Here is a 133062-nt window from a genome sequence, read left to right as displayed (position 1 = left end):
AAAGAAATTTTTACTTGGAGGGTGGGGTGCAAGACACCAGGTAAAGAAAGTACCTAAAATTGTCTCAGCTACAGAGAGCGAGCTCTATGGGATGATGCAGTCTGAGAGAGAAAAGGCTATAGGGAAAAAATAGAGTGAACAGAAACCCTGAGGGTTTGGGAGCAGAAGACCTTGTGGGTGAGGGGAAGACATCTACAGATGGAGCAAGGCCAAACTGAGTCCCTGTGAGAGACTTGCTGGTTTGGTAAGGGTGGGCTCTGGTGAGAATTCTCATTTCTCCTGATGGGTGTGATTTTTTCCTAATTAAAAAGCTTTCTAAAAAAGCTTTATAAATTTTTAATGATTCTGAACATGATTTGGAAACTGAATGAACATTTCCAGCTGTTCTTACTAGCATATGTTACCTTTAAAAATACCCGTTTTGATTTCGGAAGGCACTTTTGTTACTTTACTTAGTTGTGCTCACTGTTTGCTTATCCCCAGGGCAGGTACATCCTCTTCACTGTATCAGGCAGGAGTTCTGATCCTAAAGTATGATTGTACTGGACGAAGACTGCATCTTACCACATGCACGTGATGAAATTAATCAGCACAGACACCCTTCTCTTGGTCACTTCTTGGCTCTTACTGCATTTCTCAAACACTGATGTTCTTCTAATGTCAGTCTTGGGGGACGTATGGCCCTGCATGCATAAACGTGAGTGGTGTTGAGATTCCTAGGTGTCTCAAGGAGCAAGAGGTATCAAACAGCTATAAACCAAGGATATGTTTACAGTTGTTTCACTCACAGACATATGAGAAAAAGTGATTTTTTCTTTAACCTTGTTTTCCAGAATGATGGAACTGATAGCAGTGGATTCCCCACGAGTACTTTTTGCTATTTTGATCAAGCACTATCCACTGAGGTATTTCAAGTCTTATCCATACACAGAATTCAATGACATTTTTAGAAATTGTTTAATTATACCAGTGCAAGCCAATATGTATACCAGTGCAAGCAAAAAGCCCTAAGTTGCTTTAAGTTGATTTTTCTCAAGCTGCTTATCCAAACAAATAACTGATAAAATAGCATGGGTTGCTGTATAGGGGTGTCACATTAAATAAACCAATTTAAGTCATAATTTAGCTGAAGTGATAGAGATGTATCTGCAGGCACAGTTCTAGTGTGTGTTTTCTGTCCTCACTCTGTTACTCAAACATCATAAGATTTAGCTGTTCTAATTGTTCCAGTTTTCTTATTTTTACATCTTTCCTGCATCTCCTTGCAATACAGTAGCACCTAATAACTAGATGCAAGTTAAATTATTTACAATATTGCTTTCTGGCACTCCCTGAAAAAAACTATGATGTTCTTGTTTAGCCTACCTGCTAAACCAAGGGACTGATTTTGGTGCAAACAATATTTTTCTAGCATTTTTTTCAAAGCTGTGTGTGACTTTAGATCAGAAGAATCTATTTCCATTAGAACATAAAACATAAAAAAATTCAAGCATTATATTCCCTTCTAGTTGTATCATGAAAGCAAACTACAATCTACAGCAGTGGAAACAAGCTTACAACAAGAAAAATGTCCTGCCTAACACCCAACACATTTTAGTAAGGCTGAAGTTTATGGTACCTGTTGGATTGCTGCAAATGCACAGAACAGAAATCAGTGGACTTGCATCTTGCAGCTACCACTCCAGACTGTAGCTTTGTAACAGAATCTCCCAAAGCCCTGCCAGCTTGTACTTGACTTTCTTTATGTAGAAAATGTCCTGAGAGTTCAATGATCTGTCAGAGTTAGATTATTCAGTCTTTGGATACACTGCAGAACACACCTTTTTCCTTCATTTTTGCTGACTGTACAGGAAGGAACAAGCTGAGGGCTGAATGGATTTTCATCTTTTCATAGAAAAGATTTCTGATTGTTAGACAAAGGTCCTTTTACATGATTTTGTAGTATTATTCTAGGTATAAGATGCACAGACTACAGAGAGAAACCTACTGGGTTTTTTATGTACTAGATGATATAAATAATATATGAGATCAAGTACACCTTTGCTACCTTCCTGCATTTTTATGTGCTCCTTTTTATTTTACTGTTTCATAATGCAGACAGCTATATATTAGGCCATAAATCATTCTGTTTCTTCTGATGGTGTTACTGCAGACAACCAAAGGAAAATAACAGTGTTCAAAATAGGGGTTCCTTTGCTTTTGGTTTCCTTACTTTACACATGGTAGAAAGAGTAAAATAATATTTTTTTTCAAGCTGTGACTTGCAGAGTTATGGAAGAGTTGAACTCTTTAGATTGTATGTCATTATAAATAGTGTTTAAAAACTGGGAGTCTAAATAGATATATGTCAGACTTTGGAGTCAAATTTTGGGCCTAAAGCAGTGAAACTGATGGAGAATGAGGCAAAAAAATTCTCTGTCTGCCTGGCTTACTGCTGGGTTTTGTTATGCTGCATTGTAGCACAAAAGCTAGGGTTAGCTGAAAGAGAAAATGCTAACAGGATTTACATGGGTAAAAGGGTAGGTACAGTTGCAATAAAGGTTTGTGTGTCGTGGTTTAACCCCAGCCAGTAACTAAGTACCACAGGGCTGCTTGCTCACTCCCCACCCCTCAACCCACCAAGGGATGGGGAGGAAAATCAGGAAGGAATGTAAAACTCATGGGTTGAGATAAGAATAATTTAATAATTGAAATAAAATAAAATAAAATAGAAACAATAATAACAGCAATTATAATGAAAAGGAGGGAGAAGGGGAGAGGAACAAAATCCAAAGGGAAGGGAGGAAAGAAAACAAGTGATGCACAGTACAGCTGCTTGTCACCTGCTGATCGATGCCCAGCCAGTCCCAAAGCAGCAAGCAGCAGGCCCCGGCCAACCCCCCCCCAGTTTATATATTCAGCATGATGTTACATGGTATAGAACATCCCTTTGGTCAGTTTGGGTCACCCGTCCTGGCTGTGTCCCCTCCCAGTTTTCCATGCCCCTCCAGCCCTCTTGCTGGCAGGGCCTGAGAAACTGAAAAGTCCATGACTTGGTATAAGCATCACCCAGCAGCAGCCAAACCCATCAGTGTGCCATTAACCTTGTTCTCACACCAAATCCCAAACACAGCAGGGCACCAGCTTCTAAGAAGAAAATTAACCCTATCCCAGCTGAAACCAGGACACCGTGATACAACCAAGCTCCATGTGACCCCAGCAGACCCATCCAAGAATGCAATCCTGGTGTCTTTGCTCTTGGGCTTGCTGTCGGAGTCAGGGTGGTGCTACTGGAGAAGTCTAAGAGGGCCATAACTATCGCTCTGGCTCCTACCAATGCATCCATCAAACCCCTGGCCGTTGGAGTCAGGATGCATGAACAGGTTTGTAGGCATGTATGTGTGCTTGCATGTAAGAACCAGTGTCCTGTGTTTCAAGCAGGATGTAAACACCATGTGCTAGGGATGACAAGTATGCTGGCCTTCTGTTTTCTTTAATAAAGGCGTGGAATTTAATGCATTAACAAAGACAGGGGAGTAACCATAATGTGATTTTTCTTCAGATAACCTGAACTCTGTTGAAACAGATACCAGGCTGGCAGGACAGACGGAGAAGCTTGTTACCATGCTTTAAATATGTAATGGGCACATGCTCTGTACCGAGTTGGGGTCTTGAAGAAAGCTGACTGTAAAAAGGGCCCCAAAGAGCTGGATTCTGGGTGAGATATCTTGTTTCCTAAAAGCAGTCAGACCACGTTAGTCTTCCACAGTATCCCTTTCACTGCAAGGGAAAGTAGTGCATGGGGTAGTGCTGTGTTTGCTGTGTGCTTGAAGAAGAAATGGTGGGCAAACCTTGAAGCAGGGGCATCCCTTTGTTTTCATGTTTAGATGGCCTCAAAGTGTGAAAAAGTATCTACTGTGACGAGTGCTTTGTGCAAGCAGCTTAGTCCACCCGCAATACTGACCAGGATTTGAAGAGCTGACGCAAGCTGTTTCTGTTCCCAGACAAAGGCACAGGTAGGATTGTCGGTCTTGCTTCCTGGGAGTAACCCACTGGGAAATTGCAAAGTAATAAGGAAAGAGCTGGACTGGACTGGAGTGCTACCATTAGAATAATTTGTTTATATTTTGGTCTCATCAGCGAGAAAAGCCTGCTTTTCAGAAACATACTAGATCAAGTCACCTCATACCTCAAGAAGTAATAAAAATATGCTGAAGTAAGCTTTTTTCCTTCCACGTGAAGCTTCTAATTGCCATGAATGAAGTAAAAGGCTGTGTTTGCCTCACTGCAAGACAGCAGTGGGAGTTAAAGGATAGAGTGAACGTCCCAGCTATCAGCATGTGTACACACACAAAATGACTTAGTCATATAATTGTGCAGACATTAAATCAGCTTCAATTTAAAACAAAACAAAACAAAAGTACTGAAATAAAAATGAGATAAGAGCACAGGAGGTGCAGGAAGATGGATAATTACAGCTGCAGGAACCAGAGCAGATTTTCTTCTCTCCAGCAGATGGTAGGATTTTCTCAGCTACAAACAGGCAACAGCAAGAAGAATCACTGGAAACCTAGTCTCTAAGGCAGCCTCCAGCCTTTTTTGACTTGCAGATTCCTAAAAAATTTGGTGGACTTAAAGAGTTCAGTAGACAGCCAAAGCTGCTGGAAGAGATTTGGAAGTTACCTGGCAGAACTGCTAGCAGCAGTCCATGTAGCTTGGGTTTAAACTACAGGTGAATTATCATAGCTTGTCCATAATATTTATGTTATATACATAATATATTATGTATATTACCACAGGGTGTTTTTCCATATAGCTGTGACATACAGTTTAGGGAGATCAGATAAGAAAATGTGCCAAGTAGAAGGATATTTCAGCTTTTGAGTATGAACTTTTCCAATGATCTGAGCCCTTCTGGGTGACTTCCCAATGTCTGTTTTCAGCCACTGTTGGAGGTAGGATACTGGGCTGGATAGACCTTTGATCTGACCCCATATGGCTACTCTTATGATACTTTGCTATGTTACTTACTCTAGTAAATTATTTAAACAATGTGAAGAAATAAAATTTTGTTATAGGTCTTATTTAAGTCCTTATTTACCACTATGTTGTGAAGGAGCTTGTAGGTAAGGCAGCAACATTTAAACTCCAGGCAGCAATACGGATATTCCCTGTAAATATTTTGACAAGTCACTCATCAGCCAGTTTTTCAGCTTTCTACCTGCAAATTGGGTACAATGCCCTCAAGAGATAAGGATATATTCTTTGGAGAACTTTGTCTTTGTTAGGTGCTCAGGTACAATACAGAAGAGTTAGAATGATTGCTAGGAAGATGGACTGTAAGCATGACCTCTTTATCTAAATATACCCTTTTAGCTAAACTTTGAAATAACTCCTGAGATCTCATCTTCTACCAAATGCTGCATTTCAGGTTTGCTAAGAATAAACATTCATTCTTGTTAAAATGGTAGATTAGGTAGGCTTGATTTTTTTTCATTTTTCTTTATTCATTTTAATGTGTTCAACCACTATAACTGTACTGGTACAAATCTAAAGCTGCAAAATAGATGTAGGCCTACTACCTTCCTCGTAAACAACTATGTGCAGGAGTAATCTGTAGAAGTAGGATAGATATTTTTTTTCTAACATATGCTAACTATATTAAGTGGATTTCCATGTTACTTTATTCTGATTTAACTAGTAAAACCACTGCACTCATTTTCTCAGTGGAGTTCTTTCACCTCTGCTCACAAAAGCAGAGTGATAGGATCACAGAACACACCTGGATTTGGAGAAGTGAACCTTTGCAAAGCAAGAACAGCTTTCCTTTGTGATACAAGGCTTTTGTCTGTAATTTCCATTTTGTTGTTGAAATTGCTGTTTGAGAGTTTAGAAACTTAGAATATAGAATCATAGAATGGCCCAGGTTAGAAGGGTTTCCTGAGCCACTGGGAAGCAACTAGTTATCAGGTACTCATTAACTTCTGCCGAAGTTGTCTTTTTTTGTGTTGCTTGATTTGTATGATAAATAAAGGAAATGTTTTTCAACTACAGAAATATGTGGTCAAATACCTTTTTTTCAGGGTCCAGTTCTTGCACCTTTCTTGTATAGTGTTCTGTTCTGCAAGACAAGACAGCCTGCTGGAGCTGATGAGATAACTCAGCAAGCAGAGTGCTGTCCCCTGCTCTCTTACCAGCTTCTGTGCCTTCCTCAAATTGCGGCCCAGCTGTGAAACCCTGCAACAAAAGGTAATGCTTCTGTCTCTGTTCTCTTAATAGAACCACAGTTTGAAATAGGGTGATGACTGGAGAACTTTCCCCCCTCTCTTCATGAAGGTAGTAGGAGAGGACTGAATCCAGTGTGGTTCTGCATGGATTCATGCATTCATTTAAAAATCAAGGACAGTGGAAAAGAGAAAGTAACTTAAAAGATCAGCTGTCATTTTTTTATTGTTCTTCTAATAAGCCAGATTAGATAAGGGTAAGGCAGTACTAATTTGTCTCTACAGATGTGTAGGTTTTATTTATGCTTTTTGGTTTCTGAGGGAACCTTACTGTGTATCTTTTGTGCAGGTTTAGAATTTGTGGATTAGCAGAATTCAGTTTGCCATAATATTTCCCTGTAATAGCAACTTCAACTTCAGAACAGATAGATAGATATTCAACCATCTGTCATGGGCACTGTTTACAAGGCGGCCAAGTTGCTCCTTTGGCTCTAGTAAGGTAAGAGGCCCTGAATGATGTTACTGCTGCTTTTACTGTGATCATTCCCAGCCATCTGCAGTCCCTGGAGCATCATGGATGTCCCCAGAGCTTCTAAGCCTATTTTCCATCTGTTGCCTTCTCACCTACAGCAACACTAATATGCCCCAGAAGATTTTGCTGCTTTCACTGACAGCAAGAGCAACATTTGGAGCCTTCTGCTGTGTGCTGGTGCTGCTGGGAGCTGGCAGGCAGGCACCAGGAATTAACGGTTTCAGAGCCCTGCAGATTAGGGTTAGACTCAGAGTTAGACCGTGGCTGGAGCCATATACTTAACCTGGGAAATGGGAAGCTCACGTACAGCCTGAAAAGTGCCACTGGGACCTGACACCTGGGTGTCCACAGCTGTTAATATGATTCCCCTCACCATTTGTAGCTGGCAGAGGGCAGAGCCTTGGATTCCACTTCGATCTGCTTGCTGGTCAGAGCAGCTGACCCTGCCAATAAAAAGCAATTTACTGCTGTGCAACGTAGGAATAAGGAGAAGGAGGAAGGGCGAAAGTGAGTTTGCCACGTCCTCTGGGCATAACTATCTGCAAGATGTCTGGCTATCCTCTCTGTTGCTCAGGACTGAAGCTGTGAGCACAGTCGACCTCTCTGCAAGATGCAGGGGAAATGGAGAATCGAGGGGGGGATGTTTCTTGTGCTGGGGATGATGTAATAAGTTTGGAGACAGGAAGAAGCTTTCAGAGCTAGCAGAGGGAGTGACTTGGGAATAATACCCAAAAAAATAAATAGTTTCTATTGATTTAGTGATCTTTCCTCAGGGCTGGGACACAGTCTTAGAATTTATTAATCTTTCAGCCATGGATGCACTTTGGTAGTTTATGGTTTCCATACAGGCACTCTTTTCCTCAGTGCTTCACCTTAGGAGTTCTATACCAGCCATATGGTGGGACACTGGAGGATGTTGCCATACTTCCTTTTCACATCTGCTTCTCTGTCACAACTAGAGTCACATATCCAGGTTTCATAGAGAAATTGTTGATGACACACAGAAAGCAGCATTGGAGTGCTTATTTTCCCCCAAGTACTAAGTTGCATCAATAAACAGCCAAGCAGTTATTTCCTAATGTTACTTTTCTCTGTAAATGACTGCAGGAGTTAGGATATTGTGTGATTGTGTTGAAGTGATGGGATGGCATCGGGAACCGTATCTCTGTGAAGGAGAGAGCTGCTTTATGAGCGAGTCTGAGAGGCTGGTATAGTCTAATGATAGGAAGGACAGAGGGATAAAGGGAGAGGGAGACACCCATCCCCACTTGCAGAAGCCAAAAAGGTGAAAAAGCAAGAGCAGAGGAGAGCAAAGCTCTTAAGAGAGCAGAGCTGAAAGTGGTGTGGTAGGGATGTATTATGAATCTTGTGCTGCATTGACACAGCACTGAATGTTGCAGTGAATTTGAGTCAGTATCTCTCTGGGTAATAATCTGGCCCTTCACAGTGATCTCAAGTCTCTTTCGGCTGATGCAAACATCCAGGTGAGCATGTCCTTCACTGAAAGGACCCTTCCATCCAGCTGGACTTAGGAAGGATGGCTACCAGTGCCAGGAGGGCATGGAGACTATTTTGCTGCCACCTTGCTGGTCACGCAGAAATTCCCCATCCTGACAGCCTTACTTGACTCCATGGCAAAAAAGTTTGTTCCCTCTGTCTGCATGACAGCTGGAGAGAGTATAGAGTTGCCGTATATACCAGCTTGCATTAGGTAGGCTGGCACCAGCCTTGAGAAACTAGTGTACGCCAGCCAGGGACCAGCAATGCAGGCAGAGCATTTGATGTGACCAGCTTGGGGCACAGGAACCAGTTTGATGCTGCCTGGAGAAGCACTCTATTCCTTTGTGGTCAAAGCACTAAAATTTAAACAATTTCAACAGTACTTCAAAACTCAGCAAGATAAATTTCTGACAAGAGTAATGGGAAATATGGGTTTGGTCCATATTAAAAAAAGTTCTCTACTGCCTTCCTGCTTTAGAGGTGGAAGCTGATATTTATCAAGGGAATGCCCTCATGTCAGAAATTTGCTATTTCCTTGTCTCCTGACAATAGAACATTTTTGAAAATGCTGTAGTAGCTCAGTTAATGTGCACTCCCTAAAGGCTTATCAGAGTTTGGTACCCATTTTCCCAGGAAATCTGATCCGCAGTAAGCGCATATGTTGCCCAAGCTGAGATGCAGAGACTAAAAGCCCGGCATCAGCTGCTTCTGGCTGATGCAGACTTTGTGGTACTTGACAATACAGCTGACAGCAATAAGCCTGTCTCTCAGGGATTTTCAGTGCTCATTCTGGCAGCAATGGGACAAGACCTGGAGTACAGCACGGAGTGATGGGAAGGTGATAGAGAGTGGTGAAAAGGCACCTAGAAAGAATATTGGAGCAGGGAGTTGTTGGAATAGTACAAACAAAATACTGGGACCTGTATAATGCTGGATAAGGGTAAGGGATTTGACTGTTTCAGGTACTTTGAAAAAAAAGAGTCTGGAATGCAAGAAAAAGGAAGTTCTCCTAAGGAAAAGAAACCACATTGTGACACTGAAAGACCAACAATTGCTTTCCAAATAGAATGGAAGCAAAACTCACAATAATTAGCTAGTAATGGAAATTAGAAAGTATGGGAGACAAGAAACAGAAGATAGAGTAGCAAGAAACTAGACCTGCAAAAACATTGCTTGAAACATCTGGATATTGAGGGAGCAGAAGGAAGAGAACAGCAAAGTAACTTAAAATATGAGACTGACAGTGGATAAACAAAATGAACGTGAAGACAGACAAGAGCTGTCATGAAGTTCTACAGGCCAGCTTTAAAACCAGAAACAGCAACTTCCTACATGCCTACAAGACTGTACCACATACGTATCTTCTCCTTCTAGAAGAATTTGTCCTCCAGCTTCCTACACTAATTGTTGCTGTAGGACAGTTATACCTATGATTTCTTGCATAGTATTGGCAATGCAGAGGAAGTGGTAATGTTCAGCCATTAATAAAATGATCAAAATTCTCCCTTCACTTCAGAGTACTCCAGGCGCAACAAATAAAGGAAGGGAGTTCAATTAACAGGATACAGGTAGCTTCGTTACTCTTCTTCTGTAGAGCTCTTGCAGAAAGACTGAAAAAAATTAACTGCAGAAATGGAAGAGAAGAATGAAAAGGAAAGAACAAAGAAGTGAAAATGGACTCTTTAGCAAATAACTATCTGATTAGGCACTCTCCTGTACTGTGAGTTAGACCAAAAGAAAATTTATCCTTGCTGCCCATCCGTTGACTACTCTGGAGACAGAGCTGTACTGCATAAAGCCTTGGCATTCTCAAATATGTTTTCCTCAGTGACCATCTCAGTTAATTGTGCCAGTGTGGAAGAAAAGTGGAAGAGAAATGAGATTGTTTCTGGTTTCACCACCGACTTGCCAAAACGATACAGTTTATGCTGCCTAGAAGCTGGCACAGACTTTGTTCCTTGTGCCAGGTCCAACTCTTTGGCCAGAGATGTGTGCTTCAGGATGTGAGGAGCACAGCATTGCCTGGCACTGAGGAGAACAGAGACAGACAGAGCTCTCCATACAGCCCAAGGTCAAAAATGAGGTTTCAAAAGTAGTCATGTTCCTGTTGTGAAAAGATACAGGAGCACAGCACCTTTTTCTGCAGCCACTGTGTTTTGTTTGCTGCTAATAAAAGGCCTCTGTGAGAAACCACAAATGGACACACAGCTCCACCACACCTTTCAACGCAAGCAGAAACTCGGAGGAGGCTTTTTGCTGCTGCTTCTGTGCTTCATCTTTACAAAGCTTCTTTCAGAGGAATACCGAATGGTCTCATTTATTAATGACTTTGAAGCTCTTTTCTCTTTGGAGGAAAGGCTTTACAATAACAACTATAATGCTGCAATCCTATATTAATCTCTGGATGTCCAGTACAGATGGGGCTAGAATTTGCGTGCGTTATCCACTTTAATAAAGAGCAACGTAGCTCTCAGCAGATCCCTGAATGACCTTTCTAGGCTTTAACAAATTATATATCCAGGTTTGTTATGCTTAAGCAGCAGCATCTTCTACTAATATTTTCTCCTTGACTGAAAACTGAAGACCAAGTTACTCGAGCAGCAGAAGTTGTATCTATTTAATATTCCTAGTCTTGCTCTGTCTAGCCCCACACCCTGTAATCAAAATCTCATTTCAGACTGTAGAACTATATGAAAATGTTTTCCTTTCTTTGGTGGTTTGTTTGTGTTTGTTGTTTTTTTTAAAAAAAAGAAAACTACTTATTTGTTTGGGCTTTATTATGACTGTGTATTTTCACTGGGCACTGAATGTTTTGCATAGATTATAGCATCTACGGTGGACCTAACACCACTGAAACTGGTTTAAATCACCAGAATCTACTGGATGCTGTTATATCATTCTGTAAATAGAGAGGGAGCAATGTGTGTGTCTCAGTAACTTTTAACTCTTTCTGAATTTTTGGTATTTCCATAGACAGACCAAGTATTTAAAGATGGAAAGTGAAATTAGAAGACACTTCAAATCGTAGGCTGACAAAAGGACCTGTGCTTTTCGTTCTTTTCATTGCCTTACATCTGTGATTCTTATTGGGGGGTAGGTTTATCAACTCCCATTCTCTCACTGTGGTGCAGTTAATTTTTTGAGCCCTGCAAAATGCACGTCTGAACTGTGTAGGAACCTGCACTTCCCTAAAGCAAAGCAAGAGAAGCAAGTCCTTCGGCTCTCATTCTCTCTCTGTGTGACGGGGAAAGAGACCTACTATGTCACACTGAAGGAAGCCAGAGAATGATCAGGGTGATTTAATGAAGATGTTTGAATACTCCTAAAGAGGAGGGCACATTTGGGTCAGAACCACTGGAAAGGGAAATATTCATGGAAACTGTAAGAAACCCTCAGGCAGTGGGACACTGACTCTGGCAAGGAAAGCAAATTAAAAGAATGTCTGTAATTGGCACCAGTAAAGCAGTGCTTGAAAGTACGGATAGCCAGACCACCTACTGAAGCAAGTTCATACTAATAATTTGATCCTTTCAGCTCATTAAGAAGCAAAACACAAAGCAGAGAACAGCCCAAATGTTGAATAAGACTGTTCGTTACTCCAGTCAGTTAAAGTGGGGTAAGGAGCTGGAATGTATTCCAGAAGAGTGTCAAAGAAAAAGGAATGAGCTTGTGAGCAGATGTGCTAGGCTCTTGCCTCCCTTATAAGTGCAATATATATGTATATACACACAAAGCAAAAGAAATGTGGGAAATAGAACAGACTGGGATGGTCTGAGATGATCCTTTGTTCTCAGGTGGGTGAGCACTGCTGTCAGTAATTGCTAAATGTTAAGAGGGTCTTGATGCAGTGTTACATATGGCAGGTGGCCAAAGGGCATGCAAATTGCTCCTGATACCCCAGTAACTAATCAGTATGTCATCTTTGATGTAATTCTTCTTACTGATTTGGATCCACAAAACTTTATTGCTGGAGGCAGATCCTCGAATCCATACCCAGAAGTTAGGAACCTCTTCTCTCTGTGTGGTGAATCAGAAATGGAATGAAAGCAAGCTTGTGTGCTGGTAAGATGGGCTGAGGGAAACATAACCACAAAGAAAGCATACTGCCGGGGGTGTCCCTGAATCCCAGCTCTCTCCTAATGCTGAGGTGGACTCCCTTTTCTCTCAGGCACCTAACCCGACTTTTTGGGTACCCTCCTTCCCTATTCCAACTTCTAGAGGGGCACAGCAAAGAAGGAAATCAAACATTTTGGGGACAAGGAAGAGCTTGCACATAGCCTAGTGAGGAGAGAAAGGCAAGGTGGATTTCCCACCCTTTCCTATCCTTGTTCCAAATCAAGTCAAGTCTTCTTTTCACTGGGCTGCAGGTTCATGTTGCCTCTTGTTCCCTGGTTTCCCTGCCCTGGAAGCCCTCATCTTTGCTGCATGCTGGTCCAGCTTTAACAGGCAGACTGAAGTATCCAGTTCTTTTCTTATCTTTTTTTTTTCTGTCGGTGTCCTGGTAGACAAGTATGTGAACACTGCTAGAAGAAGGGCTATTTACTCTGGTCAACTTGTCCAAAATGGTCTTAAGTCAAGTTGCTTACATTCTGCTTTGCTACCCCAGCAGCTGAATTGCAGAAACCACTTCTCTAGAAATGTCCTAAACATTTGAAAAGCTGACCTCACTCTAGCAAAAATTCTGCTGACATTAGTGCAGCACCTTGGACAAAGACACAACTCATATTTAAATCCATGTTCTTTGAAGAGTACATCTTTGGAATTCTAATACAAAAGATTATTTTAATTTTTGTTTTTAACTTGGTAGCTAGGACAGTTGAAATACCACTACAAAATAATAAAAATACCAACAATAATAAGTAAGTTTTACTAAAGTCATTGAAATGCCACCATCATTAAAATGTCACCTAATGGGTGAATCTGCCTGTATTAATGCACATCGTTGTTTTAATAACTAGCTCACGACAAATGCCCCACTCTCTGCTTAGAAGGAAACACTCCTTTTCTGAACAATTTTTTTTTCTTTTGCAGGAGCTTTATTAATAAAATCATCTGGGCAATGTGTCATGAAGAACTAACTGCTTCTATAATCAGAGTTCCTGTCCTGGTTGTAGAAAGTGAATCTGTGAAATAATGGCTTAGAAAAGTGACAGGGGAAAAATGAAAGGCACCCAGTATGCAGAGAGGACAAAAAGAAGGGGTTAATATATTTTTTACTTTGAGTCAAGTCTGTCAAGTTATAAGGTTTCCATTACCAAATTTTCCTTTGTCCTGACTGCCCATGATATTTCTCAGCATGGCAAACGGCGGCAGACTTGGGCTTCTAATAACATGCACATTAAACCACAAGAGACCTTGGGAAAACTTTCTGAAATCCCAGCCACCCTGGGCTAGAGCAGCAGAAGCTTTTGTTAGAATTACACAACCCTTTGGGACATGTAAGAATAGCGTCATTATGTGTAAAGAGTAACCACTGTATTTATCATGGATGGTAAATGAATCCCTTTCCCACAGTTGCCATTTATAATAATGTCACTTTAGAAGGATTACATTAGGTTCCAGTCACTTTTAACCAGCATCGTTTATGTTCGTTAGCTGCAGAGGCTGTATGATATGCACGGGCATGCAGAGCCTAAAGAAAAGGAGTTCTTGAAGGTCCTTGGGTTTCATCTCTTTCAGATTCCCTCGGTAGGCCTGACTGATAGTTTTCTTTCAATTTCTCTGTGCAAGAAAGTGCAGGGGCTTGGCTTTGTAATCCGCAGTTCACACACAAGCAGTGCCCTGCTAATGTGCTGGGACGCCATCATCCAGTGAGGAAGGCGTTTCTCTGTGCCTTGTCTGGGCGTGCCTTGGAGGCCTCTGGACCAAAAGACCAGAACAGCAAGGTGTAAGTAGCAGAGGAACTTCAGAGCAATTCAGAGAGCTCAGCCTTGCACACAAAAGAGTGAAGTTAACTCGCTGCTGAGAAAAATCTGCCTGTTCTGTGCGTGGCAGCCACTTCTTGCAAGCAGGTACACTTCTGGGTTCTTCTGCTACTCCTGCCTGATAGGAACATCCTGCCACGTCAGGGTGTTCGTTAATATCATATCAGTTAGTAATAAATAATCAGTTAACAAAACTGATTATCAGCATCGCTTCTTGCAGAGCAAGGATATTCTTGATGTCATCAAAGTGGAAAGGTTTGTTTTCTGCGACAGTAGCGTAGTCTGTCTGTTACACACTACACTACGGGCTGTTCTCTGTTACATCTGTACCAGCGCTGCTTTTCTGCATCCCTTTCTGCCACCTGAAGGCATAAAATACCAATGGAAGGTTATACCAAGATTTCACAATATTGCAGGCCATTGTGCTTAATTATGTGTGATTTAAAAACATTGGCCAATCATCCAGACTATTTTGAATGGAAAGTAGTCCTTCCTTACTGATCAAAGAAATAACCAGTTTAGTTTTGGTTTTCCTCTATAGTTTCCTGCTTTCCTAGTAGATGAAAAGCAACTCTGTTCCTGCAGAAGTAGTTTATTAGCATTCATATGTCCAGAAATACCTGGTGAAAGCAACACATGGGAGAGAGATTTTCAGGAAGACTCTGTTTAACTCAGAAAAAAAACAGAAGAGAGATTATTCTATGTGACTGGCAGGCAAAGTTTTGCATCACCAAGCCACCACCATAACATAAATGAATTGACAGCTTTTCTACACAGGGGTGGTAAAATTGATGCAATAATACCTAGTAACATTAATTCAAAATAAACTGTTTTAAAAAAAAAAAAACATTCAAAAAATGAAGGACAAAACTTTGAGGGTGGCTTTACTGTTGCTCTTTCTTTTATACATATCTATAATGGCAAATTGCCATAAAAGATTTCTAGTGGAAGCTGTATTTATTCTTTTTTAGGCCAGTCATTAAGCATCTGCTGCCCTAATTGCACTAAGGTATAATTCCCCATCATAAAATGAGACTTTTCCCGTGCACAGCTTGTATTTTTTACTGCCTTTTATAACTCCAGCACTTACTGCATGTTTATCTTTTTGATAATTCTAATCAGAAATTAACAAACTCATAGTTAATAAATAAATGCACTTTTTTTTTTTTTTTTAAAATAGAACCCTTTCTAGACACTTTGGTCTATTAGACCGTTTACATGAGATTTGTTTCACTGGGTGTCTGTTGCTAAAAGAAGAGACAGCCTTGAAATGACAGGTAAAGACACACAAATGAAACCAACATGCAGAATATTCAGGAATATCTAGACATGTTTGACACTGGCAGCCAATAATGAGACTGTCAAGTGCCTGTCAAATTTCAGATGTTTTTGTTGTGAGGTTTGGTAATACCTATGAGCACTGCCAACAGATTGTTAAAAATAACCCCAGGAATGCACCCTTTCTAGGTCAAAACTAACTGTGAAGCCAAGTGCACTGTAATTATAGTGCACTAAATGAGTTACAGCTTGAGCTAATCACACCCCACTGAACTAAAAAGCTGTAATTACACAGGGAGATAATGTGAGCTTGGCAGGATCTCCTATGGCAGTCTATGGCTTGGAGGAAAGCTTCAAGTCCAGTTTGCTGGTCACTGCAAGCTGGGGTAGAGCTGGGCCAATTTACCGTTCAACAGGTAAAATCAAGCCTGTGCTCAATAAGGAGCAAAACTTAACGGTATTTACTTAGCAAAGATGATAGAAAGAACAGTTCAATTGCAGATTTACTCAAAATGAATGTTTGCTGGAAAGGATATTTATCAAACTAACCAACATGAAACTGGTTTTATGACAGCATGATGCTGCTGTTTGAAGGGAGCAGGCATAATCTGTTGATGTAACTGTGCAAAGAACTGGGGCCTCTATTTGTCTAGTGTTCCATAAGTTCCTCTTACGCTGAAGCAGGAGTCTGGATGAGTTATCAGATTTAGGACTTTACATTTAATTCTTGTTTTCCCAATTTTCTGAGTCTGAGTTTTGCTTTATCTTTCTGGAAGGGTACAAAATACTACTTAGGCAACTTTAGCTTTGTGCTGTCAAATATTTCATTATTGATTAATTCTCAATAAATGGATGATTTTGGCTTATCTGTGATGCATCTTGGCCTGTGCTACAGTGTTTGGCAGACAGGACGTCCTTAGCACCATAGAAATCCTGTGGAGAGCAGTTCACAGAAGTAATTTATTAATCTTAACAAATACAATGCTCTGGCATTTTGTTTAAGAACTCATGGTGAACCCTTCTTCCTAAAGGAGCAAAAGTGTGATGAAGGTAAGTAAGAGTGGATAAATTGAATTAATATTAAACAAATGAAGCAAAGACAAAAAGGCTGGAGAAGGAAAAGTTATTAATTAAATACTGGGTAGCTAATCTGGCAGAGAAGTCACACTGCATGAGGTGACGCCGGAGCCATTCATCTGGAATATTTCAAAAGACAGCCTGGGAGACAGCAGTCTTGCAGTGATGGCTTTTAGTCTTGATCATCTCTCTTAACTGGTGGAGAACTGAACTTATACTTTGTACTCATTCACACAGTGTCATATGCAACTTGTTTTACTACAGCAGTATCTGCTCAAAACCCTCCCTTCTCCCACAACTATCACTGTTGCGGTTCAACACAATCTGATAACTCAGTCAATTAAAACAGAGCTTTAAATGTAGTGCCTGTAGGGACTTCTTTTTCACCAGGGGATGTTTTCGTCTCATGCTGTAGGAACTGCAGGGCAGGTGGGATGAACTGTCAAGCTTAGTTTTGCCAATAACCGGCAGAATGTTATTGCTCCTTCCAGAGCTGATAAAATATCAACGGGAGAACTTTCTTGGGTGGGTAAAAGCCAAGAAATGCTCCCTGTGGCTGAGAATGTCAGCAAGCTGGGAGAGACCTCTCCAGCTAGCTGCTGAGCTCCGTGTACGACCACAGGTAAGATAATAAAGGAAGGAAAGATACGGCTGATGGAGAATTAGGAAAGAGATGCTCAAGAGACTGATGCCAGCAGGAGTTTGACAGTGCTGTACGCGTCAGGAGAGCTGTTCTGCAAGGCCAGTCCAGCTGCTTGGAACAGACGTGCCGGCAAAAGTATCTCTGCAAGTGAAATAGGTGGGAAAGCTGGGAGAAGTAAAATAGCCCTCTCCAATTCACAAACACTGTTTTCCTTTCTTAAAATATTAATTGGATATTTTTTAAGCCACTGGGTATTTTGTCCTCCCTCTGTTCCCCAGCCTCATTAGCTTCTTTGCTGTGTTCCTTCCTGCCATCTGTCCTGACTCAGCAGGCGAGGAAGCAGTTCTTGTGCAGTGACTGGCATGAGGCTGTTAGCGGTGCCCGCAGCAGAGAAGCAGCCCTTTGGAAAAGTCTAGTGAGGCAGTGGATGCAATAATAAAACAGTGCAGGGTAGCAGAGGGAAGGAAAGAATCAAAGCTACTAGGCTTTTGGCTAGATTGGTTGTGATACCCACACCAGCGAGCTAGCCCTCATTCCTGAGCCAGGTGGTGTGGACTGGCTTGGGCCCATGCACTGCGGAGCTGGGGTTTGTGATCCAGATGAGACAGGCTGCTCATTCCTGCTAAGCGCAGTTTCCCACAGCTACCATCGTGCAATAGTTTGCCGTAGCCCTTTGCTCTTTCTTGCCCTTGGCCTCTTCAGCAGAAGCTGCACTCATGTCTTCCCTGACCCGTGTGCATCATGCGATCAGACCAGCACATGCTGCATAGGGAACAAGCTGAATGCCCAGGTCAGTGACTGCTCAGCTGCCACTACAGTTCCCGCTGTTGCTCAGTACTGGTGATACCGAGGCCTGCCACAGCCCATTTTCATCCCCTGAGGTGGAGCCAGATAGATCTGTGCTGATACAAACCGTGCTGAGCACTGGATGGAGCTGCTTAATATACAGAGAAAGCATGAGATGTTGGCACCACTCCTCCAGATTTAAGCTGTTACCCAGGCTCACTTCTTAAGAGGACAGTTTGGGACTGGGAGGCTAGTATCAGCCAGTGAGACCAGATCATTCAGCCACATGGGATAACCAGTAGAGAGAACCATGTTCAATTCCTTGTGCCAGGAGCTGAGTTAATCTCCAGAATTAGCGACTTTTCTTGTCAGCACCCAGGCGCAAGAGGAAAAGCGCTGGTGTGTGAAGCCATGCAAAGATCAAGTCTTATCAGCTGTTGGAAAGCAGTTTGGGAGTCAGCAGGTTTGCTGTAGGCACAGAGAAGTGAAGTCCCTGGAAGCCCTTCTACAGGTTCTCTGCCCCTGCATGATCAGTGTCCGCCGTGTTCCTGGGGAAATGTATACCAGAACAGAAAGCATTCTTCAGCTGTAAAGGGCCACTATAACTGTTGAGATTTTTGTGATGCTACATGGAAATGAGCGCCCATGAACTCACATCCTCAGCAGAAATGATCAGTTAGGAGTTTGGATCATTTTATTAAGGTTTTCCTTGTCTATATGTACTAAGGCAAAAGAGCCAAAGTCTTGAGAATGAAAAGCAGGATATAAATATTGGACACTGTACTTATATATTTATATTTTGTACATTGTATTTGTATATTTGTGTTTATGTATTTATAAACCCCGTGTTTGTATTTTAATATTAAGGCACTGGATAAATGTAATTATTAAGCTACTTCCAAAGCTTATACAAATACTTCTTTGTGCTACAAAGAAGGTTGCAAAGTGATGTGTTTCTTAAAGCTTTCTTTTTTCAAAATCTCCATTAACAATATCTGGCTTCGTTTTTCTACCTTAATTTTGTTAGCAAAAATGTCAGCGTGAGAACAATGGTGGTTCTGCCTTGTATGCACCTGCCTTCCTCAGGAGCAGTCCCTGCCACTACCCTGAAGTACAGCAGCTACCTAGAGTCTCAAAGTGCTGCATCAGCAGCTGGTGCACTGCTGAGACAGGTGATACAGGACCAAGCCAGCTCCACTCACTGCGTCACAGGGGATTTCTCTGGTTTTGTAGAGACTGCTGGGTGTAAGATGACATTCACAGTTCTTCACACTAGCACAGTAACACAGAAAGGCTACAGTCACCCAGAGGCTTTGAAAAGCTTGACTCTGAGGCTGCGGGTGAGGGCAGCCGGGCATGGGGAAAGGTTATGGACTCTCCATCCTTGGAGGTGTTCAAAACCTGATGGGACTCTGAACAATCTGCTCTAGCCATACCTTCTTTGAACAGGCAACTGGACTAGGTGACCTCCAGAGGTCCCTTCTAGCTTGACTTAGTCTATGATTTTATAATCTTGGCAGAAAATCCCTCTCTACTGGGTCATATATAGAAACCGAGCTTATTTGTAGATAGCTAATAAAAGATGCTTTTATTGCCACATTTGTTAGAAATACAGTCGGTTTCTTCTAACTGTAACTGTCAACAACCTGCGTACTTGTCTGGCCCCACTGAGGAGTTTTTAGAGGTGTCTGAGAAACATCATCTATATATTTTTTAATTTAAACCCTGTGTTGCAGATCCTCTGCAGGATGGTGCTAGCTTTTCCAATTTTCTCCTTTACCAGGGCATGCAAATGTTTATGCCCTAGTCTATCTAATACAACAAGCAAAATAGCAAATGAGTTTCTGAAGAAATCCTTGGCATTTTAACAACAGTATTCAGACTGGAAATGCTTTAGAGCGTACAGCGAAAATTATTTGGAGTCCAAGACCATTACAAGAATCAATGACACAGCTTTGAAAGCACATCAGTTTTTTTGGACTTGCATATTCTTTAGATCAGTTTCAGTAAACTGTTTCCAATTCCCTTAATACATGAAAGAGTGCGATTATCTGTGGTACATTACTTCAGTGGGGTTACATCTAGGATAACGTCCATTTTTCACTGTCAGCTGGGGAATATCTCAAACCAAGACCCCAGGTAAGTATACAGTATTCATGAGCTACGTCTGTGTTGTTTACAGGATTGCACTTCATTAATAAATACAATTCCATATGGCATAGTTAATGACTATCAACACAATTACCATAACCTGGGTAGACAATTGCTTTTGAACTATAATGAAATGGTCTACACAAAAAAAAAATAAATAAAAAATAAATTACTCTAAGACTTGAGATAATAGCTTTAATGGAACATTACTACCACACCATACACCACTGCTTCCCCCCCCCCCCCCAAGTACTTTTAAGGCAATTCACCTCAAATGTGCAATTTAAAAGATCATAATTAGCAAAGTGGAGGACTGGAAGGCTAGATTTGATTCAGATGTTACCTTTAATGCACTTGGGTATCTCTGGCTCATCCTCACTATGGTAGCCAAAGCATTTATCAAAATACAGAGGAGCCTGTGTGTGTGTCTCTGTGTGTGTCTGTGTATGCCAACATACATGTGTGTATGTATGTACACAATCACACCAGGCTTATGCGTGCAACAGCATGACCAAGTCCCTGTGTTCTATCTCCTTTAAAAAAGAAAAAAGTAAATTATTTGGTAAAATTATTACTAAAGGTCCTTCGGTATCAGCCTAAGGGACATCTGATAGCAGCAACCTGGTTTTTGACAGCAAAAATAAAGGGAAGTCACTCATTATTGCATGCAGATACATGGTCATGCTAAGATTTAGGTAGCATAAGATGGTGTAACTCATCAATACAAGCGTGCTTCCTTTCCTTGATCATGTTTTTTCACTGCCAAAGGCAGGCAGCAGCAATATAACCTCCACACCGAGCAGCCCCCCGTGTATGGGGACCTCACCACCAGGCAGCTTGACCCTGTGTTCACACAGGTTCTCTCTCTGCTTCTGTGTCTCACAGATCCATCTCACCCAGTTTTGCCAGAACTGTTAGTAGTGGGATTTAACTTCAATGGCGAGGTTATTTCCCAAACTGCATGCTGACAGACACATTTAATTTAAATACTGAGATCCAAAGTTTGCTCAATCTTTTCATTGCTTGTTTCACTTTACAAAACAAATACTCTTTCCTGAAACCCATTTCCCTTTCTTTCCCCCCAAAATTAATCTTCATGCTCCCCTAATAATTCCTTGTTGCAAGGAAGCAAACTTTAATCTCTGAGACCCGTAGAACTAGTATTAAGCACTAAACCAGCGCCAAAGATAAAAGTTCTAGGCACTTTTTAAATTATTATTTTAAGGAAATAGAGGCTAGATTTCCCTTTTTGCTTTAGTTAGCAGAGGGCTTACTTGAGAATGATTCACTGTGTGTTTTCAGACTATATCATGAATGACAAGCTAAAATCTTTCGTCTCTCATTTGTTCACAGTTAGTGCAGCTTGTCAATAAGCAATTTGGATTTTGCCCAATTCTTGCAATGAAATGCTGAAACTTCTTGTTTAAGTGAAAAATATTTACCCTGTATGAATAATGATATATTAATTACATATGGATTCTGAGCATTTGCATTTTCATTACATTCATTTTCTTCCACAGTTTAAGGATTTTTTTTCTTATCTAGATATCACGTATCAATTATAATTTCTTTTTTATTGAGTCACCACTGAACAAAAATATTTTTTGAGTTTATTGTTCAGTAATACTTTGTAAGAATTTCCATTTCCTCTTTTCTTGAACATAAGCAGTAGAAAAGCATTAATGATCTGTCTTCATTTTCTTGTCAGATAACTCAGGATGTTCATCATGAGGACATGCAAAAGAAGAAAAGTGTATTTTACTTTGAGTAAGTTTGTACTGTGGACAATCCATGAAGAGATATGGAGAAAAAAATCACAACCCGAAACCAGAGAAAAGCAGGATTTCATTTTGGAGAAAGAGATGTCCAGTGTAGAGGGACAGGTTTGGGAATAATTAGTATAGTGGCAATACTCAAAACATGTTCTCATACACAATTGCTCAAACTGGGTGTGTGAGCAGAAAAAGGGTAGGAGCCTAGGGAATAAAAATGCACAATGCACAATTTAGGTGTTGGAAACAAGGTAGCGGCATCACTGTGCCATTTTCCTGGCATTTAATGTCTCTGGTTTCTCAGCAGAGCTAATTAGCTGAGCGAGTACATCAGGAAGGGATCCGTGCTCCCTTCAGCTGACTCCAAGCCAGTACCGGTACGTCACGCTCCATGGTGCTTTATAGACACAAGGGAGACGTCTGAAGAAATGTCTGAGGGATTCCCTAGGGATTTTCTGACTGAAAGCAAATGATAAAAAAGATGATGCTTTACCAAAGGAGAAAATGAAGGAACAATCTGGAAGGCAGGCACAGCACCTACATGGGGCAAAATCATTGAATCCTTCCACAGGATAAAAACAAGGTTATGTTTAGCAACTCTGATGGGTGGTATGTGTTAATTAGTGCCAGATACAAATAGCTAACATCTGTGTATTCCAGTTCAGTGGAGAACAGGAAAAGAAACAGGCCAAAAAGTGTTCACTCTGAGGGTAAAACATGGAGCTGTCTCATTTGCTTAGCAGCTAGCCCATGCTCAAGAAGCATTTGAGTGGCCAAGATGAACATCCATGGAGAAGCGATGGTCTGTCAGACAAGCACTGCTAGGCTGGGTGGCCAGGAGGTTGGTGACATGGAGGTTTGTGACCTGAAAATTCTTTGTTAGAATCAAGTGACACTAAACCTTAAGGGGGGGTGGGGGGTAAGAGAGAGAGAGAGAGTGATAGAGTCATATTGGAAGTCTCAACCACCTGTATTGGAAGGAACAAGGCAAAAGCCACCAAAATCAGGAGTATGGGAGTCAAACCGGACGGTTCTCCCAGTTGATGAGGAAGAAGTATTTCAACCAAGAGATAGTTTTTCCAGTCTGATTAAGCACCCTTTGAGGGGAAAACTAAAGGAACAATGACACCAGTCCTGCACATAAAGAAGAGTTAAAGACTTGGATCCTGCCTTCCTAACTGCTGCTTTGCACCAGGAGGTACTGGTTTGTTACAATCCCAGTAAGAAAGGCATTTAGACTCTGACAAGTTACTGTTTAAAATGTTTATTATCATCAACATTATATAAAGAGGGTAGTATAGATAATCTCATCCTTTCAGATGCTGGTGATGCTGAATTTTCATCTTCAGACAGGCGTCCAGATCCCATCCATGGAAGAGTTACACAACTTTTTTTTCTTTTTCTTTTTCTTTTTTTTTTTTGTAATTTGAGCTTTTTCAGGATTTTCTTAAAAGAAAACAACTCTATTCATCATTTCTACTGCCAGATAGAAAGATAGAAAGGATGTTCACAGAAGAACTTGTTGCTGCAGTTTCTGATTAAGGTGAGGACATGCAGGTGGTGTGATTGTGGGTGCCGAGCTGGAGCTGCCTGCAGGCTCCTCCAGTACAATCAACCACTAAGTTTACCCTGCAGCCAAATCTGTGCAGCACAGCTTGGGTCAGACAACCAGAGCGTAGTGCCGCACGCCTCGCCGAGTTAACTGGGGGATGTACAGTGGGCTTCTGGTCATGAACACGGCGTCTGCTTGCCGCGTCCGGTTGCTGTAACTCAATGGCTAGGTTTCGCATTTCTGTTACCATGTCTTTATATAATTAGGCAACTTTTATGAGCAAATCAGATAAAAGGTAGCCACAAATAAAAAGTAACGCAATTGCATGTTTAATAGAGCAAGTATTTACCTAAGTCAAGGTTACAGTTCACTCGGCAAAATGATGTATGTGGCATGTGTGGAGGAAGAACTTTAACTGAACCGTAAAGGTTAGAGAGGTTAAACCTCTGAAACATGGTTGCTGGCAGGTTTGGATGTTTCTCTCTGGAGACCCTTTAATAAAAAGCCTCCTATTTTGGTCTGCTCGTGCAGCGACAGCCATAAATATGCCAAGTGAAATGAAAGCTAATTAGAAAGCACTTATTCTAGTCCTCCAGAGTGTATTAAGACAGAGAGTTTCACTTTCAGGCTACAACTTACTCCTTTCACATTCAGCCCCATTCTTTGCCTGTTAAAACCTTGCTTAGATTTTCTTCTTCATTCAGTGACAAGGCAGTACATCTAGCAGGCTTTTCAATGCACATTTCTTTCTGTGGTCCTTCTGGGGGGAAATCATTGTCTGGGGGGAGCAAGTCACAAAGTCCTTGAGGAAGTATGGCATCACCTTCTTTGTCCATGCCATCAATTTTCCCTTGCTCTCTTTCCCCTAAGCAAACATACATGTCTCTTTAAAACGCAGCACTGGTGGAACTGGGCTACCTCCAACTGGGGCTGTGGGATTTACTAGATTCACAACTGGTGTTAAATACGTGCTGGTGCTATATACTGTTCCCCAGTGGGATAACGCGGTACTGACTGCCCTATGGCTATGTTAAGACAACTCAGTAAATTTACGTGGTGAATTTGATGAAGCAAACAGTCTAAAGAGGCCACGTACATTTATTTGATGACAAGCAAGTTACTTGGAGATAGGATGGTGAAACAGTTCAAAACTGAACAGAGGAAGTTAAATGAAATTATAGCTTTATATTCTTTGACATTTTTGAGATAAAAAGATGAACTTTTCAAGTCTTTATAATAAAACCAGCCTCTCCTACAGCATTGTCCTTGCCTGTGGTTCAGTTACTGGGGGGATACTTCACCTTGAGTAGTGACTGCAACTTAGGTCTAAGATAGACTTACTTGAGCTGTTCCTTACAAGTGAAAAAACTAGCTCCATTAAAAAGGGCTAGCATTTTACTGCACGTGCAGTTGGAAAAATGGATTTTTTATGGACTGATCCTACTTCTCTTTATCTGTAATTATGACCAATGACCTTCTCTTTCTTGGCCTTTTTGGAACACCAACAGTTAGGGAAGCAGAAAGCAGCCTAGAATCAGGCTGGACTGTTTGAGTCTCAAGTTTCATATTTTCAAATTTAGGGAACTGGAAAGGCAGTCTGGCCTTTTTAGCTACTGTCAAAGGTTATCTGGCTAGAATTTAGCTGCAGTTGGAGCTAGAGCTGTTGGAGAAGGGCTGTTGCCAGTTAGAGAGGAGACTAGCTTTTGAGCTGCATGGTCTTTGGACTGGGTTCTGGGTGAACACCAGGATCAGCTACTTGGAGAGATTTGAGTTCCAGACTGGTAGGGTGTGATGGCCTAAGGTGAAGACAGAGTTTAAGTTTATGATTTCAGTTTTACACATTGAATCCCAAAGACTGTGGCTGTTCATAGAAGGAGAGGGTAAATTAGGTCTAGGCTTGCTTTATTTCACTGGTTTTATGTATAGCCCTGCCTCGGTTGACCAGGGTTCATATGCAAGGTAGGTTTTGATACCCAGCATTAGGAAACTCCTAGGTAGGGTTGGCGTGCTTTACTGTTAAAATATAGGTTGCAGAGGGCTCTAGTAGGAAGTTCCTCTGCCCCAGAATGGTCACTTAGGTGATGGGGGAAGGGATACAGGCCCTGGGTCGGGCGCAGGGACGGTATGGTAGTCACTGCATCGGTCATGTGACAAGGCCAGGATTTTGGGACTGATGCACAAATCTCCCACTTTCTTGCCAGGCTTCTGGGAGTGCTGCAGCTTTTGGGTCTGGCCTTGAGCAGAAAAGCAGGGCACAAATGAGGGAAAGCAATATCTTGTATACAACACAACAATTGAGCTCCTTATTCCTGATATCCTCTATTCTAGGGGACATTTGGCAATTGCAGTGCCAGGGATGGGCAGAGAGAAAGGCCTGTGGATCCACTTTCTCTGACATGTAATAGACTGGCCACAATCAGAGGCAGGTCAGGATCACTATCTGACAAGCTTCTCAGGTTGCTGGCTGCCATATCTTGCTCACATTTCCAGGGCAAAACTAATTGCCAGATTTGGGGTTTATTTGAGGATTAAGTTTTTCCTTTATGTCAGATTGGCAGAAGCTGAGCTGCTTTTGCTTTCCTGCGGGGCACAGTGCAGGGTCCATCTGCTAGAAATTCTTCAGGGATGTTTCAGCTAATGGCAGTGCTGTGCATCTCTTCTGTTCTCTCTAAAGTGATGCCATGGTGTAATTTTTGAGGCTTTTTGCTTTTTGTGCTAATGGTTTTGGAATTGTTACATGTTCTCAGAGACTGCTTTATGATATGAGATTTAGGTGGGGGAGCAGATACTCCGAGGATCCATCTGAGCCTAATGTCGATGCTGTCAGAGTGTGATTGCAGGGAGTTGGATTCAATGACCCAGAGGCTCCTTCCCAGACCCACCTTCTGCCTTACCCCCTGCAAGCTCAGAGAGATCATGTATCCCCCTTTCTGCCTCATTTTCCTGTTTGTCTGCTGCTCTTCAGTCTTCTCTTCTTTAGATATATGCTTCTCTATCTGCTTATGAGACTACTTAACAGCCTAAACAGAATATTTCCAAAATAATTGAATATGGTTAACGATACAATCCTTTGAAACTTTACTGTTCTGATAGTTCTCACCCATATCTTTCAACTCCACAATATTTCCACAAGGTGCTAGAGTTGGAGATGAGTGCTTCAAATAGCTTGGAAGCTGTGTTTATGTGTTTTTAGATGAAACATGGCATTGTGTCAAACATAAATTGCTTGAAGGCAGCAGTCATTTAAAATGGGTCAGAACCAGTGAAGCCATGCAAGCAGAGAGGATGTTAGTGAAAGTAATGTGATTTTTACCTTCAAAATCTCATGAACCACTGAGCCTAGAAAACAAACTGCTGTACATCTTTGCAAGGTGGGACATGATGATTAGCCTTCTAGTGGCATGCAGCATTGATTTCTGTTCCTGGTGACCCTGAGTCATCAATAATCAATGGCTTTTCAAATCAGGCAAGCGCACAGGCCTTTTTCTGGATGGGACAGGATGTTTTCTGCGTCTCAAGTGTCTTAAACCACTTACCGGGTATCATCCAGCACTGGTGAAATAAGGACTAGCCAGCAGGAGTAAACAGTACTTTAAATAAATAGGTTTTGCTCTCCTAGTGTGGGAGAGTAAGAAATGCAGACATAGATACATAAGAGGAATTGTCTTGCATGAGGCTTTATTTTCAAAGGCTTACATGGGGAGGTAAGGCTGCTCTTAAACATGCACTTCTCAGGTAATGGCAGTAATGGCACACTGTGCACAGTCTTCAGTTCTAACAGTAGCTGCTTGGGTAAAAAGGAGGTTCTGTTGTCTGATCTTCTAATTCTGTATGCATTGTTTTTGGAAATATCCTTTCTGTGCAAAGCCCTGGGGAAGAAAATAAATTCTTTTCCATTTCTGAGTGCCTGGAATTTGTGAACACTAGAAACAAGCCAAAGCCTTGATGTTATTCTTGACATTTCAAAGTCAGCTAAGCTAAAAGTCATATACTGCTTAATCATGGAGAAAGAAAAGATTATGGTTAGTATTCCACTCCAGACGCATGAGAACTCATGGCTTCCTTGTTCCCTTACCCCAGCATACAGGCTGTGTACATTCCATGGGAGAGGATTTAGTACAGCTCAAAAATTAAAGAGCAGTGCCTTTAGACTAACCAACACTTGATGAAAAAGAAAAAATTGTTTCAAGAGATCACGAGTAAGAAATGCCCTATTCTTTCCCCAGCCACCCTTCTTTTGCTTCTTTAACACCTTTCTTTCTCTGTCTTTTACTGCCTGTTTTAATGGTGTCTTTGTCTGTCATTTTCTTTCTTTTCTCCAAAGTTTTACTGACTCACATTCTTTTCTTTCCACTTAAGGGTCTTTTTCTGCTTTCTCACGTGCCCCCCCCCCACCCCCTATAGTCCACCCTTTAATTTTGCACCTTGTCTTAGTCTGTTCCTCATTTTATTCCTCAACATATGTGTTGAGACTGCTGGCAACTTAAGACAAGGCTACTGGCACAGGGCAGCTCCTGGCTTTGCTCCATAGATGAGCTCTTCAAGGAAGGAACAATTTCGAAAGACATTAGGTTTCAGTAATCTGCACCATGCCCTTGGAGACAGTGTTGAGGTTCATTAGTGTCTAACGCAATAAGCACAAACATAGAGTTATAATGTGTCACTGGAGCAAATGGGAAGAGCAGACTCTGATCTCAGAGCATTGACTGATGGAAGTCTTCAGTAAATCCATTGATATTCATGGAATCATGCTGTCTACGTCAGTGCTTGCACAGATACCCACTGCCCCTTTCTTTTAAGAGATGACCCTTCCAAATACTGGACTTGATTCACAGCTATTTTTGCTGAAGTTTTGCACCAGCAGAACTTCACTGATCTCAGTGGAGATAGGCCAAGTTTAGGGATATAAATGAGACCAGGAGTAGTGAACCTAGCCCATATATTTTCGCTGAGTGCTTTCCAAAGCCTTCAGTTGTATTTTGAGAGTCTGCATTTCCGTTCAAATTCAATTATTCATGTTTGACAGAACCTGCTCTGGCACTACTGTACTTTAAAAACTGGAAACTCCTCCAAGGTATAGTACAGAAAAAATAAAACCCACTATTGTCCTTGAAGGGAACACTGCAAGGCTGCTGGTTCTGTTTTTTCAAGCAGACTGATATTTTTTTTGTCCTATTGTGTCAGTTCATGGCTGCTGAATGTATTCTAAAACATCTCCATTACTTTCCATCTTACAGGCATTTTTATTAGATCTATAATCTCATGCCTCATATCCTCGGAGTGTCCTCAATGCTCTGCCATTGCTAAACAATTATCAGGAGGATGTATTTTCTCCCTGATGGATTCTAAGCTTTTCTTCCACAGGCTAGATTTTATTGCAGATTTTATGTCAGGATGGCAGAGGCTCATTGTTTCTTCTTAATTGTTCCCACTAGAAGTCAAAAACATAAATACAGAAAGAAGAGCTGAAGTGATAATCTAGGCAAGTGAGAGAGCAGTTTTTGATGTCCAACATTCTCATAAAAATTCACTTCATGTTCCTGCTGACCTCCTTCTTCTTGATTCATGGCAGATAAACAGAACACCTATCTCTTTTTCCTCTGTTATGAGGCATCAGAGTGTCCAGGCTCATCTCTTACACACCCTCTTTACTGCAGAATAACAAGCTACTGGATGGCAGATAGTTTTGCAAACTTTCATATCTTGGCTGTTCTTTCTGCCCATGCCTATTAACTCGTCCTCTTCATATACTGAAAAATTTCACCCACCATAGGTGGCCTTAACCCCCCCGCCACCCCTGGAAGATCACAAATGAAGAAGCATGTTAATGCTGCCCCCAGAATATGATACTGCAGATCTGTCCATTGTGCACCACATTTTCCAAAGCAAAGCAACACAGGAACATATTCCTAGCTTTCATACACAGATGTCAAATTCATTAATTAGCTATCTAATTAATATGAAGTCTAACTTTCCATTCCAGCCTTCACTTTCCATTCTTCTTAAGATTGTATTTGAAAATGGGAATCCTGAAAATATAGCAGGAAAAAATTGTCTTTCCTCCAGTCATTGCAGTAGCAGTGTCATAGACATATGAGACTTCTTAGAAGCATTGCACATCATAGATTTCATTCATATAGTGAGCATTTTCAAACATATTTTAAGGAATACATGTATTCATGAAATAAATGGACAGCATGTGAAGGTATCAGGCTAGACTTCTCAGTTTCAGTATTTGGGAGATGTCCTACCAGCTGGCTGTTATGAAGTAGCCAACTTGCCAAGGCTACAGACTGCTGACATACTGTGGGATCAAAGGAGAAGACAGAGAACCTGGAAGACATCAACAGTTTGAGAAATTAAATGGTAAGACTATCACGATAGACTTTCTTAACATAGCTCTGTCTGTTGGGTCCTTACTCAAGCATGTAAGACAGCAGCATTAGGATTTTCACTAAAAGGCTAATCCCTACAGTGATTTTTCTGATTTTGGTAAAAAAGTGTTGCATTTATATTTGCAAAAGTCCCATAGTTTGAGGCTATTGCTACCAAGTTTATTTCATTTATTGATTCTGTAATTCTCAACACCTTCTTCCCTATGTCTTTGACAAGCACTTGAAATACCGCTACAGAACAAATGCACATGAATTCAAGCCAACATCCTTTTGCACAAATGTATTATCTTCAGAAGCACCTACATTATTTCGGAGCCAAGGCCATTTTTAAAAATGGCACTCAGCGGAGTGAGAGGGTGGAGTGATATCCCTCCCCAGGGGAGCCACAGGCAGTAGTCTCCATTCGGGTCACTCACGTACTCCCCCATCCTAACGCAGTGCCCGTTGAGCTGATGTCTGCATAGTGCTATACCTTTCACAGGCAGTAGGTAGGGTCTTTCCCACCAGCCAGAGAAACTGGCTTTTATCTATTTAACGTGCGTGGCAGAAGTTGGGCCAGCACCTCCACTAACCCCCTCTCTCCCCAGAAAACACCAAGAAGCTTCATTCTTGCCAGGTAACGAATTTGAGAAGGAGAAAAATATTCATGGTCAATAGTAAAATATTTAATTTTTCAAATTCACTGGTTTCCCTCTCCCCTCCACCACCACCTCACCACCCCCAGTTTCTTGCAAGGGTTGGTAACTGTCTACTTTCCAATTCTGGCAACTACCTGTGTGTAGGAAAACCCATGTCTTGGTAAGAAAGATGCTCACAGGTATAGGTTTGAAGTGCTCAAGTCTGATGAGAACTAGCCTTCAGTGTTAGATGACTATAGGTATGTTGTGGGCCTTCCTGTATTGCTGCTTTTTTTTTTTTTTTTTTTTTAAGAATAACACAGTTGCAGTCAGTTCCATTCACTGCATTTTCAATTTCTGCGCTGCCTTCTGTCTGGATCTACACAGGTTTTAGGATAGGAAATGAACATTTGCAAAGGGCAAACTGAGCACTAGTGCAGTTTCCAACCAAACAGCACAATGCTTATACAACGTAGCCTGCTGGGAGTTGTGCACCTGTGTGGTGCCTCTGCATGTGTCTGAAGTCTCTTCATATTCTCCTTTATATTGAAGATCTGTTTTGATTTGCTGTCTCTCTTGTAAAAGCAATGTTGTAAAAATCCTTGGAGCTTGCTTCTGACGTGCACCTCTGACGATGTGCACAGCTGGCTCTGCATGGTCCTAACCCTGAGCTGGGTTCACATGAGCCAGCTCTGCTAATCCCAGAGCTGGGAGCCTTAGGGTATTATCCAGCTTGCATCTGCAGAAGTGCTGCTCAGTTACTTCTGCCACGCAATCAACACAGCAGCTCTGTGCTGCACCAGAGGGATGCTCCGGCTCAGGTCAGCCTGTGCTGGGGCTCTCTGTGCTCTGCTCCATCCCACAGAACACCGCCTGTGTCTTCTCACCACAGTAATGGATGGAGAGGCTTTTAGGAGTTTTGTTGGGTTCATTTCTCTCTCTTTTTTTTTCCTTTTTTTCTTTTAATATTGTGTGAGAGGCAGAACCAACGCTGTGATGGCTGTTAATTGCCTGCACGTGCGGGTTATAATTTAGGATTGCGTATATCTATTTTTCAGCCTGCTTCAGTAGACTACCTTGGGCAGGAACGGTAGGACAATATTCAACACACAGTTGTGAGGGAAAAGGAAACATGAAGTGAGAAGAGAGGTTTAATAGATCTATTCAATAAATAGTCCCCAGGGTGGTGCCTGATGCCAGGACTAGGGTGCCCTGGTACCCCTTGGATGCCCCCCTCCACTGGCCCACTGGGTGCCCAGGCAGCAGCAGCTCCACTCCTTTGCCTGGAGCTGTGGAAGCCCTGGGGCATGGTGCTAGGAAGAGTTACGGGGTTAAGAACTGAGAACACCAGACACGGGCAGTCAGGAAAAATGAAGACTGTCATAAGAAACTAAGCATATGGCTACTAGGTCTATATTAAGTTTCATTTTACTTGCATGGAATTACCCCTTCTCCCTCTGAGACTGGCAGGGACTGGGTCACTGTTACACAGGGGAGCTCACATCGACGCAATAGCCAGAATATTCTCCGTCGCAATATGCTGACCTGCAACTTCGCAGATGAAATTGATTATTTTTGCTGTCAGCCTCCTCCTGCTCTATTAAAATTCAATTTTATGGTGCAACATTCCCTATGGATATGTTTTGTCATTTGTTTCCAAGACAGGCTGGAAGCATGTATGTGCTTCTAGCAAATGCTGATACCTCGTAAGTTAGCAGCAGCAGGCTGTGATATAATAAACTGCTTACTTTTTTGTTATCATATAATATGTGACCATTTGTAACAGTCTTAAATCCAAGCTATACACCCATCTATTAAATACCACTCTGTGTGCCAAACCTTTTAGTTCCACTGTATTAAAGTGCGAGTGAGCCTTTTTTCTTTTTTTTAGGACCACTGAAAGTGTCGGCAGTAAATGAAGCCCAAGGTGACCAAGGTCCTGATCCTGCAGGTTCCCAGGTCTTGCCACTTCCTATTACCACCAAGATGTGCAGTTAGAATGCTGTTAAATCTCTCAAGTGGTGGCACTTTTGAGAATAGGGACTGAGAGTCTTAAACTTCGCAGCAATTCAAGGGATGTCTGTCTCATCAAGCTGTAGGAATCATCTATGCTATTTTGACTGAAGGGAGATAACACAGTCATTGCCTTGAAAATGTCTTAGCATCTAGAGCCTTTTTTTTTTTTTTTTTTTTGAGAAAGGAATCGTGAAAGAGGTTAGAATCATCCACCTATTTCTGGAATTATCTACATTGCCCACGTTTTGCAATGTTTCTAATCAGGAATGGTTTTTGATTTTCATCTGCAAGCTCAGAAAGGCAGACTTGGAATAGTGCCTCTGTAGATTTCCATCCTCTCCTAACCCAGATCTTTGCACAGCAGATTAGAGCTGCACAACAGGGCCATCAGCTTTAAAGTGACAGCTCAGCTGTCCTGCATTTATTGTAGAAACGATGCCATTGGTTCATTTCTTACAGCTCCTAGAATTGATTATACTGCCTATACACCTCCTGTACACTTCACTGTCTTTAGTGATTTCCAAGCACACCACCTAAACATGCAACTTTCTGAAGCTCAGTTTTCTTTTTTAAAATAATTAAAATTTCATCATGCAGCGTAATGTTTAACATCGTCTACTGAATATTAGTAATACACGTTTGAGTTTGCAGTCCAGATTGGCCATTTTCATCCAAGTCCCCTGAATGTTTGCTATATTTTACTTAATTGTTTTAAAGCCTAATTGTGGGGACTATTTTTTCATTTAGTAGCCTCAATATTCTGGCAGTCATTATATGAATCTAATGAAGAAAAAAAAAAAGTAAAACCATATCCATTTTTTTCCCAAACTGTATCAATGAGTCAGTAAAAGAGATTGATGCTTCCTATGTACCCTTCCTTAGTCAAGGGCAGATGTCTTTTGGAGCTACCACTCTTTCCTGTTGAAGCACAGCCTAGTTAATGTCAGCTCCTATGCACAGAGTACTTGCCTGTGTGCAATGGTTATTAATTCATCAGAAATTCAGCAAAAACCTAAATAAGATGGTAATTCATGCAACATTACCAGTCACAATTTTAAAAGCTTGTCATGAGTGCTGTTGGCTTATTTTGTCTGTCCTTAATTCCAATAATATAATAAATCTAAAATACCTACATAACATGCTTTAAGTACTTCAAACAGCCAATTAATTGTTTTCTACAAAAAAAAAACCACCATAAAGAAATAAAACATCTCCCATGAAAAGCAAATGGATAGCCCTGAAGTGGTCAGGTAATTGGACTAGACAGTCATTGTAAGTCCCTTCCATCTGGACTCACCTTGCCTTGCCTTGCTTTCTTACTATCAGAAGCTTTCTGGTTTTAATCTTTCGTTTTCTTTCTTACTACTTTTGATAAAAGTTTCCTTGTTTTATCTATTGTTCCTGTGCTATTACTTTTTTCTCCTCTTACATGAATGCAAACAACTTTTCATTCTCAATGCATGAGCAGGTCCATCTCTAGCAATACGCTGCCCCTGGTAATGGTCTCTAGATGTCCACTATGGTGACCATAATGACTACAGTTCCTGAAGAGGATTATAACACAGAAGTATTCTATGATCATGCTATTTGTATGAGTGTCTTATTACTATATGTGTGGACACCACCTTAATTACTGAAAATTACTTGAATTCAGCTAGCAAATTTTCGTTTATAAAGGGGAACGGTACTACTCTACCATGCTTCTCCGAGCTTGATTTAGAACTAAACAGGGAAAATATTTACTTCATTTGATATGAAGTACCAAAAAGAGTTCATGTATTGGCTTTCATCCAAAGATGGTAACTCCTAACTGATTTTTTTCCTTATTTTATCATTCAGCCTGCTTCAACCTCAATTCCTGATGAGACGATATTTCCATAAAAGGACACCATAGTTGAATAGGTATTCCTTCATTCTCATTAATATCTTTTTAAAGTAGTGGAATGACTATTAATTTGATTTTATTGGTTTGTTATGAGGTTTCAGTTTGGCAGTGAGCTCCCACCTCAGCAGCTGCCTGTGTTTCAAAAATCCACTCTTCGGACATGTTCTGCACCTTCTCCAAAGGCAGCTAGAATTATCAGCCCAGTGGATGCAAAGAGAGGTGTGGGAGAACCAATGGACAATGAAAACAAAAATAGAAAGGAAAAGGTTCATAAAGTGTATTCCAGTCTTCAGATTCAGTCTATTCATCTTCCCTTATAAATAAATAAGGAGCATAATCCAGCATCAGCTGTATCACAGTAGTCCCAGGTTTCCCCAAAGAATGAGCACAGACAGATAAAGCAGAACAAACTGGTACATGTGGCATGTTCCTGGATGTGCTAATGAAAGTGGTCTAGAGAGATACTCGAAGGAGACAGACTCAGGTGAGTTAAAAAATATTTGAGTAGACCTATTAGATCTATCCAGTCTAAGTAGCGAGCAAGAACACTAAGTAACAGCAACTTTGAACAAAGAACACAACTTTGAACAAAGAAAGAAGAGATGGTGCTTTGACATTAGATATAACAGCAAAGTCATCCATGAGTATGATATGGTATCAAGATCAGATATTGAAAACACAATGAGTGGGAATAAAGTGCATCATCTTAAAGGGAAAAAAGTGGGCATGAAAAGTCATGTTAGATAAACCCACTCATTTTCTGTACTTTTAACTCTATGAACCAGTGCAGATTTTTTCAGCATGTGGAATTGCATCAGCAAAGATAATCACCTAGGGAAATAAAATGATTGTTTTATGTCATTCAAGGACTATGCATATTTGCAAACAGTAAGAATATTCTGGCAGAAAAGAAATACAAAACAAAATGACAAAGCCACCAAAAACCTAAAAGCAAGGGTGCTATGCTTAATGGCAGCCTACATTTAGTGCTCACCTCTCTGACTGTGTTCAAATACTAAATAATATGCACCGGAAAATTATATGAAAGGAATAGAAAGTGACTAAAAGAAGCTAGCTAAAAGCTAAAGAGACGTTGCATGGACAGGCTGAACTCCTTACTGTTTGAAATCACAACGCTAATTAAGACATTTAGGATTCCATAGATATAATTTTTTTTTAATACATGCTTAGCATCTTGCAATTTGTCACTGCTTTCTATTTGTGTTTATTTCATCAGCATTATATTTTAATAACTTTATGGGGAAAGCTCCCTGCATTTAATTTAATATAGAGATTTGGGGTCCAATCACACTGTGGGAAACTGCACATAGAAAAGGCTCCCTTTAAATGAAAAGGGTGACATCTTTCACCACTGCAAGGGCATTTCCAGCTTCCAATAGCCAAACGGAGAGTTTGTTCACCCTAGGAAAATGAAGAGTGAAATAGCACAAACATATTATTTTTCCAATCTCAATTTCATCATTGGGCCTCTTTTAAAACTAGCCACCTACTGGAGTATTTTCAAGGGAGCAAGAGGTTTTATAGCAAAATAGAAGATTTCCTTGGGCAGATTCATCCTGTTCCATACTAATAATGCTGCAAAACACCTATAATTTTCAGACCAGCAGACAATATTATGGCTTGCTATCCCATCAAAATAAGCTTTCCCCCACAAAGATTTATTCAGGAGGAGTAAGGAAGAAGGTGGCTTTCCCTTTTAGTTATTAGCCCGTGCTGTGTACACTCCAGGTTACAACAGCTGAGCAAGCACCCAGACATTACAGTTCAGCTGGGATTTTTGCAACATTTTTTCACCTGTCCTTTAGGAGTATTGCTGATACTGTACGGTATTTAAATTGCTTGGCATGATATACAATGGTATTTGATAAATAGTAAGGGATGGTATAAATAGACACTGTGTCTGTCTTTCCTCTTCTTCAGAAAAATGTACATCAAGATGACCACCACTGAAATTCAGAAACACGTCGCTATAAAACTGGTGTAAGAATATTGTCTGGCTCCCTGACCTGGATTGTCCTTATAAAAACTGGTTCTAGCTTGACTTTAGGTATCACCCCTTGCCCAGTACAGGGGAAGAGCTGCTTGTCATTAGTTTAAATATTTTTCTCTAAATTGTTGAACTGTACATTTTGGTGCATCACAGCCTACCTTAATTATAAGGTATGAAAGGAAACCCAATAATGGTGTCATGATCATGTATCAGCTACAGTCATACAGTAGAGACACCTCTCTTCAAAAAGAAAAAGGGTCTATCAGCATGGTTTTTTTCTCCAGTTTTGTTCACATTGGATGGAGGAAGGTCATTTGTGAACCTCTCCCTGTTGCTGAAAGTGGCTAGCTAGTTTCACCTGAATTTTCCCTCTGGTTGTTTCCTGTTATGCTGAGAGAAGACCTAGTGAGTAAGTACAGCATGGGATTAAGATGAAATTAGTGAAGCAAGTTTCACTGTTGCTGATAGGTTTGCCTTCCAATAGCCAAACCAGAAACGGGAGACATCGATGGAAGTGCAGTGTATGAGGTGTGCTGTCACAGCTTAGGGAGTGAGCTTCAACCAGACAGATGTTAGGACAATAAAATAATACTGCCTCCCCACCACCAGAGAAGAAAAGTCTACACAACCTTTAAAGAAGAGTATGTTTCTGAGCCCATTGCATACTTAAACACTCAGAAATATGGTAATGCTGCAGTAGTTTGCCCTGCAGAAGCATCTTATGGAAATGCTTCCAAGAACCAGCAGCTGGAACAGACTGGAGGGGATCCCACCTGGGGGGTTTCAGTCACCCAAACTCACAAGCTTTCAGGCACCCAAACTGGTCCAAACTATGTGAGAATCGGGTGTTCTCCATCTAGGAGTGAATGCAGGCTGAAAGCATAGACATGGATAAACCCAAACAGAATGACACATTTTCTATTTTGGTAGACACATTTAGATGGATGGGTGTCATTTCCAATACAGAAAACACATGGCTCAAACAGTAACAAGATTAGGAAATGCAGTGTAGATAGTGAACAATAATTCATCATAGCTCCTTTGCAAGCATACTCAGAGAACAGGAACATGATATAGCTTCCCCAGATATTTTAGCCCCTGACAGTGAAGTCATTTTTTGGGGTGACTATGCAAGGGAAAATTTCAGAGGCCTCAGTATGGTGGCAAATCAATCTCATGATGTATTAATTAGAATGGGGTTAATGAAAACTATGTATGAAAAGTGAAGGACAAGGCAAAACACAGCTTTTCTAAAGATATTAATTCTTGTAGAGTTAAGTAGGGTATTTTTGACTTAGCACCTATTTTTGGACTAAGACACTCCAATATTCTCACTTTAAGTTTTGGCCTGCCGTGAGAGCAAATACTTATCTCTAATCGCAATATTTAGTTGCAAAGGTGAACATTATTTACTTACACTTTTAGTTAAGTGGTAACACCATAATACAAAACTACTACTAAAACATGTATGTTAAATGTTTTTTATTTCACTGTCACATTTCACAGTTCAGTGGAAGGTAAGAGCTAAAATAGCTGCACAGTCATACCTAGTCCTGAACAGAGTGTATGGATATGTATTCTATAAATATGTCTTGTTTCTGCCAAAGGTGGGGTTTTTATCCAAATAGTTTGTTAGAAAAGGTAAAATTCGTGCTGCAGAACTGAGAATCGTAAGAGTTTGTGCTGCTTCCCAGTTAAGCTGTGTTTTGGCTTACCTGAAAATTAAAAGGCATCTAGACCTTGTGCCCTTTTTCATGGTGATTATCGTAAAGCAAGACAAAGGGAAGGAAATCTGTGTGTCTGTGGTATGGGTGAATTGTGTTTTGCTTTTGCCAGACTAGAATCTAAACCCATTTTCTAGTGCATGCACTGTTTAGCCGATATTATAGACCTGTCCCTATGGCTTGCCTGGTAAGTAGCACTGGATAAAACTTATTTGGTCGATACGGAAAATACTTCACACATCAGCTATTGACAATTCAATGCAACCACGCAGAAGAGCATTTTCTGCCATTGATCAGCAACAATTCCTGGCATTTACAAGGCATCTTTAATGTGAAAGCCTTAAATTGCTCTGCAATGATAATAAATTCTCAGAGTACCCCTTTGAATTAGGTGCCATGGTATTTGATTTACAAATGAGCAAAATAAAACATAGAGGAGTAAGGTAATTGTTCAAGGTCAGACAATGAATTTTTGGCAGAGTCCAGAAAAACATCTAACCTTACAGCCCTTATATCTGTGGAAAATAGGTGCAAGCTTTGTTATCGAAGCAGATTGTTAGGTTGGTAACTGTGTTCACTTACTCTGCATAGATGTTAACCTGTCTGTAATGACAACCTAAGACAGCAAAGAACAATGTTTCCAAGCAATCACGTTACAGATTAGGAGTGGACAGGGAACGCTTGAGACATGGAAAGCTTTCTAACTTCTGAACCACCACCAGGTTTTGAATAAAGAGCTCTAATGCACACACCTTAGCACATTCCCATATTCTAGTTATGCTGTTACTCGGTGGTAAAAGGGACACTCGGTTCTGAAGAAGGGTATAATATGAACTATATACGCAGATGAGACCTCAAGTGTAATGGCAAAAAAATCTCTGTACAGATGTCTCTGAGAACAGAACTGGTTTCAAAATGCGTAGACCTGTGAAGAAGAGGGTATAAATACCTAGACAGATGTCAGGGTATGTGTTTACAATCCAGTTCAGAGCCACGGGATGAGCATAGCTTTTTTAGACTTGCAAGGAATAATAATCTGCATAGATTTTTGGTTATTTCATCACTTTTATTATAAATATGAGCGTAGAACTGTCACGATTAATAGGATTTCTATTTCTGGGGTTTGCAGGAAGTTGAAACCCTTCTTCTTTAGGCAAATCAGATTGCATATTACATCTAAGCCCTGCTGCATTTAATATTATACACAGTTAAAAAAAGATCCTCTCCTGTATACTCTGTCTTGTTCTGCTCTTTTAGCACTTCAGTACCTTATGGTTTCAAGTCTGTGCTTTGAGACCTGTTTCACACCCCCAGTTTCTAAATCCTATGTCATTTTTCTTCTTGACAAATTTAAGCTTAAATATATTTATACAGAAAAAAATGTTTATGGTTTAACATTTTAATAATGCTGTAGTCAGATTTTATTAGTGCTTCTCTGTTACATTTTGCATGAGATAGGAAAAAGTAATGAAGAGAGTATCATTGTGAGATTTTAGGCTTATGAGCTTAATGTATTATGGTACAACAAAATGTATTATCAAAAGGTCCTTTTCTCACAAAGGCAAATGAGAGCACTAGAGATACAACAACATAAAGCAGCAGTCAAACCAGTGATAACATTCTGTAATTGCAAAACCATTTTTTATAAAAATGCAATTTATAAAAAAAAAGGCTTGAAATAAAGAGCTTTAGGGCTCCTAATCTTGGCTGCTTGTGCATTACACAGCTTATAAGAACAGAAATGACAACCTAAACAGAACCAAGCCTCTTTTCCCGCACGATGTACTTTGACCCCTGAATCTGCAGCAGATAGCTTGGCCATCTGGGTAGTGCGTGTGACAGGATGTAAGAAATCACCGGTTCAGTTGGGTACAAACGGTTGGAATGAATCCCTTCCAAGCGTCCTCTGAACTGTTAGGGGGTTTCAAACGTTCCTGCAGCCGAGAGTGAAAACCTTATAAAAACTCTCCTGGCTTTTTCCCACACTCTCTTTGCTACCTAGTAGGCATGAATAAAACTTCCAAAGCAAGCTGACAGACTTTGCTTAGCCTGTAGCCAAATCCACATTAAATGTACAGGGGACCTCGCCTTTTGCTCTCATTCCAGATTATAATGAATTTAATCTAAGCTAAACTATCTCTCAAAACCTAAATTATACTAAATATTCATTCAGGAGCATTGATACCGGTATCTCCAAAGAGTAACATGCTTCTCTAAACAAAGTTGCTAGCAAAAAATTTGATTTCTCTTCGGTCGGCGGCTGCCTGCCTCACGGCAGCCGTTCCGGGGCCCCGAGCGGCCTGCAGCCCCCAGCCTGCGGGGGCCGGGGCCGCCCAGGGCCGCGCTGCGCGGAGCGGCGGGTCCTGCCCGGCGGTGGGAAGGCAGGCGGGCAGAGGATCAGGGAGCGCTCCCCAGCTCTCCGCGCCTCCCGGGGAGCAGGGGGCGGACGCCGGGCCGTGCCAGTTATCCGCCAGCTGCGGCCCTCGGGCTGGAAACCCGCCCGCAGGCTCGTCCCCAGGCCGCCGCCGGGGCCCCGAGGCCCGTTAGCGCCGTCGCGCCGCCGCCCGTAGCTCCCAGCGGAGGCGGCTCCCCGGCACCGCCCTTGCCGAAGCCGCCGGGGAGCGGCCGAGCTCCGGCGGCCGGGCGGCGCGGGCGCTGCAGGGCGGCCGGGGGTGGCAGTGCCGGGCCTCCCCCCCCGCGCCCCCTCACCGGCCCCGCTCCGCCCCGCGGCTGCGCGCCCTTCCCCCGCCGGGGGCGCCAGGGGGCGGTGCGCGCGCGCGCCTGCCGTGAGGGGGGGAAGCGCGGCGGGCGCGCGCGCATTACCCGGCATGCAGCGGGCGCCGGGCTCCCACCAAGATGGCGGCGCCTCTGGAGGAGTACGAGAAAGAAGCGGGCTGCGTCCCCATCCTGCACCCGGAGGTGAGGGCACCCCGCCGGGCGGCGGTGGCGGCGGCGGCGTGCACGGGTTCAGGGCGCGGCCGGGGTCAGGCGAGCGGGCGGGGTGCGCGGAGGGCGGGAGGTGCGCCGCCGCCCCCCGCCGCCGGCCTGGGTGTGCACGGCGGCGGCGGGCCGGGGTGGGCTGGGCTGGGCTGGGCCGGGCCGGGCCGGGTCGCGGCAGAGAGCGGCTAGGCGGGGAGAAGGTTGCGGGTGCCGGTGGCGGGGAGCGGGGCAAGGCCCGCCGCGGGCCCTGTTACGGCGGCCTCCCTGGCGGCGGCGGACCCGGCCGACCCTGGGCCGGGGGGGGGAGTAGGGCGGTGGGGGCCCGCCCGACCCCGGCCCGCCGCCACCCAGCCGCTGCTCCGCGGGCAGAGCCGCCCCGGGGTGGTGCCGCGGCACCGCGTCCCAGAGCCGCAGCGCTCGGTGCCCAGCCGGGCTCGGCGCCCGTCTCCGCCGCCCCGGCGGGGGCTGCTGCTCAGCAGCCCGGGGGAAGCGGTTCGGAGGAGGAGGAATAATGTTATCTCTTGTGTTTTGCTGGCACTGGCCTAGTCCCATCCGGCCCAGCGCTCCCTGAGTGGCCGGGAGGGGGGGGGGCGGTATTTTGGAAGCAAACGGTCCGTTTTTTCCAATCTGTTGGCCAGGCGGCGGCAGGAATGTTTACAGGTAACATGTAGAGGTCGTTTTGTTTCATGTTTTTACCCTTGTTTTGTGCCACCCGCCTTTGTCAACAGTGTGTGTGCATTCTTGAGGACTAGTATGAATGCTTTGAAGCATACTTCAGACAGTTTAGAGAAGTCTTCTACGTGCAGACTTTTCTCCTGATACGTTAAGGATTGTAAGGATTGTTTTTTCAGCCTGCAGAAAGATTAGTGCATATGTCAGGCTCCAGTTTTGCTAAACAGATGGTACTCTTTTTTTGCTTAAACAACGTCTTAATGACACTTCGGGTTTTCATGATGACTGAAGGGGCTCTGTAGGTCTTTACACACGATTGTGTATCCTACCCACTCTTCTCTACCTCTCCAGAATTTACTCACTTATGATTTTAAAATAGACCTGTCTGTTCTGAAGGTTAAGTAGCAAGGCAGCGCACCCCAAATAAGTTTCTTGATTTTGTAGTTGTTGGTGGGTTTTGTGGGTTTTTTGGATATTTTAAGTGGTGTGCGAAGACTGTTGCTACGTTTCACCAGACTAACCAGAGAAGTATCCTCACTTGCAGTGTCTGATGTTTTCCAGAAGTGACAGAAGTCTTCAGTAATGATCCAGACTGTTGGATGTTGATGTTCTTTGAAAGAAAATGTTCTTAACTTGTAGAAACTCTAGATGGGCAGTCTAAAACTATAAACTGGAGTGAAAAGCATCTACAGGCTGTTAGGAAACCATTGTGTTTTAAAAGATTGTGTTTCTTAAATCAGCTTTGAGTAATTACTATGTAGTGAACAAAAATATTGCAATTTAATTTGGTGATTTTCAGTAGTTAAGCAATCTGACAGAATTTTATGCTGTTCCTTTGGTGTATAAAGTCGAGTGTGTACAAAAAATGAGGAAGTTAATACATGTTGTGTGCTGTAATACCAACCTGAATCTTTTAATATGCAATAAATATCGCTCGTCTAACTAGTCTTGAGGGTTTTTAATTTGATTTTTCTAGAAATGCTGAGTATCTAACTATATCTTATTCTCAGGGTAGTATTTACACAGATTTCAGTGGGTGTTCCTGTAGTTCTTAAAATCTCTTTGTGCCGATAAGCTTTAAAAGAGAAGGATGTTTCTAATGTTGGTGGTGAAACTGGCTGTTAAGTGAGTATTTCTGGAGTGTCTGTTAAAAGCTTGAGGATTTTGTACCGCAGCAGAGCTGTATCATTATAGACTTGTCCACTAAACAACGTAGTACCTCTATGTTCAGTCATTTTTGAAGGTCAGGGGTCTTAATACTTGGTGATTTCCCCTTTTTAAGAAAGTAGCACCATGTCCTTATGTAAGTAGTGACGTTGGAGCATGTAATCCATTCTTACATTTGTATACATATAAAACTGATGCTTTTTATAGGACTGTCAAAATCTTTCCTAGTTTCTTATGTTTTAATGCTACTGTTATTTGTGTCATGCATCTTTCAGATATTTTTTCTGTGCTTTTTTTTTTAATGAGATGTTTGCTTCTTACTGTCTCTTTATTTTGACTAATCTGAATTACTTTCAAAGTTTTTTGATGGGCTTTTTTTGAAGGAAAGTATTTTTTATGCGGGCATTATGGCTTTGCATTTTACCATGAGATATTATGAACACAGTATTAATGTTGCAGGAAAGATGTTCTCGGAAATAGTGAAAAATTAGTGAAGTACTGGCGTGCTGGAAGACATGTTTATTTGTGAAAGGCACAGCTTAAAGTGTTTCAAGGAATTTTGGTAAGAAGAGGTAGAAACACTGCTGAAAACATGCATGCTTTATGAAACTGGTGGTGGGGGGCTGCTTTTGGTGTGGTGTCTTGCTGACTGAGTTTGTGGGCCTCTCCCTCTCTCCCACCTGAAAGCAAGCCAAACATATAGTAGACTCTTGTTTCAAAGGACACTTATTCTTTCTTCTTATCACAAGTTCAGTTTACTATGACAGTGTAGATCCCACTGTTTGCTAATAGCATCATTATAAGTTTACTAGTGGAACAGCAAAGCATACAAATACCATTTTAGTGCTGAAGTACAACAAATAATGTCAATTGCTTGTATAATACTAATAGAATCATCTTACAGTATATGATAAATGGATGGAGAGCTGCTGGGTAACTGATATATTTTGGAAATAGTTGCTGGAGAGAACTATTCCTGAACGTCATTGTTCCTGAAAGTCTTAGAAAAGTTAATCTTTTAGACTGAATATTTTTTATTCCCACCCCCCATTCTCCGTGAATGATTTGGAAGTGATAACAAAATTGCCATTAATAAAACTTGCAGGTGAAGAGATGGATAGGTACTATGCCGGAAGGACAGCACAATTGTAAAAAAACATCTAGAATTCATGTGAAATTACGCTAGTAGGACAAAGTGCACCTTATAGCAGCCATATTCAAAGTAGTGCATTGAAGATAAGGAACATAGACATAGGATTGTATCCTGAAATTTATTGACTGGTAGGGTATAAATATGAACAGGCAGTTCAGCAGAAGCTCCCAGTATAATGCTTTGATTAAAAAAAATTGTAATGTATTCCTTGAATATTTTTTTAAAGGTGGTTTACTGATTAGGAACAAGGAGATTATTTTTGGCTAAGTATGTGGTAACATTAAGGATGAAGTTTTGTCTTTAAAAGTCATTGTTAAACAATGAAGAGTATTGAAAAGAGTTAAGAATTATTTTAGCGATGCCTTAACATGAACAGGGTTTTTCAAGCCTTTCACTGTATCATAGTGAGGAGCACCTTTTTTCCTCATGCAAATACTTTCTTACTGAGATGCAGTGCTTTATTCAGTTTATACTTAACAACATCCAAGGCTGGAAAGTGAAGCTGAATGGGATCAAATTGAAAGGTGCAAGCAGTGAATGGTGAGGGTGAGTAATCATTGTAACGAAGAAGGATATTCAAGCTCTTGATGTTTTCAGCTTGAGTTTGGATGTCTTTCTAGAGACCAAATGCAAGCTTTTGAATTCTGCATGTGGATAATTGGGTGGTGTTTCAAATCCATGAATATGAAGGAGTGTAGACTGTGTTGAAGTGACTGATTTTGTGAGTGATCTACCGCCTCTTTTATATACATGAATTCTAGGATTGCAGAGTACATAGATGACCGAGGAGAGGGGGTCCTTTTGGGTATAGATCTTGGGGTGGGCAGGGCATTGACTGCCCTACAGTGTGATATGGTTGCTCCATTGTAAGAGATGCAGAGTACCCTAGGATGGAACAGTAACACTGGACTAAGTAGTTTTGGTGGTTTCCATCTCCCAGTGTTCAGGTTTCTGGTGACAGTTACAATGGCAAGTACTGCTTCCATTTATACAGTGTAGCCCTAGTATGGGAATGCAACTCATACTTGTCCTTTGACTAAATTATTTTAATAGGCCTTCTGACTATAAATTCCTTGGATCTTCTAAACAAGAACAACTTCTTGAACTGGGTAGGTGACTGTAGGCTTGGATGTTTTATTTTGAAATGTAGTGTGTGTGTGATCTTCGGGAAGTGGATTTTGTTTGTACTGCTCCTGTTTGTTTGGAAAATATTCTTGGTGTGTGACCTAATACAGCCTGAACTTCTAAGGTATTTCATCTGTTCAGGGCTGCATCTCTTCCTAAATGGTAAGAACTGTTACTAGGGTGGAAGATCTCTTTTGTTACTGCTGTGTAGTGCATTCACTAATGTTGTTAGGTTGTGTGGGATATGTTTGAGAGAGATGGAAGTTACTGATTGTTACAGATCTCTTTTGGCATTAGAAAAGTCTTGACTGTGGAAGTAGGGGTTTGGGGGATTTTTTTTGGTGGTTTGTGGGTTTTTTTCTTTTTTTTCTTTGACTTACTCTGAAGTCAGAGAAAAATCTTCCTGCAAAGTTGGATGAAAATTTTAAGGGTGATGGATTCTGTCAGGAATTATCCCAGCTCAAAGCCTTCATTTTTATCTTTGTTTCTCTCCCTGTGGTTCAATTTGTAACTACCTAGGAAGTTAGAAGCAAAATACCTCCTTGTATTCCTTGGTGGTGGTGTGAAGAAAATAGGTAAACTTACTGTAGATAACTTTAGGTCTAGTTTCTTCTGTTTGAAGTATCAGTGAAAAGCTTGATTTTACAGTCTTGACTGTTTCCTGTGGATTTCTATTGATACTGGTAGGCTGTGTTGGGGTGCAGATTGTTCTTAATAGTCCTGTAAAGGTATGAGATTTAATCTGTAGTTTAGTCAAGATCACTTCAGGGACTAAGTTTACATTTGTGAGCTCATTCAAAGATCAGTTATTTTTTTTATTGTATTATTTAAAAAGAAGGTCGGAACCATGAAGTCTCAGGCAAATTAGCGTGTTTGATATTGAAGTTTCTGTCTTGCTTTGTCTGTCATGGTTATTAGTTTCATAGTTTGAGGCCAGAGGGGACTGCAGATGTAATCCAACCTTCTAATAACAGGCATTGAGGTTTTTTTAATGAACTAATTCTTTTATAGCTGGGATACTACTTCTAAAGTAAAAGAGAAAATAAAATCCTATAGCAACAGATAGTATGGTGTGGCTGGAAAAGTTGCCCCCAAATTAATTTGTCTAAGACTCAAACTTATTTCTAGTCTCAATTTAATTTGTTTCCATTCATTACATCTTGAGAGAGATCTATCCAAATATAGGTCTGTCTGTATTTATTTAATATGCTGATGGTTGTCGGATCCCTACACTGATGTTATGGTCTGCAGTCCTGCTGATCCTTTTGAGTCTGTCTTTAAAGTTGTGTTTTTTCATTCTTCCAGTGTTTTCATGGCATTGCTCTGAGTTCAATAGCTGCTGTATTGGCGAACTTGAGAACAGAGCACTGTTCTAGTAGCTACACTAGGGCCAATTGCAGTAGTAAAGCAACTTCCACATTCTTACTTGGCATTCTCCGTATGTGTAGACCATTCTACTGGTCTTGCTGGGAACTGCACACTGGAAGCTAGTGCCCTGATAATACTCACCTCCAATTCTTGTCAATGCTTTCTGGATAGTTACCAGGATGGATCTGCATTTAGATAAGACTTTGCTTTTGTTGGTATTTAAAAAACCTTATCCTGGCCTGTCCCAACCTTCCCCAAGTAATATAAGCTACATAGTATCAGGTATTATTTGTCCCCCTTCCTTCCCCCACAATGTAAGTTACCTCTACTCTTGAGTTGCAGCCAAGCATGAAGTAGGGTGGGGTAAAAATCCAAGCTCTGTAGGATGCATAGTGTCCTCTCAATAATATTTTTGTATTGACACTCCCCTGAGGTTTTAAAAACATGAGCTACTGAAAAGCGCAAGAGAGAGTTTTTTAGCCAACGTGGTCCTTAACTAGGACAGTATGTGTAATAGTCACAAAAAGAATCGTAAGAATAAAGCTTGTTGACTTCTAGTTTTTAATACATACAGGATAGACTACGTTAACTTTATATTCTAATTTCTTAATCAAAGTATCAACAATACTAAATCAACCACTTCATACATTAAATGTGTTTGACCATTACTACTTCTGTATAAACGGCAAGTGCTGGGTTTATTATTCTGTGAAGTCATGGTACTTAGCCTTACTAGTCTTTGCTTTTTTGTTAATTCTGTGTCAAACTTGGAAAAGCCAGAAACAACTTAAAATGGTGAATGTTTATAACCCATATTTTTTATCCAGATCACTGGAGTTTCTTCATGCTTAATGAAGAACAGTATTTGAATCTTTTGGACTACATAGTTGACCTAAACAACCTGTACTTTAAAGAAGCTTAATAATATTTGTTGTTACATAAGAAAGCATTTTGTCATGGCAACAGTATAAGATTTAAATGTTCTGGCTTTTTCCTGGTGTTTTTGTTCTGTACTTATTGAATATTTTCAGATTTTGAGGCTTTCTGTTGTTATTGACAGTTCTATCATTCTTATGTTGTAATCTTGACAATTTTTGTCCATTTCTTTTGTTGTTAGGATGCTGCTTGCCCTTCTGGGGATAGGAATGTCTTGTGTCCTTTTGCCTTTCAGTTGGCCATATTTTTCTAATTTGTGACACTCATTGTCAATGCTTCTCTTGCTGGTGGTTTGTTTTTTTGGTTTTTTTTTTTTTTTTTACAGTTGTTTTCACTTCCCTTGTATGCAGATTTTCGTCACTCTGGGCTTTTTCTCAGTGGTAGCATTATGGCTTCTCAGGCATCTTGAAAACACTTGAAAAACTGTAAACAGTTGAAATCTATTTTTTTAATGTATTTTCTTCTGATTTGGACAGTAGTGGATTTTTCGCTTTCTGAAACAGGCCCTCTTAAAGCATCAGTGATAAATGTCTTGTTTGACCTGAATTTGTGTTGGCTTAGTTTGCTTTTACTTGTTAAACACAGACTTTTATTTCTCCCAGTTTTCACACATTTTCAGTTTTTCAACAAGTGTTTATTTCACTGTGTTTACCTGCTTGCTTAGGAACGTAGTGAGACATTATAAATGTGGAAGAGGGTTACATTTTAACTTTGCAGAATCCAGTTTACAGAATTAAAGAGGAAAATGTTTGTTTGCTGTTGGCTTGAAAACTGGGTAGTATTGCCAGTGATACTGACATGTTTCAATGGGAGTGGCATCAGTAATTGGTATTTCAGCAGGCATGCTGTCCTCTGCTGCTTTTCAAAGACAGTACGAGATAAAGATTTGACTTTCACAGTGTCCTTGTAGTTGGGAGAGACACTGGGGTCTGTTACAAATGAGACTGTAGAACAAAGTTGAAGGCTTTTTCTGAAGTCAGGGGGAGTCTGGCTGAATTGAAAACCTTCGGGTCTGTCATGCCCAGTAGTACGTGGTGTAACGTTAGACTACAATTTGTCTTGTGCAATTTTGAAATCTAGTAGTTTCTTCCTACACTTGTAGGATGACCTGAGGTCTTCAGAAGTGTTTCCTTAATTGCCCCTGTAAGGGGGGAGGTACCAAAATTGGAGGGTAGTGGGAATGCTGTGGTCAGAGCTTGGAATGCTGTTCAAGATCAAGGGATGACTTAGGAAGGGGGGAGCACAGTAGCAAGAGAGGAAGGACATCAGAGTGTGCTTTGAAAACACTTGAACTGCCGGTTTTGAAGGTTGTGATGTTTTTTTAAACTCAATCACATGTTAAAAAACATGGTCTAAAACCACAGTGGAGCCCAGACACAGTCCCTTACCCTTCCTGGGACTAGCTCTTGCAGTTGTGTGGCCAGTAGGTGAACTGGAATACTTCTTGCTTTGTGAGTGTATGACCTGATCTAACTGAAACCATTACTGTGCTGTTGTGAGAACTTGTAAGAGGTAACCAAGAATGTGCAGCCAGGACTGTGAGTGTGACCGCTCCTTCTGATGGCACATCAGTTTTAACTTGACCTAAGGTGGTTGTGAAACCTACCTTTAAACACTTCCAGCTGCATGTGTCTGCCAGTGATGCTGGTCTGGTCCCAGGATAAACCAGTTCAGGGAACTAGATCTGTAGAAAATGCATCCAATAAAAAAAACCCAAACTTGTGAATCACTTTCTGCCAGTTCACTATGCCTAATCCATTGTAGGATCAAGTGCACTACAGTACTGATAGAAAGTAGAGGGTGAGCTGGTGTGACCAGTTTGGAAGGTTAGGAGTTGTCTGACAGTTTAGAACAGTCCTATTTATACCACAGATTTACTAAGCTGTTTGATATGCTGCAGAAAATCAACTATCAGCATGACTAGAAGCACCTTTTATGCACTTCCTAGTTGTGGTAGATGAACCAGCCTGTGTTTATCCAAAGTGGGAATGAGAATTTGCTTAGTTGGCTGTTGATTTGAAGGTCCATTTGCTGGTTCAGGTTGTGGTAGGAATGGGAAACTGAAGTTTTCTGTGAAGACCGAGTGCAGCTTATACTAGCTTTCTTTTTTTCTGTATCGGCCAAGGAGAAAAGAGGGTCCATAGCTAGGCTGACGGTTCATTCTGTCATGTGCACTTGCCAGTCCTCTAATACTTGATGTAATTTTTTTGCTGTTCCTCGGAGATGAATTAGCTGTAAACTCACTAAGGAGCATAATTTACATTTGAGAGTGGCTTTGGCAAATACTTGATGAATAAAGCAGAACTTTCACTATACTTTTTGTTGAGTACGTGATGTTACCAGGTTTGAAAATTGAATCAAGAACCTTGATCTTTGAAAAAGAATTTTAAGAATATCCTTTTCTGGGAATTTTGAGGAGTGGTTGTTTTTTTTTTTTTTTTTCTCCAAGTAGCTGAGGATCAGGATTGAGCTAGATGCACCTAAGTATGTATTTTTGATGTTTAGCACTTTAAAACAGTGAAATGCATAACTGGTTATAAGTTTTATCTCATGATGACTTCCTACTAGTGCTAGATGTCTCAGGGATTTTTTTTTTTAATGTTGAGACTTGTGTAAGCTCATATACTCTTGAGACCTAGACCTGTTTAAACCACTTGGGGAAAAAAGCCCCATTTTTATTTCTGTTGAAATCCTGAGATTTTGGCTGAGAACACAAGGTAAGACTCCTTGAAAAGAGAGCCAAAAGGATGTATGTACATGTTAATGTAAGTTGCTGACTAAAACAAAACTTTCAAGTAAATTTTAAACCATAGCATTTTAAGCTTTCCATTTTTTTTAACCATTACAAATGCTAGTCAATGCAGCTGTTTTAAATAACACTTGTTGCTGACACTGTGTGCAAATACAAGGCCTTCTGAAAAGCCTACTTGTGAAGCTGTTGCTTCCTAAAGCATAACACTGTTCAATTTAGCATCGTCTGTAAGTAAATGACTAGAAAGCTGTCCATTGGTTGTGGATGCTTGCTTTGAAGAAATAAAACTTGCTCATTACCAGCTATGCTTTAATTCACATGTTCTCTGACCTTTGTATAAAGTGGCTGGGTAAAGGGCTCTAGTTGAGCATCTCTAACTCATGTAAAAAAATCAGATCTACATTGGCAAGTATGCAGGATTATTCTCTCTGTTGCTTGTGGGTGGAACTCAGTATCAGCAAAAGGACTACTTTACCATGTTTGAGGCTTTTCTCAATCTATTTTGCTGCTTTTTAAAGAAAGGATTGTAGACTTAAACTGTGACTTGCTTTCACAAAAAAATCAGAGTATTAGGTATGGGGTTTTTTCCATTCTATGATTGGCTTCTCCAGGGATTTTCATAAATGCATCTTTTCATTTGGCATGTCAAGAAACCATGCAAATAGGCCAAAAAATTAAAGAGGGGAAACCAAACAGACTTCATGGGATGCTGTCAATTGTGAAAAGTAATGGAAAATGGCGACAGAATTGGCATTGAATGGAAGGGGGGTTTGTCATGTCATACTCAATTTATGTAATTTAATGCTATAATAGGGGGCAGGGACAATTCCAGCATAAATTGTAAAGGTCAAAGTAAGGCAACTCAGACAGTATATAATTGCAACCCAAACAGTTCAGTGTTTTTTAATGTATAATATGGCCAGTTAAGATAATTGGTATTGTGCACTTTTTTTCATGGAGAATGTAATTGGTATAGATGGAAGTTTTCTGGCATGTATTAGCTAAACTGAAGGTGTATATGCATCATCTGAGTTCAGACAATCTTAACAGCTCATAGCTGCTGAAAGCTCTGGCTCCTCAAACTTGTGGACCTGTACAGCCCTGCAGATTTTTTTATTTCATTTTTTTTTTTTCTGGCTAGGACTTCACTTGAGTGTGAGAAGGTTCAGGCAGCTGCCACTTGAAGACAGTCAACAGTTAGTCAGCTTAGCTGTTTCACTGATTTTATCCTAAATTTACTGCTGTTTCTAGAGAAGAAAAAGCTGCTATTTTCAAGTCTGTAAAGAATTTAATGTGATCATCTCTAAAATTAATACATGATCACTTTAGCCTCTGTTTCTGTGACTGTGTTGCAGAATTAGGTGAAGGGGTAGGGGCAGGAAAGTTACCATAAGCTTTAGAAGAGGAACTTCTAAGTTAAAAATGCCAAAATAAATACCAGCAGTATCTTTTTTAGGAATGCATTAAATGTATTTGCTTGTCCTTATTTTGGGAGCATTATTCTATTAATGCTAGTGCATGAGTGGCTAGTGTTTAAGTGTGTATAAACTAATGTGGGTGTTTATAATATGCATATTACTATAAATAAATCTGTATAGATTCTTGCACTTTAAAAAAGGTAGGAGGAAAACTGGGAAAGTTTACTAAAAAGCACTATATTCTGTCAAATGAAGAACAGAGAAATCAAATGGAGGGTAATTCTTTAATATTAACCTTCAGTAATCCCTGTCAAATATAACACACGTAAGGATTATTTTATTGTTAAGCTGCTTTGAAATAGTTGCAGTCACTTCTGATTTTATCATGATTCTTTCAGCTATAGCCAGGTATGGAAATAGTATAGTCATCAAAAAAAAAAATATTCTTCTCTTTTCATTAAGAAACAAAGGCAATGGTATGCAATAATTTATAGAAGGTGATGCTTTTATTACTACATTTTTATTTTTAGAAATTCTTAGTATTTTCTCTTCAAGTGTCAATTATCTTGGTCATCATTCAGAATTTGAATGTCTGACTTTGATCGTGGTATTGCTTCCTTGCAGCAATATTGCATAACATTAAAGGAAAAGCAGTCCTAGCCATCTGTTAATGCCTACCAGAGCCATGTGTAGCAGCTGTAAGCAGCAGTATTTTCTTCCCTTCCTTATGTCCAAGCAGGCATATTGACCTATTCATATCCTCCTGCTATATATAATTGCGAATTATGAAACGGCGATCTCAGAATAATTCAGTTTTGGTCATATTCTTTCATATATGATTTCATAATTTTTTTCTATGAATACTTTTCTCAGAATTCTCCTTAAGCATTTTTCATTTTGGCTTTTTTATTGGAAAAGATTAAAAGATTTGAGCATTGAGGGGAAATGAGCATAACTTTACTTGGACATTTGGTTTTGAGAAGTGATTGGGAATACTGGTATTGTTAGTGCTCGTTCTTGGAAGCTGTACTTGCTTTTTGTTCCCCTCTCTTCTGCACTTCCCTTTTTCCTTTGGCAGTTTTTCATATTTTGCTTTATCTTCTGTTTCCCTATCTTATTGGTCCTGTTTTCCAGAGGATGTTCGCTTTTCTCCTTTACTGTGTTGTTTCTTTTTTCCAAAACAACTTTTATCGTTTTTTTTAGCCTTACTCTCACTCTTCCAAGTTTTCCTACCCTGCATTACTTACATATCTGTGCAAGCAATCTGCACATTCTGTGACTAATGAGTAATGATGAACTAGTCACAGATGCAGATGAGTGATTAGGGCACTGTCAAAGGATAGTCACTGAAGTGGGAAGCTCATCGAGAAAGAGTGACCCCTGGCACTAAATGGAGAACCAAATTTGATTTTTATAAATAAGTAAAATCTGTCTGTTGCAACCTTCTAAAGCCAACCAACTCTACCAGTTTCTAGAAATAGCATAATTTTCTTCATCCTGTAAGCTTGACTTCCTTGAATATTTAAAAGCTGGAGTGTGTTGTTCCATGATTTAGTCAAATTAACAATTGGCAGCTGCCAAAATGTTCATGCTAATTCTCTTTACTTGCTTAATGTTCATGCTAATTCTCTTTACTTGCTTTACTTCTACCAATGGCCCTGGAGCCAGTCTTTTTGGAGGAAAAACAGATTCAACCTGCTGTCCTTGTAAAAGAATCGGGTTTTTCTGTTTCTTGTTTAATTCCTCCTCTCTGCACCCCCCATGCCCCTGCCCCACAATTAATTGAGTGGGCTCACTGTACCACAGCTAGCTTGAGTTAGACAACAGGAGCACGGAGCCAAGAGCCATGGGGGAGAGTGGGCAGAGAAATGACCTTTCTCTTTTAGCAATGGTAAACTGCTAATTTGGCTCAAATCAAGCTTGGAATTGGCTTCTTGAAACAGGATGAAGTAAGCAGAGATTTAGTGTTTGCAACCTGCTTATTGTAAATTAGGGAGATTAGGGCCTCTGCTCTCTATTTGGGTTACCTGACTTGCAGCTGGGGAGGAACTGTTGTCAGTGGAGATCAAAATATCAAAAAATAAATGCATTTGGATTTCAGTTGACTTTTCATCTTTGAATTTGCTGTTAGTGGTTTTTAACAGTGGATCATAGTTGTGAAATTAAATTTCCCTGGAATAAATGTTTTCATCATAAAAGGAAAAATAACACTTCAATATTGTTGAAGCCATTTGTGAACGTGGTGTATGTTCTAGGCTCAATGTTACGTTGTGACTTTATTAGCAATCTGTCATATGTTTGGAAAAAATCATAGTAGTTCTAAGGATTTAAACTATTCTCCTAGAATTTCTGTGAGGGGGTGTGCATTTAGAGGAGATTAATTCTTTCCTATTTTTGGTGAGAACTTAAAAGCCAAATGGTGACAGTGAAACTGACAGTGCACAAAGTTCTGTGAAAGGCATGATGTAAACATGATAAAAATAATTATTTTTCGCTTTTTAAAATGCTTATTCGTGTTCCTTTAATAATGCTGGGCAAGCAATCTTGGTCAGTATAGGACTTCTAAGCAGAGCTTTCTCTCTAGCAGGTTGGAGGAGTAATCTGTATTTTGTGTTTTAATCTTCTGTTAAAGTCCAAAAATAGATGCTGTCTGAATGTTGTACCTATGCTTTCTATCTAGCTTAGCTGCTGATGCAGAATGACTAGCACTGGGCAAACTCCCCTGACATCACGCCCCTGCAGTCGGTCCTAGCGGGGCTGAGCAGGACATGGGATGCCTGGGTACAGGCAGCTGTGTTCAGGTAGCCTGCTGCTGACTTATGGCAAGGCCCACACTTGTCGTGGCAGCACTGCATGGTTGTGTGGCTGTGTTGAAAGCATTGTATTTGTTATCAGTGCGTATACAGAGAGATTGTGATTTATATTCACAGCTTTTTAAATGGCAGGTTTATAAGTTGCTATGCTAAACATTTAAAAATATAAAACTTGCCAGAGGAAGTGGTGGAAAAGGTTAAATGTTTGCTAGTTTTAAAGATTTGGCATGGTTTTATTCTGAGCCATCTTGTTTACTTAACTTGTAATGAGTGAATATGCGCAAGCATGTACGGGCTTAGGAGGAGTTTTGATGTCTAAACAAGTTTTATTGACTAGATTGAAATCCTTGCATACTTAGGCTTGCTCTTTCACTTTTAAATGGTGTGTTGTGGTACTGAGTCCTTGTTGCAAACTTAATAGTTTAATATACTGTTGCAGTCCTTGTGATGGAGGAATTACCACAATGGTATTTGAAGAGCTTCTCTACTTTAGGGTTATGTTTGCAACGGTGTAGCACATAGTCAAATGAAACAATTGCCATACTGTTTGTTTGGTTTTTTTTCTGATTCTTACTTTCCAAATAACTGCAGAGGTACTTGGCAGAACTTGACCCCTGGCTGGATAGATACAAATAATTTGTTTACTCTTTTCTCATTTGAGCAACAGATGCTTCAGAAAACATTTATTTGCTGTATTATTGTATTAGAAACTGATTTTCAATTGCAGATTTTTTTCTTTAAAAAGGACATAATTTGAATTTGTGAGTTTTAAGAATGTGCTTTTGCGTTTCAGTGTTGTGAATAGAATGGCTAGGAGAGCTTTGCACTTTCAATTTTCAAATATGATTTCTGTTTTTTTCCATTGGTGTATATATAGTCTTTATAAAAGCAGAGGGAGCTAGCAGTTGAGTTCTGTTGACTAGATATTGGTATATCACAAGCCATGACATCTGGGGGAAGGTTAATCATGTTGAATACAACAATTTTCGTTTCCTGCTATGTTGATGTTTAACCAAACCAGTAGGCTTTGCAAGCACAGATGTAAGTAATCAAATTGATCTCTGAAATGCCTAAGGCTGTGATAGGGACTGCAAAATCAAAAGTTGAAGGTTCAAGGGAAGTGTTTTTTAGCTGTCTTCAGTAGACTCTGAGATAACACCTTGAGCTCATATCTGTTTTGGATTCATGTATTGTAGGTCTTATGATGGTCTCCTACTTCAGGCTATCTTATATTTTGTCTTGTCAGTCAAGTGCAGTGTGTAAGAACATTGTTTGCAGTGACTTGGTCCAAATCATGTATCACCAGGTGAGTCAGGTATTACTGTGATTCACAAAATACAGGTTCTCTTCTGTCTTCATTCCTGGCAGCTTATTGACTTAGGAACCCAAAAATTACTCTGTGGATCAGTCATAAACTAGGCACTTACAATGCCAGGTAAGAGTTATATCCTGTAGAATGGCACCAATAGTAGCCAGCATGCTACTATAAGCCAACATGCAACTGTCAAGTTGCATAAATAATATTAAGTAATAAATTTTGACTCTAAGCTTGGGAGTCTGTGTCTGGACTGCAGAAAGCTGACTGGTTTGTGTGAAGATTCAGATTTGATATGCTTTCCTGGAATTTGTCTTAAATTATTTACTTCCAAAATGAGCAGTATTTGCATCTTCTTTTCAAGCAAATCTAAAGTCATCCATTTTTCCACGGTTCACACTGTGTTTAGGAGAGTCTGTTGTATGGTGTTGGAGGTTGTGATGTCCATATATGTTTCAGGATTTTAGGGATTGTTTCAACTGTTCTTAAATGTAAAATACAAACTTAACTTCTTAGTAAATCAGGAAACATAGAGTTCACTTTCAGTTTATACTTGTGAGTCTTTAGAGTAAACAGATGGATTGTAGCTGCTAATGTATGTACTGGGGGAAAAAGGGAGAGAACTGTTTGCTTACTCATTTGCTTTCATCTCAAATCTGACTTTTTCATAATTTCAGCTGCTTTGCATTAATGTAACAAAATTTGAACATTTCAGTGTAAAAAGAGTAGTCCAGAGATGCTATCAATATGAAAGGAGATTGAAATACGTATTTTTTAAATGAAATTAAGGGTACTGTCATTGCCTTCAAGTCCTTAGTAAAAGTAGTAGAAAAACTGTAGGAGGGGCTAAGGAATATAATCTCTCACTTTTTTGAATTTACATGGTTAATAGTTAATACCTAAGAGATTGCTGTGTTCCCGTCAACTTTTTTGTGAAAGCATTAGTATCACAAGGCTGTGGTTTCATGGTCACTTCAGGTGGACATAAATTTACACTGCTAGTAAATGGGCATCTCTCTTGACTGGCTCGTATGGACTCAAGGGAACAACAGAAGGCTGGTTTGTCTGCTTGAAGTGGTCAGGGAAACACAGCTTAAGAGAAATAGTGTTCCCTGGTAAATTAACATCTGCCTGAAAAATAACCCAAGTTTCTCAGTTTGCTTTTAATAACTGTTAGATAACAAGAAGAGAGACTATTTTCCCCTTCTGGCAGCCACGGAAGGCAAAGAAATACATTGGTCTACTATCTTCACATCAAGGTGAATTCTCAGGACAGTGAATTTCTTTTGTTCTGGCCTCTGCCTACTTGACTTGTCCTTTATAGTTTTTCAAGGTCTGAGCATTACAATTTGGTAAGTAAAATCCTGCTGCGATTGTGTGGTATAATGGTGAACAGAGATTGTATAAGTTCTGCTTTTCTCCTGATTTGATGGAAAAGAGAAAATCACGTTGGACAAAATAATGAAGTTAGCATTCTCTCTTCTTTTTTTTTTTTTTTTTTTTTTTTTTTGTAATGTCCTCTAGTATCTTCTTCAGCATCTTTACTCCAGCTAACACTCTGGCTTATCTAGTAGGTGGGGAAAAAAAAAATGTTTGGTTAATAAGTGGCCTTCTTCAAAGACAAAGCGAAACAGTTTCTGTTATAGGAAAAGAATTGGTTGTAACATGGGATGTGGATGACAGCAGATGCCCTGTGATACTTTTAGGTTGTTTCTCCTGTAGAGATGGCAACAGAGCAACTTTCCTGCTGGGCTGGCAAGGCTTAATTGCTTCTAGTCAGTCTTTTCAGGCTTAGAAAGAAAAATCGAATGCCACAAAAGAGCATTGTGGTCAAGGAAACATGTACTATGTGAAATTGAAAGAATTATTTTTCTGGAGAGAAGTCTATGCATAAGAATAAATTGTTTTGAAAATGAAGACTTTTGCTGCACTGGTTCTCAGTGTTACTATGTTCTGCTTTTAAAGATCTAAACACTTGAATTTATTGAAAAAATTTAGTGTATAAAATGTTGTAAATGTTCTAGCTATATAAATGACTTAATTTTAGTACAGTTTAGTACTATGAAATGTACTTAATGCATTAGAATTTATCTTAATTTGATTTATTTTCCTTTTTTGAAATAGCTACATTGTATGTAACAAATACAAACATGCTCAACTGAAGTTACTTGGTTTTGAAGTTAATACTGAGAGTTTTGAGGTTTGCAACTAGACTGCCTTCTTGATAGTTTACTCCAAGGTCATGAATGGTGTAAGTTTTTAGACTTCTGTTTAAGTGGCACTTCAGTATGCTGAAACCTGGAAATAGATATTTTAAATGTGCTTTTCAGACTTAAATAGTCTTCTTCACCTCTCTAAAAGAGAGAGGTAATGCACACAATAATTTTAGAATAGAAGTACCTTTGAAATAACTTCAGTGAGAAGAATTTGTAATGACTGATTTGACTGCCAACAGCCAGTTATCGGGAAGGCGTTGTATTTATACAGCCAAGATGAGTAAGTCCCAGGTTAAGAGAGTCAGAGCGCAGTTTACTTGTCTGCATGGCAGCTTGGTGTTTAAACAGCCATTGCAGTCAACAGAGAGCTGGTTAATATTATCACGTAGCTAGAAAGCACTTTGGCTGACTAGCCACAACTGGAAACAGTAAGAAGTTACTTCTCATTGTGACCAACAGCTGCTTTTGCAGAAATTATTGCACAGCTCGGAGAACATGAGAAGTGGGGAGACCTGCTCATCTTGGCAATAGGAAGTCTCCCTAGCCCTAATATGTCTCTTGGTCACTTTAAGCTAGTGGGGCAACGTATGCCTCTTGGGAGAGAGGGTGGTAGAGATTTGTGACTGAATCCTCGTTAAGGTGAGGTGTATTATATCATGGTTGTCTTGACTCAAGATATCTCTATTTAAAAAAAACCAACTATAATAATGAAAATGTTGATCACTTATTTTAATAACTAAGTGGAAATTGGCATCTTAAACACTTTTCATAAGGTGTTTAAGAGTGTTTCCATGTATAGATTAAAGAAACAAAATTTCTTCTGTGAAATTATATGTAGGGGAAGACCAAGTAAATAATACATTTTAATAACATCAGTTGAAATGCATTTTTAGGACTTTGAGAGAGCTTGCTTCTTTTTCTGCTTCACTGTTGCAGTTCTCATTTTTTTTATGTAGCTGTGCTGAATTAGAGAGGCAATCAGCTGTAGTACTTGTAACATGGAATACAGTTAAGAAGCTGTGTAGAATTCATTGCTCAATTTCAGCTTGCTGTGTTGACTTTCACATGCATGCAGTTTGTAAAGAAAAATGGTATGTTGCTGCCTTGGTGATCTGTGAATACAATGTTTTAATATAAATGCTACCCAGAGAAGCAGTGACAGTTGAAGTGTTGCCCTTCAAAAGAATTAACTTTGTAGGGAGCTGTATCTGGTGAAGAGCATGTCATGGTTGTGCCATTTATGTTTGAGACCCACAGGCTAAACATACAAAGAACACCTCTGAAGCTGGGACTGGAGTTGAAGAATCAATAAAGTATCAGTAGGTTCTAGTCATTGTTATTAGTCATTCACAATTATTTATTTTCTGGAAGGTATTTAACTATGCTATTTGAAGTATAGTATTTATTTGTAGTAGCAGACTGAGATTTTGTTATTTTGTGGCCAGTAGCTTATTTTTTTTTAGCTATGCTATGTTGTGTTTCTAAAAACAAATGAAAAACCCACAAACCGAACCAAAAAAAGAAATTGCTGTTATTTTTTGTTAACATTCTATAAAAATACCCCAGCGTAGGATTTGGCAGAACTCTGGTATTACAAGTGGTGGTTTCTGGAAGTGTTTGCAATCTGCGTTGGGGAATATGGTGGCCTGCTTTGCAAAATGTAAAAATGTGGCCAGTCAGCTTACCATGCTCAGATTTAGGTAGATTTATAGTACGCTGAACTGGATACTGGTTTTGTTTTTCTTATAGACTATTTTTTAAAATATTTTTTCTTTTTTTCTAAGAAAGTTCACTAATGCTGGTGTTCTAATAACAAGTTTTTATTTTTTTAGGAAATCAAGCCACAAAGCCATTACAACCATGGATATAGTGAATCTCTTGGACGCAAAAGCCACATTGATGATTACAGCACTTGGGACATTGTCAAAGCCACACAGTAAGTTTATTTTTGAGTATTGGACTTGTATGTGTCTGTATTAGTTAAAAAACAATAAAATGGGTTTTTTTTATTTGCATAAAGTGGAAAGTGAACTCTATTTGTAGATACAGTGGTGGAAGACTTCAAAAGTGAACTCTACAAAATTAGCGTTAAGACGTATTTATGAGATTTGTATGGAAATATGCAGGGGAATTATGTTAAGTTGTAAATATAGGTCATTTGCTGCAAGAGAACATATGGTTTTCTTCCTATTGGTATGATGTTCATTTTCTGTAGGTGATGATTAAGAGGTAAGTGGGCAACACTGATATGCAAACATGAGGGTTTCATTGGTTTGTTGACGTCAGTAGGTTAGAAGGAATGTGGCTCTGTGTAACTTCCTTCATTGTCTCCAGTTCTGCAGTTTCAGTGCTGCTATGAAACTTGAGTTTATTGCTGAAATTGTGGGATTAAACTGTGTTCAGATTTAAGAATAGCATTCTTAATGAAGATCAGTTATACACATTTGTCTTCTACACAGTACCGTAGTACATGCTAACTCACAAGACATTGAAGAATTGTCATGATGCTACTTTTTAGCTTGTTTTTACTATTCAGAGACCACCACCACTGTCACTTTTCTTCAGTGAACTGAGATGATCGTTTTGCAAGATTTTTATTTTTCTTGTACTGTTAATTTGAATACTTAAGCTACTGTGTATCTTGCTGAGCTATTTGTCTTTTTCTTCTTAAAGCAAAATTGTTCTTTCCTTTTTTTCCCTAAAAGGCATCTCCTCCAACTGAAAGCAGCTTTGCAGCTCTGCATGTGACACAGGCCCCTTTTAGGTTTAGGAAGTATGTACTTTCCTTCACTTTTTGAGTTGTGAGGATTTTAACTTCCTGAAATAGATGATGACAGACTCTGCAGTTGTTGCTGTAAATACTTAATACTACAACTTGTAATCCTCATATTAGGGATTTTTAGAAATGAAAATTATGGCAAGCATCAAACTAGCTGCTTGAAAGCATGGAAATACAACAGTAGAAGTGGTTTGACAGGTTACCTGCTTCCATTCTTGTATGTTCAATGCATGTTTGAAACCCTAAAATGTATTTGTCCCCATTAGCCCTCAAATTTAGACTGATCTAGGCTTTCAGTTGAGTCGTCATAATTATTTTCTGGTCTCCTCAAACAAGAATCAACAGGGCTGTTCTGAATTACCTGTTATGTTCCTTTCCAGTCACGGTGAGAAACGATTTACAGAGAGGAGGACATCTCACCAAAGAGTACTATAGTTTTGTATCATAGCCCTAATGGTTAATGTCACAGGGAAGGGGGACTATCAGCATGAGTATGTGATCAGGTTATGGTACTTCCAGACAGCACTTCCCTGACTAGAGGGAGAACTCACCATTTTTGTAAGTATTTATGAGGATTTGAAGGCCATGTTATATAAAACAGCTGTCTTAAAGGGAAAAATCCCTGAAATTTAAGGCAGATAACAAACCCACCAAATAACATAAGGCTTGCAATAAAATAATCATGCTAATATATTAATTCAGTGTTATTTAAAAGCTATGTAGTTCCTATTAAAAGATATAGTTAACTCACTTTTGTAGAAATATAACCTCTCTTTTATATAAATGAAAAATTATCTTATCCTCTACCACTTGTCCTCAAAAATCAGTATTCACTTAGACTAAGATATCTGCTGACTTTGTTTACTTTTTAGTTGGGGGCTAATATGAATAAGATACTACAAAAGGTTTTGTAAAGAAGGGCTGATCATCTGTCTCTCAAACTCCCCTTTCCAAGCAGTTCAGTAAGTTCAAGGAAAATGTAGCAAAATAGAGTAAGAAATATTTTCATTCTCTTGGTTTGGGTGTGTTTTTTCAGTCCAGGCATGTGTGACATTCAGCATGGGATTGGTGGCACTCAATCTTCCCCAAGAGAATATAACAGGCTTCTTAGTGTGATGCAGTCAAATAGTAGCTGGGTGCTTACAATTAGTCAAATGTAATTCTGTTGATCTCAAGAATGGTCTGGTAGCCAGCTATAATAATGTTGAGTATCTTCCACTATTAAAAGTCAAACTGATCTGTCACCCAAAATTATTTGGCATTTCATGTAAGACCACTTAAAGTGCAGGCTTTTCAACAGGCAGAAGGTGCATTTTGCTGTAGCACAGAATTGTTTGCTATTAAATCTGTGATAACCCAGGCAGGAAGCAGTTGTCCATGCCATATAAGTAGCTAGTCAGTCATTTAATTTTTTTCTTAAACATTGTTGCTGTTACCGCATTTTATGTTTTGCATTAAGTTTCTCCTGTGAAAGTAACTATTACTGTTGCAACATACATGAAAATGGGGAACATAGTTTCTTAAACTTTAAAAATGATGATGAAAAATGGCATGAAAAGGTTTTTAACTATACTTCGTATATGCTGTTTGAATGTAGAGTTCTGTTTTGAGATGTTGAGTTTATTGGCACTTGATTACAGAGAAATAAAACAATGTTATTAAAATAGTGCATTTGCTTTTATGATTTTCAGCAAGAGAAAATAAGAGCTTGCAAGCTCTGCACATTTTTCCAGAAGTATTTGTTCATGGTTTCATATTGAACTGTTTGTGTGCTTTAGCTTCTTACTATAGATCAAATACTATTAATGTGCTCATACACTTTGAGCTAGAAATCTAATGACCACTTAGAATAAAAATAAGACTTTGTATAGAAAAGAGTGGTTCAGCTAATGTTCTCTTGCAGAGTTTATCAGTATTTGTATTTTTTCCCCATTATGTTCCTGTTAAATGCTCCCACAGATGTGTGAGCCTAGATGTTTTATACCAAAAACAATCTCTGTTTGTTTTGCAGAAACTTGTGTTTGGGTTTAATATCTATTGCTATAAAGGACACTTTGCACTGGCTTTGTTATAAATGTGTCCAAGGGCATCTAGGTAGTGTTAAAAGTAGTAGCGTCTTAGCCTGTCATCTTGCAGTGATTACAATATGTGTATCATTTCTTGGCATCTTGTATTTGGCTATAGCAAAATTGTTTCATTCATATAAAGTTTCTGTTACATTCCTGAAAGCGGAAGCAGGCCACTCATATGTATTTGAAAATCTCTTTAAAAGCAGTGGTAAAAAAATCCATTCTTGCCTTTGCTATTGCAATGGAGTAACATTGCATACTAATACTTCATTTATAACTGCATAGAAAGTCTTTGAATTTCTTCTGCCTCTACAAAAGCAAAAGGTGGGCTGTGTACTGTTTTTGTTCCTCTGTGATACCATTCAGTGCTCTCTCTAGAGCTGCACGGAAATGGAGTCTTGTTAAAAAAAAATTAAGTCAGTCATTAGTGATATAAAAGTGAAATTTAATGGAGGTATGTTGAGTATGTTTAGTTCTATCCTTTCTGGCACCAGTAGCCCTGTGTCATCCAAGGCTGGAGTCGTAACTTTGAATATGATGTCTTGGGAAGGGTACCGTGTTAATGTAACTTAAAGTTGCTGCCTTTTGTTTTGTTTTAAATACTTCAAGCCATGAAACTAAGGAAAAGTAGCTAAGGTCCACAGGTAGAGAAGTATATGATCAGTTATGACTAGGAGAACAAAATCTGACACATAGTAATCCTTGCATTGTGATTTTTAGTTCTGTTGAGACTGAATAAGCTGCTTCTGCTTGTAGTGAACTTGAGTAAATTCCAGGTATGCTGAAATTATGTTCAATAACCATTATGAACATGGGTATTAAACATTAATGATATTAACAGTTGCTTTTGTGACTTCTGGAAGATTGATTCCTTGTGCTCAAAGTGTTACAATTTCATTATCAGAAGACTAACTTTTCTGTTAGTTTTATTCACTGAGATCATTCAGAGTGAAGTTGTGTGCATTGTGAAATAGTGCAGCATGAAATATGCTGAGTCTTGCTTAGGAAAATTTGTTGGATATGTTTGAGAACATGCTTTTTTCTTCACTATTTCTCATCATTCATTGAGTAACTGATAAGAAAAAAATAGTATACATATGGAATAATTATATTTGTTGAGGGTTGGCCAAAGTAATAATTACTTCTGGCTTTCTTCAACTATTCACAGGAGAGGATGGGCAGACTGTGACACAGGTATGCATTCTTTATGCCTGGTCACTTTATGCCCATGGAGTTTGATTATGTTGCTGAAAGTGAAATGTATCTGAAGTTCACATGGAAGAGGTGGGATTTATATTTTTTTTAACTACACCAGTAATATAGCCATAACTGCCTAGACAATTTAAGGCTTTGAAACATATGCAAGAGCTCAATTTCTCTTGTCTCTCAACATCACTGTTAACAGTTCATTAACCAACTCCTGAGTTACCCTTTTGCTGTTGGAGACAAAACTGTCTTGCTGTTTAGCACAAATAACATGAGAATGTATGAAAGATTTTGTTAGTACTTAACCACCATAGTTTATGGGAATGAGACTTCCAAAGATAAAAAGGATCATTTTTATGCTAATTGCGTTTCCAGTTGAAACAGCTTTGATTGGAGTTACAGTGATGAGGGAGTGAGCTCGTGATTTACCTACTGTTTGTTGGCATGGTGATGTTCTTGCTGAAGAGAGATTCCTTCCCAGTATTGTGGCCAATTTTTTTTATTAATCACGCAGTAAAGCTGGCAGTGTCTATTTCTAAGAGTTGATGTGCTTGCAGACAAAAGATTAAAAAATGCATTACATACTTAAAATGCAAAAAGGCTTCTAGGATACTATTTCTGAATGTATTACATTAAGAATATCTTTAACCTGCAATGACAAATAAAGCATTACAGGTTAGTTACTGAAATGGCTTAGAGACTATGATTTAGAGACTATGTGCAAGAAATGAGCTTGCACAATGGTATTTTTGCCCTGGAAGAAATAGTCCCATTTCTTTCAGAACAAGGAAACGTCAATAATGTGCTTTAATTTTATTCCATATTGATGTTTGTTGCATCACCCTCTAGAATTCACCTAGATGCTGAAAATTTTTTTGGTTAATACATCAGTCTCTTTTGAGGATTTGAATCTTTTTCTCCATTCCTCTTTCTGGAAGGCCATAGAGCCCTTTATGACAACATTTTAAGTATGAGTATGCTAAGTGTCCGAAATAGATGACTTTCTCATTTTGTAATCTAACAGTGTGTCATGAAGTTTGGGAGAAGGCAAGGTGAAGTCAACTGCAGCAAATTGATGGAAGACAACTGTAGGTAGTATGTGGGAGAAGAGTGCTGCTTATCAAGAAACCAAACTGCATCAGATTCAGTGTTGTATTTAATTGCAGAGAGCCTGCTGTTTCCAGGAAGAGGAGCAAATTGTTGTAAATTCCTAACCTTTTTTGCCAGACAGATTTGTCTGTCTAAATCCTTAAGTCCTCATGTGACAATTTAATAAATTGAAGACTTAATAAATTGTACCTCGCATGTTACATCATTTGTAATCAGTTATGATTGAGTTCAAGATACCAAAATAAATTGCTGGGAACAGGCAAACTGATGGTGACTTAAAAAGTTGCTGTATACCTCATTCTCAGTTCAACTTTTGGAAAGTGTTTTGTTTTCCTGGGAAGGCTCTTCTGATGTGTTGCAGAAGTTCATGATTGTTTTGTGGCCAAGCAGTAGGAAGTACCTATGACTTGCAGTTTGCCCTCCGGTGGGGAGGGGAAGTCTATGATGCTATGCGTGGAGAAGGAATCCCTTCCTGCTACCCCTTGTTATATCTGAACCCATGCAGTAGTCTTTGCCCAGGACCTTGCAGCAGTGTATGGGTGAATTCTAGAGGTGGTATTTGTAAACATCAGTGGAGCATAATCAGAGGTTCCTATTAGGGCTTATGCAGGGGCACTGGTGACAGAATTCTGCCTTAGTGGGCTGCAGAGTCGATTCACAAGCTTGCCACACCTCTCATTTTCACATCTCTTGAGCCAAGTTCTTCAAAAAGCAGCATCACATTTTCTGTAAGACTAGAAATTTGCTTTAAGTAAAATAGAAAAACCACTCAAACAATCCCCCACCAAACCCACAAAGAACACCTCCCTGCCACACCTCCCCATGCTGGGGCAGTGCTGCTTGGTTATACCTATCTTAGTAGCCTGGTCTAACAAAAACTTGACTGGTTGTCAGTGGCTGCTTTCAAGGAGGTTCATTTTGTGTTGTGTAGTTAACTTGATAGGATGCTCATCTAAATAACTTGTACAGTTTACCATAGCTGACCAATAGTAATGTTGTGGTTTAACCCCAGTAGGCTACTGAGCCCCACACAGCTGCTCGCGCTCTCTCTCTCTCCCAGTGGGATGGGGAAATGAACCAGAAGGGTAAAAGTTATGCACTGATATAAAGACAGATTAATAAGGAAAACAGAAGCTGTATGTTCAAGCAAAGTAAAATAAGGAATGAATTTACTACTTCCCATGGGCAGGCAGGTGTTCAGCCATCTCCAGGACAGCAGGGCTCCATCATACCAAACAGTTACTTGGGAAGACAAATCCATAACTCCAAATGCCCCTGTTCCTTTTGCTTGCCCCAGCTTTTATTGCTGAGCACAGTGTCATGTGAAATCTCTTTAGTTAGTTAGGGTCAGTTGTCGTGGCTGTGTCCACTTTCAGCTTCTTGTCCACCCCCAGCCTCCTCGCTGGCAGGACAGTGTAAGAATGCTCTGTAACGCTGTGTAAGCATTGCTCATCAATAGCTAAAATCTAGGCATGTTATCAACACTGTTTTGCTCACAAATCCAAAATTTAGCGCCATTGGAGCTACTGTGGAGGAGCTTAATTTGATCCTGTCCAAAACTAATACATGTAAGGAAAATCCTAATCCATTACATGAAAGGTTTACATGATTGACTCTTACACTTCATAGATGTTAGCATTATTGTCCTTTTACATTCTGTTTCTTTCAAATAACTTAAGTATTTTAGTAATATAATTCCTGCTTGCTGTGTGGTACTACTTAGTTAAGCAGGATGAGATTTAGCTCAACTCAGCCTTAGGCACTACGCTTTTTTAGCTGGTGACTACTAAGCCTAGTAGCAGAGCTGTAGGTCAATAATTTCTTACGTTATGGCTTTAGTTAGTTCTTTAAATAAAGGTAGCAGGCATGTCTGCAGTAGGAAGGGTAATCATAACAGCTGACTGGAGTAGAACATCTTGTCGAGGAAGGTGTGTTTTGTTATTTTATAAGAATCGCTTTCCAGGTTACCTCCAGATGTTGTAATATGCTAACGTGATGTTGCATTGCAGTAAGATCAGGATTTGCTGTCTTGCTTTCAGATACCCTTCTTTCCTCCATCTCTTCTACTACTCTTTCTTGGCTGACCTGCCTTTAGTAGTGTTAACTGTCGCAGTGGCCCTTTCAGCCGGGAGGGGGAAGAGTCAGGAATGGTACATGTTAAGCCATTTGAACAAGCACTCATAGGGCCACGCTGCTGATACAGACTTGGATTTGGGAGATAGTGTGCCTCAAAACTGGCTGGGCTTTAGACCCTTATCAGTTTTCCTGGCAGTTATGTGTGTCTGAGTATGTGAATCTTATTTAGCTGGTTGCATACTTTTAAAGTCTTCATAAACGTCTTCCCCCCACGCCAACTGATTAAAACCAAAGCTTTGTTGTCAAAATTATTCATGACTGTTGCTTTACTACTCAGTCTGAGGGACGAAATTTTACAGGCTTGTTGCTAATCAGTATGTGCTGCATGCAAGTCTTTGTTCTGATGTTTTGTAATGTCTGGAAAGATTATAGGTGTGACAGCAATTTCTAGCATTTTTCTTAATTTCTAATGCAACTTTCCTAAGAAATTGAAAGCAATACATTTTAAGTAAGCTGTTACATTTAGTACTTCTTTTTTAATAGTTACCAGCTACTTTATGTGCTTCAAACCTGTGATAGGTTTGGAAAGCATTCCTGAGGAATCTATTCAAATACATGAAAGAAAAAGAATATTAACTACCCTGGAAAAAAGGTCTCTGCATCAGTTACACAAGCTGATCAAGTGGTGTGAAATGGCCTTAAGTAATCTGAGGCTGTCTGTTCTGCAGAAAGTAGAACATAGAAGCCATGTAAGAAAAACTTGCCTTAATTCCAACTTTGAGAGACTGTTCTGACTTCTGCTAGAGCAGAATTTTATGTCGCAGGCATTGACCTTGATTTCAAGGTGTGCCCACACGTCGGTCTCCTCCTTGAAACTTGAGAAATCCCTAGGGTTGTACAGGTTTTGAAATGTAATCTTTACTTGCCCTTTGTTATTTAGTGGTGGAGTTAGTCCTACGTGAGATGCCTAGGTGATATTTATGCTTCCTGATTTGTTTCAACTTTCAAAATATATGCAGAATTTCTTTTCAAATGAAGGTAGCTCACATTTAACAGTCATCTTTAATGAAAGAATTAATTTCTATTAAAGTGCAAAACAGAAAATGGTACTGACTTTTATCAGGAAGATGGCCATTTTTTATCTGAGAAGAAAAATGGGGAGTGTTTGACTTCTGTTAGTATCTGTAATTGACCCAATGATCTTGTCATCGGCTGAATTTTAGGAAGATACTGTAAGATCAGTTGGCTAAGCTATGTTGGTCTTCAAGAGATGGAAAGGAAGGAGAACACTGATGGGAGAAACAAATGTAGTGGAGTCCCTGGGAAGAGAAGAGTTTTAGTTACACTTTGTTTACTATTGATCAATATTTTGCCTTGCTCTGCTGTGTAGTTTTCTGTGGAGGCAAGTTTTCTGTGAAATCTTGAATTTATTAATAAAACTTCTGCCAGTGGAAGCTGCTTGTTGCAAGAGATCTGTAATCATATATAAGTAAAAAGTAAAGTTTCTTCTTTGTTTCCTTTCGGTTGAAGCTTTTGGATTGTGACTAAGTATGGTGTTTGCTGAATGTATTTGTGTCTAAGGTAGCGGCTTTGAAAAATCTTATTTTCTTCTTCAAGGTATGGAATATACGAACGATGTAGAGAATTGGTGGAAGCAGGTTATGATGTACGACAACCAGACAAAGAAAACGTAACGCTTCTCCACTGGGCTGCAATCAACAACAGGATAGATCTGGTGAAGTATGTATTACATAAACTAATCATGTCCTTAAAAATGTTGATTTTTTTTTTAAGGCATTAAATAATACTAAATCTCTTAAAAATCTCGAGTTTTGGTTTTGAAATTTGGAGGAGGAGGGAGAAGTTAAAATACCTAATGTGCATTTTGGCAGCAATGTTTTGATGACCCAATTAACAGAAATAAAACCTGTTATATGTCCAGAAGTCAAGCTCAGACTCTTCTCTGATGAGATAAACCTGTGGAACAGCCATTCAGCTGCATATGCAATTTCTTTATACCATGATATACTTGTTGAAATACCAAATTTATTTTTTGAAGAGGAAAAGTTTGATGTGAGATGATAGTGGAAGGTTTGATTAAGAAAGATTAATATGATGCCAGGAGCAATTCCTACTTCATTCAGCATTTTGAGAAGTTCTAACTTAAATAACTTTGCATTTTAAAAACACAGCTGTTACAAAAGGTTACATTGCAGCACCTCTCCTTGCAAGTAATAACAAAATCTTTAATAGTGGGAGCTGTGGGATTTGGAGGGTTTTTTGCTTTTCAGTTTATAAAATCTGGAACATAATATTTGAGACTGTGTTTTAAACCCTATTTTTATCCTTCAGAACATGGATAGCTTAAGGGGTAATTCTTAGTACTTGCTGTTTTACAAATCATTAGTGTGTATAGAACATGTTTGGGTTTTGTTCTCCACTTGTAACAAAACAATGAATTAAGTACATGCAAGTAAGTCCAAATACACAAAAAATATCATTGAATCAGCAGGTTTCTAGAATATTTGACATAAACTGCACATCTTCAATCAGTTCACTTTTCAATTGGTATAAATGTCATGTCTTCAATCGGTCCACTTTTCAAAACAGTCCTTATTAGTAAATGTGTACACTTACACATAAAAACAAATGCAAAACCTTCATTTAAGCACATTCTCCCTATGTATGTCCATCACCAGCACCTTTATCAGAGCAGATCTTAAGTTTCTAGAAGATTTCAGGGTAACGTTTCTCATCTTGTTTTTAAAGGACTTTCTGTGTCCTGATGCAGTTCTCTTAAAGGAAGGTTAAATAAAGATAAGTAAATAGATAAAAATTTAGATCTGATGAGAAGGAACTTTGGGCCCTAGGGGATAGGAAGCTAACGGTGAACCAGCAATGCAGCCTTGCGGTCAATGGTATACCGGGCAGCATTAAGAAAAACATTGCCAGCATGTTGAGGGTGTGGTGATCCTCCTGTCCAGCTGCTGAAGCTGGATGCCTGTGTGAAGTTGTGGGTTCCCTTTTGCAGGAAAGATAGGGACTTACTGGGGTGAGTCCAGTGCAGGGTCTCAAAGATGGTTAAGGGACTAGAACATCTTACATGTTCTAGTCCCCTCTAGAGAGGGGGTTGAAAGAGCTTGGACGACAGTCAAGAGAAGAGAAGACTTATCTTGTCAATGTAAGATCCTCAAGGAGGATCGTAGCAATGTATGCAAGTCCCTGAGATACCTGGTAACATAATATCTGGTAATATATAATGCCTGGGATCTTACCAATGTATGTAAACACCTGATGAGAGGGTGTAAAGGAGGCAAGAGCCAGACTTTTTTCAGTAGTGCCCAGGGCAGACAAGAGGCAGAGGAGACACAAATTGAAACACACATGAAATTCCATCTAAACATTAGGAAATACTTATTTTACTGTGTGGGTGACTGAGCACTGGCACAGGTTGCCTGTAGAGGCTGAGAACTCTCCATCCTTGGATATATCAAAACCCAACTGGACATGGTCCTAGCCAACGTCATCTAGCTGCTTTGATCAGGGATGGTTGGGCTAGATGATCTCCAAAGGCCCCTTCCAAACTAAACAATTCTGTGAAATAATTTAGTGATTCTGAAAGATTTTATTTTTTTATTAGACACAACAGATAGCACAACAGGTTTCATGTCTCTGTTGTGGGTAGAAGCGTTTCATGGAAACCATAATTCTGCATTTGGTATCTTCCTTTCATTATAAGATAGGTAACCCGTGTGCTTTCTGGCACGCTAAAAGAGAGCCTCTTGCAGAAGTGATGCAGGACCCTGGCTTACCTTTATAACCTTTTTTGTGAGAGTACATTTTAGACCTTACTGTTTTCTTCCTTTTCATTCAGTTTTCCTTCAGGGTTGTCCTGGGTCTTTGTGGCTAGCATTTTACAATTTACAACTGAAATAACTGAAATGCATAATTTTTTTCAGATAGCAGTTTTTCTTTAAGAAAAGTACAGCATCTAAAAGCAGTTATGATATTTCAAGCTCACTTTTTCATCCATCTCAAATTCTTAACGAATTATGTGCAATGAATTGTTCATCTTATTTGAGCTGTTGGAAGGCATATTTGCATTACAGATATTCCATCTTTTGGATATGTCTTTACATGGTCCGAAAAGTAAAAGGCTTTGAGACAGCTATCATCATTTGAAAATATCAGAATGTCACAAGGCATTTGGAAAAATAAGCCTGTATTGTGGATGACGTTTCTGTATGTGTATTTTCTGTATTAGCTTCACAGTGCAGTGAATCTATCTGTGTGATTTTTGTTTATGACTTAATGCTTTAGTTCACTAGCATTTTATGTATTCTGCTACTTTTTCTTTAAAAGAAAAAAAAAAAAGAAACCAAAACAAACCAAATACAACTGCCCAGAAAAATTTGCTTGAGGATCTTCTGTCATTCACAGAGTAAAATCAGACCAGATTTTAAGTTCCCGGTTAGTCCTCTTTTGAAGCTAAATTTGTGAAAGAAGTACTTTAACATGTGAGTATTTTGTGGTATATTTTACCTTTTTTGTCCCCTCCAAGTGTGTTGCTAACAATTTCCTGCTGTAGCAATTATATTGGACATAGGATTGGTTGAAAATCAAAATGTCACATTCAGGTAGATGGAAGTCTGTGCTTAGATCTCTATCTGAATTTCCACTTAGGTCTTTATTATATGTTAGGAAGATCTCTCCACCTGCGTTTGAGTGCTGGAAACTTGTTCTCAGAATTTTAATGCAACATAACTTTAATTGCACCAGCTATATCTTTTTCAGGTTATATTAGTGAGCCCTGATAATTTAATGTTCTTTAATGTGTCTAATTCTTCATTTTCCTCAACAATATATCAAAGGTGGTGTTCCTTCTTGATGCATCTTTACCACTGTGACATACTGTGTTGCATTTTCTTCCTGCTGTTTACTAGAGTGCATGGGACTACTGATGTGTTTAAATGTATCTGAGATTCATTCCTCCTGATGCAGTTCTTATGCTCTAAGTTCACCTATCTTCAGGGGGTCTTGATTTATTTTAGTTTATATCACCCATCATGCTGAGTGCTCTCTCACTATTTTGTGAGACACTGGTTTATTCTGTTTCCTTAGATTGAAATTATTCTGGGGTTTTGTTTTGCTTTGATCCTATCACATCTTTCCACAAGTCTCCACTCTATTTCCGCATTCAGCATAGATCACAGTGAAAGCCATTGATACATTATAAGGAAAACTGAAACACCTGTTCTTATTTCTATAGGATTGGGGATGAGTGTCAGACATACAAAACATAATTCTTTTTTCATCATGACACTGATCTATTGATCTCTCTTCAGCTCAGTTTTGTAAAAATTAAAACATTGGCCTCATCTCTCTGCAGTTCCCTACTGCCTGGATTTCCCCATTCCTTGTGTCAAACTTTCTCCATACAAGAACTTCTGTTCTACTTTTCCTCCTTCTAGCAACAGTGACTGCATGCATTTTGATTCCACAAGCATGGAATGCAAGCTGGGGCAGTTTTAAAATATCTGGCAAAGACTTAGTGATCCTAACGTAAAGATCAGTGGAAGTATTTTCTTCTTAAGGAGACCTCTTATCAGATCTGCTTACTTTGAATGTCAGTAGATTGCTCAAATAGGACTTGCACACCTGGCATCTTCTAGTGTGGAAGCTTCAATGACTCACTGAGAGTAGAATCACAGAGTTCCTCCTTTCTCCAGGGACATTCTCACAAAGCAGAAAATTCCTTCTGCAAGATCTGCCTAGACAAAGAGATTGTGTGGTCTGGTTTTGCAGAAAAATCTCACTGTTTATGTGTACTGAGACTGAAATACAGTGATAAATCTCAACTTAGGCTAAGAACACCCTTAAGGGAACATAAAATGTTATTTCAGTATACCATCTGGCAGGAGGTTGCCACCTTGTCTTTTCCCAGTTGTCAAATTGCAAGTTCTCCTTTCTAAATAAAACACACTAACCAGTAAGCAGTGCTGCTGCTCAGTAGAATTTCAACATATTCTGTGTTCCTGTGGGGATCAGTGTTTGGATGAAGACAATCTGTATACCTCCCCATGAGTGGCTGTCACATCAGCAAGATGGATCCAAGCTTTGACTGTGAATTTCTGTGTTATCTTTTATTTAGACATGATTTCCTTGGGAACTCCTTCACAAGGCAATCTAAATAGCTTCTCAGTGTCTTTTTCAAATTTGTTCTTTGGTAGCTGTACTTCACAATAACAAAATTACATTGTCCCTTTACCTTATGTACGTCTCGTCTTTTCACCTACATGGGACCAAGACTTTCTTTGGTTGTTCTCATTGAGAAATCCAAAAGCTTAACTTCAGCACAGAGATTTTGCAATTTTGTTCCTTTGGTATTGAAGACCAGCGGAGTGGACTGTCCAACATTCATCAGAGCAGATCTTGTTTGTCATATAAACCAGAGTTTGTATGACTTCAGCATGTCTGCTAAAGTACTTCATTGTGTCTGGTGGCTCTAAAGCAAATGTATGAAAGGACATTTCCTTTAGATGTTTTCCGTGTGGACAGGTATAGCTGATGCATTTTTCAGTTTCTGTTCCTAAAGGTTTTGGGCTGATTTTGAAGTTTGCGCTGTCTGAATCAATAAGCACAAAAGAACAAGAAGGTAGTTACTTAGAGTAATGTTTTTCAAAGTGTTCTGTTTGTTGCCCTTCTTCTTGCTGTGTCTTGAAACACTTAGAGGAAATTGAGGTGCCAGAAACTCAGTGCTGAAGATTTGAAGGACAGTTTGTGTGGGTGGGAGAGCAGCACTCATATATAGTGATGCGTATTTTGAAAGCAAAAAGTCTGCAGGTGCAGATACTTGAAATGTGCAAGCACTTGGGAATCTATAGCTACATAGTACTTTTCAAAGGTCTGTTAGCTTGTATAGTAGTGGATGAAAAACTAGAAACCTTCTGGGAAGGTGTGTTTTTAAAAAACATTGATTTCTTTGTGAGCTGTGCATTTTCTTTACAAAGGACAGTATAGTGTCCTATATAAAAAAGCAAGGAAAACAGTTCACAGAAACAGTACAAATTACTATGAATATGAGTTGCTGCAGTTGAACATGGGTGACTTGTTTTGTTTCTACAAGTAGCTTGTCTTTTTATGGATGTTCTTCAGGGAAAAATAATTTCTAGCCCATCATTTAGAAGTATTTTTTAAATACTCAAGACGTTTTTGTCTTTTGATTAGTAACAATTGAGAAGTCCATAAAAGTCTTAGTACTAGGCTAAACACATAACTTAAGTGTGAGCTCTTGGAATGATGACTTCAGCAGGGCTATTCCATACATGCTGCAAGTTGAATTGTATATAATTTTGCTATTCGGCCAAATGTGCTAGTCTTTAGCTAACATTTAGCTAAATATGCTAGTCTTCTGCCAGCATATTCTTTTACCAATAATTCAGAGTTCTTAATGCAGCAACCCCTCAATATTTTAAAAGGATCCATTTAATTTAATACTCCTGTGGCAGCACAGTTTATACCAATATATGTAGCAATTACTCTGTTTTACCTTAGAACCAAACTAGGAAATCTCAGCATGTTTAAAACACAGTAGGAAGCATCCCTACTGTCCCAACCCACATCAAAAAGGCAAAAAATTGCATGTGTGACCCCTAAAAAGGAAGGTTATACGAAGGCAAGGAAAGGTTCTGGTCTTCGGGTCTGTAACTGTCTGTGTTGCGTAACATCAAACATGCTTACTGTGTGTCATTTATGTTATCCAAGACAAGCAATAATGTTTACTATTTCTGTTATTCCAGATACTATATATCAAAAGGTGCTATTGTCGATCAGCTTGGAGGAGATTTAAATTCTACCCCACTTCACTGGGCAACAAGGTAGGGAAAAGTCTTCTGGAATTTTCTTTTCCTGTGTTTTTGCTCAGCTTGGAATTTGCTACTGATTGGTTTATGAAATTGCTATATTTTATGAGGGTACTTTGTACAAGAATTAATTCAGTCATTGATAACTGGGCACACTGTGAATGGGGAATGTTTGAGCTACAGGAGCTTTCAGCATATGGTTCAGTTTTTGCCTTGACTCTTTCTAATGTAGAGGAAGATGATTGCTATGATAAGACAAGGAGTAAAGTAAAATCAGAGTCTGTAGTCACCTTGGTTTACTCTTATTTTGGAGATCTTTCTTTTGTCAGTCTCCTGAAGTTCAGCGACATTTGTGCAGATGGGGCTTGGGATGATTTTGTGTGACATTGTCCTTGCAGTGTTCTATTACATGTGTCGATTCTTTTTAAAGATGCACGTAAAATCAGATTTACGTGGTAGAAGGTGGTCTGAGAATGATGAATGGCTGGGAAAATGGAAGACAACCTTTGAGTAGTAGCTGCTCCTTCAGACAACCACCTAGAAATAGGCGAGAAAGGAACACTGTCCATATTAATATTTTTAACTGTAGACTGTAAAAGGTGACATAGAAAATTAGCTTTTAGAACATTTAATGTATGAAAATGATTATTTTTTTTAACTAAAAATTAAGACTTGCTCATTAGCCTCTGTTAAATGCTTTAGCTTATGCAATTCTTTTTGTTACAGATCATACTCAAGTTCTGTGTTAACAGTACAAAAGCTTGATTAAATTTCTTGGTGTTTGTACCTGTAATCTGTTCTATGAAGCATTGTCTGAAGCTGCTTCTGACGGATGGAAAAGGTCTTTCTGCTCATGTCAAAAACTCTGTACTGACAGTTAGGCACTGTGTCTACAAGAAGGATATACCTAGGCTCATTATGCCAAAAAGATGCTTAAGCTTTTAATGTAATGTGGAGGAAGTGCAGGCCTTCAGTTTTCCTTTTTTTTCTTCCTATTTTTATTTCACTACTATTTTTGATAGTAGAAGGATAAACCATCTGCCCCACAGAAAGTGAGAGTATGTAGCCAGTTTGGCATCTCTTAAAACAGTAGGTTTCATATGTGCATTGGAAGACACTACAGTAGACTAGATTTCTGTACTAAGAACTTAGGGGGTTTTGTTGACTAGGCAGTACACAACACCCTTAAGTGAATTGCATGTGATGAATCCATTGGCTGCGTAGAATTTGTTCATATGCTTACTAAGATCACGACAGTTGTTTTCAAAATATGAGTCGAAGTGTGGAAGCTTCACTAGTATAATTAACTGCTAAACATATTTGTTGTATTAAAATATTCATATTTAAATAGTTTTTCTGTATGTAGTTATTCAGTTGTTTGTTTTTTGTGTTTTGTTACATTTAGACAGGGTCACTTATCCATGGTTGTACAGCTGATGAAATATGGGGCAGATCCGTCGCTAATTGATGGAGAAGGATGTAGCTGTATTCATTTGGCTGCCCAGTTTGGACATACTTCAATTGTTGCTTATCTGATAGCAAAGGGACAGGTAAATTTTAAGTAATATAATATTTAAATTGATTCTACTCAAAATTGGAGTAGGAAAATGATTGAAGCCTATACCTATCATTCAGAAAATGCAAAATACTTGCCTTACTAAGTATAAAAATAATTCAATGTCTTTTATTGTAGACTACAGTATTGATGTGCCACCTGCCAGACTTAATTTCCTCTGATAGTGGTCTGAGTACTTTGGCTTTAATTCACACCTGTCTAGTGTAGTATATGGAAATTCTAGCAGTTATTCTTTTACATTCTTTAGTTCTAATTAATTTAATCTTTAAATGTTAACAGTGATGATGATAGCAAATATTTTAGAATTCTTCACAGAATCATCAGGTTATACATGGGTAAAGAATCTAATGAAAGAGTTGACATAGGTCATGACTTTTTTTACACCTCAGTCTGCAACTTTTATTTATTGCTGTTACTAATTTTGTGTTTAAATAACAAAAACCAAAACAACCTAAAACCTTCTTGGTAGGCTCTTATGTTACTGCTAGATCTGTAAAGTGTGTATAGCATATGTACTCATTACTTGTTGTCTCCCATCCTTCATTCTGTATGCCAATGTTCATGTTCACCTTTATGCTACTCACTCTATTATAATTTGTAGATTTATTCACCCACAGAAATGTGCCTGAAGCACAAATTTTATTTACTTTGTAAACCGTATAGAAAAGTCAAAGCCCTCCGCTTGTTTTACAGTCTTGCTAATGCTGTTCACACTTTGGTATTCTGCTTATTCTTTGAACCAGCAAGTGAGATATGATCCAATGAGTCAGATAGAATATGACTATGGAATCAGTGGCTGTGGTCTGTGTAAAACAAATACTAAATTTGTTGCAGAAAATTATTTGTGCCTTTACATGCAGAGAAAAACCAAACTATTGCTCCATGCAGTATTCAGTCTGTATCTGAGAACTGTTTGGTGAAAAAGTATTTAGTGTATGCTAGAGAGTAAGCTAGGCATAAGAAGTGACTGATCATATATAATTGCTGTTTTGTAAGAGATAATGATTAGAGAGAAATGCTTTTTCATCAGGAACAAGTTTTGTATTTTGTTCACAAATTACGTATAATTGTATGTGGGTTTTATGTTACCAGACAGATCTTGCAGATGTTATACAAGTGTGTACTTGTTTAAAACATAGCATTAATGAAGTATAAACGTCCTTTAAAATATTCTACTGTGATTATGAAATCTCCCTGTAAATGTTTGTTTGTCCTCATGTTTATATACATATTTATCCTATTCAGCTGAGCATGTAATACCTCAATCTGAAAGAAGCTGTGTCTTTACATGTGTACATACATAAACACATGAAACTTGCTTTAAATTTTAAAACCTATTATCTTGGAAACAGCTCTCCTTATCAGTAACTTTTAAAAGAATGATTCTTATTGAATCCTCCAAATGTTATCAAGTATGATTTTTGTATCCTTTTCGTGCCATAAGTTTGAATTAATTTTAACAGTAATTTTTGGCAGTACTTCAGAAAGTCCAACTTTAAAATTATGTATTGATTTTTATGTTTAAAATACAGTAATATCAATAGCATTGTAATAACAATCCCTAAACTCATAGCTCTCTAGCTATACTGCATAGAACTGCAGAAACTAAGGGAAATAAATGTTTCTACTTCTTATTTTCCTTTAATAAGTACATACGAGGTCATTAATCCCCCCACATCCTTTGTGATGCCATGAATTGGGTTTGGAAAGTTGAACTGCTTTTGCTTGTGTGGGCTTACCATATATACTACTTGCAAATTTTTTTTGCCTTTTTGTCTTTATAGAGACCAGGTTCTCTTATATCCAAAGAATAGACTTGCCCTTGTTCTGAACCTAATTGTAGTACCTGTGTCGTAAATGACAACTAAATAAATGTCAAAATAAAGGTCAGTGTAGGCTGTTGTGCTTTGTTAGTTCTTCTTAAAGTTCCTTTGAAAGGGGATCTGCCTCAGCCCATGTTGTACCTTAATATGAGTAATAACTGCAGCCTGCCTAGGTAATTTATGTGCAGGGAATAGTCTGGAGCTCATGGCTTGTTTGTTGTTTTGGTTTTTTTTTTTCCTTTTAGCTAAGTGTCACCTAGTGTGCAAAGTGTACTTTTGATTTGTCAGGTGGAATCACTGAAGGAATCGTTTTATTTACATCCAGGCAATCAGGTCCCTGCTGTTATGAAGAATTGCTTTTCTATATGAAATGTAAAGATGAAAGAGTGATTGTTCATGTTACAGTAATTAGTACAAACTTCAAAATATGTTGTTCACACAGTGGGACCTGTGAATCAAAGTCATGCCTCTCAAGGATGAATGAGCTTCAGGTTAGGCTGTAGTTCTAATTTCCTTCACGATCTCAGCAACAGGAGGTTAAAATGAGTGCCAGCATTTGCATGGTCCTACTAGGCTCAAAAGGATCTAATCTATACAGGTACTGTGGGCAAGCAGACTTGGATCCTGGTCTCAACGCATGTAACTCTCCCCTGAACAAACAATATGATAAAGTAATGGTTTTCTTTCCATCGACTGCTTTTTATATTTTAGATTTTTTTCTTAAATCAAGCAACGGAGTAAAAGCTCTGAAATGTAAAGTTATCTGCAGGCTAGGGATGTTTTCAAAGCAATTATTTGGAAGAGCTAAATTGGACTTTCTGGAAAACAACTTCCTGGGTCAGGGTAGCAGCACCATGAGCAGGGATCCTGGGGTACTGGGCATTTGGCAGACTACTGGAGTGGAGGAGAAGGTTATGGGGGTGATGGAAAGCAACATCATCCATTTTCTGGGTTTCTGTCCGTAGCTTCTGTAGTAAAAAAAGACTTTACTGAAACACTTTCAGCAACGTTTCCCACTTAAGGACTGAGGGGAGTAGCATAGTAAATACTGACGTAGCGCTCTCGCCTCTGAGGAAAACTGTTCAGGTCTTGCATTATAAGTTAACTTAGAGTAATTTTGTTGGTGATGGTCTGTGGAACTTGGACAGATGTGCTCGAGTCTCATCTGCTCAATGTATTCAGGAATTACTAACTTCTATGTTAGTGAGGCAGGGATCTCAGGATACCTAAATACTTTAGGTAAAGAGCCTTTCTGATGGATCTGAAAGAATTGTCTGGATGGTGCTGTCATTCTGTGGCTATGTGCTGTTAAGTGTAATAATGGTGATTTTTTTTATATTTTTAGCCATCAGTTTAGTCAACACTTGATTGTAGATCAGTTTTATTTCTGGGTAGGTTGTTTTTATTAATGGCTTTTTTAAAAATTAAAAATTTTCTAGCATCCATTAACTTGATATCCAGGTATGTAACTACCTTTGGAATGGAGTGAACTAAGGAAAATTGCCTTGCAGGTGGAAAAATAGATGGAGCTAGCATTCAGTAGGATGTAGGATTCAGGCCATAGTATTTATGCTAATTTGTCAAGTATCTTATTAAATATTGGTGCATTATTTTGGTTTTTTCCTGCTTTTGAGTGCAATAGTACACCACCTGTATGTATCTTTTATGTTGAAGAATAATAGTAACATAGAAATGACTAGTCTTACACAGCGTGACTGTTGCTTAGTTTACAAAATAGATTGGATTGAGTACCTTTTTGCAATAGTGGTGTTTATGTCTGTTTTCATTTTTTAAATACTATTTTATTACGTACTAAATCTTGCTAATTTTTCTCTAGTTGGTTAGTCTTAAAATACTGCTTCTCACTGCAAACCTTGTCTCTACTGGATCTTGAGCATGTTTACTTATCTCACCAATTTTTTTTTGCTTTTGCTTTTTTAGGATGTAGATATGATGGATCAAAATGGAATGACACCTTTAATGTGGGCAGCTTACAGAACACATAGGTAATATCTCGCTGCAGTTTTGACTTTCCCCTGATGTTAGCTAGGTGGTGTATAGTAGTGACTTGTTTTGATTTTTTTAATATTTTTTTTCTTAAACTAGTCAGTGTTCTTTCCACAACTGCCACTTTATCTTTCTTCATTTATGATTGTTGTGAATTAACCCCATTGTGATAAATCAGCCCCACTCAGCCAGTGGAATGGGGAGGAGAATCAGAAGTGTGAAAGTGAGAAAACTCACTGGTTGAGATAAAGACAGTTTAATAGATAAAGCAAAAGCTGCATGCCCAAGCAATGCAAAACAAGGAATGAATTCAGTACTTCCCATGGGCAGGCAGATGTTTAGCCATCTCCAGGACAGCAGGGCTCCATCACACCAAACAGTTACTTGGGAAGCCAAAGAGCATAACTCCAAATGTCCCCCTTTCTCCTACTTCCCCCACCTTTTATGGCTGAGCACAACATTACAAGGTGTGGGACATCCCTTTGGTCAGCTGGGGTCAGCTGTCCCAGCTGTGTCGCCTCCCAGCTTCTTGCCCACCCCCACCCGGCTCGCTGGCGGGGCAGTCTGGGAAATAGAAAAGACATTGATGCTGTGTAAGCAGTGCTCAGTGACAGCTAAAACATGGGTGAGTTATCAACACAGTTTTGGTCACAAGTCCAAAACACAGCACCATAGGCACAACTATGAAGAAATATTAACTTGATCCTAGCCTGCTCAAGAGAGAGGATATTATGCAGAGGTACTCACTTAATACGAAGTGTTCGTTTACAAAGTAAATCTTCCTGTGGAGATGATTGGCAAAAGTTGGTTTAGAATAACAATTCTCCAAAGAGCAAATTTGTCTGAATTAGATTCCTGCCTAGAAGGGACGATCTCCCTCAATTGTTGAGAGGAAAAATGGTTAGCTTTTACAAGTACCTACTATTACCAACATTATTATCCTATTTTATTTTCATCTTTTGGAATGGGAAGTGGGAATATAGCATGTTTTGAAATTTGTTTGTTAGCTGCCAAGTATATAATCGTGTGCATGCTTTTACAAATCTGTTAATATTGTTAGGTTTTGGTAAATGAGAAAACAGAATTGTATTAACAAACGTGTTTTGTGACATTCCATGACAAGGTGTCTTATTGAGCTCCTTGAAAAGTCAAGAGAATTGTGGTTGTGCTTTGGTGGGAGGGGAGTTTGAGCCACTCATAATCATCAGCAAAAAATGTCACTTTGCAATTACATAGTGTACCTGATTAATGTTCTTTATAGAACTCATTAACAGTAAGTCGGTATGTATTTGAGTTTATCTTCTGTAGATCTAACAAGAATTTTCTTTTCTAGTGTGGATCCAACCCGGTTACTACTTACATTTAATGTTTCTGTTAATCTTGGAGACAAATATCATAAAAACACAGCATTGCACTGGGCTGTGCTAGCAGGAAATACTACAGTTATTAGTCTTCTGTTAGAAGCTGGAGCTAATGTTGATGCTCAAAATATAAAGGTAAAAACTTGGTCTGTTTTTTATTGTAAGTGGTTTCAGGCAGAAATAACAGAGCTTATGATAAATCTTAGTAATAGATTGTTATTTGTGGGTGTGGTAGGATCATGAAGACGGAGAAAAAGCCATGCCACTGATGTTTAATTTGGGAATAACTTTTTCCTAACAGTGATGCATAAGCACTAAATCTTCACCTTCAGGATATAAACAATTTGCCAATGGATATGTGCAAATACATGGGAATGGGGTTTAGACTGCATGCGTGAAGACCCATGCGTTTGGATGCAAGATTGGAAATTTGACTGAATGTCTAATAGTGAAGTTCTGGGGTGACTCCCTGTTTGTTGGATGTGAGACATCTCTGTGCTCTTCCAGAGAGGTGACAGATGCTCTAGTATATCTCCCAGTGGCAGTAAGGAAGTTGGGAGACCTAAAAATACCAATAGGAGTAAAATAAGGAAATGGGCTGTCTTTTGCATCAGAACTTTTAAGTTGCCTGATCACTCCACCAGAACCTCTTAATGATGAATCTAGATTCAGCACTGACAGAGTCCATCCCTAGCCAAGCAGTTGTTGGAATTTATGCCATAGACTTGGAGTCTTACTGTAAGAGCTTCTTCAGCAGTGAGAGGTGTGCCTGTTGAACATGTTTTTGTCCATTGCCTCTAGACTATTCTGTGTATCAAATTAGATGCACTCCACCACCCAAGCTGTTTCTTCTGTGGTGTCAGAGAATTCACTTTTAGAAAAAGAATTCTCTACTCAATTTCTCTTCAAATATTTGTATTTTCCACTTGATGAGTTTTACTGACGAGCTAACAGTGGTTACACTGGAGATACAGCTGTAAATCTACATTTATAAAATATTAAATGCTTAATTACATTTATTTGACTTTTCACCATTTTTCCCCTACTGATTAAGATGGCCAGGGCCTGTTTTGCTTGGCCGCAAGTGATAGAAATATGGTGAAAAAGTATATATATACACACATCTGTTTTCTTGAACAGCGTGGAACAGTCTTTTTAAGAATGCAGTCAAATTTTGCTAGTAGCTTTCTAGGTCCTACATCCACTTCAGAATATCAGAAATACTGATGATCATGAATGAAAACTCACTAGAAAAACCGCATGGCTTTTCCCATGTTTAAAATGAATCAACTAACCTCTTGCATATATTGATGTCACTATGTAATAATTATTCCTGGTTGGTAAGGTCAGTCGTGTGGATGAATTGTGCTTCTAGTCTTACTTGTAAGCGGTTGAAAAAGTTTTTTTTTCTATGCCACCTAATGGTAAGATTAAGGTATTTTTGGGGGGGGGGGGGGGAAATCAGTGTGTCATACCTTGCCTCCCTTGGCAGACTGATTAGTGTGATTAGAGTTTTAAAGTCACCACCTTACATACGTTTCTGGACTCTTATGAAACCTGTAATAAAAATTCATATGTTTGACCAAATGAAAAAGTATCTGCTAGCCTGAACCAGTTCATGGTCTTTCCTTCTTTATTGACAGACAGCAGCAGTCAGTAGAAAAATAGGGTTTTGAACTTGCTGGATCATGATATCTTTCCAGTCATGCCAGAAGACATGTGCCTGGTTTTATTAACAACTGCCTGCTTTCTGCAGTGAAGTCTAGGTTTCTTGCATGCCTTCTCAGGTTTGTAGGATCTTCAGAGGATCAAAATCATTCTAGGAATGGCAGTTTTACCGGCCTGCCAGTGGCTTTATAAATAACATGCTGATTTGGGTCATAATAAACATAGGAAATACAAGAATTTGTTGATTTTTTTTTTTAGGTATATAGAAACTCAGTTTTGTGCTTCTCCTTTGGCTGTTCAGCAAAAAAATTTTCTTTGAGCCAAAACCTGGTTAAGTGTCTGGCTCATGTTTCCCCAGAAATAAAAGGAATTTTGAAAGGCTCCTTTCTGATGCAGTCACTTCCAGATTTCTGCAGCTCTGTCTATTGCAGTCCTTTTCTCAGATAGCCCATGAAATTGACCAAGAATGGTGGAAAGACAGCAAAGGCTTAAAGAAATACACGAGCTAAAAGCTGTTTGTCTTTTTCAAGTTATGAAGTGGCTGAATGTTAGGTGTGAGCTTTGACCTTGTTGTTACCAGCTCTAGGCAGTCTGTGTTAGAAAGGCACATGCTGCTGGTCACTTAGGTTTGGAACTAATTGAAACCAGTCATCTCAGTAAGGTGGTCATTTTACGTTGCATAACAGTTTGAGAAGTAGATGAAGAGTAGCATTCTTACTCTATAATAAAGCTTGCTGCAAGTCCTGTTTGTGTTATTCTCTTCATATTATGTTGTACAAGAAAATACTACTTTTATTTTGGTAGTAAGATACTTTCCTTTTTGACATCTGGATTACAGTTGGGAGTTGGAAGCTGCTTTTCAGTACTCAGAGTGGGGTGTTTGGGGGTTTTTTTGTTTGATTTTTTTTCAAGGAAATCATCTTGCCACGCAAGATTGGACAGGTGAGGACAGAATTTCACAGGGAGTCAGCTTACCACTGGGGGTTGTGGGGATACCTGTACATTTTATTTAAATATAAGCAGAAACTTCTTTTTTACTAGAGAGTGATAGAGACCTAAAAGAGCCCTTATGGTTTAAGGAGGATTTATTTTTAACCTGTTAACGAATCATTGAATGGACTTTAGATGTAGTTTTGTTATTTGCAGTGTATCTGTAGACTTGTCTGTGGAAGTCTGCATGTAAAGTTCCCTGTGGTAATGACTCTTCAGATTATTCTTTATATCTAAACACGTCTAGTATGTACTATTGAAGCCTTATTGCTTGCTGGCAAACTAAGCGTGTTACTAGATAAAGTTCCCAAATTTTAAGTTGGGTTTTTTTTTGCTTTCTAAGCAATTCAGCCATCCACCATCCCTGTGAGTACAAGGAAAATATTAAAATGGCCAGATGATGAGAAACATAGTCAAAGACTTCTTTAAAGCTCCCTCAATCTTTTTATCTAGGCAGTTCCTAGGTGTCTCAAGGCCCTCTAGTGGAAGGGATGCTCAGCCGGACCCCAAGACAACTTCAGGATTTACTTGGGAGATCAACTCCCAGAGGGAATTGCTTGTCCACAGGTAATATTTACAGTCTGGATATATAAGGTGATATTAAAACAACAGCATCTCTGGAGTATTCCAGATATTAGCAATTCAAGGTGCTATTAAATTTATCATGAAGCAGGCACCAGAGCTCGATTTCAGGCATTTCTGTTGAGGATGGAGTTACCTTAATTTGTTTCTTAAACATCTGGCTAAATAACTTTGAAGCCAAGTTAAAAGTTTATTTTTTTAAAACTGATTTTGCTAGTTAAACTTCTCGCACAGAAGGGAGTGTGAGATCCTGTTAAGTAGCAAAAATCTTCACCTCATAATCTGTAGTCTGTGCTATCTACTCTCCTTTTAGAGATTTGGAACAAGATTTCAAGGGCAAAAATGACAGTTAAGTACTCAGTTCCCATTGTTTTCCTATGGGATATAGGTAGCTAACTGCACTTTTTAATCTTTGAAATCTCTTCTGTCTGTAGTAATTATTGCCCTTTCTGGGTAATTTCAGTTTCTGGTACCTGTCTCACTTTTTTTTTAGGAGGGGTCCGAGCGATGGAGGATTCAGCCATTTTTCAAGCCTCCATGAATGGTTTGTTTAGGAGGGGAGTTAACTCCAGTAGAAGAGAGGAGGAGTCAAATGCAAAACTGAAGCTGGAGGTACCTGCAATTGGTTGTCTCTTGCCTCCTCTATAATTTTAGACCCAGTCAATAACTTTTGTTTAGCTGTCTTCCTAGATGTTTAAAAAGCAATAAAATCAAATTGGTTTGGTAGGCACCTTTGGCCCCTATATCTCTCTCTGTTTCTCTCTTTTGCTTTGTCAGTCCTCTCTGAAAGTAGGGAAAGAGGAAGCACGGACCATTTCTGGCTTAGCACCCAAAGTACGTGAAGCACAAGCTAAGCATAAAAGCTCAGTTTTGGAATAAGTTGGACATGAGCATTCAGTTTATTTTTTCCCATTTTCTTCCTAGGACTTCAGTGACTGAGATGAATATAAGAACATTAAGCTATTGGAAGAAATTCCTTATAGAAACATTCCATGGTATTAGTAGCTTCACTCTGCCAAAAAGACAGAGAATTAACTGAGAAGTCAGGCTTTAGACTGGGAGAGTTTCCATGATCCAGTGGGTCGCAAGTTCTTGCTCTTTGCTTGATTTCTGCTGCCTGTCAATAGCTGAGGGGGAAGCACAGTCTTTCATTTACAGACTAGTAGACTGTGTGTAGAACAGTGAAACAAATTTGTTATGCCAAAGGCAACAATTATTGCTATGTCATTACATACTGTCAGGATCACACATTTAATGTTCTACTTGTCCACGTGTGTAGTTGTGAGAGAGTGAAAAAGACCAAAAGGAAGGAGTGATGTTTGGCATCAACTAGCTTAAACTGATTTAAAATTTATTATTTTCATCTTCCAGTCTTCTGTTTCAAAAGTGCTCTGAATACGTTTTATTTTTAAATTGTTTTTTCCCCACTTTTATACTTCTGGCAGGGAGAATCACCACTTGATCTTGCAAAACAGAGGAAAAACGTTTGGATGATCAATCACCTACAGGAAGCAAGACAGGCAAAGGGATATGATAGTCCATCCTTTCTGAGAAAACTAAAAGCTGATAAGGTAAGAAGTAGTTTAATGCTTACTTAAATCAATATTACTACTGCTGTTAGTTTGGGTGGGTGGGTGTTTGTTTAAGGTAAGCCGTTCAGTACTGTGGTTTCCCTGCATTTTGGTTTTAGGAAACATCTGGTTATGACAAAAGTACTTGCAAAATTAAAACAAAACAAAACCCAAGAGCTTTATTCAAAGCAGGAGGAAAGAAGCCTCCACACAATTACCTTTAGTTTTTGTGCTAACTAAACGTTAGGAAGGTATCAAGTGGTCTGGTACTGTTGGGGATACCCAAGATTTTCACAAAGCTGACTCTGAAGTATCTAAAGAAAGAAGCATTTTAGATACTGTGACTGATCTCATCTCTAGTTATGTAGTGTTTGTTGAATGAAAGCAGCAGTCAGTCTCTGTAGTATAATGTAATACGTGAATCTCTTATGTTGAGGCTTTCTCTTCTCACATTGTTATTTAATATAAATAAAATAAAAAGTGCAGATAGGAGGCAAGAAATGAGGGTATGAAGGGTAACATATTACTCTTAGCATGAGGAACTATCTACCTGCCTATAGTTTGATAAGTTACCTAAGGTTAATATTTTCTTACCAGGCAGTGTGTTGTGCTGGGTATTAAGTATTGCTATCACTGATTTGTTACAACTTCTAGATTTAAAGATACATTGCATCTTGGCAATTAAAGCTCTGGCTACAGCCTGTGCTTTAACGCTGTGGTAATATAACAACGTAGTGATTATTGACTTTAAGTGAATTGTGCATTGCATTGTGTGTATGTGTGCATTCTGACTGTGCTTGAATATCTGGAAAGAGTTCAGTGCCTTCATCAATAATTGTATGCACATAATATAAGACAAAAAAGACCCTATCTTTCTTCATAGACACTTCAGTATGACTGTATCAATTACATAACTGCAGTCTTGAAAGTTCACTGAGATTACCATGTGCTCTGTAGCAGTTCATACTTTGACGGATTCTTAAAAAAGAGCTAGTTACCTTTATTCTGGATTAACAGCACTCTCTAGAACACAGTTGTTCTAAAATAAATTACTGATGTATTAAAAACTTTAGGAAGATTTTTTTCCTTACACATTCATTGGAGATATGTAAATACAGGAAATGAGAAAAATTCCTCCCCCTTTGTCAAGCTTCCTGAAAAATTTAAGTTTTTTGTGACTGTCCCATTTATTATAGAATATTATTTATTATACAATCTGTTCCTGAAAATAGAGTTACTTACTGATATTTGTTTCTATATAGGAATTCCGTCAGAAGGTGATGCTGGGAACTCCTTTCCTAGTTATTTGGCTGGTTGGGTTTATAGCAGACCTAGACATTGATTCTTGGCTCATTAAAGGGCTGATGTATGGTGGCGTTTGGGCTATGGTGCAGTTTCTTTCAAAGTAAGTGTTTTATTAGGACACTGTTTAATGTGCACACAAGAATTATTTTGCTGGCATCTTTATTGGATAAATAACCTTAAATTTCTATTTTTTGTGTGTGTTTTTGACATGCAACATTTAATTTTTTTGTTATTTTTTTTTAATTACCTTTTCTGGGAAAGTTCTTGTGCGGCTTTAGCTCTTGTAATGCTCTGTTGTCTTCCAAATATCAATGGAGTTACCTTGGGTGAATACCACTGAGCTAATAGAGGCTCACAGCAGAACAGAAATTCAGTCGTTATCCAGAGGAGGGTGCTGAATGCCTGTCTACAAAGACTTATCAGCGTGAATTTTGCAGAAAGCAGTCAAGGGGAAAGCTACTAGAAAGGAGCAGAGAAAGAATGTGCAAGTCTGCTATTAAAACCTGGTTTTTTAGCATTGAAATACCCAAAGGCATCTAAAGAGATTTGTAGAGAGAAATGAAGCTGGAGTCAGATTTCATAGCTGCTACTGTTGTGGAAAGGTGTGACTAAAGAAAAAAGGCTGCTTTCTAATAACTTTTTTGTTTTTTACCTGATCATAAAGAATTTTTGTTGTGTTTGTGGTTACCTGTAAATGCACCTACATGTACACATGCACACACATACACATGCAGGCATGTTCCAACAGATTTTCAAGATCCTTAGACTACTTCATCTATCCTTTGCTTTTCATTATGGTGTGTGGCATATATAGAAGAATTTAACTATCTTCATACGTAGGAGCTTTCTGCTTCTCTGGCATTGAATGTCATGTTTTTTAGAACCACTTGCTTTTCTTTCCTTTCTATTTAAAGAGGAGAAGAAAGTATATCTGTTCCCTAAACCAAGCTCATAGAGTTTTAGTGAACTTAGTATGTGAGGAGGGAGATGGGAGGTCATCAGACTTTTGCCTCTGCAGGATCTTGGAGATTATCTGTTCAGTCTTTTTGTCATCTCGGAGGCTGTACAGCTTGCTGACCTCCTCCCACAAATAATTTATTTGGCAATGCAAATCCTCAGCCATGCCTCCTTCAGGAAGCAAGGACAAGATTTCTTAGTTTCTTAAGATCTGTGTTTTCTCAGATTTTAATTTTTTTTACCTACCTGGCATGTATTCAGGATTAACATTCTTACTTATCCTTATCCTTTGCTTAACGTTCAGTATAAATACTTTTTGAAGTGTTTTTCACAAAGCCCAGGTTTAAATGAAACCTTTGCTGTTGTTCTAGTAGTATTTCCTTTCCCTGTTGAATATTAGCCAATCTGCTTAGCTGTGTTTTCCTCCCTACTCCTTTCACACACACAAAAATGCACAGAAATTGCTGAAATTTAGGTCACTTCTGAGTAGTTACTGTGTGTCCAAATGTATATTCAATTATTACTCGCCATCTTAGCTTATCTTCCTTCCAGGATTTTCTCAAAAGACCTAAGAAACTTCTATTAGAGAAGAGACAGTTACTGCAGATAGTAAAGGAGTGAGACGAAAACTACTTGGCACACACTTTTGTCTGTGGCAGCCCTGAGAGCACCACCAGGACAAAAAGCAAAATGCATTAGTGTAAGGATGTTTAAGCAGATGGTGGAAGAACTTTTATTTCAAGGAATTTAAAAGTTTAGAGTGTGACTTCAGATATGATTAGCAAGTTTTTCTTGGTTATGGAGTAACCTAATCATCTGCTTTGACTCAACTATATTCAACTTTATTCAGAATAGTCTTTAAAATGTGAGAGTATAAGAAGGGGGAAATAATTCTGATGGCTTAATTTTTTTTTCTTTATTAAAGTAGGAGCATTCTATCGTAGAAGTTGGGAAATCCTAGTGATATGGGAAATAAATTAATCTGGGTTTTTTTCTGATGTTCTATTAGCAACTGTAACAGAAGCAAAAGATTCAAGAAGCTGAAATATTTCAAATATGTAGGCTGATAACACCGAAGTCTCTAAAGCTTTTTTTTCTTGCTGAAGTAATTTTAATGGATAATTTTCATTTTATGCGTTTCCAAAATACCTTTAGCCCTGAAATCTCATAAGTAAATGTGGTTTGCAACCACTGTCCATGTAGGCTAGGAATCTCACAGGTTTCTAACTGTTTTCACAGTGTAGTTTTAGCATGAGTACTTACTCATTCTACATTTCTTGTCCGATTCTTGCAATACACTTCAAAAGCAAATGTATAAATTTTACTTAAATAACTTTCAGTCATGACCCTTCTTCTGGATGGGTTGAAAACAGGAATTTCTCATGAACTTGAAAGGTAACAGTGAGGAAATGTTTTTATGGCATATTTTGCAAATCCCATATAGTATGTTTTGTAATGGCAAGTGTTTTTCAGAAGCAGTAGTTCAGGATTTACATTTTTGTGAGTTGAAATGTATGTGACGTTGTTCCTGCTTTACAGGTCATTCTTTGATCACTCCATGCACAGTGCACTGCCTCTAGGAATATACTTGGCAACGAAATTCTGGATGTATGTGACATGGTTCTTCTGGTTTTGGAATGATATCCTTTCTTTGTGTGTATAGTAATAAAAAATATTTTTTCATGTTAGCAGTGTGTTGTAATACCTAGATATATCCTACATATATGAGTAAGAAAACAAACTAAAATTTTAAAATGGCAATCTCCATTAAACATTGCTTTCTATGTTGATGGTGATTATTTTATTGCTTTTAAAATGTGCATGCTATTGCTTCCCTTCAGTAACTGAATGATTTTCCTCAAAGTCGGCTTACAGTAGTCTGAAGAATTCCTGTGCATTACTATTTTCTTAAGTGGGGGAAATGTAAGCAACTCCATAAAATATATTCTGGCTCTAAGGTGACAAGGTGTAATTCACTGCATCCTTAAACATTGCTTTTCTGAAAAGCAGCAGGTAATTTCATGGTACATATCAATTCCAGTGGAATTAGCATTATAGTTTGTATTTTTGTAAATCTTTGTAAAGATTTTGGAAATTCCATTCCATACAAACTTCAGATACATTTGTTAGCTGTATTTTCAGTCTTTGAACATGTATACATTAATAACAGTAGATTCTAGAGATTCAGTGTATACCCATCTATTTATGGTCTTGACTGTCTAGATATCATCTTTTTGTACTCACAGGGGTAGAAATTGATTCAGATTTCACTGAAGAATGTCAGTTACCCACCTTAAGGAAATAGTTTCAAATTTTTAAACAACTTCCTTTGGCATTGCAATTACAATAACTGTGAAAACAAAGTAGAGATTTAGTGTTTTATTAAATGTTTAAAACAGTTCTTATAGTTGTAAATAGTTGAAGTTAACTTAATATTTATGATGGATCTTGGCTTGACTTTTCTGGAAACTGGTTTTCTTTTCATCCTCAAAGGAATTACCATGAGATAGGATAATAGCAGTGCAACCCTTTTATCATCTTGTTAATATGTGCTCCAGCCTTAGCTAAATGAACTTCATGTTTTTGGGTTGAGAGCAGAAAGGAGACCCTGCTTCCATGCTGCCTTTGGCTTCCATTCTGACAGCATTTACAGAAGTGCTGCTGTGAGTAATAGCAGTTCCGTGTGACTGGAGATGACTGCTATTTGACATTTGAAAAAAAAGTAAAAATGAAAATCTAGTCACTGTTAAAAAAACAATAAAAACATTTTGATCAATATTAGCATGTGTGTGTCTTGAAATAGTTATGTAGACACGGTGATCCTACTCCCAGTCTCTGCCTGGACTTATTTTCTGTGGTTTTACTCAATTACATTTACTAGTAACTGCAGAATGAGGAAAGCGATTATGAAGTGAATATGGAAAAGTAATATGAAAAACATTTTGAAAAGCAGTAGTTAAAAGTGTGTGTATATATATTCTCCAGTTTTTATGGAATAGAGTAGAACTGTCAAATATGTTATGCCTCTAGACTGAAGTTGCTTTTCTGTTCTTTTTGTTAAGAAAACCTGACTTTTGGCAAATAGTAAAACAAAAGTTTCTGAGGCAGTTACAGTGACTACGCCATCTCACTTATATTAGCTCTCCGTACCTTGTAGGTTTCCTTTAGAAACTCATATTTGCTAAAACTACTGCATGTCGTGGGTTGCAAATGTTGAGCTACTGTAAAATGCTGACATTAACATCAGCTTGAACCAAATCTAGAGAATATATGCAACTTGAAATCAAAGTCCTTCACCATATTAAAAATGGCTGCACAGCCAACACTGCTTGATGGTGGCCTCTATCTTGATGTGGAAAGCTGTCCCTTAAGGCTGGTAAATAGCTTTTTATCCTGAAGATTGTATTTTCTTCATATTTGTACCAACTTGCTTAGGTTTTTATTTCTGTTAGCTGTTCTGATTAACATAAGTTGAAGTTTGGGGGTGTGTGGTGTTTGGTCACAGAATAATGTTCATTGTCCACTAGAAGTAGTAACCATAGGCAATTCACTGTCCTAATAAATCTGACTTCAGGATGTCAATAAAATACTGTACTGCTGCTGTAGTTTAAGGTAGGTGCCTCAAAACCTTCACAACAGTCTTTCTGCACACAGAAGTAGTAGTCTAAAAACTTCAGTTACTAATTGCTTTCGTTAGAGCTGACACAGTTCTTTGACGAGAAGTTTTAGAGACTTAGCGCTTGAGGCTATCTTCCTTTAATTGATGATTTTTAATTGGAAGTCTTTGTAATAAGATTCCGAATTCATTCTACTACTTCTGGAAAATTGCCCTGTAGCTTTATTGGAAAAAAGAAATTACATACCTGCTCTATTTTTATAGCATGAAGCACAGCATTGTGGTTGGAGAAAGGATTGTTGTATTTTTACAGCTTTATATGATTACTTACAGCAGACCAGAGTATTGTAACGGTCAAGTGATAAAATCTCTCCTGGTAGTTTTCACAAATTCTGACCATCTTTTGCTCAGGAAAAAAGTTTCTAACCTTAATCACAAATTGCCTTACTGGATCTTCATATTAAAAATAATACAAAGGTCTTAACTGCTGCAAGTGTAACTTGTAATATTCAGGTGTTAGGTAAGAATTTTCTTCTTTTGCAGCTATGTTGAAGTTGTCTGGAAGATCGTTTGGTCTTCTGGGTTTAATCTTTAATGAGACAGAAAAGGGCACTCGAAACAATGTATCATGAAGAGTAAACAAACATGAAGATCAGCAGTGCATTTTCTTGAATTTCAGGGTGGTCACGTGAAAAATATCTATAAATTACAAGGCTTAACGATGTGTCTTCTTACAAGGCCAATCTTGAAAGGAAATTCAAAACAGTTTAAATGAATCTAGCATACTACATTTTTTTCATTCATAAATATTTTCATTCTGTTAGGTTTTTCTCAGCAGCTTCTGAGTCTGGTATATTTGTTAAAATAGAAATCCCATTGTTGCTGGGAGTGAGGAGGTTATGATCTCTGTATATATGAGTCTATAGTCCTATGCTCCCTGCCACTGTTTTGCTGCTTCTCTTTAACTGTATTTTGCCCATAACTGAGGATAGTTATGTCCTGTTTGGTTGGTGTATTCTAATCTTCTGCTGTTTGCAGAGCAGAAGGGAAATACCTCAAAAATACTACACACAATATCACTGTATTTTAATTTAGGTTTATTTTTAAGGGGGGGGGGGGGAGAGATTTAAAAGCACACTTTCAATTACTTGAAATTAGAATTTCACATTTCATTCTTTTTCATTAGCATTTAGAGGTAGAACATTCTCGTGTCCTGTAAAAGTTCAGGGCATGTGTGCCAAGTTCATACCTTAGTTGCTCATGCAGTCTTTTCAGTTCCAGCTGAACAAACAGTGCCTGTTGTGTCGGAAGGTTCTTATACTGCTCTGGTTTTCTAAGATGTCAGGGTCTGCTGTAACCCAAAATACTTACAGTATGGTTTTTTGGTTCTACCACTTCCATTTAGTGCAAATGGGGGTGTGCAGTTTTCATTAATTAGGCTTTCTGGTATGGGATACTACTTGCAAAGCTGAGATAATGAGATGATAAAAGCCGGTTTATAATTTTAAAAATAATGTATCATTGACTAATACTGTGTTGATTATCTTTTTTCAAATATACTTCATGTATTGATGGGTTTTAGATGAAAGAAAAACACTGCACACTTGCAGTTAGGGATCATTTTAAAAACTGGATGTAAGAATTCTTGATTTTCATGCTTTCACAAAGTGCTTACAAAAGTGGTTTAAAACTGCAACAAGCCAACTGGTACAGTTAAGCAGTTAAGAACAAAAAATCCCATTTATATTACCAAAGTTACCTTCAAGGAAAACAGCAAAAAGCCTTGTATGCAAAAAAGAGAATCCAACAGCCATGTTTGTAGAGGAGCCAAAGACCCAAAAAATCCAAACCCCAGACCCAGCTATCTGGAGCTTCTGCTGTTCCCATGTCTAAATACTTCTACTAAATTAAAAAAAAAAATAGAAATATTCCAGGGTGGCGGAGATGTCAGTGAATTTTTTTTTTTTTTTTTTGCAAACTAAGGGATTTTTTTTTGTGTTTGATAGAAGATGGAGGTGGAGAGCTTTTGCAGAGCTTCAGTTGATTAAAAAAGGATTTTTGTCTAATAAGTGCCTACTCAAATGAGGCTTGTCATGTAGCTATCTGCTGTTACTGACCTGGACTCTTGGATCCAAATGTGCAGCAGTTATGAATTGATAGCTTCATTAGCATGTATTGATCTCCGACAGCTTACACTGGCTGCAGGTTTTTCACTTTAGGAGAAAAGGATTTATTGCTGGATTTCTAGTTAGTGGAAGGGAGCATCTTGGTATATAATGTGCATTTTGGCTTGGTTTCAGACTCCTGTATGACATGTGGCTGTGACAGCAGGAAGGTGCATGTGTTTGTGCCCTTCTAAATAGGCTGCAGTTCAGGATGAAAATCACGTTTACCTCATTCGTGGGTTGTGAGGTGCTTGTCTGGTTTAAATTTTCTTTTAAATGAGATGGTCTTTTTGGTTGCAAGTGGTTTTGTGGAATAATTTTCAGCCTGTTGTACTTGTTCTAATAATAAAAGGATATTGATTAGTACTAAAGTGGGAAGTGTTGCATGGGTGTTTCTGCTTTGTCTCTCACAAACTGGGGAAACCTCATAAAAGGCAGCAAATTAGTTACAGGGCAGAATGTGAATGTCTGCTATATCATGCATTTTGCAGCCCTTAATATTGTCATGTATTTATCTTTGTGTAGTTGGAAATGTGGATGTTAGGACAAAATAAGGCACTCTCTCTGGAGTAGGAATTCCCTACTTGGTAGCTAATGCAAACCTACAAGGGTTTCTTGCGTATGGGGGATTTTTCAGAGATGTCTGTGATACAAGTTGCTATGATTTTTTTGGAAGTAAACTTCAGAGGGGAATTCAAGATAATTTTAGATATGTCTAGTGTGGACATCCACATTGAAGTTAGTTGTTTAAGCTCTTTTAATAGCCAGTAGAGAAAAATAGCCACTTGTAGAGCACTGCTTCTCTGACTTAATTTAAAGATCTTGTTACTGAAGATAGATTGGATGTGGCTTTTTTCTTTGTTGTGTACGAAGGCATACTGAGTAGATACAAGGTAGGTGAGATGAATCCCACAGTTCGAATTGTTTTATTTACATCAGATGCCAGAAATATCCTGGGAAGACAATTCTAACTTTCCTTTCTCCTTCAAAGTGTGGTTGGTTTTCATCCCTTCTCCCCAGTTTTGCCAAAAACTTCTGATAAATGTGTTTTGAAGATACTAATGAAAAATACTGCTGACTTTGTCTTTATTAATTTAGTTACTGCTCATCTCTGCTTTCTCATGTAATCTCCCAACATCTCCCATCTTCAGCACAGAAGTACCTTATACACCACCATTTACACTGTCATTTACACTATCTGACACAACCATGGTAGAGGCAAAACTTAGACTCTGTGGGGAGTCTCATGCTCTCTGTATATTGTGGAGTAAAATGGGGGAAGGGCAAGCTCAGAAAATGAACAGCTTCTTTATCGCATGGATTGTCCAAATTTTAGTCAGTAAAAAAACAATTCCAATACTTTTAAGGTTATAAAAACCCTTTTACTGGATAAGAAATAAATTGTCTTTCCCCCTATGTTCTTAACAGTCCAGACATGATGTCTAGTAATTAGTAATGGATCATATAATTTTTTTTCATTTGTACCTTTGTTTGTAACAGATGTCTGATTAAGGTATGTTTAATGAAAAAAAATTTCACTGTTGCAGCCAAACACCCAGTGATGCTTGTAGTATTAATAAAGAAAATAGAATCTCTCTAGCTATAAAAATAAGTTGAACCAGATTATTCTTGGCAGCAGGTAATTTTAGAAGAAAAGTAGGAAGAAATTAGATTGTATAAATACTGAAGTCAGAGCTTGAATGTTTAGGTTATAGTACAGCTGGTGGGGTTTTCCCCCTGTTATAAGCTTGCTGGAAACAGCTTCTTAGAGGAAAGATTAATTAGCCTTTAGTCAGTTAATACTAGCACTCTACTGTAGAAGGTATATGATTAAAATTGTAATGTAACTTGCTGGTATTTTTTACTTCAAAATTCACAGCCAATTCCTCCCCTCAACAGAAGGAAAAGGAAAAGTTATTTGGGATACACTTCACATAAACAGTGAGACTTTGTTAGCATTTCAGAAGTCAAAAAGAGGCCTTACTTATGATTATTCATATTTTGGGGTTCTGTCACATCACAAGAGCAGTGCAGAAGGATTTGAGATCCTTACTGTTACTCTATAGAAATGCTGGGGGTTTTGTTTAATGTTTGTTCTAACTGTACCATATAGATTGGTTTATCAATGTAAATGTATGTAAATTTTTTTCTTAATACTACATAATGATTTCAATAAACATTTTCCCAAGAATAGTCAAACACAATAGAATATACTGGTAGATATATAGTAGAATGAATTTGAGCATCTATTCTAATTTCAAAATCCGATTTTTTTCAAATCATGCAAAAAGTGGTTTTTTTGCTGTGTTTAACGTGTTATATGCCGGTTCAGTACAGATGCTTGGTTTCAAGTCTTACATGCAGGGTTTTGCAATGTATATGCACAACATAAAACTTTAATTGTAGTAAAACTTCTAATGACTACTGAAGTAGAGAGAAATATTCATCTAAGTTACTCAGAATATAGTGTAATGTGGGTGTGCAGTGATTTGTGCCTGAGCCATAAGTGTCCTTTTTGCCCAGATAATGCTATAGAGGCTTCTGCTGCCACAGTTTTGTCGAATGTGGCATCTCCCTGCAGCTATGACTGACAGCTGACAGGTATCTTTAGTCAAATTGGTCATGGCTTTTGTAGGTTTACCAGAATAAATAGTTTTCCACATTTTGTGGAAGAGGCATGTCCAAATTACTTGTTTTTTCAACATCACTGCTAAGAAATGTTTTAATTCTGTGAAGAAATGTCAGGTGTTGTAAGACTAGGCATATTCCATGGCAAGTCATTCAACACAGGAAATGTATTTTGAAACTAATGGTTATTTTCTGACTTTATATAGTAATTGATTTTTATAAACGCTTCCAGAGAATACTAATGCCTGTGGTTTTGTAAGTATTAGATGTATTAGTATGTTAAAAATAACTCATTGATGTAAAATATGGGTATTGCCTTATAATAGGACCAGGTTTCAGACTACCTTTCTTGGAGATTAGTAGTCTCGAGACGTGATTGCAGTGCAACAGTGGTCGTTGCAGTGCAATTCCTTCTATGGCTAGAAACAGTCTTTTCTGTGGTCTTAACGGGAATGTCAAGCCACTGAAGACAGAGGCAAATGTCTGTCTATAAATAGGGCACTGAAATGTTTATTGTGAAAACAGGAAATACTTTCAGAAGATAAATTTCATGGAATTTAATTTATTTCAGAGGGAAAATAATTACAAAAACTGAACTATCATTATTCAATCTTTAGAAGGGTAAGTGCTTTACAAGTGCCTCATGGAGAACAGCATTTTGAAAAGGAAGTTTTCAAGTTTGAGCAGTAGAAAATATTGAGTACTGAGTGCGTTCTTACAGCAGCACTGAATTTTGTTAATTCACAAGACAGTGAATTAAAGGCATTTGTAAAAATTAATTTAAATTTTTTTCAGAATTATCAATGGATATTTTCAAGAGGAAACTTGGTTTTAAACTTTAGATTCCTTGACCTTAAACACATTTGAATTTTTTCTTTATACATCTTCCATTCCTCGCTAATAGCATTGCACTTTTCTACAATTTTGGAAAATCCTGGAAATCTGACCCAGGAATCATCAAAGCCACGGAAGAACAAAAGAAAAAGGTAAAGCCATGAGATATGTGAAACTTGTTCTTCATCAGCTTTCCACTGGTTGGTCAGAGTAGTTTGCTATTCAGTAAAATTTCAGTAAGTTTTTGTATAGCAAAAGGTCTAAAATGTTGAAGAGTCTTATCTTCCAGGTTTCTTTTTTTTTTTTTTTACATTTGGAATATCTGTTTAAGTCTTACTGGTCCAAAGTTGCATTTTAGTCATTTTAAATAAGAAAATAAAATTGCAACTTAAATTCTCAAGATAAAAAGTTTAAAAAGCAGTTGGGTGAAAATGAAAATGTGACATTTCAGAGGTTTGCCTGAAACAAATAACCCATTACGGGAAAAGTGATAGTTAATTTTATAAAAACTTTCCAGGCTTTTAATTTAAACAAATTTAAACAAACAGTAGAATCATTTTGGTTGGTTGGTTTGGGTTATGTTTCCTAGAAGCTCACATCCCACCAAAAGTAAATTTTCAGCTTCTATTTCATGGTCATTTGTGAAAACACTTGTGTGGATCGACATGAGACTACTTCAAATTAAAGCCTTATGTAGGAATGAAAATACATGAGCCTTTTAAAAGGGTGGTTGCAATAGCCTAAATTATTTTTGTATTTTCCAGTAGGTTACAATTGAGTTGTTAGTGTGCAGATTTACTCTGCAAATTCCCTTTCTGTTATTGCAAATTTGCCAAAGTACTAAATTCTCCTCCTTCAACTGGACTAAATTAAATAGAATAGTTAGCAACTGCACTTTGATTTGGATTCAGCAAATTGCACAAATACGCACTTCATTTGATCTGCTTGCTTAAGTAGTTAAATGTGGTTACAATAGCCTTGCAGAACTGGATGGGAATTGTAAAATGCAGCTTCTTCAGGCAGATGCATATGTCTGTGGATGTTTTGGATTTCTTACATTGCAGCTATCTAAATTGTGAAATGATCTGTTTTCAGGGGTATAAACACATAAAAGGTGTCTTACCTTAATGTAGTGCTTTCTCATATTTTCATAATTTTTCTCAAAATGTTTAATGTAGAGTTAGCCTTTAGCTTTGGAATAAGCAACTAAAAAAAATTCTTTTAATTCCAGATGACTAAGTCAAGTATGTATCAAAATTAATATAAGCTTGCTTTTCTCTAATTAAACCTAGCTAGATTAGGAATAAGTATAAGCTAAAATTAATTTAGAAGTAAATGTAAATACTGGTTTAATAAAGTAGGTTTAAAATCATTCAGCTGAATTTAAGTTGTTTCTGTGTGTAGAAAGTACCTGAAATGAATAGAGTTCGCAACCCTGGATATGAAAAGCAGCCATTACAATGGTTGTCACCATTTGTTTATGTGCAAAATTCTAAATTCCTTCTTTTTTTTCTTTTTTTTTTTCTTTTTTTTTTTTTTTTTTTTTCCCCTGCAGACAATAGTAGAGCTTGCAGAGACAGGAAGTCTGGACCTCAGTATATTCTGCAGTACCTGCTTGGTAGTGTATTTTATAATCAATTGCAGCACTGACTTAATGCTAGGCCAAAATTAGACGTTCCTGTACTGAACACATTTTTTGCCTTAGTGCAATTTCAAGGGCAGGATTTATTTGTAATCTTTACTTTAAGCACTGTCTTCAATAAATAATATATCTGTACACAAAAAACCTGCAATAAGAGGGGAAAAAAAATTACTGTGGAAAATAACTTGCTAGTGTCAAAATCCAAGTATCCAGTATATCTACCAAGATGGTTGATTATATATCTAACAAGTTAAGAAAATCACAGATGACATTCCACTACCTCTGTAACTCACAGTAAATTTATGTGGTGCTTCTAGTAAAATATTTTTTTCGAAAAGCAAGTGTATTTCTCAATTTGGCAGTAATGGGGGGGGGTGGGCGGGGGAAATGGAATCTTAATTTTTATAAAGCTTGCCAAATTGCCAGCAAATATTTTTCTTGGACTAGTTAATACTTAGTTTCACCACAAAATATTTGAAAGAAAACAACTGCTTAAGGAAAAAAAAAGTAACCATAGTAAATGTAATGCTGTTTCTTTTTTATTTCTTTTTTAGAAAGTTAACTAGTAAATATAAAATTATAAAATTATCAAGGTTGTCAGTGTTACACTACAATGCTTTGACCTATGTAGAACATTAATGATGCTAATATTCCCAAAATTGAATCTGGAAAACTATGTACAGATGTGGCACCTTAAAATCTATGTGTGTTTGTATACATTTATGTCTCGAAATACTTAGTTATTGGTTCTTTTTTTATTACCGTTTTATATTTCTTTCAAAACATAACCTTTTAAAACAAAATTGTTGGGAGTAATTTAGCATTTTACATTCCACTGAGTCCCACTTGTCACATTCCTGTCTTTAGAAAATAAGCTGTAAGAGTTTATGTTAGAGCTCAGTTATGAATGATACTGACAGAAATGTAGAACTCACACTCATTCCACATTTGCATTGTTAAAAGACTGAAATGAAATTGGTTGCTATACAGAGCTCAATAGCTGGAGGTGACAGGAGAACTTTGCATGGGGAAAAAAAATCCTGCATATAACAAACATACCATGAAAGTCATTTCAATGCAGTTGTATAGATGTTTGTGCCAAGATTGCTTTATAAATTAGCATCATGTTTGAAGTTCTCTAAAGGGTTAACAATAGCAAAATCAATTTAAATGGGGGGAGGGGGAGGTGTCCTATTTAAAATGTCAGTGGTTTTTGCTTTTCTAAACAAATGTTAATAACGGTTACAGATACGGAAGCCAGTGAGGTCCAAACACTGTGGTGTATGCAATCGATGTATAGCAAAGTTCGATCACCACTGCCCGTGGGTGGGTAACTGTGTAGGTGAGTAATTTGCTAAAATATGATGTCTTAACAGATAAAGAAGGGAAGAACTTCTGAAACTGGTATTGTGCAGGTTTCTGTCTGTTCTCATTTTACAGTAAGAGTAACTTAGCTTCTGCCGAAGTCTGAGGAAGAACTGTTGAGGACTTTTGGTAGGAGGGAAAACATTTTCAGTCTTGAGCTTGATATTTTTTCTATGTGCAGTTCTCTGCATTATTCTCATTAGTATTGTCTGTTATATGCCCATCCTCAAAATTGTTCTGTGTCTAATTGTTTCCTATGTATACATTTTTATTAACATAAACTCTAGTAATTAAAAGATGCAAAGCTAAACTGCTTTTTAATGTCTGCAGAAAAGGCATGTACTGATCCCACAACTGATTTTTATCCAGTACATAGGATAAAAATGTTCTTCTTTACCAATAATTTTCAGTAATTTAATGGGAAAGTATATGTATTCAGAAATGTCATGATTATAGCAGTTAGATACAGAATGACTTCCTATTGAGGTATTCACCTCTTTTTGACCCCCCAGGTAGTCATTTATTCTCCCCAGTGATGATGAAAGGAATGGGTATAGAACAGGAATAAGGTCTCTAAATGCTACTATTCCGTGTCACACTTTTTGAGAAACTTACTCAAAAGCCTTTATTATGCAGGGAGCACTGAAGACTTCACAGCTAAGAAACTGAGTGCATCTTGCTTCACTGGGTTATTTTTTTTAGGACACAAGCAGAGGTAACTTTAAAGTTGAGGAGGAATTAGGACCTGGATTCATTGACAGCTGACAGCCAATAAATGCTTTGTTGCCATCCTTCCAAATATATATAATAATGGATAGTCATAGTAGGTTGGTATTATGATCAAGAATAAAATAGTCAGTGCTGGCATTTGAATTGTAATAGAAGATCACTGAAGCCTGAGATGGACTTATATCACTCCTTTCTATTTTGTATTTCCTACTGATGTTACTACCTGAGCTACTTTTGATTAGTATTTTAGACATTCTACAATGAAGAACTAAGACTTTTAGTTAACACAAGCAAGGGGCCATAGACTCTGAGGTTTTGGAGGGTGTTTAGTGACAGTTTGTTTTGCAAGAGTGCCGAGGAGTACTTGTCAATGGGACAAAAAGATCCAGCATTTTAATCAGTAACTGGAAAAGCATAAAGAGCAGAAAGGGGAGGAAAGACCTTAGTTTGCATGGAATAGGAGAGTCTACAAGTAATGGGATTAAGTTATATGGAGGAAATGTTTTTTTAAAAAACAGTGGTGATGGAAAAGCAAAATCTGTCCACTAGTGGTCTTGTACAGATTGGGATAACTGGACATAAAAGTAAACATTCGGATGCTTGAAAGTATGCTGGGAAAAAAGCATTAGAAATCACATTATGAGAGCAGCCCTGAACTGGAGGGAGTGATGGTCTAAATGACCTTATACGGCTTCTCTGTTTCTCTCAGACTGGTACGTGGTGACTCTTGATTATAGGATCACAAAATAGAATCCATTCTTAAAACAGCATTCATGGCATGTTTGCCAAAAAGGGAAACATGAATTGAGCCTTTCTGAAAAGATGGAATTTGGAAATGTTTTATGTAGTCTTCCTCTGAATGTTTGAAGGATAGAAATTTTACTAAAGATAGGACTGAGAAATATTGTAAGAGCGTGTACAGACACTCTAAAATAAATCCTTTGGAGATAAATCTTGGCACATAAAGACATTGAGAGAGAATATTTTCACCATTCTGAAGAGGTTGATAAGAAGTGCAGCTATTTGGAAAATAAATTGACAATTGGGCAAATTATTTTCATCCTACCCACAAGATTTTATTTAAAATTACAGTGAGCAAGTCTCCAAAAGTGATTCTACTTCCCCTTTTAATGGAGTATCAAAATAGCATTATGCTTCTTAAAGTTGGTTGTTTGAAAATGAAACCCAACAGATTTTGTTAAACTTGTAGTTACGTTTCAAACACAAACTGCAGGCTTGCAACAGAAGTAACAGTATGGAAGGAGTTAAAGCCAAATCTTAAACCATTGTGTCATGTGGGTTATGCTGACATTGTACTGAATTATTGTTCTGATAGCAGTGATGCAGAAGGTAGGTCTTGTGTATGTGAGAAATTTGTTTACAGTTTAGAATAATGATCCTGTTTCCCCCCCAGTAAAGATTCTTCTCCAAGGAGCTGAAAGTAGGAAAATTAAGAAATAAACAGACCATCAAAATCATGCAATATAACTCCATCAGTAAAAAATCAGTGATCTTTATTATATGTTATTACCTATGTATAATATAAGCACAACCATATAAAATAAATCAGCAACAGTTCTTACAGCATTGTTTAAACTGTGGAGAATAACTGTGTTCCTGCCAGTCCAGGGTGAAACTGTAGAGAATGGTGCTGAGTTTTGCCAGATCTTATTTAATACACAGAAGAAAGGCAGTTTCTCCACTTTCCCAAAGTCTTTTTTCTAACTATGACTAAGATTGTACCCCTCTCATTTATGGATTTATGGTTTTGAATGCTATATGTATGTTTTTACCAAATACAGATGGATTTCCTCTAGAGTTTTGTTCAGTATCATTGAAGATGCGGCTGAAAGTAGCATCTCATCATGTGCCTCTCAGATGGACCCCTAGGACACCGTTTAACTTCAGTTTTTTACAAAAATACCTTTTCTCAAACGTAACAGTTTTGAAGTATAGACTGGAAATGAAAGTGATACCTTAGGGACATTCCCAGCACTGTTTCTCATATGCTGTTAGGTGATTGAAGGCAATGTTACAACATATTTTATGTCTGCAGGAACTTGTTTGATTTTCAGGGAAATGTCTTGTGTTTAGTCTAGCTTGTGTTGTATGTGTATTTTTCCTCATCTCTTATTTATATAGTCTTTCAGTTCACTTGCTGAAAGCACTTTATTTTCTGCCTCCAGAGGATGCTCTTGTTTTAGCAGGCAAAACATTTGACATAATGAAGGAGTAAATGCTGTGCTGGTAGATGATGACAGCCAAATCTTTTGTAGCCCATTATCATCTCTGTGGGTTTAGTTTACAGCCTAGAGCTCTTGGAAGGTTGCAACAGTGGACATATTTTACAAACAGAAGGAAGCTGAGTAGTTCAGAATTATGACGTACTCACATAAGAGGCATCTTTTTAGCTCTGTTAATGTTAAAAATAAATCAGTCTTTTAGTAACTGAATTTTCTTGCATTTAAATTCTGGTTTAAGTAGAATGTTTTTTATCCCATTCATTATTTTAGCCAGGTTGTTAGGCCTCATCTGTTCAGTTACATGTGTTTGGTTTACAAGTTCTGTTAGATATTTTATTTTCAGCTAGCTTCTTGAGTTTGCTTATTATCAAGGGAGATTGTATATTTATTCGTATTTCTATTTCTTTTAAGAAAGTGAACTCTGTAGTCTGATTTTTTAAATGGAATTTTAAAAATATTTTTTGATGTGTGATTCTTGGCAGTTCAGGGCGCTGCTGCAGCTGTCACCAACATTGTCCTAAATACTGTCTATCCATTTTATTAGCTCATGAAAGAGGTTACAGATGAAATGCATTTGTGTGAATTGCAGCTGTAATGTGACAGAAATTGAAGAAAATAAGACATTGTTGTCTAAGAAAAAATCATAAGTAAACTAGCTAATTTCACTGTCTTGAAATAACATTGGCTTAGTATTGGAGAGTGATGTTTCTGTACACAATACTAAGCAGTACTTCTAAGCGAGCAATTAAACTTTCTGATGTAGTGTTGTCTTTCTTATGAAAGTGTAGTAATTTGATCCCTGATGTTGTGCAAATTTAGGAGCAGGGAACCATCGCTATTTTATGGGATACCTGTTCTTCCTGCTTTTTATGATCTGCTGGATGATTTATGGATGTATCTCTTGTGAGTAAATGTGGTTTTTTGGCTTTTTTAAAATTGTTTATAAGTACTTTATCTCCTTGTATGGATTTTTACCGATTTCTGGCGTATCAGAATTTTGGATATTTTTATGCTGGAATTGAACTGTGTATGAATAATTTACTGTATTGGATATTTTAAGTTAGAAGATGATGGGGTTTTGTCCTAAATTTTTTTCTTTATCACAGCCAAGTGTGTGCATATGTTATATATTTATGGCACTGGGAAAGGAAAAGAGAGCATGTAAAACTATTTTTTGGCACATTGTCATTTTCTTATTTAATTTAGTACATTCTAATGTGGGCATCATGTTGATGTACGGTAAACATATCTTAAATCTTTTATATTGTTTTTGACACTTTGGTTTTTTTCTGTAGACTGGGGTTTCCATTGTGAGACAAGTTACGCAAAGGATGGATTTTGGACCTATATTACACAGATTGCTACTTGTTCTCCGTGGATGTTTTGGATGTTTCTAAACAGTGTTTTTCACTTCATGTGGGTGGCTGTGTTACTCATGTGTCAGATGTATCAGGTATGGAAGAGCACTTCATTTGTAATGCTGAGTCTTGGGAGCGACATAAGAATATCACATAGTTCTGTCATTTAAATTTTAATGTTCATTATGCAAGACCAAGTGTGTCTCAGCCACGCTGGAGGAGGCAGGCATCTGTTGTCTGTGGATATAGGCATTGTTCGCTTCTCATTCACTTGCACTTTTTTTTCCCCCAAGAGGCTGAAATGCCTACTTCCTGCTTTCCGTTCTCAGGGAAGGGCAATGAAGACTAATAAAGGATAAGATGTGTGGGTCAAACTTAGAATAATGCAGTATGTCATTAGCAGAAGGAGGGTGGTGACTTCAAAGGGGATGCAGTAATTTCTTACACTGATTCAGTGTGATCTGAGGTCACATCACTGTAGTGTAATTTGACAAAACCCAAGTTTTTCATTATCCTCTTTAAGGAAAGACAAGTCATACTGAAAGCTTTCAAGTATGACTTGAAAGTCTTTTAGTATGACTTGTCATTAATGAACCATGAGACTTACTGATTTAATCTTTCCAGAGATCCTGGAAATAAAAATAATCCTCTAAGGTTTAGGTAAAACTTTTCAGGAAATTTAAGGTTTTCCTCCTTTCTCTACAATATTCATCATTTACAACATACATCAACTTCAAAATCTTCTATGCATCAGTGAGAGCTGTTCATTCTTTTAGAGGTGTTTCCTGCCCAAGACAAATGAGCAGAGGTAACTACATGTATTTCAGGTGGCTTTCAAAGCAGTCTAACCCACCAGACTTCAGCAGAATAAGCATGTAACTTTCCAGAGAGTCTTCCATCATACTTGTATCATTGTCCATTAAATTCCCCATTGAGGATTCCTGTTAATCTTGAACTATGCCACTTGGAAAAATAAGTCTCATAGTATTTTGTATTGTTAGTGTAATTAAGCAAAATAATCCTAGCATTTGAGTTCTTTATAATCATCCTTGAAAAATGAAAACCAAACACACAGTCATATTACTAAATTTCTCAAGAGTTTTATGCATAGAAAACTGAGGATTGTTCTGGGCAAGTATCTTTGGAGCTTGCTATAATAATGAAATTGATAGAGATTATTTTGCAACTGCGTAGCCCCTGCTCTTACTACTTTTACTTTTCCTCTCCATCATAAAATTTGGACTTGTTATTGAACTGGTCAGAGTTATTGTCAAAACACTAACTACTATCTTAGAAAAATAATTAAAAACCTGTATTTCCTACTTCAGAAGTTGGCCACTGAGAGTCCGTTTATATACATAGACATGAAACTTCACTAGGATATTAAGTACATCTAAATGAGGCAAGCCAGCCCAAACTTAACTTTTAAAATGTTGCTTTTGTAGCATGCGGCAGAGTTGACTTTTTATATTTCACTAGGAATTACAAGATTTTGTCTTCCTGTAGTACAAGGTCGCTAAGGGACTTCTCACATTTTTGTTTCCAATTACATCACGTTACAGTAAACTCCAGTTTTGCTTAAGATACTCTTTTAGGCTAACATAGCTGGAAAGCTGTTACAGAAAATAATCTTTGGGCCAAATGGTTCTCTAAAAAGGGAAAAAACAACAACAACAAAAACCCCATGTTTTTTTCCTGTCATCTTTTTGTCTTGCAGACAGAAAAGTTATGTTACTGCAACAAATTTATAAATGGGAAAAAATGTATTGCTGGAGCTGTAACCAGAGTGTCAGGAGGAAACCAAAGTCATTCAAATGCTGTATAAAGTAACTCTGGAATCTTTTTTTACAGTACACTTCAGCTGACAATGTAGTAAAGGCATCTCTTTCTTACGAACCAAGAAGTCACAGTTTATTCAGTGATCGTGATTTATTTCTGATCACTTTCAAAATTAAACTGTTTGGACAGTCTGGTACACCTGTTGCATGGTGTTTTATGTCAGGACCTGGTAATTTCCCCAGACAAAAATTCTTTCTTCAAAAGAAGGAGTATTAAACAATACATTTGATCCTCATGCTAGGGCTTGTTTTGGTCCGGCTCATGCAGGACTTGTTTGCATGTCTTTTACATGTGCTAAATTGCTTACTCTTTTTCTGTCTTCAGATATCTTGCTTGGGTATCACGACAAATGAAAGAATGAATGCAAGAAGATACAAGCACTTTAAAGTTACAACCACATCTATTGAAAGCCCATTCAAGTAAGTTTTAAAGTGTAAACATATTTCTTATTTTTGTAGCCTTGCATACATCTGAATGGTGCAGCTTGTTGAAACAGAACATAGCTAAATACTTTCAGAGTATTTTCAGTACTTGGAATGCTGGATCTGTCAGCTATTTTTACAGTAACACATTCTGTCCAGTTAAAGGAAGTGATAAATGTTTTGTAGTGACTGTAGACAGGGATGCATAAACATAGAAAAGAATGGTTTCCAGCAGTGGTCATATTTTGCTGTGGTGTTTATGGGGAAATAAATATCCTCTTTATAAATCAGATGCCCAAAGCAGAGGTGGTTGCTTATTGCATGATGTCGATGTGGACCTGGATCTTCACTTTCACGCCAGGCACTTTCTCCTGATTAATATTTAATGTGCTGTTGAATTTGCATTGTCCTGTTGCTCTCTTTACCGTGAGAAAAGAGGCAGCACTTCCGTCCTGCTCGGGAGGAAGGGCATGGGCAAAACTGTTTGTGGGGAAGGGAGCAGGCAGCCCCAGGAACTGAAGTGGGTGTTGCATGGGTGAGGCATGGGCTTTTGGTTATCAGTATGTGAAGGGTAGCTTGGCATTCTGGTTTCTGTAGTAATGAGGGTGCAAGCTGAAAGAGGGGTGCTTGGGGGTGAAACAGCACGGGGATGAGAATACGGCAGCACAGAGCAGCTTGTGGAGCCAAAGCAGGAAATAAATGAAGGCATGAGGCTGGTATGTCGGTGGGTTATGGGCACGTTACAAAAGGAGCAGTGAAAGGACAGAGGCATGTCTCAATCCTGCTGTGTATGCGGCGTCTCCTCTGGGGGCTGCTGTTCTTTCAGGTGGCACACAGAAGATTGGTGTTATTGTTGCAGTTTGATTTTTGTGCTAGAAGTTTGTGTGATTTTTATTTTATTTTTTTTTAGTATCTCTCCTTACAAAACTTCTGGTAAGATGCAGATAAGCATCTCTGTATGGTTGCAGTCTTCCTACAGATTAGAGTTGTAAGAAAACCAGATAATCATTTTGCCTGAAGAACACAGGGTGGTGCGTGGGATAGGAGAACCCCACTGGTTTGATCTCCAAACTAAAGTCACATTCACAAACTATTTTCACTGAAGAAGCTGCTGTTATAAAAATGACTCCTGAAAATAACACCAGATAATATATATAATAAATATTTAATATAATAAATAACTGCTTGGCATCACCTGTCAGATGAAGAATTGACATCAAGTGGTTGCTTAGACTTGCTCTTGCAGGTCATAACAGGAATTTCTCTTCCAGAAAACCATGATCTATCCAGCCCATGTGTAATTAAGTTTAAAAAACCCAACATGTTGGAATTTTGATGTAGGTATCTTAAATATTTGACAATTAATTGATTCAGCAGTGGAAAGCACTTGAGTAGTTCGTTTAATTCAGATAATGCTTTCTTAATTTGTGTTGCCTAGGGACTTAATTGATCTTAGACTTGCAGCTGGTGGATTGGTACGTGTGGCAGAAATAGATATTAATAAAAATGGAAATTATTCTAGGAAGACATCCAGGCCATGCTGTTTTGCCTTGCATCCATCCATACAATGCAGCTTACCCCTTAGAAAGGGATCTGAATTGCCATGCTACGCTACATGATGGTGCATCGCCAATAACATGTTACATTTCTCCATACGGTTTTGTAGGTAGTAGAGAAAAAGTTAGCGTCTTGTTTGTGTCCAGGTCTGGTGACTACTTTTATTTCAGAACTCGCTCATCAACAAGCACTAAGATAATTCCTAACTGAATTGGTTTTCTACAGTTAGGAACTTAAAGGGTGAAGGATCGGATTTGTGGGTAGACGAAAAATGTTGTACTTTGTTAGATCAGCTGTGATACTGCTTACTAACATGTGGTTTTGGTTTGTTTTTAGCCATGGATGTATAAGGAACGTTATAGACTTCTTTGAATTCAGATGCTGTGGTCTTTTTCGGCCTGTTATCGTGGACTGGACAAGGCAGTATACAATAGAATATGATCAAACTTCAGGATCAGGCTACCAGCTAGTGTAGCACCACCTTCATCCTGTGAGCATATCATATCTGAGTGGTGCCTGAAAAATTTTCTCTCTCTCTCGAATCCGCATCCCTTGAAGAGTAGCATGCTATGTGTAGGGCTGATGATGAATCATAAGGTACCTTCTCTTCATCAGAATTTTATTAACAAAAGTAAAAATGGACAGAATAAACTGCCAAACCTGATAAGGAAGAGGAGGAAGATCAAAAAGGGATTTTAACAGTTCTTAACATGAGAATTATTTGCGACAGCATATTCACAGTATTTGTTGCTGGGGTTTTTATTTAAGGTCTTTCACAATGGAGCATGAGGTTACTGAAGTATTGACATAAGTAGTTATGTTGTGCTAAGCAGAAAAACTTATTTCCCAATATAATTCCACTGAAACAAGAATATAGAGTATAAAACTAAATTTCATGATGCAGAGTTCACTGATTGCTATGTTGTAGTCCCTGTAATGTGATTTTTTTAATACAGATTTTCTGTAGTATTTCGTACATTGAAAAATGTGCTTTTCAGTACTGTTACATCACGTGGTGGGAATCCCCTGTAACATGTTAAGTTTTAGCAGTAGGGCATGTCAGATAATGTTGAGAAAAAATACTTTGCCCACATTTTATGGTGATTGTTTTTGCCACCAGTTAGTGGTACAACTAAATACTTGTAGTAACCCTGTTCTGAGACCATATAGTCTGAAATAAACAATTACAAAAATAAGGAAAGCTCTTCTGTCAAAATTAAAGCCCTGTTTAAATGCATGATACACCTGTAAAACTTAATCACAGCATATAATGTTCAGGAAGAAAGGGGAAAAAATTCATTTACTATGAAGTAATTAATATAAGCAACTTACAAACTAGCATTGTTTTAATATTAGGTTTGGTCCTCATACAGTACAGCGTAGTGTAATTGGAGAACTGTTGGAAGAGAAATTGCATGGGGGAAACCACAGATGTGAAAGCAAATATCTCAGTTATAAAAAGACAAGACAGTTTTAAATTGAATGCAACTGCAGAAGTAAAACCCAATGTTGTCTGAAATATTTACTTTGCTTGGATGTAAAATAATGGAAACCAATCTGTAAAACAAATAATTTAAAATCCCCCTGATAGCACGCACACACAGAAAATGTAACGCAACTTCTGAAGATGATGGTGTACTGGCACGTGGAAATCACCCTTAATTTCTGGTTTTTTAAGTTCTCATGCTACAGATATGTTTGGAAGGTAAGGAATGACCTGAAATTGCATTCCAAAGGGGCTTTTCTTGAATGTGATGCACTGATTTTTTGTTATGGTGTTTTCATAAACTCATAGTGAATTGTTCACTGCTTCCTTAACTATTGTTTACAGAGAGACTGAGAATCAGGTTAGTTCTCTTCTAAGTGCTGTAGCAACCCAGTGGTTCGAGAAACCTGTGAGGGGAGTTTGGGGAGGGACCTGAAAGCAGATGTCTGAGACTAGTGTAAAGAATGTGTATCTGTATATAAATAATTTATCAAATAGTTTTCTCTCTGTGGGTGTGTTTAGTGTATCCAAAGCTGCTCATTTTCATTTTATTCAACCAAAAAAAGTGTAGGAAGATATCTAATGAGCTTTTAGTGATGTTCAATATTGCTGTTAATAGGCATTATGCCCTGCAAATTCACTGCATGTTTGATGCTTGGCAAAATTAGCGTTTTCTGTAATATGCAGATTACTGGTAATAAAGCAATCTAGTGGTATTCCCGGCCCTTGCCTTAGTAAGAGGAGCAGTGAAACTGTAAATAGTTGATGTTCAGTATTTGCAAGTAAACATTTTTTCTGTAGTTGTTCATTGATCTCAAGACACACACTTAGTTTGCAAGTACCAGATATCAGGATTTACAGAAGTGCAGCTTTAGAGTACTTGAATGTTTAATACTGGAAAAGTCAACATCGTCTTGGACACAGTTTTAATGGGAGAAGTTTGGGTGTAGGGGTGGCAAGAAGCTTTTACTATTTTTGTCAGACAAAATTTGTAATCCTAATGAAGACACATTCTCTTTCAGTGAAAACAGTTAATATCAGTTATTCCTATTTTTTCTAATCAGAAAAAAGCATGAAGAATTTACAATGTTTATTTTAATCACCAGTAATGTCCTGCATATTTGTTCTTTTTTTTTTTTTCCCACATTTTTGCTGGGGGTCAGTTGACTTGAAGTTTGATACACTTTATTAAGCATCACCTAGCACCAGGAGAGCAGTTCAGTATGTGATACAAGTTTTGGGTTTAGTTGCCCAGTAGCATTAACTGCCATGAATTGTCACGCAGTCCATGTCAAAAATGTTTGCAAAAGAAGAGGTGATCTTTGGTAGTATGTAGTGAGTTCTGCACTATTTACTTGTTAATAGCTCTCTGGTGACAGTTCTCTCAAGGCCTGCAGAATTTGGGTAATAGTAGGTAGTTGTGAAAATTAATTTGCTATATGGATTTGGGATGTATGAAGTTTCCAGTGCAAAATGTAACTTGTCTTGAGTAACACTGAATTGTTTGATGTAAAATCATAAAATCACGCAGGGGGGAGCCAACTATGCAGCATTTTTCTGTCAAGTTATCAAACTTACAAATTACTTGTTGAACCAAAACTGCATTGCTTCTGAAACTTAACAAAGCTGATCCAGACCAACAGCAGATCAGACTAACTTAATCTGGCATAGGTAGAATAAATGGGAATTTTGTCTTGGCCCTAAACATGTGCTGTTTCTTTGCAGGTTTCTGTATTCTTTGATGTCCACCAGATTATTTTTTTTAATTAATGTGTAAAACAGCATCGCTACATTTTAAGCTATGGATTTTTTTGTATATTCTTTATTTATAACTGTGCCAAGTATTATTTTAATACTGTCGAGATCTTGATGTATTACATTGTGAACAAAAAAAAAAAAACTGTAAAATGTTTAATAAATTAGCTCTCCTTACATAAATTAAATCTGTTAAATTTTGTAAGTTATTAATCAAATAAATATTGACTCTTAGATGCAGTGTTTGTCTTGACTTGGGATGTGATTTCACACAGTGGTGTTTCTGTCCAGTTTCAGAAGCCACACCAGGAAAAACTAGCTGCTATCTTGCATTTTACTTTAGTAAAGTCTTTCCGGAAAGATTTACAGGTGTCTGAAAGGTAGTTTGTACCCAGGTCTGTGCCTGTGTGAAATCCTGTGAACCACTGAACGGGGTTTCGGTGAAGCCCTTTGTACTACCAATTATAGAGTTACCATTCACTAATTAGATAGTCCTTTCTTTTGTGCAAAACATGCTTGCAAGGTAATGTTTCTTAAGGGGAAATTCCTTCTAGGGAATGTTTCAGGTGGCCAAATGTGCATATTTAAATGACATTTGAGGTATTCTAAGGGTAAACAAAACATCCAGGTAAGGCTGGGAGATATGACCAAGATGTGTGCTTCTATGTTGCGCTTGCAGGAGACAGAATACCTTGACTCTTCTGGTCTGTGCTGAAGGTCAGATTTTGAGTAGAACCAAGGTAACCATCCAAGTTGGGCTTTAATCAGGATGTTTATAACCAGCAGTATGTGTTAAAAGTATGAGGCTGGGACGTAAGAGCATACCTAACGGGGAGGAAAAAAAAAAGTCTCTCCGGGTTCTGATGGTTGTGGGTTCAATACTGACACTGAGAATTGTTGGTGCTCTTCTCCCCTTCCCCATCCCCAAGCAATGGTTCTGGTGAGGCTGGGCCCAAGCTTGCCTCTGCTGACCACCCTTTGACTTGTCTGGTAAAGATCAGGGAAGGTACTTCCTGTTTTTAAAAAAGACATTCTGTGCTGAAGGTCTCTGTGGGAGATTTGCAGTGCTCCACCAGAGCAGCTGCTGCTCCTGGGCGGTATGGGTGGGCTCCTGATGACTTGAAAGCTGGTTACTGGGTTTGTTTACTCGGGAGGAACCTGCCCTCTGCACCCTCATTATGGCTTGATTACAGTTCACTCCTTTGTACCTCCCATGAGCTGCCTTTAAGTAAAATCAGATTTTTCTTGCTACGAAAGCAATGCCTACTTGTGAATGCTTGTGTTTGGATTTTACCCACCTTAGGCTGCTGAATGGATATCAGTAAAAATTGCACCTGCTAATTCCAGGTTGAATTTTTTTGCAGCATCTTACAAACTTAGTGCTATATCCATATGGCCTCCAATCCTAGATACTGCTTAAGATCTCCCGATCACGAAGTCAAAGTACTGTTGAGAACCAGTCTCTCCTGGAATCAGGGCTCCAAACCGAGACTAACTCAAAGTGTTACTCCAGCCTGGGCTGAGTTTTTTGTTCACCAGTGCTTTGCTGCAGCTGAGGAGTTGACAGTACCCAAGTGAAAGCACTTCAGTGCAGGGTAATCATTTCTCTTGACTGGTATATTGTCTTCATGGTTACAAGTTTCCTTTTTTCCTTCATTTCTTTATTGTTCTGTTGTTAAGTTAGCTAGTGAGGTGTAGAGCAGTATGGAGCTGCGAGGTATCGCTGTGACTCCCTCCAGGAAATGAAAGCCCTTGGTTGTTAGCAGTTTTCATCACTTCCACTCACTTCTACAGTCCATTTTTCTAGGAACTTAAAGCTCTCTTTTTATAGGTAAATGAGTAATGTGTTAGATGCCCATTTTTGTCAGCATAAATTGCACCTGCCAACTCTGCTAATGTCGTGGGATTCGATCCACTACAGTAGCTACATCAACTAATGGGGAGGTGTTTCATCAGCTCAGTAGTGTGTTAGGAGCATTATCTTAGTTTCTGTCTATCAAACAGTGCCGCTCAGCATTTTACAATGCTTTTCCTCAGAAGAGGAAGCACTTCCATCAGGTAGCAAGGCAAGGCTATGGAAAGGGAATGTGGTCATTGTCTTCATGTTGTTGGCTGCTGGGGCCTGGATACCGCTTGTAAGATAGAGCTGTCCCTGCTCAGGTTGGAAGAGTTGGAGGGGATCAACCCTTCCTGCACAACTGCCAAGTTGGCAAAGGAGAAAAGTACTTTTTTCGGGGTTGGGGGTTTTTGTTGTTGTTTGGGGCGTATTGGGAATCACCAGTATGAGTAGCAGGACCAAAGGTTTCTGCCCAGGTTTCCTGGGCTGCGCTGTTGCTGTCTCACTCCCACCTGAAATGTGTGCTGCTTCTGCCTTACTGTTGTCTTTTTCAGTTGTAATCTTTCCCTCTCTGTGAACTGTGCAAGCTCTTGGCTCACATTTTGAGCTGGCTGTCCTTCCTCAGAACCACATTGTTCCTTTGTAACCTGTACAAAATGCTCTTTGTGTATTATTTTGACTAGTAAGTATTTTTCTAATTAGGCTTTTGGCTTGCACTGCTTCACCGCCTCAGACTGCAGTCACAGATGTTGCTTGAAACTCTGCCTTAGACTGCACCGACCCACTTGCTTAGCATTTTATTCCAGTATTCTCTGCCTTGAATACATCTCCATAAATGCACTCTGTGAAGGTTTTTTTCTCCAAAAAAAGTATCGGCCTGCCTGCTTCCCAAACCAGACAGAGTTTCAAACCTCATTTTTTCTTTAACTAACTTCTGTTGGGCACAATGAGAGTTGAAACTGAACCTCCCCCTCCACCCTGGAGCACCATGTGGGTTGTAGCTACTGGGACAGAGCTTGTGCCTCCCCATGGATGTAGTGGACGTCTAGTGAAGCCCTTGTTGTGCAAGGGCATGCCCTTTGCTGGGAGGGGTGGAAGGGCGCTCCTACAACCAACCTGCTGGAGCTCAGGGATGCTCCTCTGAGGCACGGTTTGTGCTGTGAAGAGGCATCTGCCCAGACACCGTGTGCCTCCCCTCCTTATTCTAGGCAACAAAGCCTTTAGCTTTTGAAAAGGAGCTTTGCAGAAGAGCCTGAGCACGCTGGTGAAGGTCTGCTTCAGGTGCTCGAGAAACTCAGAATTAGATTTTTTTTTAAAAAAAAAAAATTAAAATAGCGAAGCTGCTTATACTAGATGCTGGTTACTAGCAGAAAAATAAGGCAAGTTGTCTTAAAGGGGTGATTTTTGCATAACTGTTTTAGGCTTAAGTACCTTGTTCTCACACAAGGCCTTTGTGGTGGGCTGGTCCTGGGTCTCCTGGTGAGGGAGTGGCTCCCATTTGTTTCACAAGAAATGCAGTTGCAGGTGCTCTCAGCTCAGGCCTTGCAGGCTTGTGTTGGGACCTGCTCCAGCCCCTGGAAGAAGCCAAGCTCTTCTGTGAGTTTTCTGCTCAAGATCTGGCTAAGGCAAAAGTAATTGTCTCCTAATCATAGACCTTTATCAGCAGCAGTTCCTGAAGAGCTGCATTAGCAGAGTCAAGGTCCCTGACTAGTATGGCTTTCACCCAACTGGTGACTGGCCTACACTGCATTTGAGGTGTTTAATTGTTATTACTCCTTGCTCATCAACTTGAGTTCAAGTCACATTTTCTACTAGAGTATTTAAAGACAGAATTTTATTCTGCTCTGTTGTTGGGCTGCAGCTAGCTTGTCAGGTGCCATCCTCAAGAGGCTCCTCCACCATCTTCAGGGAACTATATCCTAGCACAATCAAGAGAAGATCAAAAGCTGCTCGTAAACCTGAGTTTGATGTGGTGGTCCTGAGCTTGGTCAGTGGCTGAGTAGGGATGGTATTAATCTGCATCTGTCTTGGAGTACTCATTGTGCATAGTAAATTCTGTGCATAACAGCACCTCAATACCAAAGCAGGTGCAATCCCACAAAATACTATGGTGAAAAAAGTTTGTTTTCCATTCACTAGAGACTGTGTGGCAGCCAGCCAGCCACTTAGGCACACCACTATGTACAAGCTATCGCTTTCAGAGCTGTGTCGCTGCACCCAGCAGTAGATTTCAAGATTTACTTCTGTGGAGTGAGCTGCTAGTTGCTTTTTACGTGCATATAATGTTGTGATACTGGAGAACAGTCATTCACCTCTGAAGGCCATGACTTATGTATGTCCAGCTTTCAGTCACATTGGGCTTACAGTGAAGGTCTGCACCAAGTCTATATCGTCATACAGCTTTGGGCGATGAAGCTGGTGAAGGGTCTGGAGCACCAGTCCTATGAGGAGCAGCTGAGGGAGCTGGGGTTGTTTAGTCTGGAGAAAAGGAGGCTCAGGGGGGACCCTATTGCTCTCTACAGCTGCCTGACAGGAGGCTGTAGCCAGTCCCTTCTAAGTAACAAGCGATAGGTCAAGAGGAAATGGCTTCAAGTTGTACCAAGGGAGGTTTAGATTGAGTATTAGGGAAAATTTCTTCCCTGAAAGGGTGGTCAAGCACTGGAACAGGCTGCCCAGGGATGTGGTGTAATCACCATCCCTGGAGGTATTTAAAAGATGCATCAGTGCAGTGCTTAGGGACATGGGTTTAGTGGTGGACTCAGCTGTGCTAGGTTTACAGTTGGATTCAGTGGTCTTAAAGCTCTTTTCCAACCTAAGTGATTCAATACCTCCCCCCCTGCATCTCTGAAGTACCCCAAAAATGCTCCCCTTACATGCTTTGACAGCAATAAAAGATAAGTAACGCTTGGCTTTAGGATATATCAACAAGCAAAGCTTTATTGAACTGATACTCAGTAATAATGTTACAGTGTGATACACAAAGCAAGGAAACAAGCAGTGCCCTTTTTTTTTTCGTTTTAAAAAAAAAATCATCTGCTGCACATATGCCCAAGCACTACAGTAACTAGTGTCTGTTTCACAGTAGTTAGTAACAATTAGGAAATTCTCTTGTTTCTTGTAGCAGGATCTCAGCAGAGCCATGAGGGGTTTTGAGCTGTGCCCCCTCACTGGGCATGAACGAGGGCACCTGCTCCCTGGCCATAACCAAATCCCTTGGGGCCAAAGTTCTTTGCGTAACAACCTGCAAGAAAGATGATCATGTAGTAGTACCTGAGGCTCCTGGCTCGTTAATTAAGAACAGCACTGTCTAGGCCGAGCCCTCAGTCGCTTCCCTGTTGTGTCACCAGAACATCCCATCAGAAGCAATGCTTAAAAGTGTTTTAAGCTGTGTGACTGCCATGACCGAACGCAACAGCCACAGCTGTTCGATCTTTGTCGTTCCCAGCCTACCTTGTGAAAGCAATTTGTACATTGGTTCCGTGGCTAGGTATCTGTTAAGGCATATGTTGCCATCAAACAACTGGGTGGATCAAGTACACATCCATGAGTGATACCACGCAAGAAGGCATGGCAGGGTGCTTCCTAGCTTGTTGCCTTACTCTGATCTGCTCTCTGGCCCAGGCAGAGGGCACAGGCTGCTGCTGCTGCATTTCTCAGTACGTACTGTTTTGCTTGAAGCAAATGTGAGCTACATCAGCAGCTTGATTAATACTTAATTTCTCAGCTGTGTTCCTATGACTTACACAGCACTTGCATCTTGACGGGAGCCTGAAAGTTTCTTATACCAGGAATAAATTCAGCATCCATCCTTGCAACACATCACCTTGAACCATAAACAAATGATCTTTGTTTCTTTCCTCACCTTTACAATAGATTTCTCCCTCTTTTTCAGTTAGGGTTGTAGATTCTAGGCTTTTTCCACACTTGGCACATCGGAAGCAGTTTTTGTGCCACGGCTAGGTGAAAAAAAAACCAAACACACAGAGTTTCAAATACACAGCATGCCTGAGTTGGTAAAAAATGCATTAACTGGAGATGCTTGCGTTAGTATTGTTTATAGATGACTGCTGCAATAAAAACCAGTTCAAGTGTACCAGTAACAGATTAGTGTATTTTCATTTCCATGAGTGGCCCAAAGCCCTGAATTCCATAGAGCACCCTCAGGGCAGCATTCTAAAAGGGTTGGGCTTGCTCTAATCAATTCAGAGCAGATCTTGGCTCTCTGCAGCAACTCGGACTGCTGGCAGACTCACACAGTTTTACATGTTTTTTTCAGAGAACATCCCCTTTCTGCTGAAACATTCAGCCTCCATCATAAGCTGCACACCACAAGACAGTTCCCTGTTCTTGGGGGAGAGTGCTCTGGTACTCAGTTTCAGTTTCTGGTACTCATTTGGCTTGACAGACAAGATTTTATTGAAGCCTCACCTCTGAAATCCAAGGTGAGCACTCATCACCCTGCATTTCAAGTGCTTTTTGTTCAATTAAGTTGATTGACGACTATTTCCAATGCTAAGAAATGCAATTTTAGGGTAACTGCCCCATAGCTGGCTCCCTACTGGAACCCGCATGATGTACCTTGCTCACTTTAAAGTCCATGTAGCAGGTACAAAACAGCACACGCAGTTCCTTACCTTTCCAGCTCCTATTACTTTCTCTGCTGCATAAACAGAATCACCACACCTAGAGCATTTCTCTGCCCCTCCAAACTTCTGAGCAAACTTTGAAGTGTTTGGATTTGTTGTGGGTCGGTGGGGAGAGGGTGTGCTGAAAGAAACAGGACATTTGTTGTCTTTACTCTTTTACTAAATGACCTCTTGCTGTTCTTAACAACACTGACAGAGCAGCATCCAACACGCAGTACAGAATACAGTACTTTTGCAAAACTGGAGAAGTTACCAGCAACGCTATCCAATAATTACAATCCAATTACACTTGGGGGGGGGGGGGGGGGGCGGGGGAACCAACAAACAACCAAAAACAAAGATGAGAAATGCCATGCTTCAAAGGATAAAAAGAAGCTACTGTAAAAGCTAGCTTCCTGAGGAGCCAGCCCCTTTTTACTTCCAGGGAAGTGCTCAATTCTGTTTCAGGACATGGATTTATCAGATAGTAAGCTACAAATAATTCTGTTAACTAAACGAAATCTAGCCTGAAAGACTCCTCTGAAAAAAAGTACTGAAGGGCAAGGGTCACACACAGCCCAGCTCAGTCCACTCACCTCTCAGGCTTGATGCCTAGTCTCTCTCCCCTGTCCATGTTCAGCGTGCCTGCTCCTTGGCCGTATCCATAACCTTTCGGGCCATACTTTTTTCCATAACAAGATTTGCAGTAAACCTCAGCATCGTGAATCGCTACTGTTGTGCTGTCCAAGTTTTTTCGGCAGACCACTGGAGGGAAAACACGAAGTTACACTGCCTTAAGGGACCATTTCCATCGGCACACATAGTAAGCCAAAAAACAAGTGAGAAGTGATGCTACGTGTTTCCTTGTCCACAATTCTTCCTGTTAGGCTGTGGGACTGCCAGAGATTAGAGGGAGCAGGTCGTTGTTTGAATCAGTAAATTATGTTTAGCCCTATAAAGGGCTTTATTCCCTCCCACCTCTTCATGACCATGACATTTAAAGCCTGGAAACTTGCTGTGGTTTGATGAATGAGGCTGCTCAGAAACCCAGATAGCGCAGTCAGCAGTTTCCCTTGACAGATGCCATACAGTATGAAGCAAAAGTCTTACCAGGGCAGAAGAGCCCTCATCCTGCCCTTTTGGCCAGGGTGGGGCTGCGGAAAAAACCCCACGACCTTGAAGGTTTTCCCTCGCCTCAGTGCTGGTTTGGGGCAGAGTTGGGACAGTTTCACAGCTGTCACTGGAGAGGCCATGCTTTTCTGGCATTCCTACATTGTCCTTCAGCACAATGTAAGCACTCTGCTCAAGGTTACAGTGGAGGGCAGAACTATTTCCTACTCCTTTTATATCCCAACTGGCACGCTCTTTCCGTCTGCAACAGCATTATGCCCATGATAAAGAATTTGGGGAGGAAAAAAAGAAAAAGCCTTATGCATTTTTTGTTTGAAAAGAAGGTCTTCAAAATACAGAGTGACCTTTGCTTATGGCATTCATTAGCTCCAAAGTTCTTTTTATAAGACACAAATATCCAATAAGTAAATCAAGTAATGCATGTTTGTTAAGCCTACAGACTTAAACTCCAACAGAACTATGCACTAAGGAAAAGCAAATACTCAGACACACTAGAGCCATTGTTTCGCTGTAAGTCCCAGGTTTCTTTTAATAGAAACTCCCATAAAAGGCTGAAAATGAGGCAGCTGAGACATCTAATCTTTTTTTGTGACTGCTGTAGAGCTAAGGGAAAGGAGCGTAGGTGCACTGAGGCTCACATGCCAGCACAGTGCACTGACGTTATGCTGCAGACTAACAGCAAACTAGTTTGAGAGGGCCAGTTTAACTGGGGCTTATATGAAGAGTTAAACCCCTAGCTCTGCCTACAGGTATTAAACACCAGCAAGTGGGACAAAACAGTACCTCGTGTTTGTAATAAGGTAAAACTCTCCGATTCAGACAGACAGGCTGTTTGTTTGCAAAGTAGGAGCCTCCGATTCACAGCAACCCTTTGTTCCCTTCATCTAAGCAGAGGCCTTTTCAGCAGAGAAAGTGATTTTCAATGCCTCACTGGGCTTGTTGGTTGGGCTGGAAAATAATCCTTTGGACTCCTGTCATCTGAAATAAACCACAGGCCCCTGTGCCAAGAAAGTCTAGACTTTTGGCTGTGCTGAAGCACTGACAACACGGCTGTGCTCAGGCTCGCTGGTGTCCCAGTCTGCGTGGGACTTCAGGTTTGATAACTGTTCCTTCAGCTGCTGCTGGCCCTGGGACCACCGGGAGAAGTCCAGCTGAGCTCCAATCAGTGCAAACAGGGCTCGGCACTGGGCTTTCTCCTCCGCACGAGCAACATTTAAGCCAGGTTCCCATCCTAAAGATCCCTTAGACTCCAGAGGAGAAGGCTGGGAGGGGGACAAATGGAGGAGAAAAGCATGATGTGCTCTGCTTTGGGAGGCGCATCCCACCCCTCCCGTGCGGGACAGGCAGGGTAGTACCTCCCCTCTGCACTGCTGGGCCCAGGAAGCACGTGGGGAGGAAGCAGGAATGAAGCCCAGCACACAATGGACAAAGACATCTCTGGCCTCTGCCATCCCTGGTGTGTCACAGGTGCCAGCTGAGCCTGGACCATCTCCTGTGGACCAGCACCTTGCTGGTGTTACCCCCAGCTATGCCGGGAGAGGTTTTGCAGGGGAGCGGGAGGGGAATACTTACTGCAGAGGAAGCAGCACCGGTGGAAGCTCCTCCCGTCACACTGCACCTCCTCGGCATGGTAGACAGTGCGGCCGCAGGCACCGCATTTGTTGCCGCCTCCCCAGTTTGGCATGGTGGTTCTGCGTGCCCAGCCAGATGGGAGGGGAGAAGGGGAAAGGTTTGTTAACCACAGTGCCCTCCATCACCCCAGCTCAAGGACAGCTGGGGTTACAGGCTCCTTTAAACCAGGTCTGCGAAGTTTGCATACCAGAGCACAAGCCTGCGATTTCACCAACTGTTTAAAAACTTGACCTTCCACTGCATGAGAATTTTTTGTGTTCAGATCAAGTTCTCAGCCCTTCAGAGCCCAGACCAGACTTAAAGGCTTAGGCAGGCTCTCTACGGCTATTTGTAAAAGCAGATGGACTGGCAAGAGGAACAGAGGCCACTGCTGCTGAACAGCAAGAAAAAAAGGCACAGCCTTCACAAGATGTGTCCTCCTGTCCCTACCCGGGGTTTTGGAAGTTACATAAACTGGATATGCACAAATTACAGTTTCACGCACCAGGGCTTTACTGCACCATGAGTAAACCACCACCACCCCCCCCCGATGGGTACAATTTCAGTTTCTATTCTTCACTAACACTGGGACTCTCATCTGATGGAAGCAAACCAATTGTGCCAACGACGGCATTTTGTTTTACTGCAGGCCCTATCATTCAGGATGCAGTACGAGACAAAGTTCACCTCACTGGAGAACCACTTACTAGGGTTGCAGGGACATTCTGAACTCCTTTGAGATCACGCCTGCACTTCAAAGAAGTTTAAGGGGGATTATTTCCCAGGGACTCCCACCACTATTACATGGACTGCACCTTTACCAGGCAGGTGTATGAACCAAACCCAACTGCTCAAAGAATCACAGCGGCTTTAAAAGAAAAGTCAAAGTCCCTGTCACATACTACTTACAACAGATGCTCAGAAGGCTAATGGGGAGGGACAGACACCATCACCCCTTGTGTCAAACTACAGCCTTGGGAACAGTCTCCCATCTCAAGCTGAGCTTCCCTCTCCAGAGCTCCCCGGCACTCCTGCCACCACCACTTCCCACACAGCTCGACTGTGAGCTCCTCCTGCTTCTCCCATTAACCATCCTGGGTTAAAGCCCCAAGCAGAGCGCTACCTGCCACCTTCGTCTTCTCTGGGGCTTTCCTCCTCCCACCACCACCATGAGCTAACTTAGCAGGTTTGTGGAAGGCTCATCTCCCAGTCATCACTGAACTGCCCTTGACTTGAAACCATTGGTTAACGCCGGTTCGCTCCCCTGTGGCTCACGACCAGAGGACCACCTCTCCCAAGCACAGAGGGCAATGGCACGGAGAGAGAGGGCTATCAATTCCCCGAGTCTAACCCAGCGGAGCTGCTCAGGCCCCATCACCTCTCCTGCTCCTTACTGACCCTTGTTTCAGACAGGGTTTCTGGGCAAGGATCACAGGTTCTCCCACCGGAACCTGTCACCCCATCCCACCCCACCAGCAGCACCATTCCCTCCCCGCAGGCTCCCCACAGCAGCACTGCGGTACGGGTCAGCTATCAGGGCAGGCAGGCAGGAATTTGTCAGAGGCTTCTGACGTCTGTCAGCACAACTCACCTTTGATTACCCTTAGAAGCTCTCCTATGCTGCCCAGACAGGGAGAAGAGACACACGACAGCATCCCTACACAACACCCACAACTTGCTGCCTGCGGTTGGCTTCGCTGCTCATCCCTCTGAGCCAGAAGCAGGGGACTACCCATCTCCAGTTGTCCCCCTGGCTAACAGAAACAAAGTGCTGCCACAACACAGGGAGCCACAGAGAAGCACTTTGTTTCAAGATCCCCCTTTCTCTAAGGGCTCTCACCAACGTGTGGGAGAGGCCTCGCTGCACAGTGAGGGGTCCCGTGGGCGCCAGGCTGCTGCCTCGCACTCCCCAGGCGAGGTAGCGCAGACCCACAGATCACATCTCGGAGCAGCGGCTTTGGCTAAGCCTGAATTCAGTGACCCATCTTGCTAGTGCCGCTAAAACAAGCTTTCTGCCCAAGCAGCCTGACCAGTAGCTCAGCAGTTTTAGGGATGCAGGGGAGGTCGCATGGTTCCCAAGGAAGACGTGCTGCCAAGTAGCTGCTACAAGAGCTTCGTCCGAGACAAGCAGACAGCCATTCATGGCATGTGGGAAAACAAGATTAGTTTATTAACCTAAATTGGGGCATCTTAGGTACATTCCTAAGCAAAGGCTTAGGAAACTTCCTCTGAGCGGCTGAGCAGTGCCATTTGCACACGGACACTAATTACTGAGATATCCCTTTGTTTAATACTTCCAAGGGATTAGCACCATTACTTCTCCATGGTTTAGCGCTAATACCCTGACCAAGCCCATAAAATTAGGTTTATGACATTTCCCACTTTGCCTTTGTCATCCTTGGCACAACTGTAGAGTCTAAAAATTAAGATTCCATTTCTTTTATTCAAGTGCTTGGCTGTGCTACCGCACAGCAGCTGACATCAATCATGGCAAAGAGCGTCCTTAGTTAAAGAGAATATAGGCTGCACAAAGCTTTGGAAAAGGAATGCATGGTCTGGGGAGGGGGAAAAAAAAAAGAAAGAAAGAAAGAAAAAAAGGAGGGGAAAAAAGGAAGGAAAAAAAGATGAGATTCCTTTCTACTTTGTATGCTTTCTAAAACGTAAATGGTATTAACTGCAAGAACTACTTCTGTCTTTCCCTCTCACCACCCCACGCTCATGTTCTTTTGTGCATTTATGAGTCTAAGTTATTGTAACCATTTGTTAGCAAACAATTATTTAGTTTCCCATGCATATTAGAGCTGCGGACCTGGATCAGGTTTCCAGCTTTGCCCCAGATTTCCCATGTAATACCGGGCAGCGCAGGGTGCAGCTCCACACCCCTTCTTCCCAAGGGAGACAAAAGTATTAGAGATCGGCAACCATCAGCCGTTCACATCTTCTGATAAGGGCTCTGCGAATTCATGAGGTGAAAAGCAAAAAGGAATTGAAGCCAGTACTTGAAGGTGACCTTACTATCTTCCACAGAAGATACTTCCACTTACCCTCCCCGTAACACTCCCACTATGGCTTGTGTGGGAAGAACAGCAGTATTGCTCCGGCCACCTGCAGCGGCGGTGCTGGGGGACACCCGAGGGGAAGGGGACAAAGCTCGGCAGGCAGGACAGCACCCCAGCCTGCGCCTGCCCAGGGCCCGCTCCTGTCAGCGCCCTGGGGCTTCGTGCCGCCCAGGTCGCCTTCCAGTGGCAGATCCAGTCTCCCCATCCTGCGTTAAGCCTTCCCTCCCTGCTCCCTCAAGACTTCTCGGCTAGTTCAGGCAGGCCTTCAAGGAGCTCGTGAGCAGCAATTAAACATCCAGATGATCTCACTCAACAGTACCAACAATTCTGACTTTCGGTTGCAGGTTTGTTGGCAGCCGCTGCCCTTCTAATGAGAAAAACCTGGTTTGTGCTGAGCCGGTACCCAGCCGAGAGGGCGGCTCGCCGGGCGCCCCCCGCAGCACCGGGGCCGAGCCGCGGCGGCTGCCAAGTCCCTTCCAGCCCGTTAGCGAACGGCCAGTTTAAGGCCAGGAAACCTGAACGGGCCCCGGGGCAGACACGGGGCGCTGCGGGCCGCCCGGAGCGCTTCCCCAGCCCCCCGGCGGGCAGCCGAGCGCCGTCGAGCCCAGCAAGCCGAGCCGCGCCGGGGACACCGCAGCTGGGCGCCCCCCGCCCCCGCAGGCAGCCCCGGCCGTGCCGCTGCCGCTGCCGCTCCCGCACCGCCCGGTGCGGACACCGCGCCCCGCACAAGCGGTCGCGGCGGGAGGGGGCGCCCCCAGCCCGCCACCCGCCCCGCCCCGCCGCGGCGCCCCCCGGCAGCCCCTGCAGCCCCGCGGCGCGCACGGGGGGGCGGGCCGGGCCCCGGGGGCGCTGCCTCGGGCGGCGGCAGCAGCGACCAGCGCGACCCATCCCGCACCGCGGGGCCGGGGCCGGCTGTGCCGTGCCGTGCCCGCCCGCTGCCCGCCCCGCCACTCACCGCAGGGCCCGTCTCGCTTCGGCGCGTCTCAGCCCGGCGTGGCCTCGCAGCGGCTTAAAGAGCCGGGGCGGAGCCGTGGCGGGCCCGTCCCAGCCCCGCTCCCAGCCCGGCTCTCGGCCCCACCCGCGGGGCCTGAGCCCGTCCCAGCAGGAGCCGGACCCCGACAGCGCGGGGGGCCGGGGAGCCGCGTGCGCCCAGGGACCCCCCGTCCCTGCAGCGCTGTGGGAGGGAGCGTGGGGCGCGACCCTGCTGCAGCCACCCCGAGAGGCGGGGAGGCAGAGGAGGTGCCCCAGCTGCGGTCTCGGATGGGACCCCAGCCCCTGGTTTTACTCGGTTTTAGGATTTTCGTATCGTTTCCAAACTTCTTCGCCATCCGCGTAAGGTCGACGCGGCATGGTGACGGCGCTGCACCGGGGACACAGGGCAGGGCACGCCGGGCTCAGGCACACGCTTCCCTGGAGGTGAGAAGGCGGCCGGGGCGGCAGCTGGTGCCCGGGCGTGCGGGAGCCTGCAGGCACCCCCGGGACGAGTCGGCACCGCAGCTCCCCGCTGAGCCATTGCTCCAGCACGGACTAGTTAGGAAGGACTTAAATAGTTTTCACAAAAGGCTAGCAATTAGACCTGTCGGCACCAGCCAGGTCATGCTGTAGCAAACAGCTCCGTGCTTGAGCCGCTTTTTAAAAGCGGCCCCGTTTCCCCAGTCCGCAGGGCCGTTGCGCGCTGGCTGGCTGGGGTTGGGTTTATGCATAGGGTTCCCTGCGTTTAGGTGGGAGATGCAGGCTTATCTCCTCCCCTTTATTACTCAAATACCAAATCAGCTACTCATTACCCGTACAAGTGCCAAGCTGCTCTGCTTCAGCACAGGAACGACTTCTTTGCGCGCAGCAGCAGCGAAGCCCGCCGAGCCGGGTGCAGGCAGCCCCTTACAGACCCTCCAGCACAAGCACCGTACAGCGAAAGGGCTGTCTGGCTGCAGGTCAGGCGTGAAACAGGACTGCTAGCATGGGTGGCATGCAACCATGTTGTCCAGTGGCCAGTATGTGGGGGCAAATCGCCTGTACCGCAAGATTAAAAGCGACCTCCCCGTCAGGCATCAGGCGTGCGATGAGAAAGATAAGCTGTCTTCTGCCGTAAAATGTACTTTCAGTGTGCTGCAGCCCGCATGCTGGCAGCCACAACTCGCTGAGATTTTTTCCTTCCCGTTTATGATTTTCTTTTTTCATTTGCAATGAATTGTGACTGACCAGGTTGTGCACAATTTACGCACGGCTCGGAGCCCTGCTCCACAGGCAAAGCCAGGATCAATCCCTGTGGAACGAGGTGGTGTTCACTACGAGCAAGACCAAGAGCCTGACCTCACGTACTGTAGCAAAAATTTTGGTCTAGGTTTTGAGGGGAGGGAGCACAGCTTGGAGGTTACAGGAAGGGAGAGGATCTCTCCAAGTCAGACAGGTAAGAGGCATGTGAGTCAGAGCAGGCTGACTCCGCTTGCTATGTGAAATGCCTGTGCTCTCTTGCCCAACCTGTCCTGCTCCCAGCCCTGCTGGGAACTGCGTGTGATGATGCTAAGTTATTTACCATGTCTCCTCAGGTAGTCTCCAAAGCTATTAGATTTTCCCTTTTGATAACATTTCCTACAGACTATAAAAAATAAACAGCAACATTGCCAAAGGGAAGAGAGTAGCATTGCAGTTCTAGCGAGATCTGACCACACTCAAAGAAAGGAAATTCTCGCTGTGAGTAAGGGGCCATGCTGGCATGAAATAAAACACTCTTCAGCGGTGAGGCACTGCTAAGTGAGCTAAAAGACAGTCTGACATCCAAGAATTAATTTTCTCATGTCTAATAATTAACCAGTCTGTCAGAAGCAGGGTAACTAGGAGAGATAGACATAAGTATGTTGGTAAGTCCATTACTTTTGGAACGATATTAAGGGACACATTACTGTGACACTCGGGAATAATGCCTTGTAACAAAGGACAACAAAAGCAAGAATGAAAACTTTCACCATCTACTTTATTTCTATTGATAAGTACTATTTCTATCAATACATTTTAGTTTTGTATATTTATTATCTATAAACACATACTTATTTTATATATAAACATACATATTGTCTCTTCTCAGAAGATCTCTTTTCTGTCTCTCTCTCCTGAGGGCATAGTTCAGAAATTTTTAAAGATAAAGCCTGCATCCTACCCTGCCGCATTCCTCCTTGCTGTCCTGCACTCCTTCACTCTTACCCTGAGCATCCCTCCCGTTGCCCAAGCAGCCCCACTGCCCCCTTAACCCTCCTCACCATTCTCTTGACACGATCCCATCCCTCCCCGTGTTCCTGCCTAACACCTGCCGTAAATTCCTCTTTTCGACTCACTTGCCCAAAGTCTCAGATGTTGCCTCTTCTCACCGGCCTAGGGAGGAGCTCCCAACTAACCACCACGCCAGGTCCCTGAGAGGAGCTGGGCTCCTGCAGCCTGCCAGTTTTTTGTCTGGTTTCTACCATTTTGAGCTCAGCAGCTTATAATTAGGACAGTTTGTTTCTGAGAAACAGCATTCAACTGTATTAACAGCTCCCATTCATTTCCTCTCTTGATTTCTACAGCTCTGTGAGTGGAGGAGTGTGCCTCTGTTTTCTTCTGCTTCCTTGGCCATGGGAAAGCAGGCTCTACACAAAACCAGTTCTCCCTTCACTTGTGAAATTGACCCCAAGCACATTTATCACCTCAGAACAAAATTCTCAAGGGTTTATCTATGCCATAATTTTATGTAACAGTTGTTTTCCGTGCTTTGAGGAGCTGAGTAAATCAGCAGCTTGTCTGACCTAGTTACTTCTCAAAAGACTTGTCGTACATCAGTGTCCTCAGGCCTTTTACATCCACTAAATACCTTCCACTCACTTGGGATTATCATATCCTCATTTGATCTTGTAAGCATGGTCCCACACGTCTGCTTACGGCAGAGTCAATCTGCTTGCTCTGCTGGTAATCCTTGCTATTATTTTATGAAAGTTTATTCTAGATAGTCCAGATTTTACTTTGCAGGGGATTTAGTCATATTCTGATATCATTTTTGTCAGACCTAGTTTTATCCAAATACTGCTGCTACTGATAGAGCTCCCTTAATTGTGTTCTTGAAAGAGCACAATTTAGCTAATTTTCCTATTACAAAAGATGGTTTACAGCTAGCATCAGAGCTTATCATTTAACAAACTTCAAAGTCGGCTACCATGCAGTGGTTCATGTAGCACCTTGGTTAATTTCTCACTGGCCAACCCCCAAACTTGCCTCTAGTAAAAGGGATTTTCAAGAGAGCTCTATGCAATATCAGCTAGTGAAAAATTAATTCATGGTCAGTTATACCCGGATTTGCCTTATCCTAGAAGGGAATGTGTTTAGCTAATATCTTTATCTAAACATTCATGCATCTCAAGAGTGCTATACATTTATTCTACCATAAATAGAACAATGATAGATCAATGAAATTTAATTAATTCATTCAAATCAATGAAAATAGAGTGACAATTCTAGAGATTACCAGAGCTGTGATTTTTTTTGAATCCGCTGTTTAAATCCAAAGTACAGATCTCAGAGACCTTCAGTATGAGAAGACTGTGCTTTCCAAGCTCATTGATTTCTTTGTCATTGATCATATTTATAAATTATTTTATTTCTAGGAAATTTTAATTCTAGGGTAAAATTATTTACAAAATTTTCATTTGCCTAGTGATTATAAGAAGTAGCTGTTTGGGTGTCTAATGAACAACATGATCTAAGCTAGCATAATTGAAACCTGTAAGTATTTTCATCTTTGTTGACCTATGTCTTTATATCAGTGATGCTTCTCAACATAGAAAGCAATAGTCAGATTTGTGACCTTATTCAAAATCTATCCAGATCTTCCTTTTTATAGAATGTTCATTTTTTAATACTATACCTCATGATATTTGATTCCTAAGGTATAGGGACTGATACTGAAGAGTTCTCTGCAATTGAAATTTTAAAACTAAGAAACAAAGAAAATTTAAACTTTAAATTTAAAGACTTTGCTTTGTTCTAAATCATGGCCAAGGGAGTGTGTGCTTCAACACAGGTCCGCGAAAATATTAAGCAGCATCTCAGGTGTTTCCCACACTGAGGAACTCTTGATCCCACCTTAAGCACTTAAAAGATCTACTGTTATTCACAAAAAGGGTTGCACAGGGAGATTGAGCATCACCAGGTTGCATCACTGCTTAGGCTACATCTACCATGTATCCCAGTGTGATATGAGGTCAGTAAATCACCCAGATTACTTCTGAGCGGGGAAGCACAGTTGTGCAGACATGCCAGGAGAGTGCCATGCCTTGCCACACTCCATCCTTCATCCCTAGGGATGGCCATAACACAATGCTCAGGGTCTGGTCTGATGGGGAGGTGAGCACCCCTTGCTGTTTGGGATGCTGAGCAACCACTTCTCACTGCTGACAGAGTTCCCTTTCTCCAGAAGTTAGGGCTGGAAAGGTCCTGTCTGGGAACAGCAGCAGAGCCATTTTCCCACCCTTGCTGGTTTGGTCAGCTGGCGGAGGGGTGCAGAGGAGGCAGGGTGCTGGGCACTGACCACATGCCTGCTGTAGAGCATTTGGTCCCCTCCCCTTGCATCCAGGTTGTTTCTCCCAGTACAACAGTACCGTGGGGAGAGGCTGAGGGGGAGCCACCCACCACATCCAATGGCCTCCTGACAGCCAGGGCTGTCTCCCGCCACATAGGAGGCTGCGGCTCAAACCCCTGCTGCAGCCCAAGGATTTAAACCTGGTTTTCATGTGGCCACGGTCAATGCTGCAAATAACAAATTATTTGGGAGATGGGGATGTGCAAGCCCTCCCGTGCCTGGCGTGCCCCAAACGTGCCTCAGTTGGGCCGAGGTGCAGAGCAGTATCTGTCTTCCAGGGTCCCACTTCCCTGTGGGCTTTGCTTTAGGGGCTCTGAGCAAAAATGGAGGCAGCTGTGGAGCTGCCCACTGTTGAAAGTATGGGTGCTAGTGGGATTTTAAGGAGACCGAGCAGTGGGTTGTGACTCAGAGGCTCTCAGACCCCTCTCCAGCTCAGCAAAGATTTGTGGACCCAGCGTGTTCCTGGTCCACTGGGGAGATGGATCTGGACTCCTGCAGAGAGCTCCCATTCATTCCTAGGGTCTTGCATGCAACGCTTCAGTCTGATGTGAGTTTTCTCTAAACCCCGTAAAAATGAAAGAAACACACAGTAATCTTAAACACATTTAGAAAGATAAAGCACAGTGCAGGCTGCTGGTGTTGGTGTTGTTAGGGAGCGGCACTGTAAAAACCCAGGAAAACACTGAAGTTACTATATTAGTGTTCTGAGGTTTTGAATGGAAGTTTCTGAAAAGCCTAGCAAAGCATGAGCTCTATTTCAGGTGCCAGCTCAGCAGAATACTAATACCTGGACTAGTGATAATGTTACCTCCCTGGCAGGAGGCATAATTTAGGCCAAAAGTATTGATTTCTTTAATAAAACTTGATTTATTCACCATACATTCACAATGCCAGATTATCCCTCACATCGTGCCACGGAAGAACCTGCAGGCAAGAGCTTCAGTAATCTCAGCTATGTACAAGCTTTGTGGCTGACTGATGGGATTTCATTAGCGTGGGACAAAATTCAAGGACCCACACAGCTTGTTCCAATAATACCATTGCTGATTTTTGAGAAGGGCAGGGAAATGTATTTAATATTAGATAGCAGACACAGGGGATAGCAAGTTGAAATGGTCTGACTTTGCTGTTTTCGGAACGCTTCCCAGCTTCATCAGGCTGCTGTGGGAATTGGTGGGAAGACATTACCCACATAGCAGATGGCAGCCTCACTAAATCCGTAATGGCAAAAAGCAGTGGTTGGGCTAAAAAAAGAGTCCACGTGATTTTTTCCCCTTCCCCCCCACCCCTTCAGCCCCTTTCCCAGTAACGGTTGGGACCCTAAACCCTTCTCCACCACCCCCGTACTGCTGTGTGTAGCTTCTTGTCCTCATAAGAAGGGGAAGCTCAGAGGTGAGTTGTGCCAGGGCAGGATGGTGATTGTGCTGTTGCCTGCCTGCCTGCCTGCCTACCAAGGAGCACTGCTTCAGGCTGTTCCATCACCAGTGAGCACCCTTCATCAGAGCCACCGGCAGTCTGGATCCAGGGCTCCCTGCTAGCTGTTGTGAGAAAGAAGAGGGTGGATGCTTTCCAAGTTGCATCGTGCTGCCATTGCATTAAGTTTCCTGCATCCTTACATCAAAGGAAAAGCATTTCAGACTCCACAGAAACAGCTAGAGGGGGATCAGCAGTAAATACAGCAACGTGCCAACGCCTGCTGGAAACCATTGCTACAAAATGTGACTTTGGCGTGTCCCCCCTGGCAGCACAACCTGCTGAATTGCAATGATGCTTCACCTTTCCCAGGCTAGGAACATCTGAACACAGAATGAGCATCGGACTCCTACTCTGCCACCAACTGTATTGCCAGTGACAAACACATTGTCACTGGGGAGTGTGTGAGCATGCTATGAAGTCTCTGTTTCCAGATGTAGACAAGGAGAAGGAAGGGTGGGTATACCTCATCCAGTGTGGAGTCTCTTGGTGGGAGTTAGACAGCACTCTCCATAAACATGATTATGCTTCAGCAGCAGCCCATTGAAGGGGAATAGGTGGCACTGGGCACCACCTTAGTGGTGCTCCTAAGACTGGATATGGCAGCAGCAACAAGAGCCAGCCACCTTTTTTTCCTCTGCATGGAAACCAAGCATCTGCAGCAGGCTCTGCCCAAAAGCAAGGGTGTCCTGGCTGCAGGCAGCTTGCCAAGGGAGATCCATGGCTGTGAGCTATTCCCAGCTTGCAGAGCTTCTGGTGTGGTTCGTAGCAGTTGTCAGTCTGCCCCCCCGCCGTGAACTGGCAGCAGCATTGGATTAGTGTGGTGGCTTTCTCCAGTGGATACCGGCTACAGGTGAGGCAGCATTTGCTTCTGCCACCAAAGTGGGTTTCCTTTAGCTCTGGATGGACCAGTTCCAGCCTCTGACGTATCCCTGGTGTGCAGAATTCATGTCAGCAGCTGTGTGATACAACAGTAACACCTCGCATCTGCATTTTCCAACGTGTTTTGGGGAGCTGAACTGCTCACCTCAGTGCCATCTGAGGATTAAAGAACACCTTATGAGTTAAATCAGCTGATGCTGATTATTAATTAATGCAGTTATCGTCACTGGTTGGAGTATTTTAATTACCTCTATCAGTAAAGAATTATTTGAACCAGTAAAACCAGGTAATAGTACCATGGAAATGCTGGTTATATGCCA

General features: G+C 40.0%; 2 protein-coding genes across 5 annotated transcripts; one reads left to right on the top strand and one right to left on the bottom strand.

Moving 5' to 3' along the window:
• Positions 1-40851: 40851 nt before the first annotated feature.
• On the top strand, positions 40852-112756 carry ZDHHC17 (zinc finger DHHC-type palmitoyltransferase 17). Of its 3 annotated transcripts, XR_008747743.1 has the most exons (18): positions 40853-40985; positions 59774-59877; positions 68799-68921; positions 74981-75058; positions 76449-76593; positions 80384-80448; positions 81783-81945; positions 86496-86621; positions 87884-88026; positions 90423-90525; positions 98156-98278; positions 99682-99744; positions 101017-101110; positions 104925-105008; positions 105401-105558; positions 107627-107721; positions 109618-110986; positions 112493-112756. XR_008747743.1 is itself a non-coding variant. In XM_055807775.1 (17 exons), the coding sequence occupies exons 1-17, from the start codon at positions 40923-40925 to the stop codon at positions 112542-112544; spliced, it is 1782 nt and encodes a 593-aa protein (XP_055663750.1). In that variant the 5' UTR covers positions 40852-40922; the 3' UTR covers positions 112545-112756. The 3 variants fall into 3 exon arrangements, 2 of the variants coding, with proteins under 2 accessions (XP_055663750.1, XP_055663749.1); XM_055807775.1 differs by lacking the exon at positions 109618-110986 and having other exon boundaries at positions 40852-40985; XM_055807774.1 differs by having other exon boundaries at positions 109618-112756.
• Positions 112757-117269: 4513 nt separating this feature from the next.
• CSRP2 (cysteine and glycine rich protein 2) lies at positions 117270-125854 on the bottom strand. 2 transcript variants are annotated; one of them, XM_055808889.1, is made up of 6 exons: positions 125741-125854; positions 121688-121806; positions 119581-119749; positions 118994-119126; positions 118222-118315; positions 117270-117600 (listed from the first exon to the last, which is right to left on the bottom strand). In XM_055808889.1, exons 2-6 carry the CDS (start codon positions 121797-121799, stop codon positions 117524-117526), a joined length of 585 nt encoding a protein of 194 aa, XP_055664864.1. In that variant the 5' UTR covers positions 121800-121806; positions 125741-125854; the 3' UTR covers positions 117270-117523. The 2 variants fall into 2 exon arrangements, with proteins under 2 accessions (XP_055664864.1, XP_055664865.1); XM_055808890.1 differs by having other exon boundaries at positions 121688-121811; positions 125743-125761.
• Between the last annotated feature and the right edge of the window lie 7208 nt (positions 125855-133062).

This window comes from Falco peregrinus, chromosome 6 (genome assembly GCF_023634155.1).
Source record: "Falco peregrinus isolate bFalPer1 chromosome 6, bFalPer1.pri, whole genome shotgun sequence".
Lineage (NCBI taxonomy): Eukaryota > Metazoa > Chordata > Aves > Falconiformes > Falconidae > Falco > Falco peregrinus.
This window is presented reverse-complemented; position numbering and strand designations above follow the sequence as displayed.

Excerpts from the sequence above, each read along its gene's own strand:
- CSRP2 (XM_055808889.1), bottom strand. The coding sequence starts at position 121,799 with ATGCCAAACTGGGGAGGCGGCAACAAATGCGGTGCCTGCGGCCGCACT. Across the intron at positions 119,127-119,580 it reads CTAGGCATCAAGCCTGAGAG|CACACCCTCTCCCCACCGAC; the intron begins GTGAGTGGACTG and ends TGTTTCTTTCAG. Across the intron at positions 118,316-118,993 it reads AAGTAATAGGAGCTGGAAAG|CCGTGGCACAAAAACTGCTT; the intron begins GTAAGGAACTGC and ends TTTTTCACCTAG.
- ZDHHC17 (XM_055807774.1), top strand. The coding sequence starts at position 40,923 with ATGGCGGCGCCTCTGGAGGAGTACGAGAAAGAAGCGGGCTGCGTCCCC. Across the intron at positions 68,922-74,980 it reads AACAGGATAGATCTGGTGAA|ATACTATATATCAAAAGGTG; the intron begins GTATGTATTACA and ends CTGTTATTCCAG. Across the intron at positions 107,722-109,617 it reads TCTATTGAAAGCCCATTCAA|CCATGGATGTATAAGGAACG; the intron begins GTAAGTTTTAAA and ends GTTTGTTTTTAG.